At 40.5% G+C, this 123625-nt stretch overlaps 4 protein-coding genes and 1 non-coding gene across 12 annotated transcripts; 1 reads left to right on the top strand and 4 right to left on the bottom strand.

The window, feature by feature from the left end:
• The first annotated feature begins 3646 nt into the window (after window positions 1-3646).
• On the top strand, window positions 3647-7868 carry LOC104046839 (cytoglobin-1). Its single transcript, XM_009507067.2, has 3 exons — window positions 3647-3789; window positions 5820-6051; window positions 7296-7868. The coding sequence occupies exons 1-3, from the start codon at window positions 3695-3697 to the stop codon at window positions 7422-7424; spliced, it is 456 nt and encodes a 151-aa protein (XP_009505362.1). The 5' UTR covers window positions 3647-3694; the 3' UTR covers window positions 7425-7868.
• An 8461-nt stretch (window positions 7869-16329) lies between these two features.
• Window positions 16330-51745, bottom strand: LUC7L2 (LUC7 like 2, pre-mRNA splicing factor). 4 transcript variants are annotated; one of them, XM_064453076.1, is made up of 11 exons: window positions 51322-51481; window positions 43023-43093; window positions 41269-41363; window positions 30653-30751; window positions 29676-29786; window positions 28889-29032; window positions 27663-27839; window positions 25393-25484; window positions 24475-24504; window positions 23357-23551; window positions 16330-17247 (listed from the first exon to the last, which is right to left on the bottom strand). In XM_064453076.1, the coding sequence occupies exons 4-11, from the start codon at window positions 30746-30748 to the stop codon at window positions 17055-17057; spliced, it is 1038 nt and encodes a 345-aa protein (XP_064309146.1). In that variant the 5' UTR covers window positions 30749-30751; window positions 41269-41363; window positions 43023-43093; window positions 51322-51481; the 3' UTR covers window positions 16330-17054. The 4 variants fall into 4 exon arrangements, 3 of the variants coding, with proteins under 3 accessions (XP_064309146.1, XP_064309125.1, XP_064309134.1); XM_064453055.1 differs by lacking the exon at window positions 43023-43093 and having other exon boundaries at window positions 51322-51737; XR_010373175.1 differs by lacking the exons at window positions 16330-17247; window positions 43023-43093 and adding an exon at window positions 26074-26207 and having other exon boundaries at window positions 23443-23551; window positions 51322-51745.
• A 2827-nt stretch (window positions 51746-54572) lies between these two features.
• FMC1 (formation of mitochondrial complex V assembly factor 1 homolog) lies at window positions 54573-55199 on the bottom strand. The gene is made up of 2 exons (XM_064453087.1): window positions 54967-55199; window positions 54573-54820 (listed from the first exon to the last, which is right to left on the bottom strand). Exons 1-2 carry the CDS (start codon window positions 55102-55104, stop codon window positions 54626-54628), a joined length of 333 nt encoding a protein of 110 aa, XP_064309157.1. The 5' UTR covers window positions 55105-55199; the 3' UTR covers window positions 54573-54625.
• Window positions 55200-55549: 350 nt separating this feature from the next.
• Window positions 55550-55622, bottom strand: TRNAR-CCU (transfer RNA arginine (anticodon CCU)). Its single transcript has one exon. It is a non-coding gene; the product is annotated as a tRNA-Arg (tRNA).
• A 407-nt stretch (window positions 55623-56029) lies between these two features.
• On the bottom strand, window positions 56030-113778 carry UBN2 (ubinuclein 2). Of its 5 annotated transcripts, none has more exons than XM_064453010.1 (17): window positions 113280-113778; window positions 108555-108647; window positions 102947-103048; window positions 91150-91287; window positions 89948-90060; window positions 88559-89057; window positions 85017-85087; window positions 84188-84317; window positions 82781-82899; window positions 81963-82076; window positions 80458-80601; window positions 76344-76394; window positions 75002-75044; window positions 72767-74305; window positions 67488-67734; window positions 66625-66714; window positions 56030-65402 (listed from the first exon to the last, which is right to left on the bottom strand). In XM_064453010.1, exons 1-17 carry the CDS (start codon window positions 113742-113744, stop codon window positions 65353-65355), a joined length of 4008 nt encoding a protein of 1335 aa, XP_064309080.1. In that variant the 5' UTR covers window positions 113745-113778; the 3' UTR covers window positions 56030-65352. The 5 variants fall into 5 exon arrangements, with proteins under 5 accessions (XP_064309080.1, XP_064309089.1, XP_064309098.1 ...); XM_064453019.1 differs by having other exon boundaries at window positions 108555-108644; XM_064453028.1 differs by lacking the exon at window positions 113280-113778 and adding an exon at window positions 112751-113062.
• Window positions 113779-123625: the final 9847 nt, after the last annotated feature.

Genomic DNA, 123625 nt, shown 5'->3' with positions numbered 1-123625 from the left:
GAACCCTGGCAATACCTGCTATGGGGGGATCTAACCTCAGTCTGACAGTATGGGGGGGTGTTGGTAAAATAAGAGTTATAGCAGTCGAACCCTTTCCAGCCAGCCTCTACAACAGGCGTGTCTGCTGAGCTGGTGATTAACCCCTGCTTTGTAATAAATAGGGTTGTTTATTTATACTAAACATGAAAAATAATGGATCTTGAGCTTTCAAGGTGAAGTAAACATGGGCAGCTTTGCGGTGCCTGTGATGGGGGCACCAGCGAGCTCTGCAGGCAGTCATCCATGTGGATCCTAAATGGCTGGGCACAAAGAAGATGCCATTCGTTTCTGTTGCTGAACTTGGCGGTTTCCTTCTGCCTAAGGCACGTGGTTTCTTGGAAGCTAAAGTGAACCAATCTCCACTTTGCAGAACTTCCACCGTTTCCCTGCACCACAGCGGGAGGCACGTCCTCTGCTTCCCTGGCTGGGGACAGAGCCAGGAAAATCTTGGCTGCCGCACGCAGCCCCTCATACCGCAGCTGTGCTCCCTGCTCAGGATTTCTCAGCACTCTCTGCCCCTCAGGCTGACGCTGCCCCCCGACCCTGATCCCATCCGTGGTCGAGGCTGTCTCTGCAGTGCTGCCCAGCATCCCTGTTAGAAAATATTTCTCCCCATTCAGCAGAAATTACACTTAAGAGCATTCACTCTGTTCTGGATAGTAAACAAAACAAACCATGGGAAAGGAAAAGGAAATAAACCAAGCATGCATCCGCTTCCCCTGGGGTGGGGCGGTGAGTGTCACAAAAGCATGATGAATTTATGATTAAACCACAAGTTTTTCACAGCAATACCATTTTGAGGGCCAAAACAATTGGCTTCTGGAGCTTCTTTGTTTCAGTCTCTAGAGGCCCCTGAGGTGTAGTACAGATGCATATAACCCTATTAGAAATGTCTAAAATTTATGAGGTATTACTGTGTTCATCTTACAAGGACTGGGCAAATAGTGCAGGGGGAAAATAGAAGATAATTTTCCAAAACAGTAGAAGTGACACCTGATGGTGAAAGGAAAGAATAGAAAAGCATATCAGAGAGCACAGTGAGGGCGTCATTGTTTTGTCTGTGCAGGAGGACGTCAGGGACTGCCCTGTGCTGCTCACAGCTGGCTCGACACCAGGCAAAATTGACCCACTGCAACCAGATGAGCTTATGGTGCCTCTGTGGAAACACATTTAAGAAAGGGCAGTGAATGCCGAAAAAAGAGAGACAAGGCCAGGGCAGGTACAGCACCCAAAGGGACAGTGACCAGTGGAAGAGCCTATGCTGGAGCAGTTGAGTAAGACACAAGGAGCAGCAAGAGTAAAGGGACACCCACACACCAACCCCCAGCCTCTGCACTGCCAATGGTCTCACCAACGGGCCTGGGCGTAATCTGCAGCACGGGTGGAGGACCAGGATGGGGGGAAGAGAGGTGTCTAAGTGTTGGTTGGTTTGCTATTTGGCAATAAATTAATTTCATTGAAATTTCCCAACTCAAAACAGGTATGTTTTTTTGGCCCGTGACAGGGTGTCTGACAACATATTGGGTGAATGAACACCTTTGTACTGCAGCATCCCAGGCAAGGCTGGGGAGAGCGGAGAAGTCCCCTAGGGAAGCTAAGATTTGCTTGTGAACTGCTGCAAACAAAAAACAAAAGGGAGGGAAATGAAGGGTGAACAAGGGAGATGAAGAGGAAAAGACTAAGAAAGCTAAGAGGGAAGACTAATCCTTGAGCAATGTGCACTGCTGCCACAGCTCAGGCCAGAGAGCTCAGCTCACCACCATGCTCCAGCTTCTCCCACTGAGAAGTGTCCACAGCAAGTCAGGGTGCACCAGGATCTGCAAGGAGAACGTGACACCTACAGAGAGGAGGAAAAGTTGCAAGTGAGCAATTGTCCACATTCACATCCCAAAGGAAAACCAGCTCTACTTCAATGCTTTGAACCTGCCCAAGCCCCTTTCCCTTTGGCTAAAGTTGATGCTGCTCTTTCTTCAGGAACTCAGTCCCTCCCAGGCCACCCATGACAAGCACCTGATGCTCATTCTGCTCTCAGCCAAAAACTTATTGCTTTCCCCACTGAGGCCCACCCAGGTGGTTTTGGCTCCCAAGGCCTGGGAACCGCCAACTCATGTGATGCCATCCTTGCTCCTTCCTCTGCATCCCTGCACTGGGAGCTGGGCTCCGCCGACTGGCATTTTCCTGGTTTGTGTTTGCCTTCAAAGAGGCAGCAATCCCAACAGCACAGCATGTGTGCCCCCCTTGGGGGTCTCCTGAAATCTGGGACATTTTTCTGAGGAGCTTGGGATGAGAAAGCAGAAGGCTGTGCAGCTTTCTATTAGACCACTCTTTGCTGTGGTGAAAAGGAAAAGGAGAGGGAAGAGGGGTAGTTTCGGTGAAGTAATTTGAAGCATCCTTTGGCAGTGATGGGACAAAACCCCACCGAGACTGATCGGTCTCTGTGAGGTTGCAGCCACCACTTTCTTTCTGCCCTGGGTTATTGGGCTAGTTTTGCTGACCAAGCCACACATTTTTCCCTTGCGTCTGTTCCTTCCCTTCTCTAAACCATCCCAAACAATACAAGGTTTTGTCTGCGCTCAGCGTCCTGCAGCAGCAGCAGCAGTTCCTCAAGCCCCTTAGCCTTTATTTCATGTGCATGCCCTGGACTTAACCAGAACATTCCTGCCAGAGGTTAAGCCCAGGCGCTGCATGGATAATCCAAGATTTTTTTTTTGCTTCCATTTCCAAGTGACCGTGACAATAACGGGCCTGTACGTGCCATCTGCAGCTCCGCACGGGCTCTTCTCCTGCCTTTTATCCCTTTCTCCCTCCCAGGCAGGTAGGGCTTACAGATAGGCTAGAGATCCCAGCTGCAAGCCAGGAGGATTAGGTTAGCAAAATGCCTCTGCTCCCAGCCTGGGTGTCCTGCCCCCATTTATCTCCTGAGTTAAAAGGACGTGGCTTGCCAGGGCACTGTGGCCAGGGATGCTGTGTCCACGTTGCTGTCACAGTCACCGCAGCGGTGGTGTTCTGGGCTGGTGACACCTCCCACCCATCCGATACCAAGGCTGGGAGCAGCACAGGGTGAGCCGCTGCCAAACCAGAGGGCTGTGAGGAAAGCAGCGACTGTGGCACAAAAGCAGGACTGGAGAGACTTGCCAGAGCCGGAAATGGGATGTTTGGACTGAAGGAGCAAGAAGTGTCGGGAAAAGGGGACGGTGGGGCACTGCGGTGCCTGCAGCACAGCAGCACTCTCAGGATCAAACCAGGAAAATTAGTGCTTGGGCAAGAATTGCCCTCGTGAAAGAGAAGCCAAGCACTGGCCTTCACGGGGGATGAAAGGGGAGGAGAGCAGATCTTTTTCTTCCCCACTGAAAACCCCCTTTTTTCTCCTCTGACAGGGAGATCTTTGCTCTGGCACCTGATGCCCCACAGTGAGAGTGCTAGTCCTCCCTCCTCATGTGGTTGGTTTCTTTCCTGATTAAAAGTGATTAGGTAGCCCTAAAGCCTGCAGAAATGTGACCGAGGGGAATGGACACAAAGAGTCTATTCAAGATCTCTTAAATCCCCAGGGCAGTATTTAGAGAGCCCCAAGGAGAGAACTGGAGCTGAACCACCCCACCAGGACCTCCCTATCCTCCTTCCTGCTGTGTACTTTCTTGCAGCCGTCTCCTCCACCATGTCGTTCTCTGAAGCAGAGGTGCAAAGTGCCCGTGGTGCCTGGGAGAAGATATATGTGGACGCTGAGGACAATGGGACAACTGTGCTGGTCAGGTAAGGAAAGAGTCCATCCCACTGTTACCCCAGAAGGTTGAAGGAGGAACGTCAAGAAGGATGGAGTTACTACCTAGGAGCACATCTTGATATGTTTTCATGCAGCACTTGCTGGGAGCGTTTTAGGTTTGCTGGTGGCTTATCCCACCTCAGGGAGGAAACAGGGAAGAGGAGAGATCCACACAAAGAAAATTACAAGAAAATAGGGAAGGAGGGGTGGAAAAGGAGGAAGAGACGAGAACAGTTTCTTCACTTCATCCCTCTCCCCAGTAGAAGAGTGACGTATTTAAGGTAAAGAAAAGAAAGTATGGTATAAAAGAGAATGGGAAAAAAACATGGCCCTACTTCCCTCTTCTCCTTTACCTCTGACCTCCTTTAATGACTTTCTTTTAACTTGCATCTCCTCAATATTTCTCTTCTGATTTTCCTTTCCAGTAAAGAGCCCATCTGTTTCATTCTATTATATCCTTCCGTGGGCTTTCTTCTCTTAGTTTTCACTCTGTTTTCCTCTCTTCTTCCATAAGACACAAGTTTCTTCTATTCACATTTCACATGTCCCTCTCTCAGCTGGGACTTACATCACCTACATATGCGCTGATCAGTCCAACTACTATTTCTGATTATCATACCTTTACCACTCCCTCTGGCTTTCTTGTATACCACATCTTGTGCTTGGATCAGCCTCCACATATGTTATGAACAGCTCTTTCCTTCTGCAGTCTACATGACCTGAGGAGAGTTAGGGTCAGAAATGCAGCTATAAAATGTTAGTAGCATCCAGTGGCTTGGCTCCTCAGGGTAATTTACTCTAGAAAGTTTTGCCTTAGTGTCCTACAGACCCAGCCCTGCCTTTGAAGAAGTTCCAGTACAAGAGAGACATAGACATACTAGAAAGAGTCTCACGAGGGCCACAAAGGTGACAAAGGGGCTGGAGCATCTCTCCTATGAGGAAAGGCTGAGAATGCTGGGACTGTTCAGCTTAGAGAAGATAAGGCTCAGGGGGGCCTCCTCAATGTATATAGAAACCCAAAGGGAGGGTGCAAAGAAGGGAGAGAGAGGCGTTTCTCACTGATTCTCAGTGACAGGACCAGAGGCAGTGGGCCCAAACTGAAAGACAGAAGGTTCCTTCTGAATATCAGGAAGCACTTTTTTACTGTGAGGGTGACAAGCACTGACAGAGGTTGCTCAGAAAGGCTGCAGAGTCTTCATCTTTTGAAATATTCAAAACCTGCCTGGACATGGTCCTGGGCAACTGGCTGTAGGTGACCCTGCTTGAACACGGGGTTTTGACCAGATGACCTCCAGAGGTCCCTTCTAACCTCATCTGTTCTGTGACTCAGTGAAATGCAATTTGGAATTTGCTATTGCTAGTTCAGGGGGATAACTGGTTTACCCAATAGAGTAAACTGCTTTTTTAAGAGCTTGACCAAGATGATTGTAATTAATGTATTATAAGAGACAATTCCTTTATGAGTGGCATTGAATTGTGTGACTTTTGAATAAATAAAATGAGCAGTACTGAGTACTCAAACAATCCGTCACAGGCAGTAAGAAAGCTTTCAGATGGACTCTAGGAAGGGGTTAATTAACAAAACCAATCATAGGGTTTCTCTATGAAAACACCCACCCGGAGCACAGTGGAGATATCTGCTGTCCAGAACATCCTTGGGAATCTCGCATTGTCTCACTGACCCTGTGTGAATGCATTCCCACTTCTCCGTGTATTTTATCTCTGAGCGAATGTTTAGAAGCTGTGGAATAAATTCAGGATAGGTAGGTTTTAAGGTGGAGTGAGCAAAGGAAAGTGCCCTGGGGAGAGGTGAGGAAGGGGACAGGCTGCCCTCGGCACATGGGCTGTGCACAGATGGGAACGGCAAAGAAGAAACAAGAAATGCAGTGGAAATAGGTGTCTCTTCTAATAGAGAGACAGCAAAAAGGCAATAAATGCCTAAGACAAGGCCTGGAACATGAAGCTGTATCTGCATCTATGCTTCGGTACACAAATTAGGACTTCTCTCATTTCTCAACAGGATGTTTACCGAGCACCCAGACACCAAGTCCTACTTCACACACTTCAAAGGCATGGACTCCGCCGAAGAGATGAAACAGTCAGATCAGGTCAGGGGCCATGGCAAGAAGGTTCTCACTGCCATCAACGACATGGTGCAACACCTGGACAACTCCGAGGCTTTTGTTGGGATAGTGAACCCACTCGGCAAGAAACATGCCACCCAGCTGAAGGTTGACCCCAAAAACTTCAGGGTGAGCCAGCAGCCATCTTTACACAAGGTGTAATTGTGATGGGAGGATGTCTTCCCTTGGGAGGGATAGAACTGAGGAAAATGGGATTCATGTATATAAATATATATATGCTTCAGAGAGTGGAGACGGTGGAAGGTGAGATGGTTGATGGTGGAAGATAGCAGGAATGAGAGATCTGGCATCTGTTGGCTGAACAGCAGATGTGGTGCAGGCAGGTCTGCTCGGGTGGAAGCTGCAGAGCTGCCCACAAGTTGTAGTGGGTTTTCTCAGTGCAGCAGGATTCCCACGCTTGTCATTTAATAAGACAACACAGAAAAGCACTTAACACTGGGCTTCAGTCCTTGATATCTATTTTTCTTTAGTAACAGGAACTGAGCTTTTCTGGGACAAGTAAACCAGCTGGTTTTGAGCAACAGTGGCAACAGAATTGCTGTCACTAAACAAATACAGATAATAAATACAGGATCAAATCACTTACCCAAGTCCACGTAAGGTCACTAGCAGAGTGCATTTGTTACTATTTCGTTTGCCTTACACAGCACAAAATGCAAAAGAAGGCACCCTCTGGCAGAGGTCGGCCAGGCACCAGGAAGGTGGTTTCCAAAGCAGTGGGCCCAGTTTTCAATAAGTGGGAGAATAAGTGAGGGATTTCTGCCTGGAGAGATCCTGAAAAGGCTTTATCAGGGTAAAGGTAGACACAAAATAATAAATGCTGCACAGAAAAGGGGTTGATGCTTCCAAGTATACCACGTACCTAGTGGCTGTAAAGACATATAAACCCTCGTTACTACTGAGTGCTAGATAGCTAATGAACAGGAAAGATTAGGAAGAAACTTACCACCGCCCCCAACCTATGTATTCCATAGATGTCCAGCATGGGGCTCCTTGTGGCTGCTAGACATTTGGGGCAGTCCACTGACAGGAGAAGGATTGCAGAGGATGGACCAAGTGAACTGGTCCTGCACAGTAGTCTTTAAGTGGCTGCGTATATGGATGCAGTCAACATTAACTAGATACAGTACAGTTAAAAAAAACAACAGTGACTGTGGGGTTTTTTGTTAATTCTATAACGCAACTCATTTTCCATGGCCTATTTCCAGCTCTGCATGCTATATGCTACTGAATTGTTTTTGCACACCCTTTCCACTCTCCAAGAATCCCAAATAGAAATATGTATTTTGTTCTAATGCTTCTAATGTGGAGCAAAGCTCACACCTGTTGTTTCTTCCTTTCTCATTGATTAGATTATCTGTGACATTATCTTGCAACTGATGGAGGAGAAATTTGGTGGAGACTGCAAAGCTTCCTTTGAGAAGGTGACCAATGAAATCTGCACTCATCTGAACAACGTCTACAAAGAGGCGGGTTGGTGAGGATGTGCAACCTCCAGGCTCTTCAAACATCTCGCCAGCACTGATTTACTGCTTTTGGGCCTCCAGCCACAGTTGGAAGAACAAAAAAATTAAAAAAAAAAAAAAAAAGCAAGAAAAAGGCTTATGTGATGTAGATATTGATGTCAATAATTCCCTTAGCAAACTGAGTTTCTACAGTTAAATAAAACCCACAGATACATCAAAGCCAACCAACAAATCCTGATGTGCTTTGCAGCTTCAGTGCTCCAGGTGGGTTCCTCTGGCCACTGGCCTTGAAGACTACATTTTGAGATGATGACTTTAAGCTTGCTATTCCCGAGAGAAAGACTTGCTCCTTCCAGCAGCACCAGCCCAGAGAGGCACCAGCAGCTCTTTGTCTCAGCTACCACTTCTCCATCCTCATGAATGATGAGCAGGAGACCATTCTGAAGCACCTCCAGGGACTTTGTAGAGGTTATTGTTTAAGAAGCATGCGTGTTGTTTACTGCTGCATTAAAGCAACGGTGGGGGTGGCATATGGGAAAGACTAGTCCGAGAAAGACACAGGGAAGTCCCATCCTGCATGAGCCAGCAGAGTTCCCCAGCCTGGGGAGAGGTTTGTCAGAGCAACTTTCAGTGCAAGGGTGGCAATGCTGAATGTGGTCACCACTGGGTCCCTCTGGGCAGGGATGAACATCTCCAGAGCGTGGATTTCAGTGCTGCTCCCAGCAAATTGCTCTGGCCATGTACCCAGGACAGGGCAATAGTACCAAGTTCACTAGCACCTGTGCTAGTCAAGACGGATCCAGCTGAGGGCGGTTGCTGCCCTGCCGAATGGGCGGCATGGCGGGCTCAGCTCAGCGTGGGATTTCTATGGCGCTGCCCTCACCCTGTCCTGTCTCATGGCCTGAGCCTCCCTCCAGTGATAACTGAGTCCTGAACTATTCAATTGCTTTCCCTTGTGTTCCTTAGATGTGGTGTAATCATCAGCTAATAACTGCAAATAACTACATGCCATTTTGCTTCAGTGTAACACAATAAACACAGAAAGAAACAGACATGTCCTCTCATTTGTAGCACAGAAAAGGCACGTGTGAGGCGCAGGAGGAGTAGCTGGTTACAGTGCAGTTACTGGTGGTACTGGGAGGTTTACCGAAACCAGCTCAAGCTCTCGCCCAGGCACCCATCACACTTGCAGTAATCAGGCTCCTTGGGTGGTGTGAAGGGAAGCTTTTTATTTGACCATGAAACAACAACTTTGTAAACAGGTAGAAATGCAGAATTCTCCTTCATTCAAGAGGTAGTTTCCTCACCCATTGGATTTGTTTGGCAAAGGATGCTGAAATCCCAAAGTCCAGAAGATGAACTCTTGTGGGAGAGGGAGGATGGGGCAGGCTGCTTTATTTGATTCAGTATTTCATCCCGCTTGGAGAGAAGAGGAAGCATATTGCACAGCGTCATCAAGTATTGTAAGAAAAGAGCAAAACTTGTAAAAAAAACATTTAGAGTCTCAAATCCCTTCGAGGCAGTACAAGTAAAATTTACACTCTGAAAAGCTTAAAATAGTTTCCCCTTTTTATGTACTTGCTTTAATGCATGTTAAAAGCACTATTTGCCATGACGATAGTTAGCTGTAACGACATGCTCGGCATTGCCATAGACGCCCTGGACTGGCAGGGGCTTGACAACACAGGCCGATGATTTAAGGCTCTTGTGTTCCCTGCGATGCACAGAGTTGTAGCAAAAACAGAGCGTGTGAAACAAAACAAACTCAGGCTTAAGTAAAGAAGGAATTTAAAAAAAAACTCTTTTACAGAGGGGACACACATTAAATTTTAAAGGTTTGTGTGATGTAAGCCGTTTAGGATTACATGGGCCTTTTTTTTGTTTGTTTGTTTATTTGAAATTTCTAAGGACGGCAGGAAGCTTTCCCAACAGAGCACAGGTCAGATGGCATCCTGAGACTGACGATACTGGAGCTGAATTCCCAGTTTTCCAGCAGCCTCACTGCACAGTCCTGTCTGGCTTTCCTTGGACCTTGCTGTGCCTCTGCAAAATAGCAACATTCAAGTGCTTAGGGGCAAACCAAACACACTTTACTTACTGAACCAGTAAATACATGGTGCTATACATACTGTATGTGTTCTTAAGGACAACTTTGATCCTGTGAAGAGAAACCTAAGGGAAATAGTATACCTAAATGTAGCAGGAAGCGCTTTCCTGTGAAGCACCACCAGTGCGTGGGACCAAAGCCCTCATACCGAGCTTCATGGTTTTCACACAGCCTGTGGGACATCAGGGAGGTCTGGGTGAGACGACAAATCTGTGACATAGCATGAATAGTATGAAAGTGCCTGGGACAGGTTAAATCAGCTAAGTGTTATGGAGTTGTCGTTGTGTCTGACCTAGACCAGAACAGTGCAAACACACGGAAAATACTGAGAAAGGGGAAGAGAAGTGAGAGGGCGCTCATGGAGGAGGAAGTTTATCACCTCAGATAATAAAATCCAAGTGCTTTGCCAGTCATGCTGCTGGATTAAAAAAAGCATCTCCACAAGCAATATTTGACCTTGTAGGGACAAGCAAACACTTTCCTAATTCAAAATATTACCTAAACACTGTAAAAACACATATGTACTTAAATTCAGTTGATCGTCTTTGTTGAGTGGACTCAGACCTTCCAATGGGGGCAGCTTAGGGGAAGAACAAGGAATAGAAAATAAAGGATCACAAGCAAAGAGATAAGAGAAATTTAACTTGAAAAAATTCGGTCACTGTGGTGACAAAGCAGAAGCTTTCCTGGAGGAAGGTGCATTTGCAAGGCATCCCTGTACGAATACAAATCAATGTTAGCATAAAAATCCGAGTCTCCAGTACTGTGTGACAGGGTCACCAAATCACTCTGAGACAAGGGCTACAAAAATACCAAGGCAATTTGAAATGACAGGGAGTGTTTTACAGACATAGTTAACCTATCTGTCGAGGCTTTTAAGCCTAATAATTTTCTTGCTAGAAAGTCTGAGCCAAGCAGCCTTCCGGCCCCTGCCTGGAATGTGGGCAGTGGAGAGGCTCAGCAAGGTACTCAAGGAGGGGACAGTCATCTCAGGCATCCCCTGGCTGCTCAGAGAGGGGACTAGAGACCTTGTAGAGGATTTGGGGAAGCTTCTAGGAAATCCTTCTAGCAGGGTCCAGAGGAAAACCCTCCCTTGCACCCACTCTTCCTGCTGGAAGGTCATTTTCATTATTTGTGATTGAAGTGAAGCCACTTGAGCTCCTCCTGCTGTAGAGCTGCGAGCATAGGTTTGGATACGGCCATCAGAGGTGTTGCTTTACACTGAAAGAGTAGGGGCTGCTTCTGTTTTCTGTTTAAAACACCTAGTGATGGGTAGAAGGTGATGAGGGTACAGCCCAGATGGGAACATGTTTGGACCAGCGATGTTTCTACCCCACGCTAGGTACCGGGGTGGTCAGTTCTGTGAGAGCAGAGAGGAGCAGGGGAGCCCTGGCAGACTTTCAAGTCACCTTTCTGGTTAAACAGAAGGTACCACAAGGCTTGTAATGGCACAGTGTGTGATGAGAAAGGACTGCTGCCTGCAGAAGATCATGCTGAGATAAGTGAATTGTAGTGTCTGAATTGGCACAAGGAGCCAGTGGTCCCTGGAAAAACAGAACGGCCACTGAATTCAAAAGCCCGTCCATCAGGCCTGGTGCTCAGGCATCTCATAAAAGCACAGATTGTGACTCATGCTGCACCAAACCAAAAAAGCCCCCAGACGATTCTAACTTTCTCAGTTTTCAACATTGTAAAAATCTCCTTTCTTTCATTACATGCTGCTTTAGGGAAAGGCAATGTCAGAGAGGATGCCTCTTTTTCTTCACCTTTGCTAAAGCTAATACTGAGTTAATGAATATTTATAACTGGAATATCACTAAGGCTCAGTTAACCTTATCTGCAATACCAGAGTGCTTCTGGCTTATGCAGTGGGGTGGGTTTGAGCCAGATCAGTGCATGGTTATACTGGTCAGATTGCACATGGTTGGTATCAAACAAGCCTCAGACACATAGGAATTTTTTTTTCTTTTTCCTGGTGAGCCAGCAGCATCCTGGACTGAATCATTTGCTTACTCAGTGGACAATAGAAACAGCAGCCTCGCTGTACTGCAAGAATATTTTGTATGCTTGCCTTGGAGATCCCAGGCTTCTGCTTCTGATGTCCCTGAAAGCATTTCCCCAGGAGAAAGCACTGCTGTGGTGTCTCTCTCTCAGGCAGCACCACAGTGCTTTACCTTCCCCCTGCACAACCATATGGGAGCAGACGAATCAGAGGCATGCTGCTGGTGATGCTGGTGCTGCTGACCTCCATCCACCCTTCCCAGGCTGCCCACCAAGGACACCTGGCAGCTGCTAACCACTGCCGTCAGGCAGAGCAGGCTGATCCCAACATCGCACTGAAACATACATTAGCGTGGGCCACCAGCAGAGCTTTGCACGGAGTTACAAGCAGAGGCAGAATTTTAGGACAAGGAAGACAATGGCTGTGAAACATTGGAACTAACATCTGGATTACTGTCCCACCCTCCGTCAAGGCAGCAGTTGCCCCCACCTGTTGGAAATCAGCAGCTCTTTACTCCCATTGCTGTGTTGCAAACCAGTTTGAGTTTAGGAAGATGGCAGCATTTTAATAAGTCACAGTAGTTTGATGCAAAGTCCCCAACCCAGTTGTCATCTTCTAGCGATGGATACGCAGAGCCTCAAGCAGGCCTTTGACGTGGGTGGTGCCCAACAGCTCGTGCTGAGAAAGTTTGCAGCCCCTCTGAGCCAGCCCCCGGAACACGTCTAACCTTTGTGCTCCTAACTGAGCATCCCCATCAATACTTTACTACAGTCAGCATTTGCCAGATCATTTAAGCCTGGGGAAGGACTGTACAGCCGCAGCACTTCCTACTATCTGTCAGGCCCTTTTTGACCTTGCTCGTGGCCAGCCCTGCTTTGTTGCTAGCTAATCCCAGCTCCCCACTGTTGCATTTTCTAGGATGCTGCTTGCCTGTGGTGTGCTGTGCAGCACCACTGAGGGCCTGGGGAAGAGGTTTGGGACCACGGTTTGGGACTGTGGTCTCCCCAGCAACAGGAGGTGAACAGCCAGAGCCAGGAGCAACAAGTCATGAGAGAATTTTCCAGTTGCCCCGCTGACTGTCCACTATGTGCCTGCAGAAGGGAATGCAGGGATAAAGAGGAGAGCCTCTTTATCAAAGAGACAAAGAAACAAACATTTCTTCCTCTCTTCCCCCGTGTTTCCAGCTGCTAGAAACCCCTGCCCCGCAGTCCACTGCTTCCCAGTTTTGCAGGCTACAGTAAAAGCCAGATCTCTGGGTCTTACTGAAAAGAATTAAAGAATTGCATGAGCAGTAACAATGTAAGAATTTATTAAGAAGCAAATAAAGTGATCAAAGCAAAAAAACAAAGACCAAGAACCATACAGGACTGAATGAAGATCGCATTAACACTTTTTATAAGCCACTGCATCAGGAGAAACTAACCTCTACTGTTTTCTGAACAAAGGACAACTCTACTGAGAAAGGTGGGATGTGAAATGTGGGATAGAGAATAGTAAACCGGGGAGGGGGTGCTACCGACCCTTAGGCAACACAGTGCACACTGCCATCACCTCTGGCACGTAGCTATTCTGCATTTACCCTTTGTTAAATGCTGGCTGCAACTACGATCTGCTTGAATTTGCAACAGTCGTGCAGGAGACAGCACATGCCGCTGGTTCGTCTTCAGCACCACAGGATCTTCTTGTTCCTACAGCTGAAACCATTCCCTCGGTTGTACCCACCCATGCCTTTAGCTGTCTTGTGCTTGTCTTAAGGCAAGTCACGATCATTTTTCCCTTCAGCTAAATAGATAATGCCTGCTCCACGGCTAGTTAAGGTTCGCATAATTATTCATTTGCATTGGCTTAGGGCATTGGGTCACCTATTTTCTCCCACTGCCATTGAGCACAGTGGAAGGCGCCTCAAAGGCACAAACTGGTGCAAGATAGATTGGACAGAGAGAAGGGCTCCGGGGCTAGGGTTTGCACTGTAGCAAGAGATGGATCAATCCCAGACTGGCTACGTGATGGAAGGCAAGGGCACAGATAGGAACAGCCTCCTCTGCCAGCTTTGCTGGCGAGTCTGATGCTGGGTAACGCGATACGGCTGCACTAGGCCAGGCACCTCTTTGCTTGGAAATGTCACCGCTTCACTGTATGGTTCCTCCTGCTCCAACAGGAAAAGCAACTCACGTACGCTCAGGAGAGGACCTCTTTTCTGTTAACGTGCCATCCTCCAGCTGCTTACCGTCTTAATGTTCTTCTGTTTTACACTCCCCTGACTAATTCAGAGCCAGAGCTTTCTGAGAATAATGCTTGCAGACTGGCTGCATTTCAAGCACCAGATAAATGAAATAATCTACTCCTTTTGCTCAATTTGTACACCTGCAGGCTGATAAAAATTGCTATGGAGGTACCACAATGTCAGCAAAACGTCACAGAGGTGCTCAGCTGCAGCTCCCTCAGGAGCTCCATCCCCTTTCCCAGGCCACAGTAAGCCTCCTTAAGGGAGAGGGAAGGTATTTTCCTCAAATAGGAAGGGCCTCAAGGTCTCTCAGCACTCAGGCCCCCAAGGGACCTACAGACCTGCGAGATCTCTTGGCAAAGTAGTAGCAGCACAGACCACTGCACAGCATGCCCAGGGACCCCCTGTGGGTCTAGCACCCCCCCACCTCCAGCTCTCTCAATTGCTTAAGAATCAATGGTTGAAAAAGGACCCGAAGGGAGAAAAGCCGGACAACCAGGCTTGGTGTGGGAAGTCGTAAGCAGTGTGGACAGATGATACTTTGTGTGATCCAGGTCTGTAGGACATACTTGATCCAGGTTTGATCTTCTGAATGAGCTCACCCTTGTATTTATGATCTGGTTCTAGACAAGAAATCAGATTTAACAATTGCGGAACCATTTACTGAGAACTGGGAAATTAAAGACCACAAGTACTGAAGCCCCCACTATTTGATTGGCATCAAAGCTTTTTCCCTTGTATGATGCAGCAGAGATGGACAGAGATTTATTTTCCCCAGACCCCATTCTTAGTTATTTTGACCATGCAAATCAATGTCAGTCAATACCGCTCTTCAGCAGTTGAGCAGGAAACACACAGGTGATGAATGCCTCAGTTCCACCTTCCTGGAAATTAAAATAGGTTGGTTCTGGTGGAAGGGTGGAAGATCCTTACTTAGGCACAACTAATAAAGGAGTCTCCCTTCCTGATAGATGTTCCAGATCTCTTGCATCAGAAGAAGGGTTTCATCAATCACCTTAATTCAGTTCTCTTCCTAACTGCACTCCAGACCTCATTCCAGGCATGAATTTCTACATGGAATTTGTATGATTTTATCAGGATACTGGGGTAAGACTTACCTTCTCCCTGTTTAACACTGGTGTGGTACTTGGATACTATGAAGCTCAGCACCCCACAAAACCCCATAAATAAGGAAAGGCCCCAATCCAATCCTCATAACTGAATTTAAGAGCCATTTGTAAAACCAATGGCATGTTATCCAGAATTTGCTAGTACGAAGTCTAAGCAGTGTTTTGTCACAGTATGCAGATTCCCACCCCCCACCCCCATACCCAATTTCTAGTTGCTGGCTGCAGGGGGAGACAGGTTCTCAGTATTTCTGGAATACTTTTACTCCAGAAAGGAATTCCAAAGGAGTCAGCAATAGACTCACTGTCAATTCTGCTATGCAAGATGCATCTAGAAGTGACTGTTCACCTTTTGTCTTTTTGCACTAGAATTCCATTAACAAAGGTGTGACAACAGACATTAGCAAGCGCTTATAGAGTGTGCTCACACCGGAGGGACAAACACTGGTAACACACATTCATTGCGCAGCTGGGCCACGCAGGAAATTGTAAAGCATTCCCAAGAAGGAAACTCATTTTCAGATTTCAAATGGGTCAATAATAATAATTAAAGTGTTCAGTCGGCCATCATTATTACAGAATTTTTTTAGGAGCCTAAAATGACATGAATTCTGAAGTGAAGGGTATGTGCTATGTTGAATACAAGTCCTTGCTGCGACGCAAAGGTCCTGTTCTAGCCTTTACTGCCACCCAAATACTGCTGAAATATCCACTGTGTTAGAATTATCACCCATATATGTTCTGACCATACTGAGGAAGCTACAGAAAAGACACTGAGGAAAAATGCACACAGTGAATTTATAGTGATATTACACACCCACGATGAGCGGGCCTACGGTGGCACTTGGACTAGGGAGATAGAGGAGAGTCCACAGAACCTCTGAGAACGCCAATAAATCATTACAAACGCTGCTCTTACACATCACTGTTAAGCAACTCAGTGATGCTACCTCAAGGAGAACTTACCAATCTCTAAATTCCTCTGTGTGAGGGCAGGGCATATTTTAATAATTTATATGCCCAAAGCACTTTCGATCCGACAGGACTGACAGCAATCCTGTTATGTTAAGGCAGTTGCGCCTAAATGGAATACTGCTTTTTGAAATTGAAGTCATTAAGGAGTTAGTGGTTGTGCCATGATCATTATGATTCCACATGTTTCTGGCTTTCAAGATCTTAGGACAGTCGGGATTGCAATCTGAGAGACTGCTTCACCTAGAGCACACGTGCGTGTTAAAAACTCTTAATAACTAAATGCTAGTTTTTAAAGGACTGAACTGCTAAGTAACCACCTTAAGAGACCAGTATATCTTTAAGTTATTGGACAATGTGGTTTCTTTTTTTATTTTTTTTTATTTTTTTGTTCTTAGTTTTTGTTTGTTGTTGCTGGTTTTTTGTTTGTTTTTAATACAATTAAGGATGTGCCGTTTACACCCCACAAGAAAAAGCAGAAAGAGTCCTTATGGAAAAAAACAAATATATTGAACACATACCAATTAAATGGTACAGATATGGGACTGGCTTTGATTTCAAAATTTAAGTAGAAATAAAAAAAGATTTAATGCAACAGCTGTTCAATTTCCAAGACTAAATAGGCACTGTAAAAAGACATTTCCGCTTTCTCCAGCACACATTCCTGTCTAAATGCTCCCACTGTAATCAACTCCTAAGTTCCCAAACAAAAAAAAAAGTCACTGGGAACATAACCTTAAAGTTAATATCCATCCATCCACCCACCCTCTTACAAAAAAAGCAAACAACCCCCCCCCCCCAAAAATACAACCTTTCAATGCTGCTGTTTTGACTGGAGCAGAATTGGAGAATTTATAAAGGTTCAAAAGCACCCAAGGCAAGTAGTACAATATAATTTGTTCACTAACTTGTATTGGAAAGGAGATTAAAAACATTGAGATCTGCATCTTGGTACATAAAACTGTTGTCCTGAATAAAGAGCGATCTTTCAGAAAAGCTTTACAACTTGGTGGAAGTCCAGGACCCAGCTTTAGGCATCATTAATTGATGGGGTTTAATTCTGACTTGGTTATAACCACTTTTATATACTGTACATCTACCCTAGTTGGATCAGTGTCTGGAACTGCTCACTGGTGTCCCTTTGAACAACTGTAAACTAAACCATAGTATGCAACTCCATAGGAAGCTAGAGATCAGGTGAATATACAGCCAGTTATATCTCCCCTGCTTCACGCTCTTCTGAGCTCCTCGGGTCTTCCGATCGGCCATTAGCACTTTCATAAGAACGTTTCTTGTCTTTGAAATCGCGCGGTGACCTCTCTCTTGAGCTTCTATCTTTATCACGTGATGTTCTATCACGATCTCTTGAGCGTTCTTTGTCTCTGGAAGACCTTTCTTTTGAGGATCTGAAAAGTGCAGTGAATTTGAGAATTCAAGTCAGTCATGATTCTGTAGCTATCAAACAGCATTTTGATTTTACATTTTCCTTGTTTTTCCAACTAACTTTAGATTTATATATATAAGGACCGTATGAGAAGATGTCAGAAATCATTCTCTTTTCTCCCTTTCCTACTTCCCATTTCAAAACACAAGTATTGATAGAGGCAGATTTTAATCTACAGTTGTTACAGACCCAGATTAAGGTCAACGTGCTTCCCTCTTATTTTCAACCTCCACTCTGAAGCTTGCATTAACAGAAGTTTAACTGAAATTTCTCATCTATCTATAGTCTCTAGCTTAAGAAAGTCTAGCCTATCTCAGACATAAATTACAAACTTTAAAAATGTGTTTAAAAATGGGAGTTTGATTAAAAGCAGGGGGAAAGTAACTTGCATAATTCTGGAATGAGACTATTACATGCAAATAAACAAATCTGGAATCTGTGCTACAATTAATTCTTCTAGCAAAACCTATCCCTTGTGTGATTCTGCAGTGCTAGGGTGGTGTTATTTTAAGATACTTTACTCTAATGGCATCTTCAAAACCTTTACAATGGAGCCAGAGAAAAGCTGTTCTGTTAAACAATCTGCATAGTTTTAAATTAAATGAGCTACCTGTATTGGAAAAAACCTGTATTAGACATCCTCCTCTATATTTCCTCACAGAGTGCACCTAAGCCTGTTGCTGAAAAACATCACATATTCATTTTAAGATGTACTGCAATTGTAAAAGAATCTAATACATACTTTCACAGAAAAATCTTAACAGCATGCTATAAAGCTAGCCACTAATTTCTTAATTGAAAAAATGGTGCACTGGACCATGAGAAGGTACTGTTTCCACTTACAGAAAGTTACTCTCATCACTTCAAAGCTTCAAAGCTGAAGTCCTGCACTAATTTCCTTTTCTAAGCTTACAAAGAAATGACCTTTCATTTTAGTTCCTCAGCTGGCAAGAATACTTTCCCTACAATGTATTCTATTGGAAGACAGTATTTGCAAACACTGGGATCCACAGGCACTGCTCCTATTCCACTAACTACACGCCAGACAAGAAGAGAAGCTACATGTAACACTGGAGTTAGTATAGTTGTTCCACAAGTAGCTTACGCTCCAAGTCCCCTGCAGAAGTAACAATGCTTCCAAACTGATTGACTCAGGCTAACTCTAGTAACTAATCCTAGAACAGGCAGACAGATAGGACGTGATGCCATCCACAGCTTTGGCTTTTCATTCAACACACTTTTGGGGGAATGCAAGATGCATTTGTCCATCTGTCCCACCCCTCTATAGGCGATTCTCTAATCAGCTGACAAGAAGGAAGACTGGCTTTAATCAATCACAGAATAGTGATGTGAAAGTCACTTTAGCAAGCAGCATTACTGCCAGAAGACTTAGATCTAAAATACCATTCCTGCCTTTCTCAAGGGCAAGGTATAGCCTTTAGAATTAGAACCTCTACTAGATTTGTATTATCTAGAACGCTCAGAAAGCATTACTTCCTAATTGATCAAGTGGATTCTTCAGCAGAAACCACCCACATCACCAGGTATGTGGGCAGCATCCACACTGTTACATTCACCAACTATGAATCGTGTTATAATACGTGATACTGGTTCCAAGACAGTATCTGTGGATGCCTGCATTGGGCCTGAGGACAGAAAAAACTAGTAAATAGCCTGGGACAAAAATCCTAGGGCAGCCTTGGCAGTCTAGGAAAATCCTAGAGCAGCCACTCAGATCTATGAAAGCAGAGAAAGATGTAGCTACAGTTTCAAACCTTCCAAGGGGTAAGATGCTTGACTAAATGGGCCGGTGCTTTTCCTGGCTTTTAACTTGAAATAAACACAAACAAAAACAAACAAACAAAAAACCCCACACAAAACAGAAAACCAGGAAAACAAAGTCTGTACTTCTCTACCACAGCAGAGAATTAGCATAGGCCTAAAATACCCTGTTGTCAACCAGGATCTGAAGGATATTTAGAAAAAAAAAAATCTAAATACTGAAAGTGGGATCTACCTCACCCAGCTTTAAATGTCTGCAGCATAGACATCTACGCTAATCAGCCAGATTTCCTTAACAGCCAGCAGAATAAATAGATACTTCAAGACCTGATTTGTCTCATCTTAAAATACACAAAAAATTATGTCAGATAAGTCTGTAATACAACTCATGAGATTTACATCTGACCTAGTCATCTAAAGCCAGGTGAAATGAAGCCCCATGTTATGACTTCAGGTACTCTATTTATCCATACAATGTCTATATGGGAGTACATTAGCCCTTGTCACATGAATTCTTGCAATCAGGCTCAAGCATACTGACACAACCGTTTCTAAATTTACCCACATTTAGCTCTGCTGTCATGAATGATCTTACTGAGTATGCATCCCAAAATCTAACTGCAAATATTCAGTTCCCCACTGCAAATCAAGAACAACTAATTAGGTACTTTGTTTCTAATGAGATGAAAGATGATTCGTTTTAGTTATTTGGAACCTAGAGCTAACAGTGAGGAAAAGCAGGACCTGCTCTTGATAAGGCAGTAATCCAAGCCTGGGCAGACCTAGAGTTCCTATTACCTTAGGTACATTGCTGTTATTACCAGATGCTCTCCCATTATCTTGGATTTTCTACTATTGCCGGATACTTTGTATACGTTCAGTTGTTGCGCCCACAGAGTGTGGGGGTCCGCTCCTTATACTGATGAATTTGAAACGAGATCCCAGCCATCAACAGATTTAAATCTATCCACGGGGTGAATGATGATACAGATTAAAGAAAACATGTTTTTCAGACAAATTTAGGGATTTGTAGAATTTATCTCAGATATGGACATGATAAACATCCCTTTACTTTCACAGAATGGTAGGGGTTGGAAGGGACCTCTGGAGATCATCTTGTCCAACCCCCCTCCTTGAGCAGGCACACCTAGAGCAGGGGGCACAGGAACACATGCAGGTGGGTTTTGAATGTCTCCAGGGAAGGAGACTCCACAACCTCCCTGGGCAGCCTGTTCCATTGTTACCTGTCACCCACACAGTAAAGAAGTTTGTTCCACCTCAATATGAGAAAAAAGAAGTATCTTTCAGAACAAAAGTATCTGAGAGGTGGCAGGTTTTCATTTTATGTGAAAGGCTTTTTGGAAAATACTTTCTGAAGAGAGATGGACAGGGAAACAAGAAGGAATTGCATGGTTTGCTGCAAACAACACCCAGCATGTTTCCCTGTGATAATGCTGTTATACAGAACAAAATGGGAAAATGACTTCCAGGAGAAGCACATCAAGAATTTCTCCAGTAAGGAGTCTAATTGTCTAGTATGCTTACATGTTGAAGATAATCGATGCTATCAAAACTGAAAAAACCCAGACACATGAATAGCTTTTATAGCAGGATTCGGCAGCCTACAATAACTGTATCTTACAGTACTTTAACCAAGCCCTTGCCCCCCCCAAAAAAAGAAAAAAAATCACACTGAAGGCTTTAGGTTAACATAAAATGATGCAACTCTTCCCACATCGCAACCACCACTCCACACTTCCCTTAAGGCCCTAGAAGTAGTGACACTATGGGTTGCCACTGCTGCAGCTTTCACCTGTCTTTCTATTGCTTCTGCTCTTCTGCAAGAGTTTGGCAAAAGCACCATGCTCCCCAGATCTCAATTTATTTGGTTATTAAAACCAAAAGGCTATGACTCCTTCCTGAAGAATTTAACTTGCTGGAATGTGTCTTTTATTTTCCAGAGTATTCTTGGCCAGAATTCCTTGGACACCTGAACGTTTCAAGCTTAAGGAAGACATGCTTATATAGAAGCATTTCACATCAGAATTTTAAGAAATTCCTCAAAAAAAGTCAACCCCAAAACAAAACAACCACACACACAAAAAAAGTCCCAAACACCAACCCCAAACTTTTAAAAATAGGATTTGGCAACAAGTACTCCCCTGGACTAGAAAAAGAGTTCTTAGGAGACACAGATGTATAATATATTTGAGTCTGCAAGTTCAGGTTTATTCTGGTTACTGGCATTAACAGTGATATGGTATTCAACAGAAAGGCTTCTCCCACATTCATGTGAAAAGCAGCTCTAAAGGCTAGAAGGGCATCTCTAAAAAGGAGGTATCCAGCCTGGCTGCAAGTTCAATAGCTGTCTTGGTCCCAGTGTGGCAAGATCATAGCTCAAAGATTCCTTTGGTCTCTTGAAAACACAATACATGTACTTTAAGACCAAAAATTTTGCTTGACCTCAGAGAAATAAGAGGTAAGACCTGCTAATGATGGCACAGAAATTTCTTCCCTCAAGTTAACAGTAATGCAAAACTCTTATTTGTACCAAGGATTCTTCCAACCGAGGTGTGTTTGGTTCGTTCAGGGCAGGGACGGACATCAGGAGAAATATTTCCAGTACTGAATATCGTATGGTTGAAATCTTGTGCCCTGAAGCACATTACATTTTTTTTTTTAACTCATCCACACAAAACAAAGCCTGAAGGGCTTATCCTTTTACAGCATCTTGCAAAAGGACACTGACTTCATCTTCAAATTGCCTTGTGCTTTCACTTTTGGCAGTGAAACTGACATGTTTACTGCTGTATGGAGAGCACCAATGCTGCACACTATTTCCTTGTTCTTACATATTTCTCTGCCAACCTACAGAAGACAATGCATCATTTGCATTGCGCATATCATATTGGAGAGTTTGAACAACTACAGTGAGAATCCTGGAACAATCAATCAGTATAGTTTTCTTTGAAGGACTGAAATTGAGCCTTGCACATTGAAGGATTAAAGGCAATTTGAGCATAAGCTCTATACATTGGTTCATCCAAGTTAACAAATGTGTTGATTCAAAGGAAAATGTCTATTCTAAGACTTAAAACCTACAGGTTTGAAGATTTGCTGATCTGCCATTGTGAGTGCCTTGAAGAGGCATGCTCTTTAGGATAACTGTGATGACAGGCTACAATCAAGATGGAAATTGCTGAGTCTGAAACGTTGACTTTAGGACATTAAAGAACACCCTGAAGAATTTTAAATACCAGACATTACTGATTGTATCAACTAGAGTGCTGGACATTTAAGTTTTATACATCTGCAACAGAAAGAAGGAAAAGACAACCTGAATCAACCGTATCATCATCTTTGCTCTGTTACAGAGCACAATGGGACTAGAGTCACCTACCTACTCCAGGAAGAAAGAAGTCCATTTTTAGGACAAAGAGACGACAGATACTTGAACATACTCAACACATATTTCTCCATCCTTGGTGATTTAAATCTTAAGATAATTCGAATTATATACCCCTGCATGTGCAGCCACTTCAAAACCAGATCTTTTCTCTTCTTGTAAGTCAACAGTCTGCCAGGGTTTTAAGGCCTGCACTTAACTCTATGCCACAGTGGCTGAGCTGTACAAGAAAGGAACCCTGCTTATGTGCAGCCCTCCCTTCCAGATGCCTTGTGTAATTCCAACACTCTTCTAAATTACACTTACCTCACTCATCTAAAATAAGCCAGCAAAACCTGAGGAGCAGACAGCAATCGAGACATTCAAAAGCAACAGCCCCAGACTGCTCTCTGCAGTAATCCTTCATTCAGGAGTTGAACCACTTCCCTTGCAAAAGCAACATCTTCAGATGCAACGCAACAAGTTTATTTTCAGGCATATCTAAACTTGTTTTTATCTGGCCCAGTACAAAACAGATGGGGTTGAGTGCTGGGAACAGGAGCCCAAGGGAAAAAACAAATGGATAACAGTAAGACTGCTGATATCCCTGGGTTCAAATGGAGATAACTATTTGACTTTCTACACTGCAGGAAGCTGGTAGTATTATCAACTTGACGCTAATACCATATATCACTCCTCCAAAACAGAAATAATACATGACCCTATTATTTTTATTAAAAAAATATCACTACTGTATGTCAAATCATAAATATGCTAAAGGTATAACTGAAATCTGAGACAGTCTCAAAATACGTTTAAATTACCAAGTGCTAAATGTAGATTTAGTGCAAAAATTCTCACCACACATCTAGGAAAAGCCATTTATTTCTAGGCTAACGTTTACCTCTTTTTGGAGCTGCGTTCTCGGCTTCTCTCCCTGGAACTATGCCTGCTTCTATGATGGCTGCGACTCCGGCTGCGGCTGTTAGAGCGAGACCTGTGACGATGGCGTTTCTCACGGGATTTGGAGCGAGTCCTTCTCTTTCGTTCCCGGGAGACTGAGCGAGACCGATGTCTGCGGCGCTCTCGGGACCTAGATCTAGGAACGGAAAGGACTTAAACCAGACATTGCATTCACCTAGCTACTCTATCAGTGTACTTTAAATATTATGGACTCTACGCATAAGCAAATCTGTAGAGAGAATGATCTGCAGCATTCAAAGCTATTGCATTGTCCTATCACAGGCAAGCAGAGATGGGAAAGCAACATTATAAATCTTACAAACTCCTTTGACCAATGCAGACAATTTTACAGTTAATTCATGACTGTATGTATGGTGACAGCATAGCCAATTCAGACTTCTGAAAGGAATTAAAAATATGCAAAAAAACTACTTTTTCATAATTTTAAAATACTGTCTTTATGAGCCAAAGTTGCAGAACTTTGTGATGCAGTGATAGGGATCATCTGCCATCTCCAAACTATAATACATAGTTCTGAGAAAGCAGGACTATATCCTTCCCCATAGCTACTACAATAAAGCAAGTCTGGAAGGCTCTAAACACTGTACAAGTTAATGATTTTCTTTGATTTTATTTTTTTTTTAAATCACTTTGCAATAATACCTCTTGTGATCTTCAACTATGTAAGTTAGGAAGAAAACTCATACTATTGACGGGTCATCTCTTGAGAAGTAACATGGTGCTTAGGATTTTAAAACCATGGGTTTTCACCAAAACGTATGAACCACAAGCTTCTGTTCTGAAGAAAGAGCAATTCTCTGTGTTCTAAGAATTACTTGGGACAAAAAGTTGCATTGTAGTAGCCACAAAACAGACATACATGTATAAACTCAGCAGCATTACGATAAATACTGTATAAACACACAGAGATGACTATGTAACAGAATGCTTTGTCTGTAAAGATGGACATCTTAAACTAATAGTACTAGACAATCTTATGTTTCAGCTTGTGAAAGGCCAGCCTCACTGATGGTATTCCTCGTCTGGAGATATATATACCTTTTGGTATGCTTGCTGTGGGATCTCGACCTGAAATAAATGGAAAATAGTAAATCAATTTTTCTTACAGAATCTTATTATCAAATGAAGTAATTTTAGTAACTATAAACAAAACTAGTTGACCTATTATTGTATTTCTTATTTTACTAGCAATTAGTTAAAGGCCTTTTATTTGATGTTAACATCTTTTAACACATTTACCAGGAAACATATCCCTTTGACAACTGTTTTGTCTTTGTTGTTTTTTTTTTTTAAAGTTATTAATTTTTTATTTTTTGAGCCTACCACACTACAAACCCAAAAGATACCTAATCTGCTTTTTTTATTTCCACCCCTCCCACAGAAAAAGCTTATAGTTCAAGTCAGTACTCCCTTATTTCTTGTCAGCCACATTATCAGACTGTAACAGATTTCAAAGTTTATGCTGTTAACCTCTGAAGCTGACATGTCAAGAGAACTACAGTTCAGATTCCATTCCACTCTAGCCCCACAAGGCCTGGAAGCAACTATTTCATAGAAGAACAGGGAGTTAGTTTCCTCAGCCACACATTCAACTACTTCCAATAAGGAAGATTTCTAACATCTATAAAGAAAATATCTAACAGATGTTAGGAACTCACATGTGTGTAAGCTGATATCTTCAGGTCTCAAAACAAGGTACCCACCTGAAAATTATGTCATTTAAAGGCCATTTGTTCAAATATGTAGACACACTTCTATCTGTAGCTTTTACAAAGGCTTTCTATGAAAATTCATTTTTTAAGAGTTAGACAAAATTCACTCGAAATCCTTTTAAGTTTCCAAGGAATGCAGACTATTGTGATTCTGCAGATTTAAAAATGTATACGAACTACGTCATAGTTTTCCCATTAAACTTAAATAGGTCATTTTGTATATGCAATTAAAATAGATGCCTACCTCCTTAGTTTCTCCCTTTCTTCTCTTTCCCTCTCCTCTCTACGTTTCAGACGTTCCTGATTTCGTTTCTCCTGTTTATCAGCCACAATCCTCTAAAAGCAAAGGAATGTATTTATTAAGTTACATTTCAAAATTTCTCAGATGAAGGTGCTATAAAAATAATCTAGACAGTTAATATTCAGTTCTTTCCCTCATGTATGTTCCCTTTCCCTTGTGTATATTATTTCCTCTCTCTTCCTCAGTATATATATTATTTTTTTCTCCAAGAAACAGAGGCTATTGCAGAACAGCTGCAGCAAATAGAAGGGTGTTACACGAAGACCTGAAATATGTAGAGTTATATTAGGTTTTCCATGAAGGGGAATTCAGAGCAGTAAGTCATGCCTTTAACGTGAGAGTTTCCATGCCAATCCTATCATTTTTGGCCACTGGGAAAGGTAGAAAGGAATCAAAATCTGGGAGTTAATTGTTTTATCAACTCCTTCAGCTGTGACATAAAGAAATACTTAGTCTTAAAGGACTTGGTTGGGCTGATACCTAGTTTTGAGGCTACTTGTTTCTGTATTGTGAACATGAGACATATAATTAGAGAGGATGTTTCAGCTGATAGCCCCCAGATTGAACTCACTACTACTGGGGACAAGGCACGCTCAGTAGAGGGCCCTCAGATGTGGAACTCACAACTGGAGATCTGGCCAAACCCAAGTCTTGCCACCTTCTGGACATGATGCAAGAAATTCAACTCTTTGTAAAGACCTTCTTCTGAGATGTGGAATTGCCCCAGCAGCATCTTGATTAGATCTCTGAGGAGAGCTCTGAGGAAGGAGGGGATAGTTATTGTTTTCTTTTTTTGTTAGCGAAGTACTTCAAAAGATTATTTTATTGATGCTTTGGGAATGTGAAATAATCATCCATGCATTTTTTTCCGAATGGTGTAAATAATCAGTTAATTTCAATCCTTTATGTCAAATTATATCAATACTTCCTTTCACAATATCAATAATTTCACTACAAGCAAGGTTTCTTGTTCAAGTGACTCTGCATAATTTCACAGAGGGATGAGAGGAAGCACACGTGATCTACTCTAGGCATCTAAGGTTTAAGTTACAGCAGCTATATTTAGGAGTCTAAATTACCATTATAGTCAATGGAAAGAGTTGGGCTTTCCACAGGGTAAGTCACAGTATCCATGCAAGACAGCTGGAATATTATGAGATATAAACCAAACCAATTTACTCAAACTCAGTAGCAGCATTTTCTGCTTTTAGGGCTTCAACTCATTTAGCTACTGTCTTTAGTGACTTCTACAGTTATAATTTGCATATTAAGTCAAATGGCATCTATGTCCAAAACCATATTCTAAACTTTTGGTGTTCAAGAGAATAATTCCAGTAAATCTTTCTTCCAGCACAAGATTTCTGGTCAAGACAGTGTTGTTTAGGATAATATTCCAACTGGATTTCACATCTTCAAGCTATAGAGGACATGCAACCTCCCCATAACAATTATTTTAATAGCTAGCCTGACTTCAGGATATACATCTTTTTGTATGCTGACTTTGGACGACTGCAGCCTTGAGTTGTTCAAACTTACTTAATCTATTGTCAGTTAAGCTTAAAAGCCTCTAAAAGTTACTTAAACAAAAAATCTTCTTTAGTTGTTGGTACCTATAGAATGAAAGTCACCTCCTAATCTTTGTCTGGATAAAAAAAATTGTTTGAGCTCCAAGCAATTCTGTAGATCTTAGTTTGAAAACTTCACCATGTGTTATCATCCTCCCTATGTATTAGTACCAAAAATGAGGATTACAACACTATTAACACTTTAACTACCCTATTAACACTTTATCCTAATTAAATAAATAAATTTTCACTCAGGCCCACTACATGTCCTTCTATTTTCAAGAGTCTCATTACTTTTAGCTAATTACCTGGCTAGAAGTTCATTTGGCTGTCTCCTATGACTGCTAAATATGTTTCAACATCACTGTTGTTCAAAATACAGTTCTCCATTTTACAAGCAGAATCGTATTCCTTTGAACATGTGTTTTAATCGACCTCAGTGCGAAAGAGGTCATCCTATCAAATTATCCAGATAACTGATATTAAATTAGAATATTTAGTGTTTTGTAGATTAATGAAATCCCAAATTTTAAAGTAATATGAAAAAAATTCACATGCCCAAAAAGAAATATTCCATTATGGTTGCCTGGCAAATAATTAAGTAGGAGCATACACATATACGCACACAAAAATATAAGAATGATTTACCCTGAGTTCCTCAAGCTTCTCTCTTATTTCAATAAATCCTAAATGTAGTTTTCCTCCAAAGTGGTCAGCAAGTCGTCGGTCATTGTCATGGAGGCCAAGATAAGCTGAGCACACTTCACAAACCCGTAGCTTCTGCTGCTGAAAGCTGGAGGCCGGCATAGAGTTCCTGTATACTTCCTAGAAAAAAAAAAAACCACAACATTTGCTCTTACTTCTCAATGCACAGAAATACCAGGACAACACCTTACCAAAGAGATATACTACAAATGGAAAACTGAATTAAATGTACACCAGCACATCCTTTAGTTAATTCACACTATTCATAAATCACCTGTCTCATTAAGATACAAGGCAAGTTCCTTATTTTCAAGAATGGACATATTTAAGTGCAGGACATCAGCAACTGTCTTGCTAATTAAACAAAGTGGGTGATTATTGCCTTTACTTAAGATCATACTACTTAGAAGGATGAACAACTTTTTCATATGGAACAACAAATACACGTTAACACTACAATTACTGTATTAACATATTATGAAAATATCATACCAGTTTTAATTCTGAACCCAGTTTAAAACAGCAGTAGTTTCCTGAGAAATCTACCTGCATTTTAGATGCTAATTAAACAAGTTATCTGAGCAAAATTTACCTACAGACACTCAGATGGCAGAAAAGCAAGACTGCCAGCAACCCCTCTGGTACCATTAAAACAACTGCAGATGTTTGTTTCTATAAGTTTAAGTATCTTGGTGAAATATTATATGCAAAAGCTCCTGGTGAGCTCTGCCACCTGGACATTACAAAGACCGTTTTGACTTGCCTGATACGGAAACCCTTGACTAATTCTCTTTCACTGAAGCCTTCCAGTACATGCCACGTCAGGGCACCTCAAGGCACTGCAGGGTCGCCACAGCAAGAGCCATGAGACCTAACCACGTAAGTCAGCCCAAACACAGACACAACTGTAGTGTCCACAGACACAACTGGCCAATACAACTAAACTAAGATAAAGTGAAAGTGAGTAGAATTTTAATAGCACAGGAGTATATTTATAAGGTAGAAACTTCAACTGTACAGGATGCCGCAAAGCAAATTCTTTTATTTTATATGAAGCAATTAGTTAATGAAACAACAGCAGATAAGACATCTTGCATTATACAGATGCCAACCAATTAAATATTGGACCCTGCTCCCTCCATCCCCCAACCCTTACACCATCAACTTACTTCTGCTTCTCTCTTCTTTACCCGAGCCTTCTCCACTTCATCCATTACTTTTTGAGATTCTTCCACATTCCCATCAGCTCCAAGCTGTTCTACTTTGGCCAGCAGTTTCCCAATTTCTTCATTCAATTCATGAACTCTTTCAGCCTTGAAAGACAAGAAAAGGCTTAACATAGGAAAAGCGTTTAATTATGGAAAACCATCTGAACTACTACTGAATAATATGCAAATTCAGTAGGATAGAATTAAAAGAAACATGCGGAGATAACTTCTTCAGGAAAAGTGAAACCAAAGTTGCCTCATGTAAAAACACACAGAGAAAGGCTGAGTTACCAAGTCTATGTACCAACTCCAGAGCAGGATTTTGTTCGCAAACTTCAAGTAATTCACACTGTTGTCTATACCACAGTCTTGCAAAATTAGTATTTGTACAACCATTCCCCCTAGCAAGTGCATATATATGCCAAAAATGATGAATTTTTTTTCAGTTAGAAGATCCAGTGAAAAGCACATAAAATTTTGTTTACTTTATGGATGAAGTTTTGATCAAAAAGTGTAGGAATTACTAACGTTTATATGGCATGGTATCACACACAGTCAAGTTTCTTGGACTCAAAAATATAAGGTCTCTTCCCTGTGTTCTCCTCTCTGTGCTTTAAAGGTAGTTTTGGGAAGGATAAAAAAATTGTCATTATGAATTCTCAGACAGATAGCTTGCCAAAGCCTTAAGTTGGCTCCTTAGAAAAACAGACCCTCAAAGAGACTTCAGTAAGTAGTTTTAGATGCTTACTTTAGCTGCAACTTCAGCACTGATCTCTTCTTGGGTTTCTGCTAGTCTCTTCTTAGCCACTTCTGTTCTCCTGTCACAGTCTGCAATAAACGACTGCAGGTGGTCCATTGCCTAAAATATCAATAAGAACACTAATCAATGCTGTCAAGAACACAAATATTTCATTAGCCTTAACACTTTCCAAGTTTTTTAACACTTAACTTTTGTAAGTTTTTACTAGTGAAACCTTTGTAAAACAATTACCTAGCAGTTTATGGTGACTAATCACACATTGATACACAAGATTTAAAAAAAATCATAGTCTACATCTTGTCATAGTTAAGTATTTGCAGGAATGTGGAAATAAATCCGTCTTAAGTTTTCTCCAAGTAGTAGTGAGCATTTCTACCATGCATTAAAATTCTTTGAAGGATATTCAGGTTTACCTCACCCAGCCAATACATGCAATACTGTAACTTTTTTCACTAGGATTTTAAGCATATTAAGCATATTAACACCATCCCTCCAAACAAGAAAAAAAAACCCAAACCTTTTTCTCCTAGTGAAGACTAACTTCCTCGTTAGGGGTTTAAAACAGTATTACTCAAACTATGGTGTACTGAAACAGCATATGATTTGTAATCCCCAATACAAAATTACTTTATTCAATAAGCATAGAATTTAAGATCCTCTTCAAAGCATACACAGTCTTAACACTTGCTTGCTATTTGATAACACTAAGACAGCATCCTGTCCTGTGGAAGAATGTTAACAGTTCTACCTAGAGATGACTACCAATACAAATTAAATACTTGTATGCAATTATTAAGTATGTATCTTTTATGTAACTGTGCAAGGGTTTCTCTGCCTCCTTCTGTAAAATTACTTTCCAGAAGTTTTCCTTCTGTGTGTACCAAAACTTAAACTTCTGTTACTCAGTTTATCCACCTACATACACAAATTATGCTGTCCCTCCACCCTTAAGACAAAATACATACATCAAGCTCAAAGAAGAAATCTTGATCTTTGGATGCTATTTCATAGTCTGCCCTTAATGCCAAGTCATGCACCTTCAGACATTCTCCAAGGTCCATTCTCTGAAAAGAGACAGAGGGAAAGTGATATAACTGTTCAGGAGTGTTACACAGAATGAAGTTAGCATGATTTTCTTTAACAGTCAAATGTTCTGAAGCAAATCATCTCCCCTGTATGAATGAATGGACAGTTTAATAAAGATATAAGACAATACCAGATCTTTAACAAACATGCACAAATGTGGAAATATTAGAAGCGGACAAAATGACCAGCTTATCTTATCATATGTTTGCGTTACAGGGTATCATTAATGTCCTACAGAAATGTTGTTTTAATGAAAGTTCAAAAAGTGACTAAAAGGGGACATCTTGTATTGCATTAAAACAGCTTTGGAGAACCAAGTTCCCTGCAAATAACTGGTAATTAAATGGTCAAGTGCTTGATCTGAACTCTCTGCACACTGTGATAGATATTCCAGTTGTATTCATTACCTGAAAGAGCTACAACAACAGCGCCACTGTAAGTGCTGCTTAAAAAAAAAAGTTCTCAAAGCATTTCAAGAAAGATAGCCAAAAATCAAATCCCATCAAAATGTTTTGCAGATGAGTGAAGATGTGCTGAGTATCGGACTGTGTTCAAGAATCGGGGAAGAAAAAGTGTAGGTATTTTACTTGTAATCTAAAACCATTCTAGAATGGACAGAAAGGAAACATGAATTAAAGTAGACCACATCACTAATCTTGTGTACAACACCACTGAGAAGAGTGCCCAGAATCTTATTAGGTAACCAATGCTGGTTTTAAATTGAAATTTGCATACTACATAGTGTAAGGAATTCTAATTCCATCTGTTTCCCTAAAAGTTTGTTTGGTGATCAAGACAGAACAATGCGCACATGACAAAAAAACAGCCCCAAAACAATAACCACCTTCCCCCCCAACAAAACAAGCAAACCCCCCAAAACAATTTGTAATGGAAACAAAATTGAACAAAACCAAGGTACCCTTTCTTCAAAAGCACAGGCTGATGTAAAAATCAGTGAAAGTGATTATTATTTGCATCACTTAAAACCAGCACAGTTTCAGTTAAGTCTGCTCTTGGCACTGCTCACTTTAAATATTAAGAAAAATTAATCCTTTCTTAACATTGAAAGCACATAATGAAAGTTGAACTCAGATGGAAAAAGCTGTTACTGTTGTAGTTTAGTAACACTTTTAGAACAAAAACTAAAATAATTAATAACTTGTGTTGTGGGTTTTGTAAACTGCTGCAAGTCACTTGGTACCTGAGCCAAATAAGTGCTTTATTTTTAAACAAAAAAAACCTTAAATATAAGTAGCAATTCAAACTTTGCATGTATAGTTAAAAAAAACAAACATCAATTGCTTTTGATTTCTCAAGTCATCAGTTAGATGTCTCAATAAATCCATTAAAGAATTTTTTACAGAAGTTGTTGGGTTTTTTCCAAATGTTAGAGACAGAAAAAAACATCGTTACAATACAGATTTTTGAACTTGTGTGAGTTTTTTATAAACTGTAGTTATTTAAATACCACCCTTCAGCCACCATAAATCTGTTTTCTCAAAAACATTTGATTGCAGTAGAGAACATCCAATTGCAGTGCTAAAGAAAAATAGTATCTTTTTCTTCTGCAACTACACAGGGCCTCAGCAATTTTGTTAACTGATGCAAATCCACAAAGACCTTGAAGCTGAGCAATGTGTCACACAGTTATTTCCAAGTCATTAGATGCTGCATTATTTAAACTGCAGCAATCTTTCAGGAAAGTGCTTCAGTACTACGAAAGCAATATGAACAAACATTTTTAAAATATCTGAAAATTAGATACTTAAAAAATCTCCTAAAATTGCAAAAAGCTTGTCTTTATGCTGACTTATCATTTCTACTGATAAGGTTTTTAAGATTAAACTGTAAAACTCAAGACCAATCCTGTTTTAAGTGAAGCACTCCAGTTCTAAATGCGTAGATAAGGCTAATGACACACTTTAATAAATCCGAATACAGTGACAAAAAGCCTGAAAAACATTTACCATAGCATCAGAAAAATGCTATTTTAATAAACAATCTACATAGCCTTCGAATAAATGCATGAAATAAACTTCCATCACACTAAAAAAACCTAGAATTCACAGTACACTACCATGACACACCTCACTTTACATGTGTTTTATACTTTTCCGTCTATTTGGACAGGATTTGCCCTCCTCAAGACAGTACATTTTCTGGTTTCTTTTCTTCTTACTGGGAATTGTAAATGCACAGTCTGAAAGAATGGTGATTACTCTGAGCCAACATTACTACTGAAAAGTTTTCTGTCCTCCCTTTACCACTACACTGTGCCACCCCATGCTGGCACATCTGCCTGTTCAGTTGAACACAATCTGGGTACTAACTGGGTAAAACGTATCTTAGTAAACTAAAAACAGAGACAATTTTTCAGCAGTGTACCTTTGTCCAACTTGTCAGGCAGCCACACAGATGTCCTGACAATATGTAGGGGGCAATGTAATAGGGGACTTAAGCAGATAGGAGCTCTTACAGTATCGAGACACCACTTCATAAACTCTTGAATAACTTTCAGTAATATTAGTGGCGTTTTGGGGGATGAAAAGGGTGTTAGAGGGATCTGTTTTTGTTAGGTGTCTCAATCAGAAGACAGGAAATTTTGGCTCCCCTTTCCTTCTTTGATCCAACAGAATGCAGCCTTATAAATACTCACGTGGCATAAGGGACACGGAGCAAGAACCACCAGGTACAAGAGAAAAGGATTCTTTTTCATTAGCTTCACTGATAAAGAAATTATACTGTTGTCGAAACTACTCCTGAACACAGCCTGTACTAGTCTTGGCTAATCTTTTGAAAGCATCTTTGCAGAAATATTACTACTAAATGTCTTTAAGAGGTTTATTAGCAAATCCCAATGTAAAAAGACAAAAAAATCAATTTAAAACTCTTAAACCAGTTTGCATATTATATGCAAAAATCAGGCTAGAAAGTACTTCTGCTGGTGTAAGTTATGCAACATTAGGCAAAGACAATTCATCTTGGGGATGATTCATTACTGCCTAAAGTCTATGCTGGATCAGGTTTGCTGAGGACCTTAATATGCACAGAGCAGCTCATGTTATAATTTAGCTCATATGGCTAGCTGTAGAGGGACAGCAGATAGAAATGGACAGAAAATACAGTAAGACACATTATTTTACTTTTTCGTGTGCCCACCTTGCAATTTGGTGCCATACATGCCCTCCTCCAGAGACAAAGAACAAGCACTGGTAGTCAGCCATTTAAATATCAATAACACGCAGAAGATAGCTATGAGGGAGACTAATATTTAGACATTGAGCTACTAATGAAGGCTTAAAAAGAATGCACAAAAAAATGTTTTTCCACTGTCAATACACTGGCTTTTAGACAGACTTACAATAAAGTGATTTATAGAGCAGTCCTGATGAGTAAAGCAAATAAAGAAAGGTGAGAACATCCAAGTCCCCAGGCTAGACATAACTGAAGTTTACTAAATATGTGAAGCCATGCCTTCGGGCTTTTTGCAGTGGCTGTACTTTTACTGAAGATTAAAACCAGTAAATCCCTACATATTTGGTGACTCTTTCTTACAAGTAGAAGCTATTGCTGAGGATTAGTCTAGAAAATAGTCTAGGCAACCACATGCAAGGCAGGATATCAGGAGTCCTTTTGCTATTGCTGAGCTCTGCTAAAGAAACTAGTGCCTTCTACTAACACCTTCCTAGCCATTTTCTGTAACACTTTCTATTTCTCAGTTTTAGATGGGCAATAAAAGCTATTTGGTTTCCCAGAGCTGAGGTCCAGACAACTGGTCTTTCATCCCAAACAACCTCACACTGAAATTATTTAGTAATAATTTTTTTCATCCCATCCACAAAATGGATAGAATGCCTTTGGTATTAATACAGAAATATGGGTTTAGTTTAACAATGATGCATAGCTCTGCTTCAACCACATCAGGTATCAAAAAAAAAAAAAGAGGATCACGAGTTAAGTATGAATAGACAAGGAAGAGCTGGCCAAGGACTTATGCAATACAGAACCTGAAGAGCATATCTGTAAAATAAACGTGCACTCAGAATTGCTGATTACAACAGCTGAAGCAGAGACTAAACTATGATGTGATGCAGTTTCTGGAACATGAAATTAAGACGGCTTTCTTTTCAGATCTTGAGCCACCTACAGCAAAATTCCCATTTTGGCACTTTGACAACTACTACACATTCCTTTGACATCAGACATTAGAGTATTGAATGTATTCTACATGGAGTGCAAAAAGAGCACAGAAAAGCTAAAGCTACTTAAAACATGGAGGGCTGATGTTGAGCCAGGTGTCACATAGTAGTGCACACTATCAATGCTTCTAAAAACAGCACACATCTTTGGTAGGTTTTGAAAGAAGATATTCTGGGCAGTGTTTATGTAAAGAATTCATTCTAGCTATAAAGATACCTGTACCAAATCAGTTCACATTCAGCAAGAGGGTTTTTTGTTTGCTTAGGAAGATCTAACACGACTGAAAAATTTATATTGGAGGAACCAGATCTCTCCCTTTATCAAACAGCCAAGGCAACTACTGGGGTCTGTATAAGAACACCCTTGCTACTGATTAAAAAAAGTTGCAGAGAGACTCTTTCCTGTCATCTTCCTTATTATGGAACTCACTTTTCATCTGCACTAATAATTTTGTTTCTGACAGACTTCTAGACTTGTGATAAAGCCTGTCCTTTCTTGCAGGCAACACATGTTCAGAAGGGGACTCTTTAGGATGACATAATAATGCATGATTTAAGTTCTCTGACTCCACTAATGGGGTTAACTTTTTTACGACTTCACTAGCAAGAAAGAAATGCTGAGTTAAGCTAAAAAGAGGCAGAAATCAAGTTATTAAAGTCCTTAGCAACTACTGAAAATTCCAGGTATCTTCAGAAGTATACTACTACTTTAAAGGCGTCTCTCCCTTTAACCATACTCTCACTTCTGAAGACTTCAAGTCCTTTGAACAGATCTTCACTGAAAGGCAAAGCTAGCATCAGCTTATCTTATTTTTAAATATTTCAGAGTGTACTTGGTATTTGGTCTTATAGCCTGACTATATATTAACATTGACATTAGATAACCATACAGAGAATAATAAAAAACCTCTTCACCTAGATAAATTAAACCCATTAAAATGGAATATGGTACAGTCAGTTCACTTTCCTGGACTCTGGTCAAAGAAATTAAGAATCTGGTTAAAGAGACTGCATGATCACTTGCCAGGACAATGGAGCACTTTACATCACCACTGGGCTGAAGGCTACAAATTGAGGTAGCTTATGCAAGCCTAATTTAATTTGATTTGCAAAGTTGAAGCAGATCACATCAAATCAGTCCTGAACTGAAAAGCTGATACCCTCCAGCAGAATGCCTACTTTTTGTAGCACAACAGCGAATAATCACACTGGCACACCTACGTTTCAGGCACTGAATCCACTGAGCCAATGGGACTATTGGCAAAGAAAATAACTCCAGATTAAAACACCTTACAAACACCTATCTGCAGATGTGTGAACGACCCAAACTTCTCTTCCACAGTAAAAGGAAATCTAGACAGTACAGTCAGTGAACCTAAATGGATTCATCCCACCTTGAGAGGGACACCTAGTGGCGGATGAATTGAATCTTTCTTTAGGCTCCACTGCCTATACCCCTTCTGACGCCAGCACGAGCTTCGACACCCAGCTTCTCAGCTGAAACCTAAATTTAGATGTCTTAATCTGAAGCTGAATTCCACCCCTAATAAGATTAAAGTTAATCCCATATTAAAGTATATTGCTAAACCAAGGTCTCAATCAATACAGTTTTAGTCAGCAAGAGTCCTGAAGAGCTGAGTGCAATAAATTAATGAGCACCTCAAGATATGCATAACTGCAGGACTGAGCTGACAGAGCATACTTCGAGGTCTGTATAAATAAAATGCAAGAAGCAACAGTCCTCTAAAAATGCACATCAATACAAATACAAAGTTAATCCACTGAGCAGAAAGCAGTTTCTCAACCACGGTTTGCAAGACCACATACCACATTCACATATTTGTGAATTTTTTTTCAATGGGGAAGCACAATCAAGCTAATAAAAAAAGCCGGATTGCTGCAGAAGTATTGAATTGCTTGGGCTCTTCAAAGATAGCTAGCAGGTTACTATAAACATTCAGGACACTACTACTTTTCACCTTATTAAAAGGTATTTGCTTTAAATCTTCCCATCCTGTCATTTTCATTAGTACTCAGCTATTGATTCAGAAACATACAAAGACAGAGAAAACATATTCTTATACATCTTGTAAAACCTGCCAAAAGACAGCACAGAGCTTACAGCCAGAGTGTTGCTTAGTAAATTTGTACCATTACAGGGGAGTTATCTGACTCCTATATATGTAGCTTCAGTCCTAATCTCATAATACGGATTTTTAAAAAAAAATTTGTAAGGCTAATGAAAAATAACTCAAGAACTATGGTTTGGGGAAAAAAACCCTAACACAAAAATACAAGCCTGATCATTGGCAGCTATTAAGGATTAAAAAAAGCTAAAGAGTGCTAACCCTTTAAGACAAATTTTAAATAAAAACTGCTAACTTTAAGTGGTAAATTATTCAGTGTCCCAGTAGTGAGGGTTTACAAAGTCTTACTAATCTCTCATAATAAAATTCTCAACTTGAAATGAATGAATGAACTCTTAAACCACTGACTTATGTATGTGAACCAGTGCCCAAGCGACCATTATGAAAAAGCAGAGCACCAAAAAATGAAAAAAGGTCAGTTAAAAATAAGCTTTTGTGAGAGGCATTGTTAAAAGCAGATTCTAAACAGACACTGTTCTACAACCTTGAATGCAAAGTCATTTCTGTGATCTTACCAATTAGTTTACTATGTGCCTCCCACAAACTTCAAAACACATTTCAAATAAGATAATCACAAAGCACAATAGATTTGGAATCATAATTTAATACACTGAAAGCGGATGCTATAATTTTATCTGTGTTTAAATTTTTGCTGTTGGGACTCACTGTTCTACCTATGTCTTCTGTGTAGCCCATTATTCCTGTTGCACTTAGAAGCAGACCATAAAAATCCAAACCCATACTCTCCCTGTCTCTCCCCAAAGTGACACAAAATCATCTCCTGCAGGCACAGAGACACCTGACTGCGTGAATTCAAATTTTCAAGTCTACAAAACCAGAAACCTGGCAGCACAAACACACGTCCCTAAATAAAATGACACAAAATAGGAATATAACCAAAATCTCCTGAATTAAGTAGGTAACAATTGAAGCTCATTAGCAGACAACTAGACAAGTCTATCCAGAAAAGTAGAAGAGGAGGGTAACCGATACAGAATGAGTTGTCCTGTTGGAAACAGCAGCCAGAAAAAAAAAAATTTCAAAATACATCTAATTCTTACGGCTTTACATTCCTAGGTCAAATATTTAGGGTTCCTTTAAAGACAACTTTATCCTCTTAAATACAAACTTCTCTGAGGAAGCAAGACACAGAGAAGGGCAAAAGAAAGCTCAAAAAAGTAGGAAGCCATGCATTGTTGCCAGTCTAAATAACAGATATTTGAGTAAAACTCAAAACTTCACTAACTTGTATGGATGTTTTTTTCCTGAAATGTTAACTAAAAGATAAATCTGATCAAAGAAACTTGAGGTAAATACCTACTGCCAGTGTTCTGGAGAAGTCTAGAAATAACAGAAGACTTCATACAGTATTCTTAAGAACAAGCACACACTTCATCTAACAAGAGAAGAGATAATATATGCAGAAATTTGGACAACAAAGAGTGTCTCCAATCTTCTAAGAAAAGTATACACGCACTACTTTCATCAATACATACTGCAGCCTGGGGAACATGATTTTATTCTCAAGGGAAATAAATTCCTTGGCAGTTTTGGGTATTTGGCCATTAAGGAAAAGAACACACTAAATTAACAGAGCCTACTCATATGAGTCATTTCATTTGTCTTGCATTATCTGCGAATGTCCTCCTTGAAAGCTTTTGAAAGAGTGGGTGGACTGCAATAGCATAGAAGTCTGCATTTTGCAGCCGGGAACAGTAACGTGCAGCCCACAAGAATTACACAGATTGTCTTGTGACACACACAAAAAAGGCAATTTGTGTCCAATATTTTACTGATAATCTAGTCAACGAGGAGATTAACCTCCTAAGATGTCCCCAGAGAACTTATTATTTCAGAAGTATAAGATTCTGGATTTAAATTTAAAAAAAAAGATCACTCAATCTTTGTAACCTACGGATCTTGAACATGAAGATGCAGCAAAATTTTCCTATGAAAACTCTGGAGAAAGCTCCACAATCATCTTCCAAATCAACAATAAACTGTTCAGTCACACTACATGCTTCTTGCCCTTTTAAAAATTGTGCTATTAAGACCGATGGTCCATTTCTTCAGACCCATGACTAGGTAAACAGCGGAATATCACATGGGTCTGATAAAGTCTCTCTTTTATGAGTCCCTTTCTACTACTCCTACTAAAAGGATTAAACTAGTCACTGTTTTTTCTGGACCCAGAATTGCATCGTGGAACGCATTTTGTGGTCCAATGACTAACTGCGTTATGAGGAAGGGAAAAAAGAGAGAGTAATATTCACTGATTAAGTAGCTTAGTTTAGTACTCCAAGAGGAGCAGCAGCAGAATCCAGTACAAGACAGATGAGGACTTTCAGTGAGGACCAACAAACTAGGAGCAACAGGCCCAACCTACATGCTTGGTCTGCACTGTAAGAGGCATTATCCCACGATACCTACAAATTTTATAGTTCTAAAGATAAACACTTCTTACTTGCTGAAGACAGCCATTCTAGAAATCTTTGCTTACAGAAATCAGATGAGAAGCTGCCAAATAACTCTTAACAGTATCTTCTTGTGGATTCTGAACAATGACTTTGTAGTCACACGCTATGCTTTTATAGCATACTGTATGTGCCGTATCTTCCCCCAACCATGAGCTATTTTGCTCATCACACAACCAAAACACCGGACAACATAAATAGGTGGGTGAAGAAGAATACATTCTTCCTCCCTTCCCTGCTCCCGCCCCCCCCCCCAAATTTTGTTTGGGCAGTAATGCATAGAACAGTTAAAAATAAAAGGATAGGAAAAAGATTTAGGAAGCCACAAAACTTATGAGAAAGCTCAACAAGTGGGCCTTTTCTATGCCGTTGCCTTTTTTATTAAGAAAAATGCCAACTTCTCTAGTTCAGTTCTACTACGTATTTTGCCTCTTTTTCAAAAGTTTTCTTTCTTTTTCAAAAATAGTTGTGCCTACTTTTGCAGGGACTCTTCTTAAGAGGGAAGGACGGACTAACTATTGATCTGTCAGTTCAAGAGCCAAAATTAGTAAAACAAAATTAGCATGTGCATACATGTTTGAAGCCCTTTGATCAACCAAAAATGTTACGGTTAATTTAAAAATCACAGCTAGCTGGAAAGCATATTAGAGGCCAGGTGACATATCAATCAGTTACCAGGTCTATACATTTCAGTTTTCAATTTTGCAAGTGAACTTCATTCTGTCTTTCATTAAAGGCTCCAGTCAAGTTCGCAATTTGGAAAGCTACCGAAGTACAGCATTAAGAATGGTAGGCACACAAGACACTGCATGTCATCATACCACATCTCTCTACTGTTAATTCTTCTATCACCATGGAACATTAGGTTAAGTAATCAATGTAACGTGACTTACCTGCCTTTCGCAAAGAATAAGCTACCTTAATCAGGCTCCACAGGTAAAGCACAGGCACACTGACAAAACTACCAGCGTGCAAAGCCCCTTGTTTGCTATGCTCAGGCAGAGGAACCTCTAACTATAGAGTACACAAAAATCCGAGTCAAAAAAGTGAAGGTGTTAGTATGTCATAAGGCAATTTGAAAATCTCCACATATAATTTGTGAAAATGGCACAGTCACTGGATGTTGTACACCAACTATCATGTTGGTGTCACTATCACATGTCACTATCATGCTCAATGTATCTCAGCTTCCAGAAATGAAAATATTTGAACTTTCAACTGTTTTCACTAAAATATTCGAGGAAAGATCACCTCTCTTCCCATCACAAATATTTGTGGGATAATTACTCACTGCAACATCAAGTTTTAAGAAAGTAACTTCACAGTTTATGCACAAATTATATTTCCTTTTTCTTCTACTGATTGCAACAGTACTAGCTTGAAGCCACTTTGCTACAGCACAATTTATTTAGATAACCTTATGTATTTTAGATTTTTTTGTTATAGCAAACAATGATGAATTTGTCAGTAATAATTAGCATACAGAACAGGAAACGTCTAAAAAAACCCTCCATAAACCACAAATTAGTTGTTTATAAAAGTTCCTCTGAACTACCAAAAAGCACTAGATAGATACTTGCTGAAAAACGTGAAGTTAAAATAGATATTACTAGGAACAAATATAATTTAATTTCTCCACTCTTATCTAAATAGAACACAAGAATCAGCTACATACAGTTCCAGAGAGCACATCATGAGGGCAGCAGTTGAGAAGGTGGCTCTTGCACACTCTGTCATCACTGAACTTGATTCGCTGACGGGTCGTGTCACCTGCAATATAGAAATCAACACATTCCAGGTTAGAGATCTGGAGAAGCCAGACACGTTCTGCAGGTTACATGCAAAGCGTTAACATTGCCCTGTCACATAGTGAAGGCCTATGGAAATTAGAACTTAAAGCACTGTATGCTTCTTTGCCAAGTAACACCAAAAACAACAAATAAGTGTTTTAATGCTCTATAATGCTATTTTAAAATCCTCTCACACTTCTTCAAAAATGCAGCATGAAAAGTGCTTGAAACCAGAAAGACAGCATTAACTTAAAAATCCTTTGCTACAACAGCATTTGTTAAATGAGCTATATAATCTTCTATCCAGATTTTGCATGAAATAGTGATGTATTTGTATGCAACAATTAGCATATAAAAGCAGCCTCATAAACCAAAATTATACACATTGAGTCTTCACTGAATCCCACCTAATACTCATTTTATGATTTTGCTCTTGGATGCTACACACCCTCCTATTTCTAATGGGAGTAGCATAAAGAGTTGGCAGAAGAATGATTTTAAATGCTTACAAACCTGAAAAAAAAGTCAAACATATGGACATAGCCTATATATAAAATTATTTTGTAGATGTTTGCATATCTCTATCATCAGCAATTTTTTTTTTTCTTTTCTACATGCTGTTTGTTGGGCTGGGAATATCTTAATAGTATCGTCATCATGGCAGGTTGTAGTTCCTGCATCAGCAGAAGCATCAACCTGCCCACACACTGAGGTCCAATTGCAAGTTTAAATAATCCCATCTTGGAGCAAGACCTAAAGTCTTCAGAACAAAGTAACCAGCGGGTATTTTTGGGATGAGGGCAGGAATATGCTTTCCTTCGAGTCATAACATAAACGTCACTATTTGAGATTTGGAAGAGAGACCACTACTACTGCTCTCTTGTCATTACGACACAGGCATGATAAATAACTCTTAATCTCTCTCAGGGTGTATCTAGTAATTTTTTTAAACCTAACAACTTGTTAAAATCTCTAATCATTGAAAACCTACTGGTGAATTACTGAAGCAAGGAGAGCTGCCGGGGTTAAAAAAGAGAGACATACAATGCATTCAGATAGCAGCCTTTTCCATTTCATCAAATATTTTAAAAGAATATAAATATATTTTGCAGTTTAAGTTTTTTAAGGCTTCATGACCTGAAACACTGACAATTTTTAATCTAGTAAACAATTCAAGAAGCCAAATTCATTACTGAGGTAACTACAGAGGGGAATAAAAAACCTGTATCATCTTAGTCAAGCCTTTCTCACTATTATGTAATCAGATTTTAAAATATCAGTTCTATGCATAAGATGCTAATATAACATTTTCAGATGGGCCAAGTTTCAGATTATTAAGCAAGCAAGTTTCCAAAACCGCTACGTGCTTAATTTGCCTGTAGGATACAACAGTTAAAACCCGTAATCCACAAGGTGAAGACAGCTTCAAAGCAGTTCAACAATAGGTTTTCCAGAGGGTGGTCTTACTGCTTAGTTATACTTACACCACTAAAAATTTCGAGCAATCCCTTTATAATCATGCCTGCTACTGCAGTAAAGAGTTTTTTTCTTTTTAGGAGGTGGATCCATATTTTTTTAAACACATAACTGCGTTTGTTCCACATTCATTAACACATCTGAAAAGTTATTGATAACTCACGGCTCGGCGAATGCGGGGCCTTTCTGACACTCCCTTGCAGATTGATGTAGGCAGGCAAAGATACATTGAACCTTTATAAATAAAACAAGGGGCCAGATTGTTCAGTTTGTATAGAAAAATAGACTCCGCCAGCAATTTTAACACAGCATCTAGAAATACATGTTGACTGTAAAGATTCTTCTATATAAAGACAAATGAACAAAATAAAGGAAAGTATTTTTTAGAGAGACAGCTGATGGCCTAATAGCACTAACCTATCAGAGTCAAGGAGTTAGAGACCAGAAAATTGCTGAAAGACTCATGGTTCCTCAGGTAAAGTTGGCAAGTAGTATTTTCACAGACATTACCTCAACATCTAAATGTAGCTTTTTTCGTACCTCTACTACAACTAGGAATGGATGCTACAGCTGCAACACAATCTTTTTTCACCTAAGTGGCTAGCATGATATTCGCAATTACCAAACTGACATAAGACAACATAGGAAAATGGGAAAAAAAAATTAAAAAAGGGTAGCAGAAACTGATCAATGACAACCTCAAGTAAACATTCCACGTTTACATTTTAAACGCTTATGCTTTCTGCACTGCACTTCTGGTCTAGTATTTAAGAGACTTTCGGAAAGGCTCCCATACATAGAACATCCAGGTATTTAACCTTTTCCCTCCTATGAAAAGCAGTTTCATACATTCGTATTTATTTCTAATCTATGCTGTTTCAGCAGGAGAGGTTTATCAAAAAGAAAAAATATCTAACAATCTTCTGTCCTAACAATGACTGAATTCTGTGTCCCTCTGGGATCTCATTCCAGAGTCTGATAGCCTCAGAAGAAAATGTTTTTATTTCTTTGTGAATTTTGTGAGCTCCAAATACCTCTAAATAGAGCAGACCTGTTGACAAGGACAGAAGATGCACTCTGCTGCTGACCTATAGATGAATCACCCCGAGCAGGTAATGACCTGGGGTCTACATGGGTTGCCTAAGAGGTCAGAATAAGATCTACATGTCCACTATACACCTGACATTCAGCCTACAGCAAGAGACTTTTGCATCTCCCTTCTAAGGATTGAAATAGCATGAACAGGTGTGTTCTTAAGCCAAGGACTTCAGTGCTACATCAGATAACTAAGACGCTACCTCTCTTTGTCAAACTGTACTTAGGTTGATATACTCTTTGTATGGTCAAATAAGTGAATGCTAAGAAATGTTTCTGATTATTTAAAAAAAAGGCTTTATACATTCTGTAACAAGAAAGTAATTCATCTAGGTACCAAACAGCTGCAGTCATCTATATTTTAGAAATATCCTTAAACTTTTATAAAGGGGACACTATCACTGATGTTTCAGACCTTATTACAAATTCTATTTGAATAGGTAAATTACCTCAGAATAGTAACTTATTTAACCCTGCCTCTGAAGAGTAGCAGAGCATTCAACTACTTGATCTTTAGGACTTAGGCTCATGAAAGAAATCAAAAGAATTTACCAGAGCATTACAGGAGTCAAAATCTATTACTATAAGCCATCCCTGTGTTTCCAGTTAGATTTTCTCCACTATAAAAAAAATAATAAGATTTATATGGAGATTAAAAAATTACATTTTCCTCAAGAAGCACCAGCTTTAGTTTTACTTAAAGTACCTGGCCCAAACCACATTTCTGTATGAGATTACTCTCCAGATCAATTAAGAACTTTGAAACAGAATTGAAACCATTCAAGAAAAAAAGCCAAACGTCAAGGAAATTTCTACACTTGCACATCTCATACCCTTTATAAGCATAAGGAAACTGCACACTAGAGACAAATATTAAAGAGATGACAGCAATAACGTAAACTTTCTAAAGGGACTTTTCTAGTTTGTATTAAACATGCTGACTACAAAAGTAACATCAGTATTTAAGACCAATGCACACTGCTGATTAACGAACATCCAGAGGTTAAGATCACTTGTACTGTACAATCCGCTTTGAACTCCCAAGTCTAACCTATTAACAAGCCTCCTCAATGTCAGTTCTGTTCAGTATATTTCAATCACAAACCAGAACGAACACTTATGTGTCAACGCTCAGCATTATAACATGCTTATAACAATGGTTTATTCGATCCAGCATCTCTCACTGTCCTGATGTAACCTAATATACTACTAACAATCCCAGTGCGCTGATGAGAATTACCCTTTAAAATCCAACCGTAACCTCCAATCTCAAACTAATGGTGCAATCCATGCAAAGACAACAACAGGCATTTCCATGCTGTTGACTTCCTGCATTAAGCATCAACCAAAACCGGTTAGCTTGCCACTCAAATTTTTGAAGCATGAGTCCCAATGTGTTGGCAAGGGACTCTGAAAGCTTTACTCATGAAGAGCTACCAACCGGGTGGAATACCGGGTTAAAGTCTGCGTATCAAATTTCATTACCAAAGCAAGCCCTGCAAAACAAGTATTCAACATCATTATCTAATTGAGGCTTATGCAGTCACAGAAGATCCTGTTCCTGCTACACACTGAACGGGCAGCTAATTCTGATATTCTTGTCACTAACACCAGATGAGTCTTTACCATAACACATTTAGAATACACTTCTGAGCAGGATTGCTTCTGGTTTACACAATGACTGAATTAATACTTGTGAATGCAGCATATAATGAAACCATTTTTTAGCTAATGCATTACAAGTGGAACAAATACAGGAATGATTTTCTATGAGGTATGAATATGCCCATTTGTTTTTTCATAAATGCCATTTCATATAGTGTCCAAAATCCAGAGTAGAAAAATCCTTCAAGTCCTTCATTGTTCCCCTCATTTTTAAGGGCAAAAGTACCAGAACTTTTTAACAAAGGCAGCCAATACACACAATTCACTAAACATGATCTTAAAGCCTTCTGTTCACTCCTGATTGACAAATAATCTTTTCATGAAGTTTATGTGTTGCTACTCCTTTCAGATTTGTGTCTGAACTGATCAATTCAACATTTTGTGTAGGTTTTGCAGAAATTTGTGTATATGAGATACTTTTTCTGCCTTTACTTTGCTGTTGATCCATATTTGAAAGAACAGCTCTCCAAGAAGGCTCTTTGCTCCCTAACCTGGCTCTCAGCCTGAAGCTACCCAAATGGCTAGCAGTCCTCCAGTAATGGACAACAACTTATTGAAAGCTGACTTCAAAAGCACATACCACCTTCCACCTACAAGGGTAAAGCAAAGCTGAAACCAAAAGCTATGTACCCTCAAAACACCAACCTCAGCCTACCACCCATCCTTAAGTACACAGAGAACTCTTCAATAATCCTATTTGGAAACAAAGAAATTAAAAAATGTGTTACAAGTTCTGGATTAGACCTCTGTTACTATATAAAGGGTGCCACCAAACACAGGATGATTTAAAGACAAGTACAGGGGTGTCACTTCAACTGCTCCCAAATGAGGACAGAAATCACACATCAGTAACCGCTACTAAGGATAACTGAAGTGGCTAGGGTAAAACAGAAAAACTGATTAAAATGTGAACAGATGTAAAAAGGATATTTTAAGTTTCAATGCCAGAAGATGATGATCTAGAACATGGAAAGTGCTTTGCTAGTAACAGCTAAAGAACCAAATTAAGGACTCCAAACACAGTAGTTCAGCTCAAAAAGCTAGCAGGTGAAGCAAGAGGTGCTGATCAACACCTCATACATAAGGTTTCTGTATATTTAAAGGCTCCAAAGATTTTTCTGCTAGTCACACAGCATAGTATTTGTTAGGATGCTTGGGAGAACATTTTCATGACCACATGTAAGTCTCCGAAGCACGTACAAATTTACCTGTCTCTTAAGAAGACTCTAACTTTGCTGGTTTTTCATATTTCTAGACTATAACCTAATTTTGATGTAGTGGCAATTACTAAAAAAAACCAAAACCACCACCACATTTCTTTGCAACAGTCAAGTCTTGGCAGCTTCAAGATGTTGTGTTGTTCCAGGGCCATTTGGATCTGCTCTGTGTCTGCACTACTGTCAGAAGTGATGATCCTGCTCCACCCTCTGCTTCTAACCAATTCCTCACACTGACTCTAGCACTCATGTGGCAAGGCAGAGCAGATAACTGACCTGGCAGAAAATAAGCCAGTTGAGCAAGACAAGCTAATTTAAGATAAAATGGGATCTTTACAAGCAGGCCTTTTAAAGAAAACTTAGCAATTTTTTCTCATTTCAGCTATATTCTAAAATAAATAAAAAGATAGAATTCCTGGCATAGTAATATCAATAGTTAACATTTCACCCAATTTGTAAATGACTCCATTTATTTAAAACGGTTATGAACCTATTTGTAAGGATCACTCCTTTTTCTAGAGTATAGGGATGGCAAAACCAGGGTTTACCTAAGCATACTATTAAAAAAAAATGTTTAATCAATTGTTCATTTGAAAATTGTATTAAAAAAATTAAAATCACACTTTTCTATCAGCTTATTACTAATAATTCTGAGTGACAAATTCCCACAGCTGTTGTCAACAACAATAAATTCAACCTGAACTAACCTTTTAACTATTGAACATAAGTAATAATAAGTCCTTTAGTTTTATTGCTAACCGTAAAACACCAACGTGAACAAAACGTTCATATGTAAGTACGTAAGATTAGCACCTGGTCTTCAGCACTCCTTATTTCTCAATATTTGGGAAACCCACGTTTCAGTACTACTATAAACTATTCAGTAGTTTATATTAAAGCCTCACTAAGTATGTCAGGTTATCAGTACTTGGAATGACATACTTCAGAGATTTTTTTCAACCTGCAGCCATGACTATATTAAATTAGTCCAGCTTTTTACTAACATCAAGATCTAAGCCACTTTTTCCTTTAAATTTTAGCAGGGTTCACATCCAATCCAGTTTTCTACTTCTTGTCAGAAGTGTGCAAGAGAAGTTAACGTTAAGTATATTTAAACTATTAAAAAAAAAGCCACACACTTGTTTTTACATAATGTGCTTTTCCAGGTGCATAACAGAACCATACCTGCCATTTACAGAACAACTTAATTGATTGACATTAACAATACAACTGCTTTTTAGATATCCCAGATGAATTCTAAGAACTGCAGCTCACTGGAAACGCCTAAAGAGCATCTGCCAAGTCCCTTCTGTTTGTTTCACTTCTCTGTCAGGTGTCTGCCACATGAGCAAAGGCAGGTGCGGCGCAGCAGGGCACTGGGCAAGTTTTGCCTCAACACCATATCCTAGCAGGTACCAGGCAGCAGCTCATCACACATTGAGCGATGCCATGTGATTACAAGCGCGTCTATCCCACCGCCAAAATTCAGCCAAGGGAGGAAGCAGGTTGCCAAAGCAAGTCACAAAGCTCTCAGTTCTCCCAGCCCGCAAGCACAGGGCCCTCTGGGAAAGGATACGGCAAGGGGCAGGCCCAGAGCCGCACACCTATTTCAAGACAGCCACATGTTGGGCAGCTCCATCTGAAATGAGAAGGCTCCTGACCAACACAGTTTATTTTTCATAAATATCGTTACAGCCAGGGGGTATTCAAAATTAATTTGGCCAATATGTAACTGTGCTTTGTAGGTGTTCTCAGAGCTTACCAGCAGATCCATAAACACATTTAATCCTACATCCTCTGAGCTTCTCCATTCCAGCCCCAGGGACACCAGTTATAATGTGTGCACAAAATTCCACAAATTACAGCCTACAGCTCATCTCCTAAAACCATGTTAGAGCATCTCATCATGGAATTTTCAAAAGCATTTTCAGAGGATGTTCCTGTTTGCTACAGATGATACTATAAGCTCCAAAATAGTAATACAGACTACGTATTCAGGCACCAGCACTGGCTTTGAATTTACCTCTGAATTTGTTCTACTCCCAATAAAGAGATCAAATATTTGATCTGCCTTTTCTAATATAGGCAAGGACTTTAAACTTGCACATTCTAGGCTCCTTCAAAAACAAACAAAAAACCCAAAAAATAAAACCCCAAACCCCCCACAACCCACCCAAAACAAAACAAAAAACCCCAAACTGTGTAAAGTATAAAATTTTGTTGATCAGGAAATTAAAAAGCTTGGTAATTTTGAACAGCATAAAACACAAATATCACCCAAGAATGATTTTTTTTTTTTTAGAAACATTGTAAAGTCTATTGTGCTGCCAGGCAGAGCAAAATCAAAGGCAACAGGGACAAGTGGTGAAATGACAGCTACGATCTACCAAGAAATGAAAAAAATCGCCACATGCTAATGAAAAGCTCTGTGATTTGCATATTACTATAAATAGAGTATTTGTCACAGGTGATAGCAGCATGAAAAAACCAAACGACCCTAGACCCCACTACTCTCAAGGTTAGCAGTATTTCAATGACCTTGAGCCTGGCCTTGAATTTAATAAGTACTAGCTCTGCAGAAAAGGATGATTTTCAATACCTGTGCACATTTTGATTTAAATAATGTTCCACTGGATTTTTATTTAAAAAAAACCCAACACTACAATGGCATTACACTAAGATCCTCAATTCCCCACTTAATACAATAATGGAAGCCAGTTTTGCAAGCAGTCTGTTCTTCTCATCCTTCCCCATCCTGCCAGTTTCATTTAAATGCTTCCTCTCTAGCTAGTTAGTTTCTAAACAGTTCAGCACATGCGGTTTGGGAATTACGGGGTGGGTGGGAGAGGGGAATACGATTATCAATAAAATAACCGCTTTCTCACAAAGCTAAAGGAAATCTAGTCTGAAATTGCTTTTCCTGGTTTAGGTCTTAGTCACTTAGCATTAAATGACAGGTAAATGACAGGGTCTTCTCCCACCACCCAATCGAAAATACATTCCTAAATTTAAACACCCCACCCTCTTTAAACCTTCTGTGTAGTCTTAGGTAGCTCTGAGAAAGAGATCTAGGTGCCAACACTGGGAAGACTTGAGTTTCACAAGCACAACGTTACTTTGCCAAGCACTTAAAGAGACATGCAGCCGCAACAGGAAATATTTGAAAATCTTCTGGGGCAAGACAAAAAAAACACCCAAAATCAGATCCTGTACGATGACTACTCACTAACCAGCCTTGCTCTGGAAGGCAATCCCTGCAAAACAGTAATTTTCCAATGAGACTGTCACACCCCTGTTTAAGACTTAAACACTTAGCAGAAAGCATTTGTTATATACTGTGTATGTGAAAACTAGTTACATTCATTTAAAAATTCTAGATTATACTAAGGAAAGCTGTCAGGTTACCCCAGTACCAACAGATGGCCAGCACACACAAGGTACCTCCCAGTTCATACATCCTACTCAGTGCATGGGATAACAGGAAACCACTAATTCTGCACGAAGCTTCAACAAACATGTAACACATCTGCAAGAGTGAGTACAAGATGCAGAACATTTAAATAATCTCTAATTGCTGTCTACCCTCAGGTGCAGTATTCTCTTGTTTATGAATAAAATACTACACAGCAGATCAGGAGCTACTCTTTTCTAGCAGCCCCCAAACTACCTGGACTTACAGACAACTGCCAGTTCAAACTCTCCTGCCGACCGCCACACACACTGACAAAAATTCTGAGATTTACACAGTGGTAGTCTTCAGTTCACTATGCGACCGCAGAGCGATCTGAAACCTGACTATATATCTAGTATCTCTCCCTCTTGAGATTACTGCCGCTAGATGTTAAGCTTTTAGTTGACTCTTTGGGACTTGTTTGTTTTTAAACGAGTTTGCCCACTGGGGTTAACTACACTTTCTTTCAGAAAGCAAAAGCCGTACCCACCTGCTGACTGAAATGATGGTTTGGGTCAGACTTTAGACAAAACTATAATAAGACCAAAAAAACCAAAAAGCCAACCCAAAAACTGAAGTGCCTGTTGGTTTGGGGGATTTTTCGGTTTGTCCCCGCCGTGGTCCGAGCCCAGCACGCTGCTGCTCCCCCAGCGGGCAACGGCGCGGGAAGGCTCCGCGGGCGCGCCTGTAGCAGCGTGGTCCCGCCGGGAGCCCCGGGCACGGCGGGGAGCGGACCTTAAACCGCGGCTGAAAGGGCAGCGCGGCCTCCCGCCGCCCAGATAGCGGCTGGGAGTGGCGCCCGGCTCCCCCGAGCCCCAGAGGCGGCAGCGCCGAAGGCCCCCACCCCGCCGCCGACCCACGGCCCCGGCAGGCCCCGCCTCGCGGGGGGGGGTGGGCAGGGACCGGGCCCCAGGCCTGCCAATCACGGTGACGGGCCGGCCGGCTGCCCGGTACCGCCGTGACCTCGGGGGCTCCGGCGGCTCCGCTTCGCCCACCCCTCCCCTCCCCGCCCCGGCCGGCTGGGGAGCACTTACCGTCCCGGGACGTGCCCATGAGCTGGTCCAGCATGGCGCGCATCTGGGCCTGCGCCGACATCTTGAGAGCGTGCGGGGGGCCGGCCCGGCCCGGCCGAGTCACGCCAACAGCGGCCTACAAGGCCCGAGGCCCAGCGCAGCGCTCGGCCCTCCCCCTCGCGTCACTGACGGGCCCGGGCGAAGCCGCTCCCCCGACGCCCGGGGCGGGGAGGGGTGTGAGGGGAAGCGGGCGCTGCCTCCGCCTCGCGCTCCCGGTGGAAGGCGGAGCGGGAAACCTGCCTCGCGCCGGCCTCAGTGCTGCCGCTGCCGCCTCGCCTCGCCTCCCCCCTCCGCTCCTCCCGCTTCCTCTCACGCCTGCCACGCGCGCGCGCGCCGGCGGTAACGGAAACCCGCGCGCACGCGCCCTGGACCTCTCTCGTCCGCTCCCCTACGTCAGCGCGGACGGGCCTTGGCGCCCGCTGATTGGTCGCGCCCTGCGGTGTTCGGCCGGTGACGCACCGCGCGGCGAGGGTCCCTGATTGGACCATCGAGACATTCGCCGGGCTGGGCCGCTGGGGCGCGTTGATTGGCCGGGCGGCCCCGCTTAGCGGCTATGACATCACGGCTTCCCTCAGCGGAGGCCTGTTCCTTGTCGGCAGCGCCCGCCGCGGGGCGCCCCTTCCAGCTGCCGGGAAGGAAAAGGCGGGCAGCGACCTGTCCGGCGGGTCTGTCCCGGTTTGTTGCCGCTCTGAGGAGAAACCCGACCGGAACGGTTTCACGAGGGTTGGTTCTAACGTGCCCAAAGCACGTGGCCGAGCTGAAAGTGACGCAAAGCAGGAGGGGGACCGGGGCTACGTAACTGACACATCCTGCAGCCCAGCAGCCCGGTCCATCTTACGCATCCACGGGGCGGGCGCCTCTTCCCTTCGCTGGGGGGACGCTCACAGAGCGACGGGAGCGAGCTGAAACTAAACAGCTGGCCGGCCGCACACGTCTGGGCTGGGTAGGCGCGGGCATGACGGGGCACAAACGTCTGAGCTAGCGCTGACGGGGCGTGCTTGTTAAAGACAATTACCTTTGCCATTTGGCTGACATTCAGCACCTTTTTAACGGCTGCGTTCTTCTCTGAAGCTGTCAAGGGCAGTCACGGTCGAATCGGTGAGAAAAGCTCCTGTAATATCCGCATTTTAGGGAACCTCCCTTAAAACTGAAGTTACCGTTATGCGTTGCAGCTAATTCAACTTACAGAGCACCAAGACCCAGACTCAAAAAGAATATTTTCACAATTTCTAGCTATCTTAACGCCTGCATTTTGCGACTATCCCTTTCTTAACCATCCTGTTGCCACCTAGTGACCAAAAGCCGTTAGTGACGGTCACAAGGATCAATTTAATCGTCCACGACCGCGGTCGCGTTCAACTTTTATGGTTAGCTTAATACGAGTGAGAAAAGTCAACATTAAAAGCCACTAAAAAACGCACCCCCGATTATCTCGACTTGACAAGGACTTGCAGAGATGATGCAGTGCTCAGACAGGAGTCTTCTGTAACACATTTAGGAAAAGATTCCCTGCCCGGTGCTCCTCAGCTATTCAGAACATGGCCCAGCTTTGGTTTTTTTTCTCTTTTAGCATAGAAATTTACTTTTATTAGTCATTAAATTACTTTGGATTGAAGGGGAAGTAACTGGAAGAGATACAGTCGAAGGTTAACATTTTCTCTATTTAGTACCTTAGTACGTTTAGGGAAAATTGAGAAATTTTAGTTATTATTTGTACCCACACCATACAACCTTTAGCTCTAGGTACCCTTTAAAGACCACCTATTTCTGGCCAGTTTTCAGCTTTTCCAGAACTGGTTTCAGTGAGCCACTTATTATTCCTTCCAGAGCAATATACTACAGGCTTTGGGCAGAGTGAACCTTTAGTCCATATGGAAAGTAAATTGCAGAATGCAGCAGCTGCATTAAATAACTCAGAACAATAAATATATCACAGCCATTCTCAGGGTCTGATGACTTCCCGTACCTGTCACCTACTGAGCTACAAATAGGTTGGTGCTTTCCCACCTGTGATATCAACACTTTTCCAAAAAAAACACTGCTGTTTAACTGGTGAGATGCTGCAAGCATTGCAAACTGGATTTTTGGCCTACAGAACCTTAAAACTTGTAGTTCACATCTCTTTACCTTACCCAAGCAGCCCAAATCTCACCAGTGTTAAGGATCTATTGTGCCCATCCACTACACTTTGGGGATTAAACTATCCCTGACTTTTAAATACAGGGGAAGGAGAAAATATAGATTTAACTGAAGTGATTCTATTTGCAGTGTTTTTCTGACAGAATACTTTGTTTCCCTGGTAGTAAAAAAACAAAACAAACAAAAAAACCCACAAAAACCCAAACCCAAACAAAAAAACCCACCACACACAACAAACAAAACAAAAACCAAAAACCACAAAAACAAAAAAAACCCCAAACATGCACTCTTTTGTTGTCCTTGCTCCTCCCCATGTAAACAAACCTCACATTTTTTAGCCATTGTAAGTCATCCTTATCACAGATTTCTTACACATCTTGCACAATTCAACTCTCTTCTGAGAGGAGAGCAGGAACAGTTCAAACCAGTATTTATTTTCTTATAAAAAGAAATTTGTTGATCCAGATTGCAAGACAAGAAAATGGCAGCGTAATTTGTGTATCTAGTGTAACTGGCAGTTATCAGTTCACTTCAGTTTTTCTGAGATTCACAGAGCACAAGAAGAGCATAGGAAGCCTACAGTCGCAGAGTCGACCGCTCAGAGACACAAAGAAACACATAATCCATTAAATCTCTTAGAATTATTACTGCTAGCTCACCACTACAGGGAAAAAAAAATCTTCAAGATGAAAAAGGTTCACGCTACTGCAGTCCTTGCCAGAATCTGCTAATGTTCCAAATAAAGGTCCTTCACTCTTGGGAGTAGAAAATTCCCCATACACACGAAGTGGCTGGAAATCCCTGCACTAGAAACAACTTCTCTTACCAGAGATTCTCAGGGGGGAGCCAACAACCCTTGCAGCTCTTCAGACAAAAGAGTTTAGCAGTGAAGGCTGTCACGTTTTCCCACTACAACCAACGTTCCCCTCATTCGGTGTAGGTTGTCTATCGTACCACGCATTCTGATTGAAGGGGGGTGTCAGGTGTGCTTAATAAACTGAGAAGATTCCTGGTTATGGCTCTTTCGCACCGCACCCACAAACTAAAATGGACAGAAAACACAACCTAAAAAATCGTAGTGTAGGATATTTATTCAGGAATAAATAGGGAACGTGACACAATCATCCTAAGCCTTCCCTCCCGGCTGCTGGGGCAACCTGAAGCCCACCAGGCCGGCGACCTCCTCAGGCGAGCGCTCCCCTTTGCCGTGGTACTCCCGGTGAAGGGCCGCGTGCTCCCGGACGCTGCGGAGCAGGCAGAGGTAGGTGGCAGCCTGGAAGTGCAGCTCCTGCTGGGCCCGGCACAGCTTCTCGCTGGTGACCTGCCGAGAGGAGGGAACATAGACCCGCAGCGTTCACCTCCCCCACCGCGGACGCGGGCTCCCGCCGCCTGGCCTCGCATCGCATCGCCTCCCCCGCGGGGAGGAGGCTGGAGGGAGGGAGAGACACAGGGGAAGCCCGCGCGTACCCGGTGGGCGCGGAAGGCCGCCACGATATGCCGGTAGGCGGGCATTTCGCGATAGGAGCGGCCGGACCGCTCGTTGGCGTGGCGGAGCTCGCGCAGAAGCCCGCGTAAAGTCCGCAACGGAGAGCCCAGCGCCGCCATCTTGCACCACCTCCACAGTCTCGCCGCGGCGGCCAATAAGGAGGCGAGCGGGGTGCGCGGGCTCCCACCCTCGCGGCCTCGGCCTGTTGGGTGGGGGAGGAGCCACCCGCCGCCAGGCTGCGCGCGGCGCGAGTTGGCCGTTGGGGCCGGCCGAAGGTAGCGGAGCGGGGTCACCGGGAGGCAAGCTAGGGGCTCGTCCCGCGGCGGGAAGCCGGGCTGGGCCGTGGCCCTTCCCCTCCTCGAACAGCCCACGCGTGTTTCTGAGGTCTCCGGTCTTATAACGATTTACAACTCGTTAGAACCCACGGGTCGGGGGGACGGGACACGCGCTCAGAAGCCCCAGGCGGCGGAGAGCGGCGGCTCTGGAAGGGCGGCGCGGTTCGAACGTTGCCGACCCCTTGCGGGTCGCGGCCACTCCGCCTCAGCCCGCAGGAAAAAAAACGCCCACCCCAGATGGGACTCGAACCCACAATCCCTGGCTTAGGAGGCCAATGCCTTATCCATTAGGCCACTGGGGCTGCCGCGAGAGGGGTGGGTCGATGCGGGTACTTCTCTGCTGACGCCGCCTCTCTCCCTTTTATGGCAGGTGTCAGAGGCCGCTGACTGGGCTCGCGAGCCGGAAGGCGCCTGCCGCGCAGCCCCCTGGGAGCGCGGGGAGGGGCCGGGGTGGGAGCGGGAGGGCTCCCTTCAGCCCCTTCAAGAGGGAGGGTCCGCGGAGTGGGCGTTGAAATAGCGCACCCCAAAAGGGGAGCGTTCCCTTCTTACAGTAATCTTCCTGTAGCTTTAAAGCGCTTCTCCTTGCTCGCAGTAGTGCCTGTGTCCCTGCCAACCCCCCAGAACAATGAGAAACCCAACAAAAAGCCCCAACCCTTCAAGTGAAACCTTTTTACATCTTCATTTTTGTGAGAAAACACAGAGACAGGGCTAATATGTACATTCCTCTTTATTTAATACAGCACAGACACATGACATTAAAAAAAAGTACACTCATGAAAAAAGCCTGTCGCAGTTAGGGACAGGGAACAGCTACGCCAAATTGAGTAAGGCTCCTACTGCAGAACAGGGGTCTGCTGGCAAGGTTGGATCCCAGAGCAAAGTCTGCTGCCCAAAGAAATAAAAAAAAAAATAAATCTTTGCACTCCTTTCAGGAAAGCAGAAAATAAAAGGGCAAGTTCCTCTCAGAACAGGTGGAGGCAGTGTTATCTGCAAGGTTCGCAGGATACAAACCATATTACGGTGTTTGGACCAAAGCACTGATAAAATGAGAAATGCTCTCCAGCTATTCTTGCAGAGGGCCAACAGTCCTGACTGCTGAAAGATCAGACTTCTCAGGGATATCAAACCTGAGTATCCAGAAGGAGTGAAAACATCAAGTAGTCACAGAGAAGAGAGTTAAAATTAGTCTCCCTGATAGGGCTTTGCTAGCCACAACTGGGAATGTGCAGGGGAACAAACCAGCTTCCCAACTAACAAAAGACTAACAGCCATTAAACTGACCACAACAATATACACATTCGGAACTGATGCGGGCTTTTGCGGCAGCAGCTTCTTCCTTTTCCTGCTTCAGTTCAGGATCGAAATTGAGCAGGCACCAGTTCCTCTGGCAAAGAGCCTTACACACTTTTAAAAAAATTAAAATACAAAAAAGGGAGACAGGTGTATTTACAAAATCCATGGCTGGTACAGTACATCATTTTTAAGACACACTAAATGCTACAATCTTTCAGGTCCTGAGATTATTACCAAAAAAAAAAAACCAAACCAACCAACCAACCCCAACAACTCAAAACTTGTGTTCAGGTCCAGTTTTATACGGAAACAAATCACACACTTAGAACACAGTACCCCTTGAAGTTATTGGAACACATCTCCCTAAAAATCCAAAAGAACGTGGTGCTAACCACGCAAATGTAGCTGCATTTGGTTGTTCAGGCTTGTTGTCACAAGAGGGGAGCATTTCACAGCAGAGTTTCTCTGGAGAGCTCATCAGGTAAAAGTACACAGCTGTTGGGATCCTCTCTCCATCACTAAGCCCTATGATCTGAAATATGTGAGTATTAAAAGGAGGAAGGTGACCTTGTAACAAATTCGTGCTGGACTGAGTAAAGCATCACAGGAATCACCAACTCAAACAGGTTTGCCATCTCATAGTAACTGCACACTCCTTTGTTTGAAGCTGAGGAATGCAAAGAATTCTAGCTGTGATTTAACATTTGTTTATAACAAAACACTTGGCCAGCTGTTTGTTCTGAGCTACCTAGTGAAAAGTGGTAAATACTTTGTCCATCTGTTTCTCAGCCTTTCATTGTCTTGGGGATCACAGCAAGTCAGGTAGAGTCAAGCTGGCTATATCCAAACTTGCTAAAATATATATATACACACACTCTAAATGTGACACCAAATAAAGGCTACTGAGGCTGAACCTCTGTTGAGGGGAGGATCCCCACTAACATTAGCTGTGCAGGCAGTTATTTGGACGCTCTGTTCTTGACTGAGCCTCTTTATCAGGCAGAACTAAAGGGACTTGCACCCACACTTGGTTTTTTTCCCAATGAAATATTCTGAACATAGTGTGTTTTTATCATCAGAAGTTATCACAGATGCACTTTTATTATAAGCACCTGGCTTTAAGCTAGAGAATGCCAACATTTTAATGATTACTCATGAAACGCTTCTAACCCTCAGTAAAAGAAGACTATAAGAGACAAATCACGTAACAAGGGTACTAGTTTAACTGCTAAAATATAACGCTGCTCAGTAGACTTTTGGGGGTAAAAAATAGTAGTTAATGTTGCAATTTTTTTAAAGAGTAGTCCAAAAAGAAAATTTCTCCATCTATTTCCAGTATGGATCTTGAGAACTATGCAAGAACATGGTACTAATTGCTACATGATGGAATCACCGGCATAAAACACACACTACAGTTCTCACCTCTGAGCTAAATTGTTATTTGTAGTTACATACACCAAGACTAAAAGATCAGTGAGAAATACCTGGGGATTGCGATTTAGGTTTTATTTAAACATGCAGCTACTGTGTAGCCGATAACTCCCCGTTTAGAAGCAACTTCATTTAAGTGAGAAATTGATTTAATTCACTTCAGATACTGGAAGGAAACCTGGGATGTCTCATTAGTTTCTCCCCAAATCCAATCTGTACATTAAAAACATTGCTCCAGCTTCTTAAACCAATTCTGAGAGCTGAATATTCTAAAAAACTCTCAGATTAAAACCTGTCACAAGAGGTGATTTTAGCTTCCCTCTCGAAGCAACTTCATGACACTTAACACTAGGTGTTGCACCAGTGAAAGGGTTTCTTTTTTAAAATACAAATTTCTTTCTTCATGTTAGCAAAAAAGACTTCTGCAGTACAGACATTCAAAAAATATTCCATTTTCTTTGGGTAAAACTTCAACATGTCTTAAGAGGGGTAGCTGGGGGAAGGAACGCATGTAACACTGAAACACGTAAATACTTATCTGCATAGTTGATATTAGTGACTACTAATCAAACTAAGGCCTTAGCTGGAAAAAGCTGAGAACACAAAAGTTTCTTCCCCCACTCCTCTGGTGAAATCTGGTAAGTCTCACAGCAGCTCTGGCTGCCTCAGCAGCTACTTGGTTTGGCCTGTGATGGTGGTATCTCCTGACTGGTTTTGGTTGATTCTCTCCCTCCCTTTTTCTCTTGGTACTAGACAGTAACAAACATAACTATCTGTTGATAAAATACATCTGCACGCTCTGCTGGGGGGGGAGTGGGGGGAACCAAAACAAAACCAAAAACCACCAAACCAACCCGCCAAAAACAAAACAAACCCCAAAACCCCCCAAAACCAAACCCAACAAAACCCCTCAGTATTGAGTACAATAGGAGTCAAACAGCGTACACTACTTGCTTTGGATTACTTCACCATAAAGAAAAACTTACTAGTTAATGGTTATTATATAAGCAGGAGATGACATCAAGGGAAGAGACTGAAATTCACTTCTAGATACAAAACATGTATTTGTTTTTTCCAGAGTTGCTTTGTAGAATTATAGCTGTCAAAAATGGCTACAAAATACAGACCTATATCCTTGACTACTGACAAGATTAGCACAGTTTTACTTATGAGGAGTGTGCAAAAACAGCTGTAGGGAATCTTTGTACTTCCCCAGTTTTGGGCCAGTTCCAGGCCATGCTGATCTCTCAGCATAACTCATAGCAGCAGCAGGGCTTTCTATGGCCCCAAAAGGCTATTACAGCAGCAAGGGATCACCAGGTCATAGAAAAAGGATGATGACACCACACCAGAAGTTTCCACAAACAAAGCATTCCCCTACATAACAGTTATCTTTCAGTGGCCCAGTAAGCATACTTCTGGCTGCTTATTTTGGCAGTGATTTCTTAAGCAGTAGACAGACAAAAGATTTTCACAACAGCTGCATTTGTTAAAAAAAGACTGCAACAGTCAACCATCATCACCAGCTACAGATTCCCTATCTCACAGATCAGCCTAGGATAAAAAGCATGTGTGCCCAAAACTAATTAAACAGCAGCAGAGGAGCCAGGTTAGGTCAGTTTACTGCCACAGGTGGATGTGGCAAACTCCACTGAAGTAACTTCACTAACGCACCTAAGGCAGATTAAGCATCACCCTCACTATCACTCCAAGTGGCTGAGCTACCAGCAATAGTCCTATCCTTGACTGGCACCATTAGATTGGTAGAAGAAATCCACCTATGGCCTAGTCTACATAAACGGGTTCACTCAAACACCAAGAACTGAAATAGCAGTTAGGCTATTATCTGTCACAGGAACATGTTGTATTTGATATCTTATTTTCTGCTCTCTAGATGGGTTCTCCACTTATGAAGGACTCTTCTGTTCTGGAAAGTAAATACTTCCTTTTCATATTGCAACTCAAAATTAGATCTTCCCCAGGGGAAGCACATCACAGAACTAGCACGGTCTAATGATGCATATGTTATGTTACCTTAAGTTTAGCACTTGGTCAACAAGTGAATTGCTAATTTCAGGTATGCATGTTTATAATAATCATAAGTTAGATCCTCGGCACAGAATTGTTAAAATCACTAGATGATCTATTGCAGATTGCTAATTTTGTCAGAGGACAAGGGAACAAGCACAGACACTAGAGTAAGAGGGTTCACTTGCAGCTACCACCACATGAACTTACTGTTCATTATATTAAGAGACCAAACCATTAATGAAATCTCAATAAATTGAGAAAAAGTACAACTAGAAAAGTACTTCATGGTGAATGATTTAGGCAGCATGTGAAGCGTAGCCAGGTTTAACTTCAATAAGCAACTGCACTCTTAAGAGGTTTTACTGAATTCCTTCTTACGTATGATGCATGGTAGAAAGTGACAACTTTGGTAAACTCGAGAATCCTTGCAATAATGGGCATCAGGCAGATGGGACTAACCACACACAAGATCCCTTGCAATTCACCGCAACACAAGCTTGTTACAAGCTGCTCTTTTAACCTTCTTTCCCCACCACCTCCTTGGGGTTGTCAGCCACATGTCTTTGCCTCAGGCTCAGCAATTGTGTGAAGTAGTCCAGTATTTAATAAGGTTGCCAAACAGGGCCTATGATGTTTTTACTCGTGACCTAATTAAGATCCAAATTAAAAACCTTCTGAGAAAAATGCAAGAAGTTTCATTCCCGTTAGCTACTTCCTTTCTCTCATGCACATTTACGCGCACTCACACACACACACTCTTTTATTGTACTGCCATCTTTGCACAAACGTTCACCTTTAAGTATTTAACAGAGCCAGCAGAATGTAGGATGATAAACAGGTTTCTCAGGAATATTGCTGTGTATGTGTGTGTGTGTGCACGTGGGTTAGTGTGAGAGAAAGAACACACAAGCACACAGAACCAGCGCCATGGTACAGCAGCTATGAAGTTACACACATTACACACTTTTTTCTTTACAAAAGGGAAAAAATAGTATAACAGCATAAAGCCATCTTGGCAAGCTTAAGATTTTCCTCCAAAATGCTTTCCAGCACTTCAGGATCTCTGAGAACAGTTTAAAGGGTAGGGAAATAAAATTAAAAATTAAAAAAAAAAAGGCACTTAAACAAAGGACAAAGGCCTGAATCAAGTAAGTCATGGAGGGTAACAGCCATTTCACCAGAGCTAGGACCAATCAAAACCTACCAACCTTTTTTTTAATTTCTATAAAATTAAAATTGCATAAAGTGTTAATTAATCAGTCATTTACCTACTGCTTTTACCTTCTGGTTCATTTTATGGAGAAAAAAAACCCAAACAAAAAGCAAGTGTCCCTTTAATGATTTCCTCCTGATTCTGCAGAAGTTAGGTGTGGGAGGAAGCTTTCCACAGCTTGTCTTGGCTGCAGGTCTTCCCTGCAATGCCATCTTCAAAGAAGTCCAAAACAAAAGCAGAAGAGGGACCACTGTGCCTTCACCAATTCACTCAAAAAAAAAAAACCAAACAAAAAAACCAACCAAACCAAGAAGCCAAACACCCCAACACTTCTAACCCATCTGTGGGAAAAAACTACTCAAAAGAAAACCAAACAAACTGTAAACTAGATTAAAATTTGCTAATAAATACAGCCAAAAGTTCTTTTTATGAATGTAGCAGCAAATGTGATAAAGTTAGTTGGAGTCCAAGATGACTCCCAGAGGGTTAATGGTTCACACAAATGATGGCAGCTTGGGAGAGTTGCAGGATTTCTCTGTTTTCATGTCCTCAAGGGTCTTGCACCAAGTGGAGAAGGAGTGTGGAGGAAGGGTCAGGTGATGGGACACTGGGAAGGAAACAGGCTCTTGGCACCTGTCCCACCCCCAAATCTGTGCATCAGACAACTTTGATCGGATTCAAACAAGAAGCAGAACCCAGGTAATTAAAAGTTACTTCTGATTAGCAGAAAACAGATGTGAAACCCACAGCATCCACACTTGTGACTTAGTTCATCACTATTAGTCATGTATCTCAAATCAACAGAGAAGGCTGGACAAAGTGATGTAGGCCATTTGCATCTTGGAGTGGGAGAACACTGCAGTTATAGTCCAAGGTATCAGGAAACTTTGCAGCCTGTGTTACCTCTAGCCTGCCTTCTTTCTTTGCAAGTGTCTCAAAAGGATTTAAAATAGCTACCAGGACTTTTGGGACTTTGGATCATGTAGCAGAAAATATTACGCAGATGGTTTTAACATCTAAAAACCTGTGTTTGAAATTATTGCTTGCATTTGTTTGGAGCTTTCAGTGAGCTTGACATGTTAGCTCATATACAGTCCCCAAACCAAGTTCAGCCCTGCTGCCTAGAAAAGACAGCTCTACTTGGCTTTCTTATTGCTTGTGAATACTGAGGGTTATTTAGTATGTACAACTACAGTTTATTTATTAACAAAGGCCCTTAAAAAGTAGTAAAAACCTGGGGGGAAATGTCTTTTGAAGAGCTGCTGTGCACAAAAGAGTAAAACATTAACCTAATTTTGCATTTGGATGTTGCAAGAGATCTTTTACTTCCCCATCCTGTTTATGCTACCTGCAAAGGTCTCTGGGAGCCACCCTATTATTTCCTTTGATTTGGCCTTGCTGGGTTTAACCAGGGAAAACAGGGAATGTAGACCCTTTCATTGCTATGTTGCTAATTCCAAAAAAGCTCAGGAGTGTAATGACTGAAAACAGTTACCCTCGGGGGGGGCTGTTTGAACTGGCTTAATGAACAATGTATGGTCAACTTCATTCTCATCACCTACTACCTATTTCCATAGTAAGTATTGGTTTACTTGTTTCCCAAGACTGAGAAACTCAATAGGCCACACAGACAGGACTACTCCTACCCTCCGTAAGATTTACAGAGGATACTCCTCAACTGGAGAGGAGGCATACTTCCAGGAAGAGAGGAATGTTGAAAGGAAATTTGTGCTGTGGTTAAAGGGCTCCCAGTCTAAAATTTCATTAAGTATGAAGACAAAAGATGGCAATTTGAATGAGATGCCTTGATGAAGAAAACATAGAAGAGGTAGAACTCTCTTAGGACAGGGTCTTTTAAATATATTGCTGCCTGATGGCTTACTGCTGCAACTCCCTTAGCTACATGCATTGTTAAAAAGCATCAGGTTTGACACAGTTCAGACAATCAGCATCCTGCCAGAACTTAGGCCTCAAAAAACAAAAGTTGTCTTCCTTCAACCCTTCCTGGAGAAACAAGAAAAAAAATCAGATAAAGCTTGCATTCTAAATAGTTTATGGTATTTTGACAGAATTTGCACAGTATTAAGAATGCCAGAGTCTACATAGCTGTATGTTTCAACTCTAAATAACCTTGATGATGGAGGTGCAAGCTTATCTAATCAACACACCACATACAAAGCATTAGCACTAGCTAAAAAGCATTTAATTGGCAGATGCTGTGGAGTGAAATTAACAAACTAATGCATCTTATTTTAATTCAATCTGTCTTTCACAGAAGTGTTGTGCAAAAACATTTATTGCTGAGCTCAACCCAACATTTTTATACTAAATACACAATATATATTATTTTAAATTCACGTATATATATTTATATAAAATTAAAATGAGCTCTAAATAGAAAAGAAATTGTTGTCTGGTCTAAGAAAAATAAATCACATGTAAAAGAAACCTGAAAGCTATAAGTTAATCTAGCAAAAAACATTGAAGATGCATTATCCATGAGTCAAAGTCTCTCTGGAAGGTGTGAGATAACCAGTAGTCACTGGTTCAATCTCAAATCAAATTACTGGAAAGACTAGCTACTAGGAATTTCAGCATCTCTGATCAAAGGAATGTTTTGGGGTTGAAGGAGAAGGGCATCATGTTATTTTATTTGCTCCTTTCCCCTATGATTTATTTCCATTTCTGCCATTCTCACCTTTTATCTGACAGCGCAAGGGACTCAACAGCAAAGTTCCATCCTAGTGTCGAAAGTGCAATGTGTGCTGGATACCTCCTAACCTTAAAAATGAACCAGTCGATGTATTGCTATCCCAAAAGAAAAAGGAAAAAGCCAGCTTTGCAGTCTTGTGCTACCATGTAAGGAAAAGTTCAGGTCAGGAACTCCCCAGGCTAGCAGGGGCTGGAAATGCTGGAGACAACCCATTCTGCCCCCAGAAGAGAAGGCACCTCTGGTCGCTTTTGAACGACTCCTCTTTGGCTAATGCCTGAAGCAGTATTAACCTGGCTCTGGAATAGGTCGCAATCAGCTTTCTTTAACTAGCAAATCAGTTTAATGCATGGCTTTTGGGAGGAGTTAGATGAAAGATGAGGAAGATCTAAGAAGGGGTAAAGAACTGGTTGTATTTTATAAAAGTCATGAATAGAACATTACTTAATTTCAGCAGCAGATAAGCACAAGGCAAACGAAAAGAAAGTTTAACAAATGGAAGGACTGAAAAATCAGTGTGCTTTAAAAAAAGATGTGGGAAAGAAATGCTAGTCTGACCAATAAAATGTAGGTTTCCTTTTCATGTAAGTGGAAAAATTTCCATCCCCTTCCTCCCTTAAATAAGAATCTTTATATTAAAAAAAATATATCAAACAAGGAGCAAGGGATTTCCCAGTAGTCTGTGTCTCACATCGTGATGTACCAGGAGTGTTTTTGAAGACAACTCTCTAATGATACTGCATACATCTGGAGGCTCCCTAAAGCCAAACAGCCTCGTAAAGCTGGAAAAATGCCCGCATCAGAAACTGCATTTGTGTAAGGGTTTAATTATAATACAAAGTATCCCAGCACCACCTCTACTCTACATAAGCTTTGGTCCACAACCATATAGTACACTCAGGACCTATACACAATCTTGTACTGGGCACTTTGGGCACTAATGAAGCAGATGATTCCACCTTACACAATGGATGGAGAAACCTATTCTAGCTCCTCTCAGACTTTCAACTCTTCACTGGATATCACCTGGAGGAAAAAAAAAAGAGTTTGTGCTGCTGTGGGTTTGACGATCAATTTTTTTTAAAAGCCAATCAGAGCAGATAAAAAAAAGCTTGTTTCTTTAGGCAAGATCAAACTATGACCAGTCTGCATGACCAGGAGGACCAGTCCTCCTTTTCCTTCTCTCTTTGATCAAGTATTGTTTTCTTTTTCTTCTTCCTCTCACCACAGTGCTTGGGATCAGAATATGTAAACATCGACAGAAACAGCAGCCCTGTGACAATAAGCACTTTCCCAACTGGGCAGATTCTGTCAGCCAACCAGAACTGCTTCAGCTCCCTTGCTTGTCCAGAAGTCACTGGTTTTTCCGCTGTAGCTTAGTGTCCCCTTTACTTTGGCCTCCATCTGTAGGTTAGAGACAGGAAAAGAAAGGGAAGAGTAAAAGTGTGAGTGAACTTTTATAACTTACAGCAAGACAGGTATTTGGCACATTCAGCTTTACCATCGCCAAAAAGTACATTGTCTTTACTGGGTGGAAGACTTTGCATCTTCTCTGTAGTTTATTTAATAGAAATAGCACTGTTGAAACCTGAGATATCATGCTTCATACCAAAAGATACCATCTTTCTAAAGATTAAGTTGCAGCTTGAGATACTGAAAAAATTTTTTTAAAGCCAAACCTTTCTTTAGAAGCCTTTACATTTTAATAAAAGCAATTTTAGTATTCAACCCATGGCATTCACTATGACAAAAAAAAATCAAGGTTGTACCAAATACAGCTAATTGGTTTGTTTTCACAGCTTCTTAGAGCAACACTGCTCAGTTTTTTTGGTGCTGAGGACTCTGAGAACAGGATTAAGAACCCCCACCAAGCCACTGCCACCCTTCTTGTTCTTTCCTGTGGCACAAAAAAACAACCACAAACCCAAACACACAAAAAACCAAACCACCACAAAACCAAAACACCACCAAAAAAACCTACACAAAACCCACTAAAGGTGTCAAAGAAAAGACTACACTCTGAACTGCACCTTCCAAAGCTTTATGATAGTTTTTCAGCTCTAAGCCTTGAAAAGGAGATTTCTACTTCAAGCTTCTCAATCAAAATATGCAACTTGATTTAACAAGGATAAAATTCCCAGGGAAGGCAGATCTTCCATTAGGAAACCATCACACTATTTACACATGTATACACTCTTACAAGAAACAGTAAGAAGCTTCTAGCTAGAAGGTCAGTTTCTCCTCCAAAGAAATTAAAACTGAGTGAAAAAACACCTTGCCAATACAGACTTTACACAGCCTGTAAACAATCATGTTAGCATCCAGTAAGCAGTATTCCTTTTTCTCCCACTAGTTGAATTTGTACATTTCAGTCTAGAGCTGTTACAATAAAGTACTTACGAAACTTTTAAACTTTTTTGTTCCTGACACTGAAGACAAGTAGAAAAAAAATTGTTCAGCTTCCAAATATACTAAGATAGAACATGTACTGTCTGCTGCTACCAAAACTTGTCCCTGTGTTGTGTCTTCTCTAAACCAATTTCAGTTCTAGCATACATTTTATTTCAGTCTAGGGCAGAAATCTACCTTTTAAGTTAAAGTAGTAAGAAAAATACTGTGTCTTTACCTGTGTAAGCTTGCTGCAAGTGAGCAGGCAGAGGTGAGTGAGACAGCGTTGCTGCGTGCTGAGCACCTGGCTGTAAACCCTTCAGTAGGTCTAGGAAAAAAAAAAAAAAGAGCAACAAAGATGAAAAATTAGTCTTAAGGACAGAGGCAGCCTTTGTGAAATAGGAAGTTTTTATTTTTATAGTGTAGCTATACTAGCATGCTAATTTGTACAGATTTCTGAAGATGTATCTCAACAACAACAAAATACCTGATAGCACTCTGGTGGCTGGAATAAGGCAAAAGAAACACACCTATACAGATATGGTTAATCGAAAGTCAGAGCAAGAACCATGCCTCACTGTTGGGATGCAACTCTTCATGTAATTTCCTTTAGCAGAAAGGCCAAAAATTTATAAAAGTTAAAAAACCTAAAGAATATCTTTTTAAGCAAACAGAAAAATTAAATGCCATCTTGGTTGATATTTCCCCATAGAACAACTGTTTGATATCTTAGGTTACTGACCTAAGAATATTTTGAGGTATCACCACATTAAGTCTTACTTGTATTGCGATATTTGGAGACTTTTAAGATGTATTCCTTTCTGAAGGGAAGGGATTAAAAGTTAACCCAAAAAACCATGTTCAAAACTGAGTATGTACTGTGAATATAACAGTGAAGTTAAGCTTATCAAAGGTGATTCATAACATTTGGATAGTTGCATAAACAAAGTTTTACCGGCAAAGTAGTTACATTTACTCTCTTGTAGGGATTTTCATTAACCAAGTTTGAGCCTCTCAGAACTTTTATTGCTTTCCTTCTTGATTTGCATTTTCAGGATGCATCTTTCCTTATAGCACAGTTTGATAACTAATTCCACTCACTCTGAGTTAGGCTGTGGTGGAAAGCCGCTGAGGTAGATCCCGAGGTGGTTGTCACTCCAGCTGTGTCCGTCCCAAAGCCAAGCAGCTCCAAGGGAAACTGGAAGGGCACGGTCACAGGAACAAGGCCACCCAGCATCCCAAACGGAGTTAATGGTGCAGACGTCACATTCTGACTGGTTACAGACAGGGGTGATGCCATGAGAGTCAGAGGTGAGGCGTTAGCCAGTAATGATGCTCCTGCTGTTGACTGTACAAAGAAAAGTAGTACTTCAAGATTTTAAAGCTTTGAGTTGTATTCTTTAAGGAGACAAGAATTGAATATTTTCTATTAAGTGTGGCCCTGTTATGAAGTATATTAAACTATTAATAAACTATTAATAAATATCTTCCCACCGCTCATCTGCTAAGCAAGTACAATTATATCTCGGATGCAGACATGACAGTATGGTTCATATCTCATGTTTTTCTCATCAGCCTTGCAGGTAATTCCCTCTGTCTGCTTTCTAATTATGCATTGGGTCTACAGTCACAATCTAATGCAACATCTTCTATTAGATTAATAATAGAAAATTATCAGATGTAGATCTGAAGTTCTTTAGAAGCACAATGTTACTCTCCTCTCTCCCAATCTGTGTCTTAACAGAACACTAACTTTATTTCTAAAGAGGTTGCTTAGAAGCAATGATTTCTTTGAAACTAAAGATTCATACGTAAGAACCCCCACACTTTGAAAGAAGTCAGATTACCAAAATGCAGATATACATATGTATGTGTAGATGTGTATGCACATGTCAAAGCAAAAGGCAAAGTAAAATAATCTCTCCACTCTACATATATCACGAGTTAAATTCACTGTAGTTTAAAAATGAAAATGCAAGATTAGCCAGAACATTTTAGCTACAACAGCTCCCAAATCACATTAATTCCTCTAATATTAGAACAGCTTGTTCTTGTTTAACAATCTTTCATTTGCTATGCATATAGTAATTTTATATGCATATATTCAATTCTCTAATGATCTACTACAAAACAGTTAGTATAGAAAGCATTTTTAAATCACACTCAAGCTCAGATATTTTAGATATTTGAGTTAAAGACTCAGACTGAACAGTACTTCAAATCTGTGCACGTATACAAACAAGCCTTAACTAAAACCAAAACTTAAGAGTTATTGTAATGAACATGGGAGCTTAAAATGAAAATGAAATCTCCTTGAGTTCTGTAATACCAACTTTCAGAAACAGCAAAGTAAATACAACTCTTAGCAGGGATAAAGTTTCTATTACCAGTTTTGGTCTTAGGGTGTTCAGACAAAAGCAGCTCAGGAAAGGTTAGTTGCTGCTCACCAGAAAACACAAAAGTTTAAAAAGAGTAACTCTAAGTGTAAACAACTACAGATATGATATTTGTAGCAAGTGTTTGTATTGGTCATCTTAGGAGCAAGGGCTAAGACACTCAATCCACAGTAGAAAAAAATGTATTAAAACCCGCAACATACGTGATTATTCTCTTTTGCCTTTAAAAGTACTAATGTCACAATAAGCCTACGTACAAAAAATTACAACTGTTCGCTGTCTTTGTAATCTTCACTGTGCAACAAAATAAAAGCCATATAGTAATCACTTGCAATTGCAGATCTGTAAAATGCCTGAAAACAGAAAGCAGCTTTGTACTGTGCTCTGCCAAGACCTTGCTTTCTCTTCCAAAAAAAAAAAAAAAAAAAGAGAGAGTTCAGGGATAGAAAGAGCTACAGAGAACACCCTAAAAGAGCTGCAGTTCAGATATTTCTATTTATGTCATCTATGATAGCCCTTCATAAAAAGGTTCATCCTGGTCATACAAATCTGAGTCACTAAGATCCTTAGAAGTCTAAGCCAGATTCTGCTCAGGAGTCTAATGGTAGGTAGAGCTTTTTAAGGAAATCACATGTGATAATTGCTAAATTTTAGATTACTTTGGCTTTGTGTTCTTAAGATCTAATTCAAGGTTATTCCAGAGTAAAATTTCCATGGAGCTACAGCAGGTGTAAGCTTATATTCTGGTAAATAACTGAACTGTGTCAATCAAAAGGGAAGGAAGAAACACTTCTTGGAAACTCTTCCTAGTTAGGAACATCTTTATTATCATGTTGAGCAGAAAGTGAGGTGGATTGAGAACAGGCTGAACAGCAGAACTCAGAGGGTCATGATGAACAGCTACCTGGTTGGAGGCCTGTAACTAGCAGTGTTCCCCAGGGGTCTGTGCTGGGTCCAGTCCTGTTCAATATATTCATCAATGACCTCGACAAAGGGACAGACTGTAACCTCAGAAAGTTTGCTGCTGATACAAAACTGGGAGGAGTAGCTGATATGCCAGAAGGCTGTGCTGCTGAGATCTGGAGGGCTGGACTGAGGGGAACCTAATGAAATTCAACAAAAGCAAGAAGAAGGTCCTGCACCTGGGCAGGAACAACCCCATGCACCAGTACAGGTTGGGGGCTGAACTACTGGAAAACAGCTCTGCTGAGAAGGACCGGGGAGTGCTGGTGGACAGCAAGTTGACCATGAGCCAGCACTGTGCCCTTGTGGCCAAAAAGGCCAAAGGTCTCCTGGGTTGCATTAAAAGGAGTGTGGCCAGCAGCAGGTCAAGGGATGTTATCCTCCTCTACTCCACCCTAGTGAGGCCACATATGAAGTACTGTGCCCAGTTCTGGCCTGCCCAGTTCAAGAAAGACAGCGAACTACTGGTGAGAGTCCAGTGGAGAGCTACCAATATGATCAGGGGACTGGAGCATCCCTTTTATGAGGAAAGGCTGAGAGACCTGGGTTTGTATAGCCTGGAGAAGACTGAAGGGGGATCTTATCAATGCTTATAAATATCTAAAGGGTGGGTGTCAAGAGGATGGGGCCAGAGTCTTTTCAGTGGTGCCCAGTGACAGGACAAGGGGCACTGGGCACAAATTGGAACACAGGAAGTTCCACCTAAACATGAGAAAACTTCTTTACTGTGTGGGTGACAGAGCAGTGGAACAGGCTGCCCAGAGAGGTGTGGAGTCTCCTTCCCTGGAGACATTCAAAACCCACCTGGATGCGTTCCTGTGCCCCCTGCTCAAGGTGTACCTGCTCAAGCAGGGGGGTTGGATGAGGTGATCTCCAGAGGTCCCTTCCAACCACTACCATTCTGTGAAATCATCTAGTCTGATTTTCAATGTAAACAGACCAGGATATTCTAGTAAGCAACTTGGGTACCATTCTCATTTTCTGACCAACTAATACCATCTCAGATAGGAACTAAATCCCTAAACCCTTAATGGAAAGGAGATTCAGTCTTATCCAAAGCTATAAGAGGGGTAACTAACTCCTTAATGCATTGTACCTAACAACTAGTCTGGAATTGCTTAAGTTCAGCAGCCAGCCGTTAGATCTTTAAGGCTAAATAAAGCCCTCTTATCACAAATCTCTTCCCCTTCAGTGTACTTGGAGTGGGAGGTAATTTGGTTCTAATCTCTTGAACGTACTCCACTGACTAAGCCTCAGTCTGCACAGTAGCAACAGCCTTATTCCATGGTTTATCTTCCTTGCACCATTCTTCTGAACCATTTCTAGGTTAGCAAGGTAACTTCTGAAGTATCAAAATCACCCCACATGTAAAATCACAATAACTGTTTTAGTGATACTGTATGCTGCTCAGTACCTCTACCTGACTTCCCCCTTCTATATACCAACACACCTTATTTAGCTGTATTACACTATGCACTCATGTTACTTGATTATCCACCCCCAGTCCTCTTCAACCTCACTGTCTGCCAAAACGGATTTCATTCCCAATTGATCAGTGTTCCCAAAAATAATACTTGCCTTTCACTACAGGAGGGTTTGCAAGAATTCATCTCATCATCCAATACAATACTAATTTCCCTTATCCGTCATCTTTAAGAGCTACCACACCCATTTCACATTTTCTTCTACATCACAGCAATTGTATCCACTGGATTCTGTTGATTGCACCATGAAGAAACAATTCTCTTCCCAGTCCATTGACTGTAGCCTTTTTTGTCTCTTCCAGCTACCTTCCAGAGTACCTAAACTGCACTGTATCTGTCTCTGTTCTTCTCTAGGCCCTATGTGGTACCCCAGGGGCCCTTGCACAGCATATGGGTTGTGTTTTTCATTCGAAGTACCCAAAATAATGAGAAGGCTGTGACAGAGCCTGCCAGACATTTCTTGTTTACTGTAACAGACTTAAGGTACAGTAGGATGAAAGACCATAGAAATGTCTCGTAAAAATTATCTTCCTCCTGTTATTCAGCTGCATTAAGAAAAACTTGACAGCAAGCTAAAATATTATAAACCATCACTAAAAGCTGAGTGTACATAACTACCACGAATAGGTATGTACATTGTGAAGAAAACCACAAAGCTTTTCCATTTGCTGTACACCAAGACTCTGATTTACTGCAATATTGCTTTTCTTAACTTTACTTAAGTAGTGAAGACTTCAGGATAGAGGGAGCAATATAGAGAGGGGCAAACATCAAATCACCTCAATAATCAAATCATTCCCAGTGGAGAACACACAACTTGGGAAAGCAGGATGTCTTCTGGGTAAACAATAGGTTTACATTGGTTTTAGAACAACAGTGTTTTCAAAATACTCATTTTATATTGTTTTATCTCCAGTGAGAGAGTTCCACATAAGCTCTCTCACAATTTCTACAATATTTATGTATGAACAAAGTGTCTTAGTTTGACTAGTTCCTACAAAACATGTATTTAATAACAAATTCTAAAGAAAAGCCCTTGCAAGTTTTAATTTTAAATACAAGTCTTGCATTATACTCAAAACACAAGCAAATGAACTCTAGCTTTGCAAGTTTATCATAAAGGTTGGCAAAAAACATACCAAGACACCTTTTCATATGACCACCATCATTACAGGTAAGTAAATATGCAATAATACACAAATCCAGTAATGCAAGAAAATACCACATCCCCTGAAAATATGGCGACACAAAGCTTACCTTTTCTAGTGCTCTTAAAAAAGTGAATTCTGTTCCACAGTATAGACCAAGCAATATTTTACAGTGAGGATTGATTCTGGGTGGACTGATCCTTGCATTTCACATCAACTGGAAATACTTACACTTCACTAGTACGAAATCCTGGGATTTACGCTTAGTAAAGTATAAAATTAAATTTATGACACATTTTCAGATCAAGATAATGCAAGAAAGAATTTTTACAAAATAAATATGATAAATATTAATGTAAGGTTTAAATGTAAACTTGTTAGATGCATACCTGCACACTGGCCGCTACAACTGGAGACCCTGAGGCAGAAGATGGTCTGTGTGGAGTTGACAATTGTTTAGTAGCACCCTGTGTTCCACTTCCTGCTCCCCCAGACAGACTAGTCCTACTAGCTCCACTTGAGTTAAGGTTACTGCCTCTGCTGGCAGGTACATTCATTCCAACTCCACCCAAATTATTTTTACCAACAGTTCCAGAAGGAGAAGAGTTGGGCAATTTTGAAGAAGCCTGAGGGTTCTTTGCAGGCTGAAGGCCTGAGGTGCGATTAGAGGGCAGCAAATTCATTGTGGGAGACTGCCTGCTGATATTTACACCACTGGTCTGTTTGTGAAGGGGGTTGTTGCTGGAGTGACTGCTCTGGGAAACTAGTGCACTTGAACTGGAAGAACTGGGTGTTGCTGCAGGCCTGGGGGATGAGGTGGACTTGGATGAAAATTTAGGTGATGCATTGGGCTTGGGTGTCACAGAGGGCTTAGATGCAGTGGGCTTGGGAGAGGCAGCAGGTTTGGGAGAGGCAGCCATGGAGAAGGGAGGCTTGAAACCCTGGGAAGAAACTTGTGACACCATAGCCTTGGCTAAATAGTTACTAGAGGTAGAGGTGCTGGATGTTGTCCGAGAAACCAGTGGGTGAGACACTTGAGAGCCACTTCCAGATGAGGGATTAGACAAAGGCAGGCGATATACTACAGACTTATCTTGAGCCTTGATGACTGGTGATGAGCAAGACAGTTTGGGATTACTACTCAGTTTCACCACTGGATTGGTCTGTGATTTACTAATAGTTGCTTGTAAAGGAGATACATATTTCTGCTGTACAGCGGAATGCTGGTGCACCTTTGTCATTTGTGATGTTGAGGAAGAACCACCTTGAGCCTCAGAAGATGATACCAAGATACTAGCATCCTTGGTTCTTTGAGAGGAGGTGGAAATAGCTGCTTGGGTCTTAGAGGAAGAAACGTGAGTCTGTGAAGAGGAGGAAGCAGCTTGGATCTGGCTTGACCTCTGTAATCCTTGTTGAAGTAGTTTGGCTGGCAAAGGCTCTAAGGAAACCTTAGGATTTTGAATTGAAGATCCAGCAATAAGGCCTGAAGAGATACCAGTGTGAACTAGGTCCTGGGGTTTCTTTGGTACCGGCCCTGTGTGACCAGCAATAAGACTTGATGAATGGGCTGTTTGACTGGGCTCTACTTTCTTTGAAGTTGCCAGGGGCAACTTACTCATAATGCTTGCTAGTTTCTCTTCCCTCAGCCCAGGACGAGGTCTGGATGTTGGTGTGTCTATGGTGGACCCAAGAGGTGATCCCTTGGCACCATTATTGATAACTGCCAGAGCGTCAGAAATAGAGTCCAGTGAGGGTGGGTGGAAAGAAAGGTCTTCATCCAGTGAGTCATCCAAGCAGATCGTCTCTGGAGCTGGTGTGCAGCTAGAGCTGGCTGGGGTGCAAACAGGTGTGCTGGAACTCAGTACAGTAGCACAACCTGAATTGACTGAAGACATACAGGTTTTCTGTTCTTTCTTTGGACTGGAGTCCTGGGAATGAAAAGATAAGAAAATACATGTTTAATAACCTTTTTGGAGTAGATCTGAAGTCTTCTTTAGTGTAATACTATTATTCTGTAAACTCAGATGAACCAAAGATCTACTATTGAAATTTTCATATTAAGACACCTGTGATATATCTAGGTGTTGGAGTCCTGTGTGCTAATTCAATATTTGTATTCAAAAACCTAGTGCTGTTGCTCCACATAACTAGAATTGCCCCACACTTCTAAGTCTAACTGCCTCACAGTTAAGAATAACCAATGCTGTGAAGAACAGCTAATCTGATTGCTAGGTAAAATTGCTACTGAACTAAGACAACACTTAGTCTAATAAGAACCTCTATCAACTTACTATGTTATCCTCCCAACCACACAGTTTTTCCAGTGTTGCCAAATTTAATACAAGCTGAAAACAAACACAAAGCACATATTAAAAAATGTGAAACTTTACTGGAACTAGTACCTCTTTGTAGTCCGTTTTCAAAGAGTTAATATAGCTTAAAGTTACAAAGATATACAGAAGCCTTTTGTACTAGTTTCTATAAAGTAATACATCACCAAGTCAGTAAGCTCTTATAGCATTTCCTGATGGAATCCTTCTGCCAGAATTTTTCTGGACCAGAGGCAGGAAAACAGGTTGTATGAAATGGTCATATAAAATTCAGTTATCTAAACAGGCATTTACCTTCACTTTGGGTTTAGGGGCCAGAATCACCTTCTTCTTTGCCCTAAAACAGAGGAGATACACTATAAGAATGACTACTGGATTCCAGCTTTAATAATGAAACAGCCTTGAAATAGAAAATAGGTTAAAATATAAGGGGGGGAAGAGAACAAGTACACTTTTAATCCATTTTTTTGTCATGTATCTCTAAGTATGCAAAATTCACTGAATTGCGGATATAACCTGATATATGTCAGAAGAGCTCTTTTTTACTTTTCCGATTTAGAGAGACTTCAAAATATCAAGTTATTTCAGCCTCTTATAATCTTAAGAGTTTGTCTACTTAGCAGAGCTTTGTCTAAACTCGTCACCTGTAATAGTTACAGAATTTCACTTTACATTGATATTTTTGTCACTGAGGAGTATACTTTGTGCTCTCATTTATATTTCAAACCACATAAAACCAGTTGCTTTCCCCCCTCCAAAAAAAGTGCTTTGCTGGCTATCAACTGTGAGAAAGTTGTATCTAACTTCTGTTTGTCACAAGAAACCATTTAACAAACTTCCAGGTTCTTTTACACTGTACATGAACACCATAGCACCAACTGCAGTTACGCAAGCAAGGACTGCATTAAGGATTACCAGTCATCAGCCTCAACTTAGAAGTTAAGCATTTCACACCTTTTCTCATTTCTATTTCTTCAAGAGGATCTCCAGATTTACATCTTCTAGGTCATTTATTCCCCTTTCCTAGGCAACTAGGAACATGCCTGGTTAAAAAAAGACCTTCCTGTAGGTGGACCATGACTCAGTTTTGCTATTATGTAGAAAAATATCCTACATTAATCATATTTATCACAGAGGTGGTAATTTGGGTGTTATTTGAAGTCATAATTGTTTATTTGACTTCTGACTGAATGCAGGCATCTCCTGAGAGGGACACAGCGTTCTCTGAAAATCAAGAGGGTAAAATTCGACTAAGATACATAGCCTTCTGTGGTTACAGAGATATTTATGAGGAAAAGTGCAAGAAGTACTGCAGTCTGAGTTCAATTTAATATGCTGCACAGGAAAATGTAGGTAGTGTACAGTGCTTTGAAATACTCTCAGTAAAAGGCTTTAATCCAAAAATAATATAGACTTACCTAGGCACTTCATAACTGAATTAAAATATAATGCCACAAAAACATTACATCTATATATCTAAATTAAAGCATTAGAAAAACACATTAGTGTTGTACATCTCTTCAAACAAATCCTAAAATATCTCTTTCCTCCCCTCTGTCCAAAAAAAGGTAGTATGAAGATGGGAAAAGATGCTATCAACAACCTAGAGATACTAAGTTGTCAATATTATACTCACGGAGCAGAAGTGAGGTGATTGTGAACACTTCGGCTTTCTTTAAAAAGCATCCTAGAAGAGTGGCAAGAAAAGAAACATAAAGTGATTTTACAGGACAATCGGCACATGACCACCAAATATGCAAGAATCCTTGAATTTTCAGAACCACCCTTTCATTATCTGTCCCCAAAGTAGCTAGTTGGTAGCTCGTCTGTATTGCTATCATGATATACTTTCAGGCAGTCACGAACAGAAGAGTGCTAAAAAAAGATTTCAAGTTTACATTCAAAATACCTCAGTAAATGGCCAAGCAGAAGTCAACATGAGGGAATATTACCTCCTTCAGCTGGACAGAAGAAATACGTCTTGAATTATCTCTTACTCAAAGACTAATGTAGTATTTTAAATATCAAATTAAGGATTATTGTGAACTCTTCATGTCCACACATTGATCATCAGTTTGGGTTTTGTGGTTAGTCTGTTGTGTTACTTTTGTGGTTTTTTTTTAAAGCACTGAGGAATAAAGTCAGAATACAGTAGCCAAGCTAGCGTCTAATTTTCTTCAGTGTTTTGTATAGGCCATTGAGTACCATTTCATTACTTCAATTACACTGGACTTACACATTTTACTACAGAGCCAAAAAATGGCAAGGGTTGGTATGACAAATCTCAACACTTCACATGGTTTTACTTCCATGTTATCAACTCCTGAGGTGACAAGTAGGAAGTGAAAATGATTCCTGGCCTGTATCTATCCTACAGCTTGCTACCCAAATGCAGCTATACATACCCGATTAATGAGATGTTAGTCCCATTCCCTGTTTCCAGGTAGGCAAACTAAAACAGACAAGATTTTCCTACACCACTGCCATAATACTAACACCAACCATATCAAACAGCTGTCTAAACAAGAGCTTTTCACCACTGATAACACATCCTGTACAGCTGCAAGGGTTATGAAAAATCCAAGCATCCACAAATCTCACATAACCTGGTAAGAAAACACTGACATCTTCTCACTACAGTTCCAATGCCTTACTTATCAGATTCCACTTTCACATTTTCTTCACCATACTAACCTCCAAATCTGTATTACATTGCTCCCCGTCAGAGACTACTGAATGCCTATGAAGAACATCATGAAGTAAAAGAAACATTCCTCATCACAAGTTCATTGTGCCACTTTCTGACCTACCCAGCTTCTCTAGAATATTTCCCTCCCACCTCCTTCCTGGTGCCTTGTCTGTTCCTTAATCCTGGGGAATAAAAATCCCAAGGATTCAGCCTTGAGAAAAGGAGGCTCAGAGGGGATCTCATCACCATGTACCAGTACTTAAGGGGTAGCTACAAAGAAGATGGAGACTCCCTTTTTACATGGAGTCACATGGAGAGGACAAGGGGGAATGGACACAAATGGCTCTTGGGGAGATTCCGATTGGACACCAGAGAGAAATTTTTCACAGTGAGAATAGTCAACCATTGGAATAATCTCCCCAGGGAAGTGGTTGACTCAGCCATGTTGGACACCTTCAAGAGTCGTCTGGACAGGGTGCTGGGCCATCCTTGTTTAGACTCTGCTCTTCCTAGAAAGGTTGGACTAGATGATCCCTGAGGTCCCTTCCAACCTGTGATTCTGTGAAAATGAATCTCAGGCCCCAGTAATTTGTAATATCATCCGTAAAGGCTGAAGACAAAAGCAAAAGCTGAAATCAGAGAGATGGTATGAAGAAAGGACAGTGCAGTGTGTGTTCCAAAGCAGCAACGTGCTTGGGAAATAATCCATTGCATACGTATATTTAGATATAGAAGTTGGTGAAAAAGATCAGTTTGAGATTGTTTCTCTCTGATCATGATTTCAAGTCAAGTGTGCTGTTTGATCTGCGCAAAATAGAAGTGCTGCAATCCTACTTGCATGACCACCACCAAAGATGACAAAACTCTTGGAATTAAAGGAATCAGACCTCCTGTTCCTTACATTTTTTTGAACACACACATATTTAGGTTGCAGGCTTTTTTCAGACACACATGGAATTAATATGCAACATAGTTACAAAAAAATGGGCTACAGTATTTGAAAAGGCTTTGGGATCATTTAGGACAAGAAGTATTTCTCTAAAGCCATGAATAATAAAAAAAACAATTTCTTGGGGCAAAGTATGGAAGTTACACACATAGAAAATTCACATGACAAAGGCAGTTGTGATACACATGCACAAATGAACAAGGTGCAACTTAAAGTTATGGTCGACACCTTACCTCACTTCTATATTAAGCTATGAGGAACATTAAATACAGTTAACTTTGAAAGAGCAAGACATTTTTCCTCTGGGCTGAACCCACAAAGTTCTGGTACCATAAACCCACTCTGATTAATAAGAATTCCTTATGAAATACATAGTCAGTAGGCCATTTTTAACATTAAATGCCTATTTTTTTTCCAGTTTACATAGCTCCTTTTCACTTGAGGCCACATATGAAGGTAAAAAAAATTATAAGCCTTCAGCATGATAACCCCTACCCTAACATCCCAACAAGGTAAGCATTCAGCATACAAATAACATGTGCTGTATTAGGAGTTACTACCATCAGACTCCAAGAAATACTTGCTTTTCCTCTTTCCATGCATAACTGTGTGCCTACAAGTTACAATACATCAGTTCTTAAAGAGAAAGCAGGGAAGCACCTCCCCATACATACAAGACAATTTGTAAATCATCATGGTACCAAAACTGCCCAGCTGGTAAACGAAGTCTTGCTGGGCAGCAGAAAGTTGCCATCAGGCAGCTCTTGGGTTTGTTTGGCTTGCTGGTGGTTTTTGTTTGGTTGTTTGGTTTTTGAGGGTGGTGGTTTGTTTGGGGTTTTTTGTTTTTTGTTGAAGCCACTTTTATAGATAGTTTAAAAGCTTATGTAAATTTTGAGCACATTATATGGAAAGGAGAGAACCATATCTCTTATATAGCTTCCAAATACAGTGTTTTAGCATGCTTCACTGCTATGTATTCTTGGATGATGTCACACTATCACTTAACTATTTTGCAACTATCAGTGATCTCCATAAGCTAAAGCGGGATTCCTTGGCTCATTTACTTCAATAAAATCTTCAGAAGATATAGCATCTCATTCATCAGCATACTTACTATAAAAAAAATAATCCTTGAAGAGAAATAAGTGAGCTGTATGCCAAGAAGTGTAAAACTTAATTTGTTCCTTTCATTACTATTTCACAAGCAGCTTATTACACCTTCATTTTCTACACTGAGTATTGTAGGAAATCATCAGTAGTTATTTTTATAGCTTGATACAGATTTGACCAATGTACAATCAAAGTATTCTTGAGCAAAATCATCGGTATTGTTGTATCATTTAGCTTTTACAGTTAGGTCAAGAATTGATGGGAAATTGTCTTTTGCTATGGGTCTTACAGAAGGAAAAAAACTCACTTCAAAGCAGGAGAAGCAAATATAGATGAAGTGTTTGAAAACCTTGTCAAATTTGCATTTCACAATGATTATTATTGCTCTCATTGTATTCTTCCCCTTTGTGTGGTTGTTTTCTCTTAAGTCAGTAGGAAGCAAGTCTAAGTTTTCGTTAATAAACTGGCGTATTTAACTGCAGCATCACAGAGCACCCCAATTGCATACAAGAAATAAAAAACCAAACCTTAATATTTTGTGAACTCTGGTGTTGAAATTCCAGCTTACAATTTTAAAGTTTATGCCACACTGCATTATCAGACTGCTTATAACATATGGGGCAAGACTGCTTTCTCTATCGGTATCACTTTCTATATCACAGAAAGAACTTCCTAAGCAGTTACCCCCTACCTCTTACTACCCTGTCAAATAAAGCATCACGCACTGTGTTAGAACTTCAGTAAATTCAGTCTCCAGCAGACAACAAAAGTAAATAGTTCTCCAAGGGAAACAATGGGGTTTTAGCTCTCAGGCTTGCAATCAAGATAGAAAATTAACTTCCGAAAAACATTCATTCTTTTAAGATATTCCTGTTTCACTGATATGTTTTGAAGTTTTAACCAATATTAATAGTACTTGGTTGAGTCAAATGTATGACAACAAATAAGATCCAGGAAAAAGTTAACACCAAAATTAATAGATATATAAAGGAGGAATCTTACCTTGCCTGCATCCAGCCTTTAGGCCAAAGTGGTTTCACTTCTGTTTCCATAAAGGTTTTGAGGTAATCTTCAGCAGACTGACTTCTATTTGGCTCTAGCTCATAGCATCCCAGCTTGATCTTGACAAGGTTACACAACAGAGACCTGCAGAAACACACACAAATATATTGAAAGGAACAATAATTTCAAAATCTCAGCAGAAAAGGCTGCAAAATGAAAGCACTGATGCTATACAGCTGCTGTCCATTGCCAGTTGTAGGAACAGCTTAGTTCCAATCATGTTTTTTGGGAGTTTGCCACTGCACAAGTTTGCTACTACAATTGGTATGATCTGCGCCACTGTCACTTCTTCATTCCCAACAGGCCGTATGACTCAATTCTTTTTTCATCCTTATTATCCTTTTGTAACCAATTTTACATTTTCCTTGTGATTTTCTCAGAGCTGAAACATCTCCTCTCACTTCGCTTACAGTGACATCTCTCTCACTTAACAGGGAGAGTGTCTGAAGGCAAGTGAAATCCATTCTATACTGAATATTTTAACAGATGATTCTTTCTGACAGGGATGCTGTCTTTTACTGCCCTTAAAAATACAGAAGTGCACAAAGTAACATTGGCCTTTCAGAGCCTCTTGAATAAAAAAAAACAGATTTAAATATCTCTTTTTTAAGTATGGGGCCCCCCAGGTCAACCCAAGCTATGCTGGTCATATATATTCCATGAAGCTTGCTTCCCAGTTGACTTAACATACTGAAAAGACCCATCACGAGAAGTTCACCACTTCATTTCAATAACGTAGACTTGTACTAAAATCAGCTTAGATCTTGCATGGAAAATTACTAATTTAGAAGTATTTGCTTGCTTAACATCCTACCTAGATTATTTAAATAATAGTAATCTCAGTTTTTCAGTAAAATCTATTCTAGGAAACAGAAAAGTGTGAATTCATAATTTCAGACAAGAATCGGTGTTGCTCTTGAGAAATAACATTGAGTTTGTGTTCAGAGGGGATGGGGGCAGGGTTTAAGATTAATGCATTCTGGATGCCTGCTTGCCCAAGGACTGGGAGGCTTGCCAAACCAGCATAGCCAATTTTGCTGGTCTGCCCCTATTGTGGTAGAAATCTTAATTGCTCATTGGGTGATAGTGTTTTGTGATCTCTTCCTAGAATGGTGGGAAGCATGTATAACTCTGCTTACACCTCTGTTCTTTGCTTGAAGAAGCTCAGAGTCCTAGGACCATGAAAACTTTCATGTCATTTGATAAAGCAGATAAACAAGCAGTGAGAAAAGGGCTGGACATAGGATGATCTTGCCTTTCAAGTTAAAGAAAAAAGGTGTTCTACCATTGCAACATTCTAGCTTGCCTATTTAGCCCCACACTCCAAAACTTGAGGTGTACTTCTGAGAAACATTTATTAAATAGTACCATGTAATAACACCCCTTTGGAGATCACTTCATGGAGTTAGTGAAAATTCTTGGTGGAAAAGGTAGTTTTGTCTTACCTCACTGTATCATCCCAATGAAACTTCTTCCTGGGTCCCACAACTCTCTTTCCAGGTTTCTCATCATCATCTTCCTCCGATCCATTTTTCTCTCTTTCATCTTCCGCTTGCAACCTATGGTTAGAACAATTGTTTTCTTTATAGATATACAATACAGACAAAATATTGCCTTGAGAAAGGAGTGTCATTTTTGGTGTTAGAGGAGGGGAAAAAAAAAGGAAAAAAAAGGACCTGTCTTCAGATTCTTTTTATAGCCTTTCTGAAAGGGTAACTTAACTGTTCATCTTCCTCTCCCCACCACCTTCATGGTCCTCAGAGACAAATGGACACACTATGGATGCTATCAAGGATGCTGGCTGTAAGGTTCACATAATGCCTCTACATGAACCTCTCCCAGTAGAGGAATCTTTTCCCTCTACTGGAAAATGGCAGGATGTTTGTCAATCTGTTAATGTTCTTCCAAGTCTAAAATTAGTTAACTATATGGGGAAACAGTTACAGTGAACAAGGACAAAATATATCAAGAACTGGAACACACCATACTCCCCCATTAATCCAGCATTTTGAGAATCTCCAGTATCCTTCTCACACTTTATAATTTCTTTCTCTCAAGATCTATTTCATTCAGCTAATGGAGTTTCTTTCTAGAGTCAGGTGATAACATCACTTATACAAAACTAAGTACTTTGTACAATTCAAAACTTAGACACCTGTAAACTGGAGCTGAGTACTTTGCTAAGCTCAGGGAATGAACAACATGGAGGGAGATTTCCAGCCGGACTCTAGAATGGGCATGCACAGACTCCAGCAATACCTACTTGGCATTCTTGGCTTGATTGCGGGCCTGACAGTCCTCTTGGTACTTGCATAACTGTTCAGGCATGACGTTACTGACAGCCAGTTTCAGCTTTTGCAGTGGTTCTCTCAAGCGGTCATCCTGTGACAAGAGAAAACACCAAACCAGTCCTATTAGATGCAATGTAAAGAATGTTTCAGATAGTTTCACAAAAATTATTTCCCGCTCACTCCTGAGGCAATATTCCCAGTAATAACTATTGACTGCAACAGCAGTTTCCTACATGGTACTTGAATCCTGTTAGGTGCAACAGCATTATAGAAATGGACATACTTGAAATTTTTCATACAATTCCTAAGTCTTGAGACCAGAAACAACGAAACAGTCACAAGGAAGCATATCAAGAATATCTCAAAACATTATAGCATGATCTCATTAAATAATACTTTTTAATCAAAATAGGGAAGGGAAGAAAACCTGAGGGGAAAAAGCAAGATGACTTGACCGATAAGTATCTCAGCACTTGCAAATAAGCACCCAATTAACCAAGTCTCCAAAAACTCTGTGGCAGAAAAACATCCTAGGTAATGAACAAAATATACGTATTAGATTACTATATGTAGTTTAGTACCTCAAAGGTAAGGACTATGTGTTTAGAATGGTCTCCAATTATTAAGAACTTCAAACATTAAAGTAATAGACTATATACTTCCCTACATCTTTTAAATTCTCTTTTACTTTCTATCTTCTGACTTTACATTCTTATTCATAACTGCTTCTTGAGAAGAACTAGAATACTATGTGCTATTATATCTTACTGCTTAGAAATAGCATATTAATCTGTTTGCCTTCTTAGCAAGTTCTGAGATCTCTCCATTCATGATCCTAAGATCATGCAGATCCTCTGCAAGATTTAGTCCAGGATACTTCAGATCACAGATAACTTTATTCAATAGGAAAACAGATTCTTTAAGAGAAAAGCAACTGCAAATGACAAAGTATTTGTAAGACCTAGCCACAAAGGCAAATTTGCACAAACTGTACAGCCTGGGTCATCTCTTATCCATCTAGCCTTGCTTTTTCCTTGACACCGAAGTGAATGCAATAGTAATTTCTTTTTTAGCCTGTCATAAAACCATGATTATTGTGGCTTTCTAGTTCTGCTACTTTGATATGCACCCTGTACCAAACTTTCAAGATGAAAGCACTTCAATTCTCAAATGAAGGGTCTGAAATACTTAAAATATTTGTTCCTAAAGGAGTGACATTAGCAGGTATGCAGAAAAAAAAAGCTTTTAAGCTGATCTAGCAGCTGATCCAAAAATCTTTTGCTTTATTGGAGACAGTGGCTGTTGCTCTACTTTCCTGCATTCTATCCTCTCGCTATTGCATAACTGACTCATGCTGGAGCTAATCTCCCTGTCATTACCTGGACATTGAGGTGTAACTTCTTCAGACGCTTTATCAGTGTGTCCTTATTGCATGGCACAAAAGCCTCAAGGTGAGAGTACACTCCATTGCGGATGGCAGGATTTATCTCCTGTAACTGTAGCTCAATACTGACAAACAAACAAGAGAGAGTTAACCAGTGAGGCATTCCAAGATGAAGATGACAACTCAACAAAAACCTAAGGAAGCTTTGTATGCATAACAGTCTAGCTACGCATACTAAAAATAGCAGCTTGGGACATTTTCAGATAAAACTTGTTTTTACAAAAGGAGGAAGTCTTAATGGCAAGAAACTAATCATATACATACTTCTCCAGCCATTTTAAACACTGTCACTCAAATTTTATTTACACCCGCCACTGCACATCAATCTTGACACAATTTTGACTGCTACAGTTTTCTAGAAATTACTTTTTGTTTCTTAAAATACAAACATAGAACCTTCTATGTTAAATGCTTAGTTGAAGGATTACAGAGTAAAGAGAGTTGGCATTTTCCTTCATGAAAGCTGAAGGTGTTTTGAGTTATGAATGTGAGGGACAGGAAGAAATAATGGCAGTTTTGTTGAATTTAACACATGAAGCCAAGGACACTTGACAAAACACTTTACACTGGATAAAGACAGACAGATAGTCATGACAGGAATTGTATTTTTATATAAATCTCTTTAGCTAGTAACTAGCTTAGACTGATCTACCTTCATTGACTTTTAAGGGCTTTGTTGGAACAACCTCAATAATATTTCCTCTTCTGTACTTTTCCTCTCACCCCATTTCCAAAAAGGGAAGGTTGTACAGATAAGCACTTACTCCAGAAGAATATTATTCATGTCTTGTGTGAAAAACTTCTTCCTGCCTTCTTCATCAAACATCTTGGCGGCCTGAAAATACAGCAGTAAAGAGTATCCAAAAGTTTGTAAGAGCATTTTATCCCAACAACCTTTGTATCTTTACTTTTACAGATGTATCACATTATTTTCCAGAGAACAGCATTACTTGGAAAAAAATTAAAAAGCCAAACTATACTCAGCTGTTTGGAAAAAGATGAGGATTGTTATTATACTCAAAAATCCCTTGCTCTAGGGCAAACAATCATTCTCTTTAGAATCTGTTTGGATCACTGATATTAATGTATTCATATTTTGAATAACCACAAAGAAAAATTGGTAGAGATGTTCTATTATCTCACCACCAGCAACATTCCACTACCACTGTTTGCTTTAAAAAGGGGAGCATTGCTTGACAAGTCAAGCAGGCAAGAGCATCAACACATTTCTACTCTCAAGTCTCTGAAAGGCTCCTTTTCTCTGTCACATGCCTCACCCAGTTACAGTTTCCCAACCTTCTTAGATCCATCTCAATCCTTCATTGCAATTTCTACAAAGGAATTATGCTACAGAAATACCTCATCCCTCTTTTCTGGTGCTGTCCAGCATTCTCCCCATCTTTAGACTGTTTCTCTTTTTGTCTGGTCTCCTCCTGAGTCTGTCTGGGGTGGGGGGGTAGGGGCGGGGAAAGAGACAGCCATATTCCTATACATACTTCCTTTTATTAGAAGTTTTTACTGATCTCGCAGGAATTGCCAAGCAGAATCCTTTATCTTTGTTCTTATCACCTAGATTCTTATTTTCACAAACAATGACAACTTGTAGAAGAAAGCCAGTTCCCTGTACCATTCTACAAAAAAAAATCAATAAGGTCTTTTCTCTAGTGTTCATCCACTCTGCAGACTTACAGAAATCAAGAGAAAAAACCACCACTTTTAGAGGCTTATTGTCATCTTATATTGTGGCACTGGGACCAGACTGAATATCTAAAGGAGCTAGAGATGGATATGCATGCAGAAAAGTAGGCAAGTGTGGTATCATCAGTGACTGACAAACATTAGAGGCAGCCAATGTGCTACGAGGCTGAATATTCAAATAAATAAAAAATTTCTAATTCTGCCTTCTAAAAACAAATTAGTGACAACATAACTAAAAACTACCAATAAATGCGTTAACTTGATAAGATTCCGTTATTACTATGAAATACTCTCTGGTCTTGCTCTTTGTAACTGACCTATTTAAGTCTGAAAGAAAAATATTTTCCAGAATTGTGTACTCTACACTTCACAGGAAAACAGGAGAAACCATAAGGTAGCCCATTGTCTGAATGCTTTACCACTTCAGTCATGAACATTGATACCAGAGTTGAAGTTCCTGTAAGGACTGCATTCTGCTCATTACTTTTTACTGTAAATTCAGCTGATGAGGGGATGCTACTATGTGTTTAAGAATATTGAAGCATTTGCCCTGCTAAAAAAATTAGAAAAGTTATAAATGTTTACAAGTTGTAGGAAACCAGAATGCCAAGTCTTAAATGCAGTATCTTCAAGCATAATTCACACAAGGACTATCATAATCTTCTGGTTTATACAAAAGTGAAAGGAAATATGCACTTTGACATTTTGGTCCCAGGTGGACCTTAAAAGGCAATTTCAGCATTATACTATCATACTGGATAGTATTGCTGGCTTTTGAAGAGAGCAACATTGGCAGATTCAAAAACTGCATCGCTATCACTGAACTGTGGGGTTTTTTTTCCACAGACAGATTATCTTGACAGCTACCTTTGCAATAGGAAAAAAAACATTTTATTACTTTCCTGCTTGTATACAATATTGCCTTGTTATGGTAGCTCAGAATTGCCCACTTAAGGAACTAGAAGACGTTAATCTACAAAAGGAAGTCAGGAAGCTTTTATTGTATTTAGTCAGTGGCTTTCTAAAATTTTAGCTAGATATATCATACTTCATTCATAGAACGTCTGCTTTTTCCTACAGCTTTTAGCTTGCTTTGTGCTAAAGAGCACTACAGCTGTGAACCTGGTAGGTATTTGACAAGGCCCGTTTCTTTTTGCCTGCTTTTTAGAAGATGTTTTCCCCCACTGATAATGTGTCAGTTGACTGCAATTTGCAGAAGGTAAGGAAGTTGCAATTGAAGTCACAGTGTAGTTTTTCCCCAGCTGTATGGGTAGACTTGCCTTGCTCAGCCAGCACCAAACTTCTAGAAGACATTATCAAAAGCAGAGATAGAAGAGTTAAGTTTTCCAAGAGCCAATGAATTAAAGCTTTCTTCCAACTAGGTGTGGCTCGTTATACAGTGAAGCAGCATGAATTTGGGGCAGGCCACTAACACTTCCTGACTTCTGGCTTAATCTAGTTCTTCTGCAGTTTTGCTAGAAGCTTGCTGTTGATTCATAGCAGAACCTGAATACTCAAAGGCAGACAAAATGATCTCTCTCACTTCAGTAAATATTAACCCTTTGGCTGTATTTAGGCTTGGTACTTTTAAGAATAATCAAGAACTCTAAGACATTTACATACAGGTAAGATAAGCATTATGTTCTATCATTACTCTAACCTGTAGCAAAGAAAGCTCTGCTACTGTATTTTTTTCCCCAATAAGGTCGTAACTTCAACTGCTTTTTCAAAACTTACTCTGAGTAAGGAAAAGCTGCACTTTATTCTGAACAAGGAAATGCTTTATTTTTACATAAAATTAAAATTTATAAATATAATTATTATAATATTATATAAATATAATGATAAATAAAAATTAAGATTAAATAATCTTACAAAAGATTGTCCAGGATCTGGGCAATCAAACAACAAATTTATTCTCAACTTAAGATAACATCCACAACGGAAAGAAGGAGCATATAATACCTTAACAGCTCTGATCCCTTTCAATAAGCTATTGGGATGTTTGTAACCTGTGGATTTAATACTTTTCATCAATACTTTTGACAAGTTTGGACTCCAGTCTAACCTTCCAAAAGAAAATGCTCAGTTTTGTGGTTGGCTTTTTTTTTTTTGATAGTTGGATGGTGGATTTTGGTGGTTTTTGTTATTGTTGCTTTTTTTTTTTTTTAACTGGCAAGTTAGCATGTATATTACAATGCCACAAATTCAAGACATTGATTTATAAGCTGCAGTCATATTTCAGGTTTCCTCCTCCAAAGTAAGAGTACACCCATCCATTTCACCAACTAATAATTCAAGTTAAACTAACACTGATATTTCCATTATGGAAAACACCCAAACAAACATTACAAGTTATTGTACACAGAAGATTTAGAAAACCTTGTCTCCACTGTGAAACAAACACTGCTTTAACAATTGACCTGCATCACCTCTGTGCCCATTTTCATCTGAGTATAAATACAGCCATTAAGATTGACATTAAGACCAATTCTACATTTTTTAGAGCTTCAGCCAGCATTCAAGAATGACCACTTAGGCCCTAATTATTCTTCTTTGTTCTCTCAGATTCTTGAATGCAATCTGTTACCAGTGAATTCATACTTACTGTTCGAAGGTCTCCAATGCGCTTTTCAAGTAGCATAGGCAGACCTTCTGGGAGGGCAGGCACCTGCTTGGGTGTCATGACCTGAGAGGTGTAGGTTGCCTGAGTGACATTTCCATTTTCTCCTGACAGCTCAGATACTGGGCTGCCATCAGAAGTGCCATCAAGCAACTTGTCAAAGTCAATGTCTCCCAGCATCTCCAGGGCACTTTCAGCTTCTTGGAGGAGCTCACGTTCATTTGTGCTACCAAAAATGGAGAGGACAGGATCATTGATCCTAAGATTCAAGTCAGAGATATCATTTCCTGCACTGAGAGAGGAGGAAGGAATTTTACTAGGGGTAGAGGTTGCAACAGTCACTGGAGGTTTTGGACTAGATTCCTTCTTCCTCATGGCTTCCTTCTCCTTTTGAAATTTACGGATCATGGCAGCCAGAGAGAGTGAGTCTTTATACAATTTCTTTTTCTTCTTTTCAGACTTGTGTGAATTTAAGGCCATTACTCTGTAGAGGAAAGAAATCTTTCATTAGAATGTATGTGACTTTTAAGGCCTTAGTAACATTTAACAAAAATCTGGGAGTTTAGTACAATTAAAATTATCAGGTGGAAGAAGCAAGTACTTTGTACCATTGCTGGTCATGTGATTTCATGCTCCCCAGCTGATTATTTTGCTAATTTTTGTACACATTAAGGCAAAGGTAATTTACTTTTGACTTGTCCATCTAATTATGGAGAAATTGGCACAATTGTTAATTCTCTTCATTGTTAAGAATTTTGACATGGAGGTTCAACATCTATATGCTGCTTAAACTGAGCATTTTCTACCAATTCATCACCTTGATGAAAAATGCTATCAATAAATTTTCAATACCAACTTGAATATTCATAATCAGACAACTTTCACTCAACGACAGTTTTCTAGAAGCCAATTAAAATTCCTACCACCTTAGTCCTTCCATCCTAGCCTCAGAACTCAGAACACACAAAGTTCATAAGAAAAATGTAGTATAATTAAGCTATGTTTGTATTTTCCAGATTAGAAACCAAGGAAGAAAATAATTTTTCATTAGAAGTTGTAATTCTTAGTGCTATATAAGACCTTGAGTAGAACAGTGATGGATAATGCTATTCATAGACTCAAAATTTCTTTTCTGTAATTTGTTTTTCCTTGTTTTATTATTCCTTGTTCAAAATTTTGGGGGACAAAAAAATTAGCTTGCAGGACTTATTTATGCTACAAATCCACAGAAATTCCAAAACCAAAATCTATTAGCTAATAACTGTAGTTTAAAATACAATACTCTAAACAGCTGTGATAATCTTGCTATGACGCACAATCTTGAGACCAAACCTCACATACAATTCAAGGGTTCATCTAAAGATAGCAACGTACCCCAACTGCTTAGGAACTTTCATTTTCCGAGGCTTCTTCTCCTTTTCTGTCCCTTCATCTTTCCTCTTGCGCTTCTTCATTCCACGATCTTCACTTTCTTTTAACTTTGCTATCTAGAAAGGAGGTTAAATGAAGGACAATGATTCTTCCACCTTAAAGGACTTTTTATAGCAGGAAACATTTAGTTTTCCTTACACTTTCCAATTCAGAACCAGGAAAGATGTGCGTAAAGGCAAACAGCACCACTGGATTCCTAGCACCAATTACAATTACTGACAAGTCTCAGTCATTTATCATTTTTAAACAGTTACTGAATTCAGTGTTTTCAATAAGAAAAATATTTTAAGGCACACACAGACAGATGGCCAGCCACTATGAGCAACAGTCACCTTGGAAGACTGAATCACCCCACCTTTTTCTGCTACCACAGTTTCAGTGCTGAATATGAAGTTACATAGTATGGCACATCCTTTTGGGCAATTCAGATCAGCTGTCTTCCCTCACAAGTTCTTGCTGATCCCTAGCTTACCTGCTGGGGCATCATAGGAAAAAAGAAAGTCCTCACACCGTGTAAACATTATTCAGGAACAGACAGAACTTCGGTGTGTTATCAACACTATTTTAGTCACAAATCCAAATCATAGCACCATAAGGGCTGCTAGGAAAAAAGTTAACTCCATCCCAGTCAGATCCAATACAAGAACCTTAAAATTATATTAAATATGAAGAGTTATAGAGCAGGAAAGGACATCAGAAAGCAGGAAGTTCTTGGAATGGTATGGAACTTGTGGATGTCATATGCAAACAATTATGTTCACATTGATCGTAACTTGCCAAATTGTATAGAAGAACACACTGTTTGGGAAAGACTACATATATACTTTTTAATATAGCTATTATGTGCCAAGTTTATTTTAACAGGTATTTTAAGTGTTATTCTGAATATTAGGAACAATTTCAAATCATGCAAATCTACAATAATAAAAGCAGTGTTGGAGAACTTAAGTTCTCCATCTCATCAAATAAAATTCCTATAAAATTACAGAATCATCTGTCACTTCAGGATAGACAGAAAACTTGTTAGCTTGTCTAAACAGATAGTTAGGCTTACAAGACCAGACAGCCTGCGGACATCCCGAGTTATTTCCTGATGTCCATCTAGCTATAAGTTCTGCATAAAAAGCATAATTAAGATTACTCACTTTAGGTGGCCTATGCTTTTTGTCTTCTGCAAAGTCTTCATCCTCTGAGTCAGATGCCTGGCGGAACTGCAGAGTACCAGTGTTGATATAAAAACCTCCATACTTGGTTGTCAGGGATGCAGGAACCAATTCATCATACTGGGCAGGAAAAAGATTAGTTTATCAGCATTTCTTAATAAAATGAATATGCAGTTCATTTAGCAGTCCCTGTACATGAAAGATTATATACAAGTACACAATAGAGCTTGATAGAATAGAAACAGGATAGTAAAGCTATTGCAAACTTACTGGCCAAGGCACAGAACATCACTATCACAGAATAAAACCTTTCTACTTTCATAACACCACCCTTTTTCTTGGAAAAGAAGAGAGGATTACAGCATTAAAGTACTGCTTTCTGAAGGAAATGAGGATGGGCACAGAGGTTTTTCTTACCCTTCTACCCTCCAGAAAAAAAAAACCAAACACAAACCAAACAATTTTTTCAACTCTTTTTCCCCCAATATTCTGTCTCTGAGAGGATGCTACATTATGCTAGATCTTAGATCTCAAGATACATAAACCATATGAACAAAGATACACCACCTGCGTATGAGCAACTTCACTTTATTAACTGGGTTTTTTTGGCCAGGAAGTCTTGAACCCACCAAACAAAAAAAACCTAAAGAAACCACCAAACACCTGGCTCTTATTGATTTCAGATTTTAACTTTGATACTTCTGTTGAATGCCTTTCAATTTCATGAGATGATGTATGGCTCAAATTACCTTCCGTTAGTCATAGACTTTTACCACAGGCCCTTTAAGTTATCTGTAAGTGATAGCTACAGTTATTTCCAGAACCTATTTCTTCCATATTTTCAAAACAGATGACAGTCTGCACAATCACTGTATTGCAGTGGAAGAGCCCAATCCATACCAGAATTTTACAGAATTTGATGTTATATCCAGGAAATAGGACAGAAGATAGTAGAGATGTTTTTGTAAATTAGGCATAAAAACCCTTCTCAGATTCTATGCTTTGTTTCATTAAGACTGCCAGTTTTCATTAATATCGATCTCTGCAGTGTACTTGACATGTTCAGATATTCCAACACACAATACATTTAGTACCAACCCCAACCACGTCACCCTGCACAAAAACCTACTTAAAGTTCTCTGAAATTTTCTTCTGTTAAAAATGCTATCCCAGACATGACAGGCTTAGCCACAGTACCTGTTAGCTTATTTCTGATTTTAGGTGTTGAATATGACATTGCCTCTTATACAAATACCACAATGCCAGGACTTGTTTCATTGAAAGTCAGATATATTCTCACTCTGTTTAGACAGTTTTTAAAAAAACAAAAGGTTTCAAACTCATATACTTTATTCAAAAAGCACTTAGTATTTATGAAGGGATTTCCAAGTTAGCATTACAAAGCTGTGTCTCAAAAATACTGACATCCAAAGACACAGGGAAAGTGGTCAATATTAAGTATACTGGAAGACAATATTAATTCTATTATTTCATGACCAGCAGACTCATCAGAATGACATTCGCTCCCAAGTAGTACCAGAAAACTGTTAATCTCTAGGAAATATCTTGTTGACAGCAAACTCTCAAAAAGGATGGGAGGATGAAAATATTCATTCTAGGTCAATGCATTAAGTATCAACAAAGCAAGCCATGGAAGTGTTTGCAAGAGAACTGAGGGAGGGTCGCCTTGACAATGCCATTATCACCACATAGAAGGACAATGTTGTCCTCAACTACTACAAATTTGAACTATCAGTCTTAGTATTTGAGCTGCTCTCCAGCCTCTCGTTCCCCAGTCTGTATGTACATCCAGGGTTGCTGTGCCCCAGCTGCAAGATCTGGCACTTGCCCTTGTTAAACTTCATACAGTTGGTGATTGCCTGGCTCTCTAATTTGTCTAGATCTCTCTGCAGGGCCTCTCTGCCCTGGAGAATGTCAACAGCTCCTTCCAGTTTTGTCATCAGCAAACTTAATTAGTATTCCTTCCAGTCGTACTTGAGAAGGAAACAATGTGTTTGTTATTTTGAAGTTTGAACTAGCAGGCCTTCCACTGCAAGTCTGTGAAGACAAGAATTCAACAGGCTGAATAAACTAGTGATCAGTTTTAACTGCCACAGCATTAACTGAAGATGTAAGATCACCTACATGAAGGAAACACACACAGTGCAATGTGGAGTGTCAGCTACCAGCTTATTTCATTTCCCCTGCATGCCATGCAAAACATACTGAAGATAAAATGTTAAGAACCAAAGTCTGGGCTACCAAAAGCATTGAGACAGGAAGAAGAGTTATCCAGAAGAGTAAAACAGTGAACGTATACTTCAACAAGAAAGCTGATGAAAGAGCCTGAACTGGAGACCCATGTGGATTTGATCTGAATAAGTAGTTAGAAATTTCCATGAGTCATCACCTTTTATCTTCTTGGAATGGAAGGCTTAACAAGCAGTACAGAAAGACAGAAAAAGAAAGAAAAGGTAGTGACAGGATCTATGAAATACCCTAAGATCATATGAAAGGCCAGTGCAAGAAAGCAGGAAAATCTATTAATTGGACAAAATGAAAGCGAAGTGGCTTAGCTGTGGACTTGTCATTCATCTTAAGAGACCAGGACAATCAGGCAAAGTAGAGGCAAAGTAAAACTTGAGAGTGGACGCTGAGTAAAAATTTCAGAGGAATCTGGTGTTTTTCCACAGCTCTCAGAACCAGCTTCATTATGTACAAGGAAGATGAAAGGGAAAGAAAATAAATTCCTATCCACGGTGCTTAATAGACAGAGCAGACATTTCCCTTTTGAGCTGACAGGTTGTGAACTGAATTGGTGAGGTTGGAGCAGTATGAGATCAAAACAGAAGAATACAGTAGTTGCCAAGTTTGAAGGAGAAAGTACACAGTCAAAGCTGGGGCCATTATCATTAGAAGTGAAGAACAAGTAAGGGGAAACAGTAAAGACTTGGCTGCAGAGCAGTAAAGGAAGCCCTGCAGAACAAGAAAAAGTAAGGATTCAAGACGGTCCACAAGTGAGGAAGCCATGGGTAACAGCAGATTATTAGAATGATCAACATGCTATGTGGCACAGATCCATAGGAACAAGGCAACTAGAAAGGCAGAATTTGTTCAACATACAGATGAACAAACTATCCCACAACAGTAGGCAGGCAACCAAGATCAGCAAGATGTGGATGTGTAACGTACACCAGCTGAGGTTTCAACAGCTTCCGTTGAGGACTATGAATTTAGTAAGATTTCCGAAGACCTTTTTGATATTCTGTTACCTTTAACCTTTGAGAGTTTACTTTTCCTCACCAAAATGTGATTTATTCTCAGCCTACTGAACAACGTATAACTTATAACTCAATGTTCCATTTTATTTTTAACTTACCTGAAACTGGGGCCTGCAGACCACAATGTACCTAGTACCAGCTCCTTCTAGGTAGACTTATTATTTTCTAGGGCCATAACTGACCAGAAGATTTGAATATGATTGTATAAAAATATTGGCAACAGCTAGATTAAACTTCATCTTAAAGTTTCTTCAGGACTCTCAGTTAAAGGGAACATGGCTCTTGCAACTTCTAAAGCTTCTGATGGATTGGTTTCAAGACTTTTGCTTTGCACTAGCTTTTTCTGCATATGAAATTGCAGGAATGATCCTATTAAGGAAAACAGTTTAAGCCCTTTAAAGTGCTCTGCTCTGCCTCATACATTCCGAGGTTGAACGTTAGAATTCTCAGACCTACAGACAGGACTTTGTATACTACTGACTCCTGTGAACACAGATTTCTCCCACAAAAGATTATGGAATCATTCTGCAGATAACAAAATAAGACTGATATACTGTCTGATCATCTAAAAGCAAATCAGATTACATTATTTTCAACTATTGTCCTTGAGCTACATTACTATGCTTCTAGTGCCATTAATCTAATTAAATGTTTAGGTGTGAAAAATTAAGTTTTGGGGTTTTTAAATAAATTTGAAGTTGAAACTGGTTTTGTTAGACCAAGAACAACAGTGAAATCTTACAGATTATACCAGATTAGTTCTGAAGCCCACACCCGCAGCAGATAGCAGTATCTTATATTGTCTATTCTTGTTTTAAGGTATTTTGATAATGATCCTCCCCATTCAGCTCCCTTCCAGAGAACAACTTATACTATAAAAGGACAAAACCCAGGACAAATATACACGTGAAAAGGCTTTTTAACACTCCTGTGTTAAGTCCTGGAAATGAGATTTTCTGCAAACATGACCAATTGTTTTAAGAAATGTAGCCTGTACATTATTTGTTGTGAAACTAGTATTACTTAGATAAAAGATAAGCTGAGATAATTTCTGTTCCTTGTTCAGTTTAGTTTTGAGATGGCTCTAACCAGCTTGGGGGGAAAGCTGTTTATTTTTTGATCATCCTTAGCCCACCGAATAAAGTCAAGCTCCTGACATTATACTGAATATGGATATACTGAATATAATGAATATGTTTCTGTCAAATGGACTGAATATCCCACACAGTTCACTACATACTTCAAGGTATTTCAAACATAGTTGATCGATCTCTGTGCTTCTTAAAGACACAAAGAACTGAATGCACTCTTTGGCTTTGCTATCCTGTAAGGATAAGTTCCCAAACAAAAAAACACAACTCTCTGAAAAATAGCATACTAGAATATACAATGAAATCCCAAACAAGATTAGGTGAAAACAATACATGGCTTCTCCATTCCAAGACAACATAAAGCAGCTAGCACAAAAGAGTTTTCCTATCTTTCCTATGGTAAAGAAAGTTCCTTTTCCACAATGCATATGCAACTTGTTTGTATTGGGTTTGGGTTTTTTTTAATCCTGGGGCAAATGACAGTTGGCAAAGCACAAAAGTAAAAAAGGCACAACAGACTATTAAATAAAGATATAACACCTGGCTCAGAGTAGTCTAGACTAAGTCTAGATAGTCTCGTAGGAGAATCCTAGTTTAGTCATCAGGTTATTGTAATCCATCAGCCTACCAGAGCGCCCTGAGAGAAGTACCTATATATCTATATCTATCTATCCCTGTTTTGTTCTCACCACAACCACCATGTTTTATACTCTTCCACCAGTCACCAGTCTCAGGGTATTACCTTACGTGACCTTTAGTGCAACAAGATTACATTCGCACCACATTGAAAATATTTCAAAGTTAAAATACATGACCACCTGTATCTGTTCAACTCAATTCTTTCAGAGATTGAGCTTTGACCAACACTGAAAATATAGTTGAGTGTTTTTATTAAAACACAAATTACTTAACCTCTCCAGGCTTCATGTTACAGAATTACTGGAAGATTCTGTAGAAAAAAATTATGCTTTCTTTTTCCATTCATTTAACATGAACAGACTTACCACATATGACACTTAAATGTTCTTATCAAAGATCTGTTATTTTGGCATGTTATAAACCCCCCTTTATATTATACTACTAATAATATTGTTTGTACATTTTTTGGAAGACACTTAAGTTCTTTGTGCTGCTTAAATAAATTAATCTATTTGTGAAGAATAGTTAATCTCAGGCAATGGTCTACCCCTCTAGTAGCTCAGATTACTTTCAAAAGTATTTTGTGTACTTCAGAAAAGGAAATTCAGCAAAAAGGAAGAAGTTGCTACACCTAGTATGATTATTTTTTCACTCCTACATTCTTGATGTACACAAATTTAAACCATGGTACTACAAAGGCCAGGTATATGTCTCAGGTTTTTTCAAGTGCCTATGTAGATGCCGAGTTTTCCGTTTCTCAGTTGTCCCACCGAGGACATTAAATACATGAGCACTCCTAAACTACCTGGTTGAAACCTAGGCCAGAACACGGGATTAAAAAAAAATTATTTAAGAAATTCCATCCTAAAAAGGGATATGATATTTTGCAGAAGGAGGAAGAGAACATTACTGTTGCTTTAACAAACATCAGACTTGTTCTGCAAATTCAACAACCTTTGCCCCTCTAGCCACAATGGTTCTTGTACTAGAGGACTGCTGGGTATATAGTTTAAACATGGCTGCTCTGCATTAAGCAGAACAGCATCTGCTTTATTTGTTGGTACTCCACTTTACACCTTTATTTATCTTGGGGTGAGAAGGGATAAAAAGCAAAGAAATAATCTCCTAGTTGAAATTTGCCCTTGTATTCACTCGAATGCATATAACATGTCAGGTGCCAAATGGCAGATCTACCCTGAAGACACCTGGGAAACATGCAAGACATCTTTTATTGAAGGTGACATGATGCACTTAGCTAAGTGAGCACTATTCCCCAGCCACCCAACTTCCAAGACTGGGCAAAGTAACAATGAACAAGGAAGACAAGACCAGTAACCTAAACATAAAAATCCATAGCCAATTAAACAGTAAGTGAATGTCAAAAAAACAAAAGCTTTAATGCACCCTCACGTGTTCAGTGTGGATCAGGTTTGTGATAGAGGTCTACAAGGTAGCTTTTTCCACATGAAACTGCAGCAATGTTAAATTTATCTCTCAATCCAATGTGAAAGTATGTTTAATAATGAACCCTTTGTAGCATTTTTCTGTATATGCCTCTAGCATTAGTGGGTTAATTTTTTTTGAGAGACATTTATCTCTCTCAAGCAACAGTGTTCTCCATAGCTATGCATAAAACAAGCTCCTTTGAAGGATGAAAGACCAACATCAAGTTGGCCTGAAACATCACCTGGCCCAGAACCCCACCAAAAAAGTTAAGAATTACCATCAACACACTGAGCTGTGCCGTTCCCCAAGTAGATACCATTCTCACAGGGAGAAAGCATCTCAAATACCCAAGAGTCTTGAGCAAGATGCTCTTATTGGCAACCCATCAGCTTCAAGTTTTAGACCACAACAGTAGAAACTCTTGAGGGGAAGCGGGGATGGCAGAGAAGAGGATATTAAATCTATCACACCTTTAGTAAGCCTGGAGATTACAAGATGAGGTATGGCAACTGTATATGATGACAGAATTTCTGCAAAGACTAAGCCCTTAAATTACAGAAAGTATTCTAGGGAACCCAGATTGAGAAAGAGCAACTTTTTTTACAAATGTGTTCAGAATTACTAAAAATCAACATACAATCCTTGAAAGGCTGTCTTCTAAGAGGGTCTGAGCTCTTGAGGCAGGATGTAGCTAAAGAAAAATAAGTTTTTCCTTTAAGTTTAAGTACCTGTTTTGGAAAAGCTTCCCATGTATGAGAAACCATTGGTAGGCTTACACCAGTGTTCAGAAGACTGCTGTGGATCCACGAATCTAGTAGACAGGTTGAATATTGATGTGCAGCCCTGGGTGTCCGAAGTACTGAACTGCATGCTTCCCATTGCTCTTGGCATTTATGTTTTGCTTCCGTTCCTGTCAGTGTGGCTACCTGGTATCTATGGCTGCTTCATAAGACAGTTTGCACTGCAGATTTCTAGGTGGATGGTTCTTCCTCTGTGTTCATCTACTCAACACAGGGGAAGGTGCTAGCTGGTCTTTGTTTTGGATGTGCAAGTCTTATTACCTCAGAGTAAGAAAATTGCATACTTTTTTACTAAGCACCATGTGTTATTTCAGATCCCTGTTCTATATTACATAGCAGCACTACAGAGAGCACTGTATTCCCCTGAAATCTCTATCTATATAAAACTTATATTGTCAGGAAGGTATTCAAGCGACTAAATATTCAGAGGTCATCACAAGAGCAAGTAGTTCAGCCAAACCAGGCTAATATGCAAGTGTATGCATATGTGTGCATGCAGGAAGAACAGAGGGGAAGCAGAAATCTACACGAAAACCATTCCACAAAGAATGTAGTTCTGGGCAGTTTACACTATAGCAAAACCTATTTTCAAAATCAAAGCAGTGCAAACACTGAGGAGGGACAGCTTTCTTTGCAGGTTATTAACATTTTGCGTATTACTACCACAGATGTCTGTTAAGATAAGAAAATATTAGGAATTTCCATCAGACTGACCACTACACAGTGATTAGAAACAATACTAAGATGGTCTTGGTTTATGTTTTTTTCTGGAATGAAGAGTTCCCAACCCACTGACTACAGTCAAAATACTCAACCCAAAAAATATCCACTGTATAGACTGAAGGATGAATTTCCCTCTTACCTGCGATTGCATTCAGATAGGAAAAGCCACTTCTTCCAAACAGGACGAGCTAAAAATTTTCCAAGGAGGACAGCAAGGTAAAAAAACTGAACCATATATATACCAGATATACCCAAGCAAACAACTTGTAACTATGTACTTATTCCTGTAAGAGGAGACAAGTCTGAAGATAGAAGGTAGGAACTGACTGTGTCACTTTGGGTAACAGGTACCCAAGAACCTTTCTCCAATATTTTTGTTTAGTTGGCTTCATGTCCAAGTCCACTGAATGGAGGAGCCTTTACTTTTCTGTGTTCGGTACCACAAGGACTTTGATGGTCTTAATGCAGCCGTGCTGCTGAAGTCTTTACTATGCTGTAGGAAAGTACTGATTTTTTTCCAGAGTAAATAAACCATGAAAGCAAATATGTAAGAATCTCATGCATGGTTTTCATTTTCACAGAAGGTAAACAATGGCAATGGCAATCTAGCCTACTAAGCAGCCCAAAATTTACCCTACTTCATCAGGGCAGGTACCAATGCCCTTTGACAAGTCTGACAGGAAAAATGGCTTCTATCAGCACTTTCCAAGAACCTTCCACCAGAAAAGTGCACCCTGTACCTGTCTGTACTCCAGCCCCATTAAAATCCATAACCTGAGAATCATGCCATTAGCAGATTCCCTGCACTTGACCTTGATCCCTGCCCTCAAGAAAACAAGCAGAACAATTGTCTTCCCGGATCCTTGGAGGACTCAAATGCTCTGTTACACATTCATTTATCGCCCTCTACAACTACCTGAAAACAGGTTGTAGTGAGGTGGGTATTGGTCTCTGCTCCCAAGTTATTAGTGACAGGACAAGAGGAAACAGCTTTAAGTTGCATTAGAGGGAGTTTAGATTGGATATTAGGAAAAATTTCTTTACTGAAAGAGTGGTCAGACATTGGAACAGGCTGCCCAGAGAGGTGGCTGAGTTGCCATCCCTGGAGATATTAAAAAAAACGTGTAGATGTTGCACTTCAGGGCACGATTAAAGAAGAATGGTAGCGTTGGGTTGACGGTTGGACTTGATGATCCTAGAGGTCTTTTCAAACCTTAATGATTCTATGATGCAAAGGAAGTAGAATTCATTAACTCACTGCAATGCCTGCTAAAAACGGGTTTAGTTTTATTGGTTTGATTTCTTTAATAATATTTGATGGCATTACCTCAAAATCTCTTTTTAGAAGGAAAATCTCTAAAGCTATGGAATAAATCTGTTTCAGTGCCAAAGAGGTCAGTATTTATTTCACACCTGTAACAAGAAAAAAGACTAAAATTTCAATTATTTTTTCTGGGATACACCAGGAGATAACAGGACACCAATCCTGGGGCAATTCTAGAGGCACTCACGCTCATTTTTCAAATGTTTGTGCCAAGGATATTATAGTTTTTTGTGTGTAAGAAAGTATCTTCCAAAAGAAAGTAAGCCCAGGCTGGGCCTGCCTCTGACATTTCTCAGGGTACATGCTAATTTAATAGCTGACCACACAGAAGATGAGCAAGTCAGGCACACAGACTTTCTTTCTAAACACTTCCCACTTGCATCTGAGATGGAATGAGAGCTTTTGTTGAACTTAACTCCTACATTACAGGACCCTTAAACTCTGCAGCAACAATTTACACTACAGTGGCATGCAATGCATTTTTTTTCTTTTCTATATAGAAATGGGGATAAAAGCAAAACAGAGATGGTCTCTCACTAGTCTGTATTTGTAATGCAGACACAGGCATAATGATTTGTTCAGGAGAGCAATCTTTAGAGAATACACCATTCTCCCCAATAGTTTCCACAGCTACCACATGATGCAACCATCTGGTCCTCCAACAACTGCCTTTTGTATGTTCTTGCAAGGAGTCTGGCAAGAGATATCAGAAGTAAATGCTCTTTCAAATCTAATGGATCTGCTGCTGGTAACAAGAATAGCACTGGAAGGAGGCAAAGTATGAGGAGTACTAATACACCAGTGAGTGTCCATCCCTGCTAGGCTCACAAACATCCTTGATAGAGTCCTGTACTATGAGTACTGAAAGTTATCTGAATCACATATCAGATCTGTGACAGGTCACAATTAAAAAAAAACCAAACAACATAAAACTTGGGTCCTGTATCATAAAATTTCAGAACTGAGGATGGTTAACTGAAGCAACAGTGAGAAACCAGATAAGCCTATAGGTTTCTCAGCAGCATCAAGTGGTTTCTCAGCAGGAGTGAAGCATATCTGTTCTTACTGAGCTGAAGATCAGAATCTGGCCTTTGGAAACAATATACCAAGGCTTATGCCCCAATATTGTTCCAGCGGCACAACCAAAAGTTAAAGGATAATGATAGGACAGTTTAATATTGGCAAGTTCAACTAAAATTTTAATCCAGACCAAGGACAAATTTATACAAGCTACAATAAGCATCTACAGCTAACTCACTTTTCATGCAACTTGTTCACATGCCTTCAGACCTACTTCAAAAACTAACAATACACACAGAGGAGCTCAGCTTGCTATCCACTGTGGTTAACAGCTGAACTTTTGCTCAGGAAGGTATCAGTCTTGCAGCACGCCTTGTGTGCACCTCACACATTTCTTAAGAGCAATATTCACTGCAACTTCTATATGATAGTAACCTCACAGCTCAGTGTTCACAGAAGCTCTTTACAAAGTTTTATGATTTCCCAGTTCTACTACTAGATTCAAATGGAGGCTTGACATAATGTATGCTAAGCAATGCACTTCACTTCTGTGCTTTTCTTAGTCTTCTCACATGCTTTTTCATCATCTTTCCTCTCCCAGACTTTTAGCCCCCTCCTCTTCAGAGCAGACTGTTGGTGCTTTGTCCAGTGTCACTCAGCAGTGGAGGAAATTGAAGGCTGGCTGAAGTGTCAGCTGTTTTTTGTTGGTTTTATTTCTTTTTTTTTACTTGACTAAACAGTACACCTACTTCTTCATGACTTCTAATAAAGGAGAATTATAGGAGGTCTCCAAGCTTTTATCATCCACTCTCTCTTCCAAGCTTCTTCCTCATTTTCATAATTTCAATTCTCTTGTAATTTCAATGCTCTTGTAAACCTCCTGATATGCCTGATGTTGCCTACACTTAACTAATACCTTTTTCTTCTATCTTGAGATGTGGTTTCATTTCTGAAAGCTCTTCAGGCAAAATAAGCTGTAATATCCTGCTGTTAAACCAAGCTGGTTTGTTTCGGTATTTTCAGATTCTAAACATTCACTGAATATATAACTACCCTATTTGTATTGGGTTTTAAGAGCAGAATAGCTTCCTGACTTAATGCAGGAAACCTAACACCAGTAATCTACTAACAATCCAGATAGCTAGTACAAGAAACTGAACAGAGCCAGTGTAATTTCACTCCACAGTAAACAAAAGGCACAAATAAAAATAATTTACTTTCTAAAGCAGGAACATTGCGTGATATAGCAATAGCTTTCTTAATTATTGCAGCGCATAATATCACCTGAATAAGACTATAAAAACAATCATTCATTGAATTCCCCAAGTAGTATGCCCTTTGGATCCATACCAGTTATACACAGGTACAAAGTATTTTCCCTTACCTTTCTTCTTTATAAAAAAAGAAGAGAGCATTGTCTTATTTCTCCTTGCTGCTTTGAGGAGGCTTACTTACCGCTTCAGAATTATCAATGAAAGGGTCCGTTTCATCATAACCATAACCTATATCAATTAGGTCCTGCAGACGATCCTTCCGATGTTTGTGGGGCTTTCCACCCTGAAAACAAAGCAAGCATTAGACTATTTGGGGAACAGGGGAGCAATGTACTAAAGGCTACAAAACATAAGGCATTGGACGGATGGTCATGGGGGTAATTGGCAGTTTTGTTTTCTTGGATGCTTCCTTGAAGACAGTCTAGATGACTAATAAAACACTGTCACACAGCAATGAGTTCTGGCAAACGTGCTTTACTACAGCCTCACCAAAACCTTCCCTGAAAGGTACTCACTACCCACTTGGTTTCTGCATGACCAAGATCTTCCTAACATTTCCTATTTAGAGATGTTTCACTGTCCTATGCCTTTAAAACATAGTGATAGGACTGTTAATGATAGAAGGACTGAGGTAATTTAGAAAGTGTTTACATTTTTCAGTATGTTACAGAGTCATTACAAAGGAAAATACTGGTAGCCTAGCATTCAGTGAAGTGTTTCCCCACACAAGATGAATTGCTTTTCTATAGAAAAGTGACACCTAAGTCAAGAGAAATATATTGATCTGGTACTTGCAGATACAGTGTCTATGAGTTTTCAAGAAGCTACAGTATTCATAGGATATAACTGAAGAAAAACATATTAAAATAAAATCTTCTGAAATGCAAGAGCCATCACCTCAGTTGATAGGGCTGGACATGAAATGGTTACTTGAGTAACTTAAAAGCCAAAAGCTGCACCACAGACTGTGGGCTCGCTTACCTCCAGGAGAGAGTAAGCTTCAAGGTTTCATCCCTGCTCTTTTATGAGAAGTGTAAGCATCTGAACACCTCCATTTTAACAGTATTTTGCAAGAATTCAAATTTGTAACTGAGTAAAGCATGTGCTCTTGCAAGCACACAGGAATCTCTCAAGTATAATAAATAAATGCAATAGTCCTAGGAGAAAAACCTCAGAAGTGAGTTCCATTTTTAATTCAGCTTTCCAAGCTAGATTCCAAGCCAAGTATTTCTAACTTTTCCTATCAGTCCAATCATCCCCTACAGTCACCTACCTTGTAAAACATCTGAATGGCTGCACGTTCCCAAAACGTGCAGTACTTTCTTTTTGAAGAGTTTAGATGACAGAAGAAACAAAAATAATAGAAAAATAAAAAGTAGTACTTAAGAGTTCTGTTTAAACTCCAGCCCAAAAACTCATGCAATTCTTATGATTCTGACTGAGGCGCCAGCAGGCTGTCTGAGGAATGCTACATAACCTATACCTCTACTGATCTCACTAATGCGTAATGCAATCCATCTCTATACCACATCTCTTGCTAAGCCCAAGAAACCATCAACATCCTTGTTTGTGAGTCCAAATTCTTTTTGCAGCAATGATGCTGATTTCAGTGCATGGGCATTAAAAGTTTTTTTTAAAAAAATTCTCTGTACCTTCTGACTGCCTGTTATTCAAAAACATAGTGCAGACATAGAACAAACAAAAAAGTCTCATAATAGCTGAATGAATAAAAGCAGGATTAAAATAGGAACCTGCATTCAGACATATGAATAATATCTGAACCACTGTACATATAGTTAGAAAAATTCCTTCAGGCCTGGTTGTATCCAGTAATGTTTAAGTGTGTTTGAAGTCCATATGATCAAGATGTTCAGGATGCAAGACCACAGCAGAAGAACTGAAGGGATTGTGTGAATCAGTGTTTGCTATGTAGCACTTCAGGGAAGTTATACCACTGAAGCTTTTTACCTTCCCCAACAGAGTGCCTCCAACCTTTCTGCTCCAGAACACAAGCAGTCATGATACTAGAGCAAATCAAGATGTCTAGTTCCTGAGGCTGCAAGTAGTACTCACACAAGTATTTGGAAAACTCAAACATGAGTTCAACAAATTAACTTTGGCATGTAGCCTAAGGTTTAAACAACTTTGCCCAACAGGACTAGAAGGTGGCAAATACAACACCAATTTCTGAAGAATCTTCCAAGGGCTACAGCAGAGTCTATAAACCAGTAAACCCTATTCTCTATCAGGCAAGTTAACAGAAGTCAAAGAACAGAACCAGCAGGCACAAGAATATACATTCCAGAGCAGGAGAGAATTTTGGTAGAAGGCAGCAGTACTTCAAATGCTTTAAAAAAGGTACAAAGATCTTTAAAGACAAGAAATTATCATGGGATAAGAGGGAAGGTCCACACGAATTAATGTCTAGTTTAAGGCAAGGAAAGAAAGGGTAGGAATAAATATTTCATTTTGGCAAAGAAAGTAATCATTGAAATCACCAAGGAATGTGTATTCATTCATCTTTAGAAGCAACAAACAGGGCTAACAGTTTGGGGTGGGGAGGAAGGAGACGCCAAATTACTGAGGATAGTAAATAAAGACAACTGAATAATTACTGAGACTCCTTACAGTTGCTCTGAACTTAGTACGACAAATCATCAGCTGAATTCAGTATCAATAAAAGCAAGGTAATCCACACAAAGGAAGTACAACCCAAACAAGAAAAAATACAGTGTGCTCCCAGTTTGTTATACTGTTCAGGAAGCACTGGAGTTGTTACACACAGTTCTATGACATGTGCTCAACAATCAAGAGTGGTCAAAAAAGAAAAGAATTGGGCCTTATGAAAAAAAGGAACAGAGAACAAAACCAGAAGTCATCATTACAACACTGATAAATCAGGGCATCCTACCATTAATATCCTTTCATTTAAAAAAAGAAATTAGAACAAAAAAGGGAACAGTAATCCAACAAGGATGTTTAAAGGTAAAAACCCCACTGCTTCTGTGCAATAACAGAATGCTAAGGCACTTCAGCCGGGGAATAAAAAGGCTGAATTTAGATTATAGCACTGGAATCACATGCAGCATGCAGAACAGGAGGAAACATTTCACTGTTTCTTACAATACAGAAAACCAAGTAAACTAATCAGGTTTAAACACAAACCAAGTTTTCATACAACAATCATCATGGTACTCAGTGCCATGAAACACAATGTGAAATTCTGTGAACTCAAAATCATCTGGCAAATTTATGACAGAAAGCTATACAAAGGGTAAACACACAGCCTTTGGCTTTGGGAGAAATTAAGCTAGATAACTAGACAAGCACAGTGAAGTAATATCAATGCACACTTACTCTGTTATACTTTCAAATATGAGATTCCACTAGTGTCAGAGAACCACGCTACCATCCGTTAGATGGACCTTTGCTTTGATCCAATAAAAATTCTTACATTAGGTACAATATCCTCTGAGATTCAATATCATGCTTTTAAACACGGAATGTTTGATTTTGTCTAGAGAATAACAGTAATCAAAAAATGAAAATGGGAACCTTTCAGAACAGATTTTTATTCTGGTGTTTAAAACGCGCAGCAATTGCAAAAAAGTTATGAATAATCAAGTAAACAAATGGTACATTAACTTTATGCATCTTCTTTTACAATAATATGTTTATTCATAGGCTTTTTCTTAGTATCTGTAAGACTTATCCAATACTGTACTGATTTGATCAGGAGTACAGGAATTCATCTGAAAAGAAGTAAAAAGTCTTCAAGGAAGACTGCTCTTCATGCATCAAATTTTTCAGAAGTACTGTCACACATGCTATGATTAAAAATATTTACTTCATTTTAAATGGATATAGATAAGTAATACCTAATCAGTTTAAAAAGGATATAGTACTTCCTACAAATTTGAAAAAACCTCTACTACTTCCTCATACAAACAGTGATTACTTTTACACTAAAGTGCTCTTAAAGAGAAGAGAATGCTTATCTACTTCATGGGATCCCTGTTCTAATTTAAGCTAAGGAGCAAACACCTTGCCACAAGACTCAGAAGATGCCTGGATGTCATCAGAACATGAGCAATTGTACTGGGTCAGTGTACAGAGATGCAATTCCTCTGAGCGTGGTTAGTAAGTAGAGACCGATGGTTCTTGTATTGAAAGAGAGAAAGGACAGGGAGTATCTAACACAAGAACTAATAATCCCTCACCACCCTCTATCTTAGTGGCCCTAACCTATTAGGTTGTTCTTTATACAGAAGACATTCCCCTTCCAGGAATTTTGTGGGGCTGAGGGGCATAAGGTATGGCAGAGAATGAGAGAAAGGTGAGAAATCAGAAGTGTAAATAGTAATCAAGATACAAGTGCACCATGAATTTAAACTGCTGTAAAATGATAGATTTTGTTACCTACTGCTTTCTGGTAGTTAAAAGCATCTATTTGCCACTTTTTATGACTACTAAGCACCGAACTCAAGTTTTCATAAGTCTAATAAGTCTAATGTTTTGCCCATAAATGTACATGTTTAGCTTTGATGTATGCATAAATTTACATGTAAAATTAGACTGCTTCCACTAGCACTCCCCTCCTACGTATATTGCTTTACATACTCTAAACCGACTTTCATCTGCTGTAGTTCAGCAACTCATTTCAGGACATTATAAAATCCTTAACTTATATTATGGAAATAAGTTTTCTAGAAAAGTACAGTTGAAGCATTTTTCTCTCACATTCAAAAAATAATTTATCATTCAAATGAAAAGCAAACAGTATTCCAGAACTGCCTTCTCAATTCACTAGGTATACTGGGTTCTATCAATCCTTCCAAAAGATGAAAATTATTCTTTTCATTTTAAGGGTTTCTTTTGTTACATATCACAGCTAGTGTACCCTGAAATAGTAATTATTTCTACAGAATGTATAGACTTGGCACTCAGAGAAGTCTGCCTTTGCAAGAAAAAAAATCCAAACAAATCAGACAAGATTTTAATATGTATATCAATAGCAAGAGATACAAATGATTGCTCATTTCCCTTTTTTATTATTGAGGTGCTCTATTAGTAATCCAGAATATCAACATGCCTAAGCATGATGATGAGTTTTGATTGCTAGCTCAGAATTAATCACCCAACCCTACCCATATGAATTCTTGAAGACCTGTCTGGGTGTGGTTTTAGTCAACATTTTCTGATTTCTACCTTCATTTACTAGTGAAAGCCTCTTTATGTTACTACCTAGTGTTGGTTCAAGTCAGTCATGCTACACTTGCAGGAGTCAGCAGAGTATTTTTAAGCAGCTGGCAGCTACAAGATAAACTCATCAAGCAATGACCTATTATTCAACAACAACTTCCTATGGAAGCATTCCAAACTAGTCTGAAATTCTTCAAGATTCATCAGTATTTAGCCCAAACAGAAGAGCTGTTCAATAGTGCAAAACAGCATTACATAAAAAAATTATTTCCTCCAGCACTGGTCATGAATATTGACCGGCATCTATTACTCAGTTGTATTTATATAGGAATCTTTTCCAAAAATAGCTTCACAAGCTATAACATCCTATAGCAAATCTATTTAGTAGACTTGTCTAATAAGCTTGTAGCAGCTTCAAGCTGCTTAAACAAAATATAAGACGACAGTCAGCTCCGAAATGTACAGAAGTCATTTGACATTACAGTAGAAACCCTATTCAGGAAAAAAACTGATGTTAACATCTCTACAGCATCATAAGTTATCACTATTAAATATTTATAGATTTTAATACAGGTACGGTAACTCACATATTTTGCCTCGAACTTCTTGGCTAGCATTTCTACTTCATGCCGCTCACGTTGTTCATCATTAAATGGATCTTCCGAGTGAACTGACTTCTTCTGAAAAATACAGAAGTTAAATATTCATTCCATAAGCCACACACAGACTACATCTAATAAAAACCTATTAAATGTCAATAAACAATGCTGTCATGACTAAGTGGTCAGAATTTATACTAAGAGTCCAAATACTTACTTTATTCTCCAAAAAAATAGTTTGATCTGTTCAATTATCATTCAGTTACTTTTCTTCTAATGAGAACACAAGCAGAAAAGTTAAGAGGAATACTGAGATTTATATTCTCCCAAGCATTCCATTACAACTTCAGCTGAAAGTATAAGCATAAGAGAGAACTATGGCCATTTGAGGTTCAAAGAGAAAGAACTCTAAATACAACTCCTTTTCACTTCTGCTTCCACTGGTGCCTCTTACTGATGATGTGGTCCATCTAGGTACAATACAGAAGATGTACTCGGTACAATAATCAGCAGGGAAGCAGACAGAAGACTAAAAAGCTCAGTAAGTTACAAGCATAACTAATCTAACTCCTTTAACTCTTGTACTATTGGTTTTTTCTTCAGATAATTTCAGTTACCATGGCATGAATTCTACAAGATTGCCACTGTGACAGCCACAAGGACAACAGATATTTAATATTCCAGCTGTAGAAATAAGCAAAAAGCACCTCCCTCCCCTTTTTTTTTTGAGAAAGATTTTCACTGACATGAAGTCAATGAACAGTAATCAAGGGTATACATAGGTTTATTTTTTAAAAAGGTATGGCAGAGAAACAGGGCTGCCTTCTTCACACGAGAGTTCACATAAAATACAGTAACTGTTGGAAGGGAGTGAAGGTACTAGTATGCTAAAATATGGTGGAATGGAGTTCCATTTTACAGAACTTTATAGATGACAATTAACTTTACTGTACAGAGACCACTCAATGAATAAGCAAAAATTTATGGTAGACTAAGACAGAACAAAAATCCAGCACTAGGTTCAGAAAAGCAAGATTCTTCCTCCACAGTATGAAAGCCAATAGATTGGCTAAGTGGTGACCAAATAGTGAAACTACCTCAACAACAGTATCAAGACCAACGTGATGAGTAAGGTAAGTTGATCAAAACTGCAAACACCACATAATTATCTTATATTTTATCAACTAAGTATTTAGAGAAAATATTAATAGAGGTTATAGTTAACCCTGAACCATAAGTTTAAGCTACATACATATTTTCTTCAGGCACAATTTAAAATACAGCTCCATTCATGCAAGACTTTTTCTGCTTCTAGCTGGGAAAACATATTCCACATCTTCTGCTAGGCAAATTTTTTTTTAAATTGTGAAATGAGACAAGATTGAGGCCAGAGGTCAAGCAAAATTTAGTACCTAAGTGTTAACTTGCCTTTCTCCACCAAACTCTCAAAGCTGTAGCTGACCATCACTTTGATTAGTTAAGTGCTACTGGCATCTCAAATTTAAGCAAGTTTTGGTGGTTTCTGAGGTCCCTGATGAATGGTTCTCAGACTTTTGCTGCAACTTTAAGACAGTACTACTTCAGCTCCTTTGCAGCCTGCTTGACAGAAGCCAACTCAGGCTTCTGGCTCACCCGCTTTTGAGTTGTTTTACTTATGTACCAACCTTCAACTGCACCAACAGAAAAGGGAGCGCACTTTCACTTCTGCCAGTTTAAGAGGCAGAACTCTTAAGCCTTCAATCACACTAACTTTACATAAGTAATTACTGCCAAAAGATTAACTTTACCAACAACCCTATCAAAGGATGTTCTCTTTACCAAGGCAAAAAAAAAGCAGGACAAGGACAGCATGAGATTCTGACATAAACATTTCCACTAGCTTCTGATTCAGGCTAGAAACCCAAATTTGGAGTAAAAAAAATAGAAGTTGCTTTCATCTTGTTGAATAAGTTTGGGGATTCGCTACTGTTTCATAAAGAGAACTATTAAAGCAATGTTTGAAATTACTTCTGTGCACCAGCCTTTGCCTTCCCAGAACAGCCTGCCTCCAGAGAACCTTTCTTGGTTGCTCCAGTTCCAAGCAACACAACAAGATCGCAAGACAAGCTCCTAATTTTGCAATGTTGAACTTCAATGGGAATAGTTACAAGGAAGTCGAGCAACTTCTTAAAAGGGATAAGGAGTCAACACCACCTTTCAGAGAATCCAATCAATATTCACCCTACAAAAACAGTTTGCATAGCTAAGTTCATAAGAACTTTTCATTTTAAACTGAATCGTTACTGAAACAACAAACTTGGAAATCCAAAACTCCATTTAAAACCACAGCATTGACTGCAGACTAGTTACTACCTACTTGGAAAGAGCAAATCTAAGATTCCGCAGAAGAGTAGTTGGAGGCCAGGCATTTCTTGGTCAAGCTTCATTTTAACAAGGTAGTTTTCTCTGCTGCATTAACTGGTAAAAATCACATCTATTCTACTCCACAAGCAAGATCAGTTTTCGTTTCAATTTTTTCCTACTTTAGGACATTCAACAGGTTACGTAATTTGTTGGTCTGAGAACTACTAGGGTAAAAACCAGACTTGTGTCATCCTAAGCCTCCTGCACTGTGCAGAATAAATTCTCCTCTTGTATTGGCTTTAACTATGAAGGAACCAGCATTCACTAATTTTATTCCTGTCTAAAATATATTTCCCCTCTTTTCATACAGATTAATATAAGATTTTAATTCCTCCCTACCATATCAGAGCAGCTTTTCCAGCTTCTACCACATAGCAAGCAAGAAGCTACTGACAAGCCAAGTACACAACAGTTTTTAAACGAGAATAAAAGTCCAGAATAACTTTAAAAGGATCAAGTTTATGACACTGTTTTACATAATGAGCTGATTGTTCCACACAGTCCAGCAACAGACAGACCATTATAATCCATTCATTTCAATATGCACTTTACAGAGAGCTGAAAAACATACACAGTTTCTTATAAAGCACTTCTATAGCTATTTCTACCTGAAAAGCGGTCTCAACCCAACTGTACCAATAATCCCCTAAGTCAATGCTCCCCCCCAGAAGATGTGGAATTTGCATCAGAACTACATAAAGTAATTTTATTAAGTCATTTATATTTCATAAAGTCATTTTATGTGATTATGTCATTAACATATTACCAACCTCCAGAAAAAGGCAGTTATGGAACTGGGAATTGCCCGTGGAAAAAGTCAGCCTCCACATATTAAACCACTTAAAAACACTACTACAGTTTTCACCTTCATATAGGAACTGCTCAGAAAGGTGGCACTTCACAGAGCAGCAGAGTACTGCTAGAATAATTCAGAGGAGTCATAACTGGCACTGTTTGCCCAGTACAGCTGTAGGACAGGATGAACAGAAGGAACCTTTTAACTTGCATCAGAACATCTCAGAGGGATTAAAATCAGAGTAATTTGATTTTTCTGTCTTCCACATTTGAACACAATCTAGTTCTACATCCCTCCTACTACAGAACAAAAAAAGCAAGCAGACTGATAAGTACAGTTATAGCCTCGTCATCAGCTAGTAACACCTTGGTTCATAAAACAGAGGTTTTAATTATTGTTCTGTTTGTGCTGGATGTAAAAATCCAATGGCAGTATCAGTACTAGTATTTGAGCTTTGCTTTAATCACCAGACCTACCACAACCTTCTCAGTAGTAATTATTCCCTTACCCTTTGCCCTGTCCAAGATGATGTAAACTTTCTCTAAAATTGTCGGTACACCAGAATTAAAAGGAGCCACAAATACCTAAACCAAGTGCAACCTCAGTATCCTCAACTCACTAAGAACGAGTGCGTCCAGGTTAAGGACATGTGTCTCTCCTTCCTACTTCAACACTGGGTCCTGTTGATTAGCTAATGCTGATTGCTTCTTCAAGTTGTCTGCACAAGCTTTTCTCCTTAAAAACCAAAGTAGTTCGAGTACCAAATATTATCTGGTTGGGAGGAACAGGAAAAGGGAAAGTACTTCTTTACCTTGAATGAAGTTCTTACCTGTTACAGGTAAAGTTCTCATTTTAATATTAACTCTCATCCATCCCTGCCCCCCCACCCGCCAAGAGTACAGAAACTCATCTCCAAGTCTGCTAATGCTCACTTCACTGCTTCTCAAGGCTGAGAGCAAAGCCGGGCTAATAGCTCCTCATTTACCTGCACACAGCCTACTGACAATCCGGAACACCGACCGGCATGATAACAGTCTCGCTTAGCTGCCAGAAAAAGCTTCCAGGAAGGAAGGATGCAACACTACCGCTCCCCGGGCAGGCAAGGTGAGAGGAAGGGAGCTGGGGTAAGCGGGCCACAAAAACCCGGCGCTCCCGCGCCCCTGCTCGCAGCAAACGCCGGGAGCTCCCGGAAAAGCCACTCGGGATCCCTAGTCCAGCTCAGGGCCGACAAGTGCGAAGTCTCCCCTTCTACCGTCCCGTCCCCCCCTAAGGGCACAGACGCAACCCCGGTCCCAGAGGAGCCCGGAGCGACGGCGAGGCCGCCGGACTTCCCTCCAGGGCGCCGCCCCGCCGGGCCGGGACCACCCCTGAGCAGGACGGGGCGCCGATAACGTTATCGGCGAGGCCGCGGACGCGGGCAGCTGGCCCTGGGCGGGGAGGGAGGACGGGCGGGCGGCGGGGCCCGGCCCGGCGGGAGGGGAGGGGGAAGGGGAAAGGAAGGGGAGGTCCCGTACCCGCGAGTCCCCGCACAGCAGCAGCTCCGGGTAGCTGAACTCCACGCAGCCCTCCTCGGTGGGGTCCTTCAGCACCACCTCCAGGCGGACCGTCTGGCGGAGCGGGAGCGCCTCTTGCGGCGGCTCCTGCCGGCTGCTCTGGCGCGGCGGCGGTGGTAGCTGCTGCTGCGGCGGCGGCGGCAGCGGCGGCGGCTCGGGCCGGGGGGGCTCCCGCTGCGGCTGCTGCTCCGGCCGGCCGGTCTCCCGGGGCGGCTCCAGGCGGGCGGCGCTCTCCCGGGGCGGCGGCGGCTCCGGCCGGGAGAGCTCGTGCGGCGGCTCTGGGGGCGCCAACAGCGGCGCCTCGCGGCCCGCCGCCGGCGGCTCCAGCTCGCGGCCCCCCGGCTCCCGCTCCAGCGCCGGGCTCTCGCCCTCGCGGCGCCTCACGGGTGACAGGCTAATAAACGGCACCCGCCGCGGCTCCGCCATCCTCCTCCTCCTCCTCCTCCTCGGCCGACCCCCCACCCCCCGCCCGCCCGCCGTTCGCCGGCCCCCGCCTCACGCGTTCGGTGACACCGCTCTCCGCGCTCCCTCCCACCGGCTCCTCCTCCTCCTCCTCCTCCTCCTCCTCCTCCTCCTCCCTCTCCCCTCCCCCCACCGCCGCCCGGTCGGAGCTGCCCCCTACGTTCTCCTCGCCGCCTCCACCCCCGCCATCTTGGCGCCCCCCCACATAAATAGAAGCAGGCCCGCAGGCCGCGCAGGCGCACCGCGGGCGCCGACACCGGCGCGCCGCCCCGCGTCGCTGTTGTTATTGCTCAGCTTCCCCCCGACGTCAGCGCGGCCGCCGGCGCCTACACGCCGCGGCGGCCGGCGCCCGCCCCCGGTTGCCTTGGCGATGTGCACGCTGCCCGCCGTCGGCGCCTTAAAGGGCCCGCGGCCCGCAGCCTGCACCGGGACTGCTCGCCGCCCTGGCGGCTGCCCCGCCCGCCGGCACAACCGTCGCGGGGCAATGGCGGCCGCCCCTCCGCCTCCCCTCTCCTTCCGCCTTCCACCTCGCGGCTTCCCGAGGGCGGCCTTTGGCTCCAGGGGAGAGGCCTCGACTGGGATCGCCCCCGTCCCCTGAGGCGCGGGGCGGGAGGAAGGGGCAGCCCCGGCCCGGGCTTCTCGGGGTTGACGGGGCGGCGGGAGCACTCGATGGGACGGGGGCTGCTCCCGCCGCCGGCAGCGGGGGTGAGGGGGCTGTGCGATGCTCCTCCGCTCGGGGCAGCGTGGGGTGGCCGCCGGGCCCGCGGGCCTGCTTAGAGGAAGGTGCTCTGAGGCCTCTGGAATTCAGCCGTTGTAGGTCAGTCACCAGAGAAAAAAAAACACCCTTAAATCCAAAACACGGTCGAGAGTTCAGTTGCGGGCGAGACCGACCGTTTCCAGGCTGGAGGGGCGACGGTACGAACGCGCCTTGTCTTGGTGGCATCAACTCACACCGTATGAAGCGCCGCTGGATCGGCAGAGATCAGGGTTTGACAAAATTGCTCCGTGAAGGGTCAAGCCCAGCGTGCTCCTGCAGAACAGCAGGCGCTGCTCTGGTCGGCAGGCTGTCCTCTGAGGAGAGGCAGCTTGTCCTGCGGCCGTGCCTGGGCTTCAGGGTACCGGTTCTGGCTGTGGATTGGCGAGAAGAGTTGACCTCTAGACAGGACAACGCAAGGAAGGCAGGGTATGAGCAGCAGCGAGACTTCCTTCTTGAGCAGGAGCTGCCTGGAAACAGTGCAAGTGTTTCAGTCTGTCACCACCTACACTGACAGACTGATGGCTGGTATTTCCAGATGGAGGTGTGCCACCAAGGCATGGCTAAGTTTCAGGAAGATATGAACATCTTCACGTGCATTTTGTTCTCCAGCTTCATTGGAGCGGAGAGAAAGGCGGTAGCATTTTTCGCTCTTTTTTAGGCTCAGAAATACTAGGTAGGAGGGGTTTTGTCCTCGTTTTAAAAATGTACTCAAGTTATGCAAAGCAAACATAATTTACATATGTATATTATTTTGGATAATTATAGCAGACCATTCTGTGCAGCACATTACTCGGCTTTCCAGACTGCATTCATCACAGTGCTTGATGTTTTCCTTTCATTGCATATGAAGTCTTTTGACTTGACTGCTTGCTTTCATCTAGGCTCCAGAGAAGATCCATGACACTAGAATGGTGTTATTGAAAGTTATGATTTCACTAACAGGGAATGGAGGACATTCCGGAATACTGCTTGCAGTAGGAAGTCAGTGGAACAACTGACCTGATCTGAGAAACATAGGCTGTCTCCTTTTGAAGTTTGAAAGGCTTTGCTGAGTTAAAGGGACTTGTTTTGTCTTCAAACCTTGCATGTTCTAGTATGACTAGCAAGCTCAGTCGAGGTATGCCTCAAACATGTTTTTACTTTCAGCGTCATAATAAAATTATTTGGAAATCCCACTTGTTCTGTTCAGAATTTTCTACAGCTGATGATGCACATAATAGGCAATGTATTTCTGGATTCACACTGAGTAAGTATTGCTAAGTTCCAGACCTGTAGATCCTGCCAGGAAGATTCTAGTTCTCATCAAAGTTTCTATGTAGTCTACATAATTAAACCTTGTGATGGTAGAAAGGGGGCTTTCCTCAGCAGAAGAGCAATTTATTGCTCAAAAAACAAAAGTCTTTTGGGGAAATCACAGGCTCTTCTGCAGTTCTGCTGAATGCTTTTTTTCAGTTACAAGGTGGGAGACTAGACATTGAAATAATAACAGGAATACAACAATTTATGTTCGCAGGTAATACTTGGATGTATCCTTGGAAAGGTGTGAAGGTAAGCTGTGCGTTTTAAGCAGCCAGTTAATCAGTTCTGTTTTTCAGTCCCCTAAGATATGCATTTAGAAGTAATGAATGTAGGACAGATACTCCACAAGAAAATTAGTTTTGCAAGTGTCTGCATTCAGTACTTTAGATTATCTTGGTTGTAGTGTAGAATACAACTGGAATCACATCCTGGTCAGATTTTTAACATGCTTTTTAAGTAGGAAAAAATAAGCTGGATAGGAATAACTTATCTGACCCATAATAGGGTTACAGAGAAAAACAAAAGTAGTTCTTGGAAATGGTTTCAGGTAGCCATTTGTTTTAAGTTTTGAGATTGCAGACTTTGATAGTAGAAGCAGCCTTTTACATCTAAGGTTTTCGTAAGTATTTACTGGTTTGTTTATATACCCCCTCTTCCTCTCTCTCCTGGGAGTTTAATTAGATAAATAAACCCTCATATTTATGTGTTATCTAACCTCTGAACATCTTGGAGGACACATCTTTTTTTTTATGAGTCTCAACATTTGTTTAGCAACTAGACAAACGGTAGTTCTAGATCTTTGAATTGAAAGTGAAGTTACCAAAGACAGCTTGCTCTGGACCTGAGTAGCTGAATTAAATCAGAAGGAAACTTGGCAGCAGATCCAAGCGTAGCAGTTACTAGAATATGTTATTACATCTGGTCTAAGATACTGGAAGCACTCAGGAAAGACTCCCAAGAAACAAATCAAATCCACTAGATCTTAAGCTCTCCAGGAATTTAGTTCTGAATACACCAGAAGAGTTCCAGGCTTGTGCTATATGAAACAGTTTCAAGAGGAGTTAGCTTTGTATTTTTTTTATAATTGTTTTTCTGTTCTGCTACCTGGTTTGTTCTCTGGCGTTAAGTGTCTGAGGTATTGTTTGGACCCAGTAAGACGTGCTGCACTTGTCAGAGGAGCACAAAGTAAAACATATACAATAAAGAAAAAATAATTAGATATGTTTTGACAATTATTTTGCTTAGTCTCAGGATATGACCATGCTAACATAGTCCAACATAGAATACAGATTCCTTCCTTTTGCATGTTATCTGAAGGACAATTAATAATGAAAGTCTCCCTTGAAAGAGGCACATTAACGGTTAAAGAAAAATGTAACAACTGCAGAAAAAGTAATTTTGGGGTGAATTTGAACCTGCTTTTTATTTCACTGGTGAAAGCCAGTATAAGCAGATCATAAAAAGTGGATGCTGAGAACCACAGGTGCTACCACCACAGCAGTGAGTGGAAGTTGCTTGACCTGGCTTTGTTTCAAATACAGAAAACGATGGAGACAGCCCAGTCAGCCTCTACCCTGGTGTGGCTGGGATCTTCCTGCTCTGCCTTGGGATGGCTTCTCTGTCTGGGAGACAAACCTCTAGCACACTCTCTTCCTTTTGGGCTGTTAGTGTTTGTTGTGTTAGAGTCAGAGCTGTACCCTGTTTCATCACAGACCAGTGCTAGCTGCAATCCTGGACCTAATGGAAGCTGCTGTTCTGCCTGTATGGCTTCCCCTGTGCTGGATGGCCCACAGCAACAGGCCCATAGTCCCATCAGAAGGCAGAGCTGTCCTTATGATCAGTTGTGTCCATCTCCAGGGAGCTTGCTTTCAGTTTCGAAGGCTGAATACTTCACTTCCATGAGTTGTGAGGCTGTTGCCATAGGATGGGAATGTGGGGGAAAACATGTTCTGCTTATATCAATAATAAGTTTCCCTGCTCAAGCCTAGCACAGGATGGCAGTTTGTCTTCTGCTTTGCCTAAGGTGAGTGCTGGGACCTACATTGAGGTAGGAGCTATTTTGGTAGCCACCTCATGCCTGTGCCAGTCAAATCTCAGCCACTCAAAAGTCTCCAGGAGATGCTTCTACCAGGTTTGGGCTTTGGTGGGTTTTTTTTGTTTGGTTGGTTTTGGTTTTGTTTGGTTTTGTGTTTGGTTTTGGTTTTGGTTTTTGTTTTGTTTTTTTTTCTGAGAATATCCTCATTTTCCATGGGTTGCTTCCTCACTATATCTTCCTGGTATCTTGGTTTCTTATGGTCCAACCAGGCATCTTGTTGATCCTCATGGTCCTTTCACTGAAGCTACTGCCACAGCAGCTGCAACTTTCATTGCTGTGTCAGGGGATGATACAGCTGCAGGTAGGGTGGTGTTTGTGTAGCTTCTGCTAGAACTGCCGCTGCCTCACAAGAATCCACTGCACCGACAATGTGGCTGGCATTCCTGGTTTTCTATTTAATGAGGCTCTCTGAATTCAAGTGTGTTGTTTTTTTTTTTAACTTGTCTTCCCTCCTACAGTTTTACTAAGTTACTTCCTGCCAGATCCAGAATCAAGGAATAAAACCCCCCCTCTCTTTCCAAAACCAAGTACCAATGCCCTGCAAACCCTTTGGAAAACCAGTTTCTTTTATTTACAGGATCCTTCCCCTCATCTTCTTTTTTTTAAAATTATTATTCTTTTAACTAAAAATATTGTTTTCTGCAGAACATACCTCTAGCTTTCTTTGATCAGGCAGATGTGCTTAGAGTTGTAACCAGCTGCTCTGCCACATCCTAAAAAGGTCCAAGTACTCTATTCAGTGACATAAACAGTAGTTTAGAAGGACTGTAGGCAGGTAGAAAAATGCCAGATGTTGGGACAAGGAAGGGTGCATTAGCTTCAGGTAATTGGAATATACTTTACCAGGGCAGTAATACTCATTTATCACAATTTCAAGGCAGAGGAACTGTGACTGTGGACTTTATCCCATGCATTGGTCTACTGCTCCCCGTGAACTGGTCAAGCCTTACTTCTTGGAGAATTAAAGTTTGAGCCTATGAAACATTGGACTCCTTTTCAAGAACTTAAAGAAAAGCTTTGAACAAACCTGATCAAAAGTTCAAGGTTTCAATGACAATAGGAAGCTTTAAGTGTAGCAATAATTTTTATTCAAAAGGTAGTTACTGCTCCTGTAACTGGAAACATTTTTTACCTTTAGAAGTGGATTTAGGTATATCTTTTATTCACTTCCTGAAATGAGGAATGGTCTTCCAATATGGTATTACGTGCTAGGACAGCATAAATGGCAGTACTGGTGTCTAGCAGGTAGCCGAGAAAAACATGATGTTGGCTTTTATCTCATGTTAAAAATAAGCTAGAAACCAGAGCAAGTCTTCATGTTAGAAAAGTAAAGGGATTTACAGGACATGGCAGTGCGAGGTCCTCAACCAAAGGTGGGGATGTTATCTATCTGTGCTGTTCATGTGGCATTTCTCAATGACATGTTAAAAATGACACAACTTCTGTATGACTAGTGATTTTTATGATCTACAGAGTATTGTAACATTCTTTAAGCTAATAAATAGAATAAGATGGTTAACCTAAAGGAAACTCAGCGAAAATGGAAAGCTTCAAATGATGCATTTGCATGGAATAGCAGATTAGGAAGAAAAAGGGATGAGAGAAAACTCCTGAAATAAGAACTGCATCTTGGCCAAGGAGGAGCGAGCTGCTCCAAGAAGCTGCTGTTGGGAACAGCTTTTGATCCTGGAGAGGAGGTGAGATATTAAGACATTAAACATCAGCTCTTAAGCAGGTGCATTTTCCAAGCAGAATGCTGGTAATTTGTGCCCTCAGATAATGGTAGCAAAGTCAATTCTAACTAACAAGATAAGAACACTTTTCTAGCTACATCCTATTTTTTACCTAATTCTTAATAGTTGTTTCTGCGTCTGGTGTCAAGATTTCTTGCCAGAACAAGCACATGACTTTCATCTTTAAGCTTTCCTAATGTTAAGGGTGAACTCAGTTGAGGCTGACAAATAAGCTGTAAACTTCTCTACTTCTCCAGTAGTAATGATTCTAGGTTTAAGTGGTGTGTGGCCTCCATGTCTTAACTGAAATTAATTTGGGAATGTCAGCACCTGAAAGGTTTTCTCTGCCAAGCAGTGAAGATTAGTTTGAGGTGTAAAATCACTAGGAAATTCTTCCTTGCAGGTGTACCCTTTACGTTTCTAAGAAGAAGGGAGAAACAGAGGCAAAAAAATTAGACACCTGCTAAGTGGTCACAAGAAAATGAAAACCACCGAATTACTAAAGATTAAATAACATTTTAGCTAAAACCCCGGAATTTTCTTGTATATGTAAAGAACAGCAAGAAGGGATAAATCGGAAATAAACAGAAGATTTTGTAGAGGAGTACCCAGTAACACCCGCACACAAAAACTTAAAATACTTAAAAATACAAATATCTAGAAAGGGATGGAATTCAATGAACTGGTGAAGAAACAAATTGAGGAGCATCTGCCTGTCACATGTTGATTGTGTCTAACAATGTCACTTAAACCATACTTAAGCTGAGTTTAAAATTGAAGAGGAGCTGCTTTTGGAAAGAATAGATTTCCTTAATGGTAGCTCTTTTCTGATTCACACCTGTCCATTTGACAGTGTAAAAACACCTAGATATTTACAGAGATTGAGAGGGATTATGTGCTCTGGGGATTTGTCCCTCATTTTTTTCCTCATTTGCACCATTTCTTTAAAGATACTTGCAGTAAGGGATGCTTATCTCGATGAAAAGCTTGTTCCATCAGGCCAGCACCCCTGGAGGCAGTTGAAGATTACCAGCTTGTCTGAAACATTGGAGTCAGGTTATTGTCTTATCTCTGATGGTTTTATTCTTCCTGTAGTAATTAAAAACACACAAGGATATATGAGTCACAATTTCAAGTAACTACCCCACCCACCTGTAACATGAATAAGAAAGATGGGCCCCGTAGGGAATTCTCAGCTTGAATGACAATTTCTACAGTAAAGGAGTAGTAATGCTGTTTAATCAGGTAAAAGTGTCTGGAAGTAACTCGGCAATACAAAAGCTGATGTGTCATGGGTTTGCTCTTGCCGAGGGTTTCTTTTGTGAGTGCTGGCCTAGGACAAGACAAACACTCTCTCAGTGCCCATGAAACTGGAGCCAGTCAGCCTGCAGGCCGGACTAGCCTCCATCACTCACCACTGTGATATTTTCTGGGTTTTACTGAAATAGAAATAGTTTAATAATTATCAGAAATTTATTTCATTTATTAAATACTGTAATATATTAAAAATTAGTATAGTTATTGTTCAGGAAACAACTGTCAAGCAATGTTCACCCTCCTGAAAAGGAGAATTACATATAATACATATGTAGATTGCAAAGCAGCCTTCTAGAAATCATAAAGATATACAACATAATATTTGGCTGTGACCTTGGAGGAATTTTACCTCAGAGGAATTTTTTTTTTTTTTCTGTAGTTCCTCCTTTGACTTTCAGACTGATTTTACAAAAACTCCAATTTCCTCACCATTTTTTTCAATGCCTCTCAGCACTTTGGAAACTGCTTTTAATATAAAGTTCTACATCTAAATAAGGGCACATTATCACAGACAGCTGAGGGTGATTGCATAAACAAATTACCACGTTTCTAACATTCATACAAGCTTACAATCAGAATAGTCAGAAGCATATTTTGCATGTGCAGTTCAGCATTTTCGTAGTTCCATGATTTTATTTCCAAGCCAAATTGCCTTCAAAAAGTAAAGCACATATTCATCACTGAGAATTAACTACATACCGAACTTGCAGATTCAACACAAAGCTGCTTCTGAGTTGCCAAAGCATTAAAAATAGCATCTGAAAAATTACATATGAAAAACGATTTTCCATGCATGAATATTTCAAATAGACAAATGGAATTTTATTGAACTGTTTTCTTACCACCTCAAGTTGTATTTTGAGAAGACAAATGAAATTTAAAGATTTTTGAGCATATTAAAACAAGCATAGAATAGCAGCAATAGCAATGATGGTTTTAAGAATAGAGTGGATGCTATGCATCAGAAATGCATGTGAAAACAAGCTACACTTTCTGTACAACAGCTGTATTTCAAATGTAATTTTCCTGGCTTTAAAAGGATTCCCCCTTACACTGATAAGTAATTGTATGGTCAGATTTAACTTATATTGAGTACTTATCAGAATACTTCCTCACCGTTTTAAGAGACTGAATTATTTCTTAGTGTTGTACCGATTTCTAGTCCTCCATAGACTTAGCATATTTTACAGATTTTAATAAATCTTGGCTAGAATGCCTGGGAAGCAGAGAAAGGCAAGTAATGCTTAGAGGTGGGGCAAGGGGAGGCAGAGATAAGCAGAAACCAGCGGTACTTCGGCAGTATTTCGTGGTAGTCCTGCAAGGTCAATCCTGTCAGTGGATAGACGGGAAGGGAAAGCACTCGGTAGGGAAGGAGAGCGTGGGGAAGTGTAAAGTAGACACGGCAATAGAACCTGTTTGGGAATAACTAACTGAAGTGAGTGGGAAGTCTTGTAAAGCTTGCCTCAGAAATTACTTTGCTGTGACCTTGATATAGATAAACATTAACTTAGTTGACTTTACCCTAACAATACTATGGCACAGTGAAACAGGATCTCTCTATCTCAGAACAAAAACCCCAAAATAAATGACAGCCTGCTTTGTCAATGGCCCGTGAAGGACTGCTTAGTGTTGCCAAATTTAAGTGAAACTAGAGGAAAGGTAATTCTGGCAGGGGGAGATCATGACCACTGACTCAAAGACCACCTGCTCAAAAAACCCGCTGACCCAAAAGGTTAAAGAAGTAAAGGTCTCAAAAACCATAGTGGGCATGTGTGGTTATTTACGTGGGAGGTGAAGAATTTTAACCAATCATTTATCAATGAATAAATGAGATTATTAAATATGTTGATATCTTGTGTGTAAATAACCGTTAGTTTATATCAACGGTGTGCTGGTTTGTATGTTGCACCCATATCTGCACATTTACATAATAAAGGAAAGTACCTGGACTCTGGGTGTAAATTGGGTGAGCCAAATTTTTGGGAGAACAACCTGAAAATAGCTCTTCTGCCTTTAAATGGTGGGGAAAACCACCATTGTTTTATAGAAATAACTAACCTCCCAGTTTGTTCAATGATGACTAAGTTCAGGACATGTGGCATCATGAATAAGTCAGACAAAAGTAAGATTAAACTTGTAGGATACCAATATTATGATAACCATCAGTATTGGGAACATATCAGGCAGTTTAAGACCTGGTTTAGCAGTTTTTGTAGTTTAATTTTTTTCTAAAGTTTTCTTGGACACAGCTATCACACATGGGTTGACATTCAATAGATACATTCACCTGGTGGGATATGAATTAATTCACCCGCTCTGCAATGTAAGACACTGTGTTTTGTCACATAATGGCTACCCAACTAATGGCCTCACCACTGATGTGAGGGAAGAGAAAGATTACCAGTAGCTTTAGAGTAGACGGGCATAATGATCCCATCACGCTTAAAAAGGACAAAATCATCAAAGAAAATTATAGCTACTACAATGTGCAATGTAACTGTTAGAACTGAAGCATGGTTCTTTTCTACATGACATAAGCCATCTCAACATTATTATACGTATTCTTAAAATATGTTATCATATATTCTATAATTCTGTATTGTTGTGTGTGGTTTTTCACAGAACTCACCACATGGAAGTTGCT

This window comes from Phalacrocorax carbo, chromosome 1 (assembly GCF_963921805.1).
Source record: "Phalacrocorax carbo chromosome 1, bPhaCar2.1, whole genome shotgun sequence".
In the NCBI taxonomy this organism is placed as follows: Eukaryota; Metazoa; Chordata; class Aves; order Suliformes; family Phalacrocoracidae; genus Phalacrocorax; species Phalacrocorax carbo.
This window is presented reverse-complemented; position numbering and strand designations above follow the sequence as displayed.

Bases quoted from the DNA above. Each gene is read 5' to 3' on its own strand.
- LOC104046839 (XM_009507067.2), top strand. From the start codon at position 3,695: ATGTCGTTCTCTGAAGCAGAGGTGCAAAGTGCCCGTGGTGCCTGGGAG. The intron at 3,790-5,819 runs GTAAGGAAAGAG...ATTTCTCAACAG, and splicing joins GGGACAACTGTGCTGGTCAG to GATGTTTACCGAGCACCCAG. The intron at 6,052-7,295 runs GTGAGCCAGCAG...CTCATTGATTAG, and splicing joins TTGACCCCAAAAACTTCAGG to ATTATCTGTGACATTATCTT.
- LUC7L2 (XM_064453055.1), bottom strand. From the start codon at position 51,382: ATGTCGGCGCAGGCCCAGATGCGCGCCATGCTGGACCAGCTCATGGGC. The intron at 29,787-30,652 runs GTATGTATTTTG...TTGATATTTTAG, and splicing joins ATTTCTTCTTTGAGCTTGAT to GCAATGGACCACCTGCAGTC. The intron at 23,552-24,474 runs GTATATATATCT...TTCCGTTCCTAG, and splicing joins CACAGCAAGCATACCAAAAG to ATCTAGGTCCCGAGAGCGCC.
- FMC1 (XM_064453087.1), bottom strand. From the start codon at position 55,104: ATGGCGGCGCTGGGCTCTCCGTTGCGGACTTTACGCGGGCTTCTGCGC. The intron at 54,821-54,966 runs GTACGCGCGGGC...TCCTCTCGGCAG, and splicing joins CGGCCTTCCGCGCCCACCGG to GTCACCAGCGAGAAGCTGTG.
- UBN2 (XM_064453010.1), bottom strand. From the start codon at position 113,744: ATGGCGGAGCCGCGGCGGGTGCCGTTTATTAGCCTGTCACCCGTGAGG. The intron at 76,395-80,457 runs GTAAGATTCCTC...CCACTCTTCTAG, and splicing joins AAAGGCTGGATGCAGGCAAG to GATGCTTTTTAAAGAAAGCC. The intron at 66,715-67,487 runs GTGAGTGGAATT...TTTTTTTCCTAG, and splicing joins CCACCACAGCCTAACTCAGA to ACCTACTGAAGGGTTTACAG.